General features: G+C 34.8%; 1 protein-coding gene across 1 annotated transcript; it reads right to left on the reverse strand.

Moving 5' to 3' along the window:
- Positions 1-40,029: 40,029 nt before the first annotated feature.
- FSIP2 (fibrous sheath interacting protein 2) lies at positions 40,030-110,584 on the reverse strand. Its single transcript, XM_045832134.1, has 19 exons — positions 110,486-110,584; positions 110,061-110,186; positions 106,501-106,662; positions 105,721-105,810; positions 104,293-104,432; positions 103,047-103,188; positions 102,433-102,543; positions 99,791-99,911; positions 97,233-97,313; positions 86,714-86,820; positions 86,109-86,176; positions 75,233-75,269; positions 72,695-73,029; positions 63,999-72,580; positions 52,698-62,185; positions 49,134-49,532; positions 46,832-46,932; positions 43,121-43,167; positions 40,030-40,166 (listed from the first exon to the last, which is right to left on the reverse strand). The coding sequence occupies exons 1-19, from the start codon at positions 110,582-110,584 to the stop codon at positions 40,030-40,032; spliced, it is 20,373 nt and encodes a 6,790-aa protein (XP_045688090.1).
- Between the last annotated feature and the right edge of the window lie 33,595 nt (positions 110,585-144,179).

Here is a 144,179-nt window from a genome sequence, read left to right on the forward strand (position 1 = left end):
TCTTGAAATAATAAAGCATAATAAACTGAAAAAGTTGCTTATGTTCTTCCATCTTCAGTATTAAAATGGTTACACAAAAATTCACCAATTTTGATAAGTTTTCTTTAAAAAAAATGCACACTGGTATGACAGCTGTTATAATACAATGTAACAAAATTGTTTGAAATCAAGTTGAAGACAGCTAAATGCTACTAGAGCCATCTTATGGAAAATAAACAAATGTACAGTTTGGCCAATCCAACACTTTAGGACAGTTACAGGCATACCTCATTTTATTGTGCTTTGCTTTATTATACTTTATAGATGTTGCATTTTTTACAAATGTAAGGCAAGATCCTCCACCAGCAAAATGACTACAATATACTTTATTGTGATACTCACTTTATTGTGGTGGTCTGGAATGAAACTAGCAATATACCTGTACTTTTCTCAGGATTTTACATATATTAATTTATTGAATAACCATAACAAATTTATGAGTTCCTATTACTTTTTTCTATTTTTGAAATAATGAACAGTTTAATAATTTGTCTGAGAGCAGAAAAAACTGAAAAAAGTTGGTATTAGTATTTTAATTACAGTTTTCAGAACTGGCACTCATCACAACTCACAATTGCCTCTCTAGATTGGACAGTGTGTGTTATAAATGCAGTTGTCAAAAGTTATTATTCATATCTGGAGTGAAAAGATGTGCTAATGCTTATGCTGGGACAACAAACATAAACTGGGACTATAATCTGGAGATATATTCACCCCAAAATAAATTTTAAGTAAAAAGCTATTGTTTAACTATGTAAGACTTCAGACATATTATTTATCCTTTTTCCTACTCCTTGTAATGAAAGTAAGAATAAAAACTCAAATTTGCTCTAGCATGCAGAAATGACACAGTTGAGTAAAAAGTATGAATTAAAGGCAAACTGATTAGTCATGAAAGGACCTGAACAGGCAAGCAAACAGGTAACAGTCATTCCCGAGGTTAACAAGTACATTAGGTAGCTGGCCTTTGTAGAACATGTTAGAAATAGACTCTGCATTGAAAATAAACTGATAAAGCCCCAGTACTTGAGATGTACTTGCAGCATTCAACATACAAAGGTTAAAAACTTAATAGTAAGGGCATTGAAACAAGTGGAATTCTAATACTGATGATATAAAGAAATAAAAGAATATTAGACCTACAAAAGAGAATCAGTAAAAATGAAGCATATATAATGGAAATCAGAGCAGAAAAGATATTCTTTCCTAGAAAAGGAAAGAGCAGAAAAGCCACTAGGTTAACTTTTCAGTTGCTTTGTAGAAAACCTAGCAGACTGCTATCATAACCACATCTACATTTATATAATTCTGTTTATTTATTTTAGAAGTACTATATTAGTTACATAGTCTGCTAAGAATTACTTCAAAATGTAACAGGTTGGAACTCCAAACATTATCCTACAATTCCTGTGTATCATGAGTTCAGGAGCAGCTTGGATAATTCTGGTTTAAAGTCTCTCATTATGTTGTTTTCTTATTGTGAGCTGGGTCTGCATTCTCATTGGAAGGCTTGACTAGAGCAGAATCTGCTCCTAAACTTATGCACAAGATTTTTGGCAAACCTCAGTTCCTTGTGGGATATTGAATTGAGGGTATCAGTTCAACCCTGGTTGTTAGCCTTTCTATGTGGACCTTCCTTCCTGTAGGAAAACTTGCAACATGGCAGCTGGCTTCACCCAGAGCAAATGATTTAAGAGGGCATGAATGAGAATGCACCTTGGATGTTTCCAACCTAATCATAGAAGTGACATATTATCATATATATTGTACTTATTAGAAGTGAGTCACTAACTCCAACCCACACACAAAGAGAGTGAATTATACAAAAGACCAAATATCCGGAAGTAGAGATTATTGGGGGCTGTCTCAGATGTTGGCTTCCACAATCTGCTTCCTGCCCCTGATCGTTCAAGTACCTCCCACATGCAAAACACTGTCTCCCTCCCAAGCTGCTCAAAGTCTCATCCCATTAAAGTATCGGCCCAGAGGCCAAGATCTTGCCCTTTAAATCAGGCCCAGCTGTGGACAAGGCTCCTCAGATGTTGTTTCTTAAGTATAGCTCTTTGAGCACAGTTCATTTTGATCTGTTAACCAGATGAGTTATGTGCTCCCCACATGCCTAACATACAATGGTGACAGGTATATAGCAACCACAATAGACATTCCAGTTCCAAATGTGGGAAAGGGGAGGTTCAAGCGGCTCACTGATCCACAGAATTTCTGAAATCCATACGAAATATTGGAAGTTGCTTAAATGGTCTGAAGGATTCTGAACTTTCCCATCCAGGCTTTTATGAGTCGTATTTCCTTTTTCAGGAAATGTAGCATGTGTTCACAGCTGAGCAGTTTTCTCTCAGCCTACTTCAGGTTTCCCATCTTCATTAGAATCTCTCCTCTAACCATATTTCAATTGTTAGAATCTCAGTCCTTCTTAATCAATGCCCTAGCTTTAACAAAAAGGACCCTGCACATTAGGGGTTCAACTTGATTATTTTGATTTTCAGAAATATTAGCCCTGTGACTACAAGAGGAAGACTTTCTTTCATGGAAGTCGTTGAGGCTTTCATGCTCCTTATTCAAGACCTTGAACAAGGAGTTTAAAGCTCTGAGCTCATTTTCTGTCTTCAAGCTCAGCAGTGCAGTTAGAAGCAAGCAAGCAACCAACCATTTGCATTATTCTGCTTATGTTCACTAACTTATTCTATGGGATCAAATACATAATCACCCAGAGCCTTGCCTTTGGTAGACACTTGATTACAAGCATATTAACATGACAATTTGAGTAACTTTTTCCAGGGTATGTCATAGACTCTCCATGCCACCTTTACTGTCGGAAGCAGAGCCATTAATGCTTTTATATCTAATCAGCTCAGAGATCTCATTGAATAACTCTGAGAGCCAATTCAGAAACTAATTTATCCTTAAGAGCCTGTTTCCCTGAAGTCACTCTCAGTGCCAATTCTGTTCTGTCAGGTTCACTCAGAGGAGTGGAACCAACAGTAGGTAACAGATCACCCTCCTTGGGTCACTTTAATTCACCAATCTGAGCTTCAAGTTCTACACATCCTTTTACCCAAATCACAAGATCTCTGTGAAGAGCTTTATGTCCTCTGTTGAGCCTACATCACAATTCTCATTCTTTCCTCATGGTCAGTTAATTAATGCCACTTATGATGGTAAATTAAACCTTTGATCAAGGATACCCAAACTTATCTGATGGATTTTGAGAACTGTGAGCCTTAAGAAGAGTGAGATTCAGTTTGATTTGCTTCCTCCCTCATTCTCCTCACCAGGAAGAGTTCTTGTTTTCTTATTTAAATAGGTCCATTTCCTTCTGATTCCTGAATATTGATAACAAGGCATAGTGCAGTCATGCTATGTTGAGGATTTTTCTTTCTTCTTTTTTGCACAAAGTGTTCATTTTATTTAAATTTGTGTAAACTCAGAGCTTCTCAAATGTCTCTAAAGAACAAAGATTTATTCCGAGGTTATCTTGTCTTCCTGTTTATATAGGGACATGGCAGGAAGCTTCTCCAAACTGAGAAAGAGAAAAGGAATTCATTACATTTAGTGCAACAGATGAAAAACGTCCCTGCTTTCCTTGTCTTAATAGTATAAACACTCTCCCTAATGCCTCCACAGTTTTTATATGATAGCTTTTTTGATGTTAGTGTTCTAGAAACTGATAATAGAACCACAATCTATAACATTCATTATTCTGGATATTCTTCTAAAGTTTTTTGTTAAAAAATCCTGCCAGTTAAATAAAACTTTAGTAAAAGTCTACTTCAGAAAATGATATAGATAGAAATTTGAACATACCAAACAGTAGTGCCCAGAGTACATAAAAGCAAACACGGAGGCTGCTTAGGACAGGTTTCCTAATCTGGTGACCAGAAAAGCTGCAGAAGCCACTTGAGGGCCCCTGTGCTTGTTAATAATATACTTTTATAATAATATATATAACCTGATAAAGTACATATATGCATACATGTAACATATATGTGTATATATAAATGTGTGTGTGCACATGTAGTTTCTTGGGAGAGTTAGTTGGTACTTACATCACATTCTCAAAAGCATCTCTGAGCTCAAAAATGATTACAAACCACTGATTTAGAGAATTCTGTCTTGGCTGAGCTTATATTACAACTACAAGTAGTGTATATTTCTGGATTTTAATTAGCCGACATGAAGACTGAATTATAAATGGTCAGTGGCAGCAAATTAGAGGATTTAAAGGAGGCCTGGCAACAACAAGGAGTCTGAAATTGTGAAACACATTTGATGAACAAAATGAGGAGAGACAGGGCCCTGGATATTTGGAGTGGGGCATACTTCTCTGGGAGGTAAGCTAGGGTTTTTCAACTTATATTTGAATTGACTTCTGTCTTTCTCCTTAAAAGGTGAATGTAATCTAAACTTTAGAAGAAACAAAAATGTTACATTAATTTGAAGGCTTACTGGTTTGTAAGCATGTTTTTAAAACTACTAAATGAAATGGAAAAAAGTCATCTCATAGTCAGACATTACCTGCCTCATAATTTTTATATCATAAGTGAAAAAAACTTAAACAGATGATTCATTGACTTGAGCTCCAATTTAGCCTTTATAAGTGTATGAGCAAAATTTACTTGCAAGCAGTAGAGTCATCGATGCAGGCCACTGAGCTGCATGATTAGATCTTGGTGTATAAGACAAGAGGTTGTCTTTTTGAAGTACTGCAAACATCAAGCAAACACTGCACATTGAAATTTTGTTTTGTTTTAGTGTCTATGAGATAGTAAACCAGTATATTCATTTATCAGAAGAGAAAGTATATTCATCAGTATATTCATTTATCTAACTTTTTATTATTTATGTATATTCATACAAAAACTTGAGTCATGAATGTTTTCTTTGACTAACAGAATCCCCTAACCCACAATCTCAATTTTGAATTTATTTTCAGAGAATTTTAATTTTATATTAAAATTTCATTTATCTTACAATGCTGTTTAAAACTACCAAAAATGTAGTTTGAATCTTTAATATTTCTATTGTATTTATGTGTATTACACATTTAATACTATTTGAGATATCACAAAATATTTAGAAAGTGAAATAATAGGCAAAAAACCTGTTTTCAGATATACACCCATAGATGTGTATGTTCTTGTTTATAATTGAGATATAATTAACATGAAAGAAAATGAACAATTTTAACTGTATATTTGACAGCTTTGTCAAATCAAGGTATAAAGCATTCCAATCATCTGAGAAATTATGTTCCCCTCATTTATCCAATATCCTGAAATCACCCAAAAGCAGTCAACCTTTACACTTTTAGCACCTTAGCTTAGTTTGTTGATTTTTAGAAACTTGTATAAATGCATTTTATACCATGTGCTCTCTTTTATCTGGATACTTATGCAGTACACAATGTTTCCCAGATTTATCCCTCTTGTTTTAGGAACCAGTAGTTCATTCACTTTTATAGCCAAGAAATATTCCATTCCATTACAGGTGTATACCTTAAGTGTTTTATTCATTTATCTGTGGGTAGACATATGTTTTTTTTCCAGATTATTAAAAATCAATTTCACTGAGGTATAGTTTACATAAATTAAAATAATCAGATTTTTAAAATTATATTTTATTGATTATGCTATTACAGTTGTCCCAATTTTCCTTCCTTTCCACCCTTCCACCTAGCATCCCCTGCCCCCTCAGGCAATTGAAACACCATTGTTCATGTCCATGGGTCATGTGTGTAAGTTCTTTGGCTACTCCCTTTCCTATACTGTACTTTACATCCCTACAACTACTCTAACTACCAATTTGTATTTCTTAATCCCCCTCATCTTTTCACCCATTCCCCCAGATATGCCTCCTTTCTGAAAACCATCAAAACATTCTCTGTATCTACGCTTCTATTTCTGTTCTGTTAGTTTGCTTACTTTTTTTTTAGTTTCAGTTGTTGATAGATATGTACTTATTACCATTTTATTGTTCATAGTTTTGATCTTTTCTTAAATAAGTCCTTTTAACATTCCATATAATAATGGTTTGGTGATGATGAACTTCTTTAGTTTTTTTTTCTTGTCCAGAAAGTTCTTTATCTTCCCTTCAAATCTAATGATAGCTTTGCTGGGTTGAGCAATCTTGTCTGTAGGCCTCTGCTTTTTATGACTTTGAGTATTTCTTGCCAATCCCTTCAGCTTGTAGTTTCTTTTTTGAGAAATCAGCTGACAGTTTTATGGGAACTCCCCTGTAGGTAACTAACTTCTTTTCTTTTGGTGCTTTTAAGATTCTCTCTTTATCTTTTTTAAAAAATATAGTTTATTGATTATGCTATTACAGTTGTCCCATTTCTCCCCTCCACCCTGCACACCCTCTCCCACCTACATTCCCCCCCCTTTAGTTCATGTCCATGTGTCATACTTACAGGTTCTTTAGCTTCTACATTTCCCATATTCTTACCTTCCCCCTGTCTATTTTCTACCTACAATCTATGCTACTTATTCTCTGTACCTTTTCCCCCTCTCTCCTCCTCCCACTCCCCTGTTGCTAACCCTCCATGTGATCTCCATTTCTGTGGTTCTGTTCCTGTTCTAGTTGTTTGCTTAGTTTGCTTTTGCTTTAGGTATTGTTGTTAATAACTGTGAGTTTGCTGTCATTTTACTATACATGTTTTTTATCTTCTTTTTCCTAGATAAGTCCCTTTAACATTTTATAAAATAAGGGCTTGGTGATGATGAACTCCTTTACCTTGTCTGAGAAGCACTTTATCCATTTTAAATGAAGGCTTTGTTGGATAGAGCAATCTTGGATGTAGGTCCTTGCCTTTCATGACTTGGAATACTTCTTTCCAGCCCCTTCTTGCCTGCAAAGTCTCTTTTGAGAAATCAGCTGACAGTCTGATGGGAACTCCTTTGTAGGTGGCTGTCTCCTTATCTCTCACTGCTTCTAGGATTCTCTCCTTCATTTTTATCTTGGCTAATGTAATTATGATGTGCCTTGGTGTGTTCTTCCTTGGGTCCAACTTCTTTGGGATTCTCTGAGCTTCCTGGACTTCCTAGAAGTCTATTTCCTTTGTCAGAATGGGGAAGTTCTTTATTATTTGTTCAAATAAGTTTTCCATTTGTTGCTCTTTGTCTTCTCCTTCTGGTACCCCTATAATTCAGATGTTGGAATGTTTAAAGATCCTGGAGGTTCCTAAACCTCTAACTTTTTTGAATTCTTGTTTCTTCATTCTTTTCTGTTTGGTTGTTTCTTTCTTCCTTCTGGTCCACTCCATTGATGTGAGACCCAGTTTCCTTCCCATCACTATTGGTTCCCTGTGCATTTCTTTTATTTCACTTAGTGTAGCCTTCATTTTTTTTTTCATCTAATTTGCAACCAAATTCAACCAATTCTGTGAGCATCCTGATCACCATTGCTTTGAACTGTGCATCTGATAGGTTGGCTATCTCTTGGTTGCTTAGTTGTATTTGTTCTGGAGCTTTGATATGTTCTCTCATTTGGGCCATTTTTTGTCTTGACGTGACTGTTGCATAGTGAGGGGCAGAACCTTAGGTGTTCACCAGGGCAGGACAACCCGAGTCCCTGGGTTGTGATGCTGTAAGTGGGGGCAGGGTTCGAGAGGGAACAAGGTGCTTGCTCTGTTCTCTGCTGGATTTCAATCCCTTCCTCTGCTTCCCCCAAGCAAACTTGGCCCTTCTGGTACTGATTCCCATGTTGTTGGGTTTGTGTGCCTTCTAGGACACTGTGGGTCTCTCCAACGAACTCTCTTGTGAGGCTGCGAGTCTCTCTTGGCACCTTAACACCCACAGGTGTTTTCAATTGGTGCCCTGAAGCTTTATTTCCTGGTGCTGGGACCCTGGGTTGTGTGGTCTGTCTCACTCCCTAGTTTTGCCTGGTTTATCTGCACGCAAATGTGGAACCCCTAGTCTGCCAGCCGCCTTGTGCCCAGTGCCTTGCTCCACAGTCACAGCCTCAATGGGTTTGCCAATTGCCATCCTTCGCCTGGGGGTCCACCCTCTGCCTCCTTGGGTGCCCAAGGTCCATCAGCCGCTGCTTTGCAGGGCACCCTCTCTGCCTGGCCACCCAACTCTGCCCCTCCTACTGGTCTGGATGAATGTTTCTTCTTTAATTCCTTGGTTGTTGGGCTTCCATACAGTTCAATTTTCTGTCAGTACTGGTTGTTTTTTTGTTTCTAAATTTTTGTTGTCCTTATTTTGGTTGTGCAAGGAGGCACAGTACTACCTACCTACGCCTCCATCTTGGCCAGAAGTCCTCTCTCTTTATCTTTAAACTTTGACATTTTAATCATGATGTGTCTAGGAGTGGAACATCTTAGGATCCATCATATTTGGAACTCTGTGCTTCTTGAACTTGAATGTCTATTTCCTTCACCAAATTAAGAAGTTTTCTTTCATTATTTTTTCAAATAGATTTCCAACTTCTTGTTCTTTCTCTTTTCTTTCTGGCACTCCTATGATATGAATGTTGGAAATCTTGATGTGGTCACAGAGGGTGCTTATACTTTCCTTATTTTGGGGAGTTCTTTTTGTTGTTCTGATTCATTGGTTTTTGCTTCCTTATATCCCAAATCACTGATTTGATTCTCAGCTTCATCTACTGTACTGTTGTTTCCATGTAAATTGTTCTTTTTCTAGTGTATCCTTTGTTTCTAATTTGATCTTTTTTATGGTGCTGAGGGCCTCACTAATTTGATTGACCATCCTTATAACCAGTGTTTTGAGCTCTGCACCTGATAGATTGCTTATCTCCATTTCATTTAGTTCTTTTCTGGAGTTTTGATCTGTTCTTTCATTTGGGACACATTTCTTTGTCTCCTTGTTTTGATAGCCTCCCTGTGTTTGTTTCTGTGTATTAGGTAGAGCTGCTTTGGCTCTGTGTCTTGGTAGTGTGGCCTAAGGTGGTAGGTGTCCTATAGGGTCCAGTGGCATGGCTTCCATTATCACCCAAGCCTGGTACTCGAGATGCACCCTCTGTGTAGGGTGAGTGCACTCTCCTCTTGTAGTTTAGCCTATTGTTGTTGGCAGGTCAATGGGAGAGATTTACCTAGATCAATCAACTGCAAAGACTGGCTAATACTACTGACCACCAATGTCTGGCCTCCATGGAGGATCAGCTATGCCAGGGCCCACTTCGCAGAGCAGGACTTACTTCAGCAGCGCTCTGTTGTCTGCTGAGTCTGGCCCTAGAGTGCGTCACCTGTGGAGGTGGTTGGATGGTGGTATTCTCAAATAGTCTGTACTTGTTCACTCAGTGCTACAAGCCCTGGGGTTTCTTGGAGGTGCAGTCTAAGGTCAGGTACTGCCTATGTTCTATCTGGGGCCACTTGGCATAAGTTATAAAGCGGCCTGCAGATGGCTGTTACTTGTGTTGCACTTGGTAGTACCCAGCTGGGACCAGGCTGTGAACCACAGCCAGCTGCTGTTAGCACCAGCCTTATGGTCACTTAACTAGGGATACCATACCTTGCTGGGGCCAGGTGCTGCTTGTTTGAGAGGGTATAGGAAAATATAAAGCAGGAGCCAAGACAAGCCATTGTTATGGAAAAGCCACTATTAACAGTTTTGGTAGGCCTGTAAATTGGGTGGGGGAGAGATTCAGGGAATCACCAAGATGAGGCAAACAGTGCAAGCCAGGTTGATGGATTCTCAGATGCACCTTCTACTCCATAAAAGACACAAGAAAGGACTCAGAAAAGACACAGTGGCCTCTGCCAAAAGTTCCGGGAGAAATTGTCCCCCATCTCTCACCCAGATGCTAAACACTTCAGTTCCTACTCATATGCCACTGGTGCCTTCAAGCTGCTGCCCTGTTGCTGGAGTTCAGAGGGAGTGGGTCTGAGTAAGTGCATGCATGGATCCTTTAAGAGGAACTGCCTGGGAATCCTGAAGTTTCTTCTACCAACTCAATACCCACTGGTTTTTACAGTCAGGAGTTATGGGGACCGATTTTCCTGACACTGGAATCCTGGGATGGGGAACCTGGTGTGGGGCTGGGACCCCTCACTCCCAAGATATTCCTCCTGATTTTTATCCATCACAAGTGCATGTGGTACCAGACTGCTCTGTGGTCTGCTTCTCTGCATCTCTTCCCCTCCTACAATTTGGATAAATGTGGTTTCTTCTTTAATTCCATAGTTTCGGACTTCCATTTTTCTCAATTTCTGATGGTTTTGAGTGATGGTTATCACAATTTAGTTGTAATTTTGATGTTGTTGTATAAGGAGACAAGCTGTGTTTATCTAGGCCACCATCTTTAAAAATGATCAGATTTTAAAAACACAGTTTAATGGGTTTTGACAAATTTATACACTCTACAATGAAAATCTCAATCAATGCAAAAATTATTTCTATAATTATTGAAAGCTTCTCCTGCTTCTTTGCCTACAATGCCCTGACCTCTGGGTAATGTGATCTGATTTTATCCCAGTAGCTTTGATTTTCCTATTCTGGAATTCAATATGAACTGAATCATAAAATATTTTTCATCTGGCTTCTTTCAGTTCTTGTCAATGGGTGTTTGTGTTATTTCTAGTTTTTAGCTGTTATGCATAAAATTGATTTAAATATCAGTTTACAAATCAAGATATGTGAGAATGCAGAGAGAGTAAATCCCAAAATACAATATTTCTCTTCAAATTCAAAGAAAACATGTTTTAACCATCTGATTTCTTCTCCAGGCTTCTGGTCTAATTTCTTCCTGCATCACACTTTATCCTCCAAGTATGTTTAATCCTTAGGTTCTCAAATTACTCTTAAGGATTTTAGTTTTATTATATAGCTTAGTAACCACACCATAAACAAATACATTCTATATTAGTGATGACAAATGTTAAACACTGGATTCCCAAAAATATCAGGGAAGCAACATTAATAAGACAAAGTTAAGATAATTATTTTCTGTGATAAGAGAGAGCAATGCATCAATTCTTAGCAAGTAAAAGCAGAGAAGATAGAATTGTGAACTCTATGAAGTTTTCAAATTACAGCTTGATTAAGATTTGGTAAAATCATGGCATAATAGTTTATGCCTGGTATATACAGCAAAGTGAGTGTTTTGAGGAAAGGCTTAGATGAGTGTAGGAGAGAAAACTATCATGTGAAAAAATTGATTGAAAATTATTAACCTATGTTCAGTGAAATAAGTTTGTCATGAAGTTCCTGATATGAATAATAGAGTTATTTCTAACTTTTTTCTTCTTGAGAAAAATTTTCTAGGAAATTAACAACAACAACAAAACATCAAAAGCCATCACCACTTTACGTCCACTTGATTGTGTTGATGAAAACCATGGAATACTTAAAGTCATTAATGTAGGTGGTAAACTGTGGATTTACTGTAAATGACTTCAATTCTCACATGTGTTAATGGAGAGAAATAAGGAAGGTGTGCCAGTGGCTGGGAGCCTGGTTGAGATTTTAAACAGGGAATTCATGGAGGGTTTTGCTGAAAATCCAAGTGTGATGTGAAGGGGGAAAGTGATTGCTTCTCTGTGGTGAATTATCTCCACAAAGCTGCTAAGGCAATCTATTGATTGCTGTGCTACTGTCAGATAACAATAAAGCCACACAGATGCTTCAATTTGAGCAATATAAACTCTCTATCTTTGCTATATAGTCTCTGCATTTTGAGACAGAAATTCGAACCTGATGTTTTAAATGTCAGGCAGTAAACAGCTGTCCATAAAATCTGATAAGTGCCTCCACTGACTCTTAGTTTGGCTATTATTTCAGCATTATGTTTTATTTTCTTTGTAAAAAGAAGCACTTAATACTTTTCTGAAAAGCTCATTTTTTTCAGTGCAAACAAAATTGTATTGTTATGAAGCCCACAGTTTGTCATCCCAATTTCTTTTCTCTCCACCAAGTTTGAAATAAGTTTTTCCCCCTCTCCATTCTTGAACTAATATAGCAATATGTTTCTCTTATGTAGAAACAAGGTTTCTTATTTTGAAGTGGGAAAATATTAAATATTTGCTTTCTATTTTCCTGTTCATGACAGGGAATATGAGTGACCTTCTCTGTTATAGAAATTTTATGAATTAAAACTTGTAGAACATTTTTCTTTAACTCATTTTACTAGAGTAAAATTTCTCTTATTTTTCATAGCTTATTTGCTGCATAATCTAGAAATGTGACCCCATATGCCAAACGTCTGAGATTTAGATTCATGTGCCTGAGATTAATATAAAGGTCAACGTATTTTATTCCTGTTCTGAACTAGGGACTGATAATTTAAGCTAATAAAACACATGGTATTTAAAAATATATAAACTAGTAGGTTAACTTAATTTATAATAAGAAATTAAATGAAAATTAGATTAACATGGGATGGATCTGGTCAATAAGTGTTCCTTATTAAAAACTAGATATCTAGCCCTGGCTGGTGTAGCTCAGTGGATTGAGCACGGGCTGCGAACCAGTGTCCCAGGTTCGATTCCCAGTCAGGGTACATGCCTAGATTGCAGGTCATGACCCTCAGCAACCACACATTGATGTTTCTCTCTCCCTCTCTCTCCCCCTTCCCTCTCTAAAAATAAATAAATAAAATCTTAAAAAAACCCACTAGATATCTATAACAATAACCCTCTTCCTATCTTAGGTTTTTAAATTTCCGGATAATTTTTGATTTTTGTTTTTCTAAAATAAAATCCTAAATATAAAATAATATAAAAATTTAAGGTTATGTTTTGCACCAGAAACAATCTCTGAGATGTCCCAGAGAGGCCCTGAAAAAAATCACAAAGATTTGTTCTTACATTTTATAAAAAGATAGGTGTTAGAAATAATTAAATTTATTTGCCATGCTACTATTGATGAGAAGCATGAAGAATGGCAAGTCAGAAGAGACAGTATCATTTGTCTAGGTCAAATTTGCATGAGTAAAACATTATTAATATAAATACTTTAGAAATTATATGTTATATGGGAAGTTCCTAAGGATTTTTTCATGCCTAGCTATTGATGATACATTTCTATTTATCCAACTCCTGGTGGCTATATTGAGTTACTTATATCAGGCATGAACAACTTAATATCACCAACCATATTTTCAGTTATTTTTTAAATGTTGATTTGACAGCTACTTCTTAAATTTGAATTTTGCATCTTCTAGACTAGTGGTTTATATTTGGGGATTCATGTCACTTATTGAGCTTTATTAATATACATATGTTTATACCTCCCATCAAACTTAATCTTGTTAACTGATGTTCTTTATGCACTCTTAATATATTCTAACTATATGCTTTGTATAATCATAGTATCTCAGAGGGGACCCCCAAACTGTGTACTTATTCTTATATGTTTAGACTTCAGTCACTTTAAAAGTACTCTCCATTTGATGCAATTCACTGTTCAAAATAGATTTTGAACTCATAAGTTTTGATGCCTTTTAGTGCTTCTGCCCTTTTTTGTTTTACTTCTTCCATGTAGGCAAAATGTTTCCTATTGAGGACCTTTCTTCATCTGGTCGGGTAGAGAGGAGTTGCTGAGGGTGAGATCGGGTGAACAGGGAAGGTGGAACAGAAGGATTTTGCCATTTTTGGTCAAAAACTGCTGACCACTGAGCTCGCTGTGGGCATGTGCAACAACTGTAGTTGATGACGGGGAGGAATACCAGGAGAGTGATGTCCTGAAGGAAAGAATGTTCAAGGAAGAGGAAGTGATAAGCTATATCAAACTCTGCTGATATATCAGGGAAAGGAAATTGACCCTTGGACTTTCTACATGGAGATAGTAGTTTGTGTTAATGTATTTGACACCTAGAACAAATAATTTCTTAACACATTCTTCCTCTATACAATGAATTTTTTCAATAATAACCATGAAAAATCCTCAAATAATAACAATAACCTGAAAAGAAATACAGGCAGTGAAATATATATATGATTTTCATATATATATATATATATATTTCATTTGGTTTCATTATATATATATATATGAAATCATACCAGTGATTTTTACATGAGAAACACATTCATAAAAGAAGAGGAGCCTGGGAAAATTAAGGATGTGCAATCGTCCCTCAGAACCCATGTGGGGATTGGCCCAAGGATCCCCATGGATACCCAAATCCTTGAATGTTCAATTCCTTATATACAATGGCATAGTATTTGCATATAACCTGCATACATCCTCTGGTATATTTTAAACCATCTCTATAATAGTTATAATATATAATACAATGTAAATGCTGTGTAAATAGTTGTTACACTGTATTGTTTAGGGAATAATGACATGAAAGAAGTCTGTACAGTTTCAGTACAGATGCAATTGTTGTTGGCCTAAGTACATCAGCAAACAAGTAACATTTTTTCCCCCAAGTATTTTCAATCCATGGTTAGTTGAATCCACAGATATAGAGGGACAATTGTTTAATAACCTCAGTTCAGGGCATAAGGGGAATGTTTGAACTTATATAGGACCTAAAACAGAACCATAGAAACATGAGGAAAGGCAGAGTATACAGAAACAGATTCAAGCAGGTTAGGAGGCATGATAGTGGGAGTTCTGTTTGTTTTAATCTGTTTAGTAGGAAACAAGGTTATTAGTTGAGAGTAAGAAAGAGATATTAGAGGTTAAAAGATAGAACAAAACACAGGAAAGAGTTGAAGATAGTTGGAGAGTGAGTGACAGAGGGAAATGTAAATGAATTATGGAGGAGCACTTTTTAAAAAAGATTTTATTTATTTACTTTTAGAGAAAGGGGAAGGGAGGGAGAAAGAGAGGGAGATAAACATCAATGTGTGGTTGCCTGTTCAGTGCCCCACACCAAGGACCTGGCCAGCAACTCAAGCATGTTCTCTGACTGGGAACTGACCACTGACCCTTTGGTTCACAGGCTGTCACTCAGTCCACTGAGGTACACCCGCCAGGGCTGGAGAAACACTTTCTTGAAGTTAATGTGACTACTCAGTATCTATGTGTGTGTCCATGTACATGTATGTTTGTGGTGATATATTGGATTCCTACTGAGGCATACAACAGAGAAAAATATTTGAGTGGTCATCTGCTATCTACTTGGAGTCTGTAAGAACTTGAAAGCAGAAACAATATGTTATTCATACTATATACTTTACCTCTGCACTGAAGGAACTAATAATATTTTTCTGCAAGGCATATACACATCAATTATACTTAAACCAACCATAAGTATCAAAACATAAAAAAATACAAAAAAACATATAACACTACATAAAGAAGTACATTGTCAGTATTTTCCGGTGTACAGAACAAAAATTATTGGAGCAAACAGAGATGACTAAATTTAAATACTCAAGAAAGGTATCAAGGTCCAAGTGGGGTCTGCTCTGGGATGTGCATGATGTGGAGATTTGCAATAATTAGAATCTCCAGAGGAGACTATGTGATGTACACTCAATAAAAAAAGGTGCTAGAGTGGTACCTAACACACAGTAGGTGCTCAACGATTTCAGTAAATTACAAGTGAGTTACATGATAGTAAGTAGACTTTTTATCTTTAAATGTAAATTTTCTGTAAGATGTTAATGGAAACTGTAGATAAAAACTATGTGGGCAAGATTATAAAAGACATTAAGTAAGATAATGAATGTAAACATTTTTCCTATGGACAATGGAGAATTTATGACTCTTCACAGAAATTATTTGAGGGTGCCTTTGAAAGAATGAGCAAGTAGCATGATGCTGAGATAATTCAAAGGAGAGAAGCTGGTGGTGGGAAGTATAATAAGTTGTTACAATACTCCACAAATGAGTACATGTTAATTTTGTCTTAAGAGAAAGGACAAGAAATGGATATTTTTGTATATTTATTGAATATTCACATTATGTGATACATTATGTTGTATGTTTTATAAAAATTATGGTCACTTAATACAGTACTTGCCAGCTTACATTTGAATATAACTGAACAGATGCAGCAATGTTACCCAGTGAGATAGTCATGCCATCTTTAGATTATATCCAGATAAGCCAAAATGAATATTTTAATCACCTAATTTGTCTGAATATAGAAATTATAAACTTAATTCTAATGTATTAATTATTTACCATTATATTCTTATAACTGGACATGTGAAAAGAGTGAATGTTTTTGCCAGGTTAAAAGGGATTACAAAATATTTAATTGAATCTAAGCCTTGCAGTTAATAATTTTGTGGGTAACTTGAGATGCAGTGGTTAATGTGATTTAATTTAACATTAATGTCCTAATTAATGAGAAAAGAAAAGCCTTTTATAATGTGCTAAGTTAATTTTCTCTGGTATGGTCCATGTGGTATACAGTTTATGTGAAAATATTTATAACACAACCATGGGGGGAGGGAGAGCCTATAAAATTTTAACAACAATTATTAAACAACACTGGTTTGTTGACCAAAAAACTATTGTAAGCATTTATAAATTTTTCTATTTCGGTTAGTTTAAAGTTAAGTGGAAATTAATAAATACTTAGAAGCACTTTTGCAAACTTATTAGTATGTTTGGTAATATTGAATAAAAATTCATAAAAATTATTGAATGTATCTTTATACTGAATTCTCTGGGAAAAAAGAAAAGATTTTTATAGCAAATTGTGCTTTAAAACATGAAGTGAGCAAAAATGACCAGTCATTTGAGTTGTAATAAAAATCTATCAAATTTTACTTCAAATCATAATTATTAATATACATAATATATTATTAATGCACAAGTTAACTTCTTGAAAAGGGTTTTTTGATTTTATTTAATTTTTGTGGTCCCAATAGTAATCTTTATATTTTGAATTTATTAATTACTTAATAATTTTAATGGTTTTATATTGGAAATTGTTTACATCAAAGTTATAGTAGCTAAATAAATGTATATTTATCATTATGTTTTAGAGTAAAATTTATCAAAGATTTACCTTATAGTCTGTGTCTTTTAGGCCCTCTATAAGAAACTCTTCTCATTTCATAAAATCACTTTAACTTTACCTTCTTAGGCATTATGATTTTGCTTGTCATATCTGGGTATGTAATCCACTAGGGCTTATTTTCATATAGGATGTGGGTTAGTAATAATAAAATCTTATTTTTTTCATACAGTGAATCAAAGCTCCCAATTTATTGAACATTATATTATTTTCACATTTGTTTGTGATGGTGATACCTCTGTATAAACCATACTGATTTCTGGATATTTTGTTTTGGTTTATTTGTCTATATCAGTTCCTTATTGTTTAATTGCAGTGGTTTCAGATAGCTTAATATCTGTTTGGAGGCATTTTTCTTGGTTTTTCATTGTATGAGCTCTCTTTAATTGTTTGCTGTAGGCATTTATTTTTCCATGTAAGTATTAAGAACCCTTTATATAATACCATATTTTGGTTTGTATCTATTTAAATTTATATTTAAATTATTTTGGAGAGAATGGCATCTTTACAGTATTGATATTTTTCATCATATGGTATATGTCTGCATTTATGTAGGGATTCTTTTATGTTCTTTAGTGGAGGTTTAAAATTATACATAAAGTTCTTTTATAATTTTGTTAGGTTAATTAATTTATTTGTTTATTTATTCATGCTATTCTGTTAGAATTGGTTGTTTTTTTATAATGGAAAACTATCAATTTATAAGTTCTTAGATCCAAAATCTTCCCTCTATTAATAAGCTATAGTGGTTTGTTTCTATTTGTATCATAATCTTTAAACTTTAAATTTAAAATTTGAGACCTTTACCCATATATAGCTTTAAATCATGTATTTTCATAAATGCCACTGCAGTCTCCTCACTCCTATTGATCCATGTCATCCATGAAGTTTCTTTACCAAAAACTTCAATATTGAGACTGTTGTTCATTTCTCTTAGAAAAATGTGGCATTCTCTTTCAGGGGAGAAATTTTGTTAGAGTGAGAAATGCAGAATTTGTAAGGTGGCAAACATTACCATGTCTTATCAGAAGAAAAGACATACACTACATAATATAGCAAAAACAAAAAAAATCAGAGAAATTTCCTCTTCCCAGCCACACCTTAGTGGAATACTCAGCATACCTACCTTTGGGAAATCACTTTCTTGTAGCATCCTCGTGGTGAGATATTCCAAAAATCTAGACTTCCAGGTTTTAGGGGAACAATGAGGATAATCAGGCCAGTTACTGGCTTCTCTTTCTTTCTTTGTGTTTGTCAAAGAATTAGGCATGTAACTTAAACAGTGCTAATGAGACACTCTTTAATATTGATTTTAACAAACATCAAGAGAGAAAAGTCCCTTCAAAATTTGCCACACTATGAGGTGTGACAAAGGGTCTCTGGTGGTCATCTTATCTATTGGAATGGTGGAAGGCCATCTGGAGAGATTACAAAAGGCTGTGTTGTAAAACTAGGCCAAGTCAACAGGAAAACAGAAGCTTGAATTCAGTTTCTATCATCAAGTTCTCAAGTTAGATACTATATTTTCTTTTATTAGAACTAATTTGTGGTTTTTAAATATCATTTGCAGTCAAAATTTTCCCAGTGCTTAATCTGATACTTGGAAGTAAGGTGTCATCTGACAGGCTCTAAGGTATGAATTTTTTTATGCAATTGGATGACTTGGAGACTATTTCTCCACTAACGTGGGTAATTGACAGTCTTTATTTACTAGCAAAGCAGCTGGTTAAATGAGCTCTGAAGTATCTCACCCTGGCCCTGTTTCCACTGAGAGAGCTAAAAAGGGCATTGAGGGGTCTCCAGGAAACTGGAAGGGGTCACTATTTCCAGATAGGTTATTTGTTACTCAATTTGTCTGGTTGATCACTATGAGACTGGCAATTGGCTAATCATCGTTCATAGATAGTATGTTTAGACTGACCTATATATCTGAAACTCTGACCACTTCTTACTACATCCACTGCTACGAACCTCTACCCTACCATTTCTCAGTTAGATCACTGTAACAGATTCTTAACTGGATGTTCATTGCATTTCTGATGTCCATTCTCTACTCAAAAACCACAATGAGTCTTTAAAATGATTATCTTAAGTCATATCATTTACTGTTTAAAACTTTTCAATGGCTCTCCATTTCACTAAAAGCAAAAGCCAAAGTTCTCACAATGGTCTGCACAATCCTCCAATGTATGTAATTCTTTGTAAAGTATGTCTCTACCTCTTTCAACGTAAGACCATGAGAAGGAGCCAACAATTCTACAGTCTGATATTTTTCTATTTGGTTCTCTAAACATCCAAACCCTGTAGGCATATGACATATACTCTTCTCCAGCATACACATGCATGGATATGCACACAGAAAATCAAAGTAGCATAAAGCTCCTACTGTCCTTTGAGCAGAGAAACCAAAGGAAAGAGGTAACATTCCCTGGGTCTAGTGGAGGGCACTTCCTGCATCTGTGCTCAGACCTCCTCCGGGGGGCTGTGGTCTGATGAATTCAGAGTACAGAGGAGAGGTGGATGCAGCTTGGTGCTCCTGCAACTCTAATTCCTGAGCACTTGTTTCTGGGCTGTTATTCATAATCCAGAGGGTGTCAAAAGATAGTATTGCTGGGTTCTGAATTTACCTGTCCTAAGTAGCGTGAGATCAACAAGGCCAGGGAGCTGGAAGCTCTTCTCCTAACTTCCAACCTTTTAATCTTTCACCACTGACTACCACTAGGACAGACTGACATTCAGTGGGTAAAGGAGTTGGCTAAATGCAGTTTACAGATTTCCAAAACCAGCATCACTGAGAGAAATTTATAGGGGTAGGTTAGCAAGAGCTAGCTCCCTGACAGAATGTTGTAATGTTTTCAGGTTGGTAAAGACCTTACCACATATGAATTCTGTGAGTTCTTAAAAATGTCATACATATTTATTTCAGGTTGATATTAGAGCTTTGATTCACTTAGGTACTGGCATAACAAAGTTGTCACAGCTCAGGTTCCTAATCACGTGCTGAGAAAGGATTGGGCTGTCAGTCATAGGTAGGGAGAGGAAGAAGGTTTGAAAAGAGCAGTTCTCAAACATCAAAATCAGCCAGAAATTGCTGCTACCCAACTCCCAGAATATCTGGTTCAGTTGTTTTAAGATTGTTCTTAGACTTTGCATTTTTAAAAAGATACCAGTTACTGCTACTGCTGGGTATGGGCTTTGAGTAGAAGAATACTCAAACCATACCGGAAGCTCAAGAAAAACCTTGGTCAACCCAGCACACAACTCTCAGGAGAGTGTTTCGATAGCCTGTTGGACCCAAGGAATCAGACCCTTGCCCCCTCATTTCTCTCAGTCACGGGGTACAGGACAGGGCATGAAGTTAGGGAAGACCGGCACTATCTCTGAGTAGAGATTAGCCTCTGAAGAATTTGGAAGCTGTCTTCTCATCTTCCTTTCTGCTGTTAGGCAGTAAACTTTCCTGATGGCAGATCTGGTGGTACATCGCATCTAACAAAAAGGTGTAGTTAGTTTCTTCTCTATAGACTACTGTAAGTCTTTAAAAATAGAACTGCTTTTTCATCTAACAATTCCACTGCTAGGATTATACCCTCAGAATCCTGAAACACCAATTCAAAAGAATCTGTGCACCCCAATGTTCATAACAGCACAATTTACAATAGGCAAGTGCTGGAAGCAACCTACTGATGGAAGTGTCCATCAGTAAATGAGTGGATCCAAAAACAGTGTTACATTTACATGATGGAATACTACACAGCTGAAAGAAAGAAGGAGTTCCTACCCTTTGCAACAGCATGGATGGAACTGGAGAGCATTATGTTAAATGAAATAAGCCAGGTGGTGAAAGACAAATCCCATATGATCTTACCAATAAGTGTTCCATAATCAACAAAACAAACAAGTGAGCAAAATATAACCGGAGACATGGAAATAAAGAACAAACTGACAGTGATCAGAGGGGAAGGCAGAGGGGGATAATGGAGCAGAGAAGAGGCAGGGTCATCAAGGGACATGTACAAAGGACTCATGGACAAAGACAACTGGTTGGGGGAGGATTGAATGTGGGAGGTGGGGATGGGTAGGGTGAGGGAGAGTAATGGGGGAAATGGGGACAAGTGTAATTGAACAACAATAAAAAATAAAAACAATGTTTTGTAGAGAAATTGGAACCTTCATACATTTTTGGTGAGAATGTAAAATGATGTCAGCAGCTTTTGAAACCACTTCAGCAGTTCCTATTGACTTACCATATGACCTATCAATTCAATAATCTGATATATATATATATATATATATATATATATATATATATATATATATGCTCTAACCCCATAATGATTATTAAGTTGAAAATACTATCTTCATTTTTTAAATTTAGCAGGTCAAAAATAATACATACTCCTATGTTTACTCTTTTGTTTCTAAGGCAAAACAAATTATAAAATGTTCTTTGTAAAGCCAAGCCCTCAAAAGAATGGAGTTCTCCTTATCATTAGACTGAGAATAAATGTGTCAATACAGGCAAAAAAATTCAAATAAATTAGTATAGTATCTAATATTTAAATAAAATGCAAATACAGAACTATAGTTTCCTACGCAACCATGAAACACAGTGAAAAGAAACCTATGTTTATAAAATGAATGTGAAAGCTTTGTGTCCTCATATTGTTCTGAAACAATTATGCAATAAATATATAAGGCAAAACTATTTTGCAAAAAATAATATAGGATACAATTAGGGATGTTAGAGCTCTTCTGAAAGATATAGATGTAAAGTCTAGGTATAGTGGGTCAAATTTACGATTTAATTACACAAAATGCTCACTTTCTTTGGTACAAACATAAAACTATGTTCAAACCATGGTTGGTCTAATTATGAATTCATACTGAATCCAAAAATAAACTTGTTGATGAATTATAAATTTTAACATTAATAAAGTATATTTAAATACACTGTATCTTCAGATAAACCTAAAGATATCTAAAGATTTTTATATATATCCAGAACCACAAAAATATTTTTTTTATCCAGAAGGTAACTAGCAAGAGGTTTTATTATGAGAAATGAATCGAATGTGTACCACATAAAATTATTCCTTCTATTTTAAAATATAATCTTAACAGAATAAGTTAGATTCTTGTCTGCTTCAGTTTGCAAATCCCACTGTTGCTGTGTATACTGTTGGGAACTGCCCTTCCTGGTTTCAGGAGCTGTAACCTCCCCATGGCTAAGGCTGAGTGAGCAACCTTGAGACCATAAGCCACTAAGGAGACAAAGCTTATCTTCCTGGCAGGGTTACTACCTCTGCTCCTTTTACTTCACTTTGCCTGGCCCTCAATGCTTGATTGGTTAGCCAATGATGGGTAAGATTCCTCAAGGGAGGGACAACCTAAGACAGGCACAACCATGGAGGCCCCAAGGAAGGACTTGGGGGGCTATAGAAAAAGGGAGTGATGGACCCTCGCCCCTTGACTTTGACATAGCCTGAGTCCTCATTCTGTCTGAGATAAGTCTCCTAATCTCTTAGCTGCCTTACTTCCCCTGCCTGACTTAAGCCTGAAACAATCCTGGAGGTGGGTCCCACCCTGTGCTGGAAAAGGCAGGTTCCCTAGGGTGATCAGGTCTAAGAAAGAATGCATAAAATCCTATGAAACATACTTTGCTAATACCCTCAATTTAAATGATAAGGGTCCAAGAAGGAAGTGAGTTTGTTTCCCAAAGTTTTATGGCCCTTTAACTATCTGACCCTGACTCAGAATAAGCCCTCAGAATTCTTTGAATGTTATCTATTTGATCATTTCTGCCTGACAATCATCAATGGGCTTTATTACTGTGCAAATTGAACTCAATAGAAGCTTGTCAAGGCAAGGGTCAGGGTACTCTTCTCCTGAGAGAGTGGCTGAGGCACTCCAAGGCTTGCTCTCCCCTTGAGAGAGAAGCCGCTCTGTCCCTTTTCCTCCACAGGACTCGGTAATCTGTGTGAATTTGTCTTATATCTCATCCACAATGCTGCAGATCTCAGGAGCCAGGATCTACATCAGTATACACCTCAGGTCTATTTCATAATGGCCACCTGGTTGAGTCCAGCCCCATGATTATAGTAAGTTTGTACAAAAGTTGCAGTGAAGGTTCTAATGGCTAGATTAAAAGATGAAAAGCCTAAAATAATCATAAAAATGACTGAAGAGGTGTCAACATCTAATAAGAAACATACTATACAAAAATGTTCCATTCATCATGATAGTCACTTGAAGGACTAAAAGAGACTCCTTAAATATCTGGAGCTGAGCATCACCCAAGAAATAATGTATTTTAAACAAAACAGAACAGATATGATACACAGTTGAGAATCTCTAAAGAATTAATATGAGTATTTTATATTGCAGCACTAAATATAGCAATTCAATTGTATTTTGATAATATCCATTATATATATCACATAGATATTTATAACATCAGAATAATTAATATGGCAAGATTATTTGGGCTGATATTATTCCAACATTTATGAATGTATTCCAGTTACATGCATATGTGTATATGTAAATGTGAGTTAAATGTGCATTTTTATGTATGGGTCTTTACAGGCAGGTTTTAATGGTTCCAGTGTAAGGTAAGAGTGAGTGGGTGGGAGAATGAGACAAAGTGGGCAGTGTCTATGAATGGGTCAGTGTTTAAGCAGTTGATATATTTTTTTTAATGTTGTTCCTTATGCCTATAATTATGCATATGTGTATGCATGCAAGTTTTTGTATGTGTGATTTTTATTAAAAGCTATATAACATTAACATTTGTTTAAAATCTATTTAACAGATGTGACAAGTAACAAGTGACAAGTTTTATAATCATTGTGCATGTTTGTAGTTTTGTTAGAAACACTTCAGGTGATTTTTTGAAAATTTAGACTGTTTTGTGAATGTAAATGTTTTTCAAACATTAGGAAGGTGGCTACATTTGCAAGCAGCTAAGACTAAATTTTTAGATGTAGTTGGAATTGTCTTAGAAACAGATGAAATCAAGTTTGTAAACATTGCTAGATGTTTAGGAAAATTTCTCATCAAAATGAATATTAATTAAAACCACAATGAAATATCACCTCATACCTGTCAAAATGGCTATCCTCAATAAATCAACAAACAACAAGTTAGTGAGGATATGGAGAAAAGGGAACCCTAGTGCACTGTTGGTGGGAATGCAGACTGGTGCAGCCACTATGGAAAACATTATGGAATATTATCAAAAATTAAAAATGAAATGTCCTTTTGATCCAGAGATTCTACTTCTCAAAATATATCCTAAGAATCCTGAAACATCAATACAAAAAATATATGCACTCCTATGTTCATAGCAGCACTATGTACAATAGCCAAGATATGAAAATAACCTAAGTGCTCATCAGTAGATGAGTAAATAAAAAAAGTAGTGGTACATTTACTCAATTGAATACTAAGCAACAGTAAAAAAAAAAAAAAGAAACTCGTACCTTTTGCAACAAGGATGAACCTGGAGAATATTATGCTAGTGAAATAAGACAGACAATGAGGGACAAATACCACATAATCTCACTTATACGTGGAATCTAATGAACACAATAAGCTAATGAACAAAACAGAAACAGAAGCATAGATACATGAAACAGAAGGACAGCTGACAGAGATGGGGGATTGGATTAAAGATAGTGAAGGGATTAACCAAAGAACAGGTATACACAAGGACAATCACAAGGGGATTGACAAAGGGAGGGGTATGGGTGGGTGTGGGTGGAGGTAGGAAAAAGGAAAAAACATGCAGGAACAACTGTACAGCATAAACAAAAATGAAAAAAAGAATATCAGTTGAACATAAAACATGATTCTACCTATATAAAGTATCTAAAATAGTCAAACTGATAGAAGCAGAGAGTAGAATGGTGGTTGACCATGGCTGGGAGTGGAGAAAGGGGGAGTTGTTCAGTGAAAACAACATTTCAGTTATGCTAAACGAATAAATTCTAGACATCTGCTGTATAACATACTGCCTGTGGTTAATACCGAGGTATAGTGCACTTCAAAGTTTGTTTAGGAAGTAGACCTCATATAAATGTTCTTATTAAAACAATAAAAAATGGAACACAACAATGGAACTCAAGAAAACTTTGGAAGGTATTGGATATCTATTACCTCAATTGTGGTGATGATATGACAGGAGTTTGCCTATGTCCAAACTCATCAAATGGTATACATTAAATAGTTTTTGTATATCAAGCATACCCTAATAAAGTTTGATTAAAAACAAATATCCCAAATAGAGGCATTTAAGGATAACCCACATTACTATATTTATAATGGAACATACCAGATTATAACAGCTTTTAGAAGTTTAAAGGCAAGCATATTTTTAAATATGTAAACTGAATAAATTGAGCACTAAAGAAAACATAATCATAAAGGATCTTTATCAGACACAGAAGCCAGACCTTCCCCCATAACAAAATCTCAAATAATGAATATGCAGAGGGCCCAAGAAAATCTTCAAACAACCACACACAGGTGTAGATGAAAGGTTATTTCTTCTCTATAAATAATTTCTTTTTTTACAGGCCCTCTGAAAACCCTTTCCTGGATTGAAGGTGAAGGAAAATCAACAGGAAAGCTAGATTTACTATAGAAAATGAATTACTTAAGAATCTTTCAGTGGAATATTCAGTATCTCTAGGTGAAAAGTGCTTAGTCTCTCAGGTTTCTCCAACTTAGACATCTAAAAATGATGAGAGGAGTTTGGATGTGTGGTTTCTGGAATCTATTATTAAGGTGTGGGGCAGGGCATTCTGAATCCTCCAGTCATTTTTTGCCCAGATAGACTTTGCAGCCAGAGTCATCACTCAGCTCTTAAAATATTTTATAGTTTTCATTCCACCAATATGGCCTTGTTGTTCTTGGAACATATTAGGAATGCACCGAAATATACTTAACACTCCAAGTTCGTTCTATCAAATACATTCTTCTACTTCTCCATGTGACTTTTCCTCTTCTTTTTCCAGGCCTCTGATGAAAGGTTACTTTGTCAGAGTTCATCCTGGAACTCTTTGTTCCAGTATTCTACATAGAATACTCCTTTGTATCATTACCCTCTAGCTATTACTTTGCCCTAATCTTCTTAATAGCACTTATATAGCCCCAGAATGCAACTATAAACTAGGGACTGTGTCTATTTGGCTCATTTCTATATCCCCAGTGTTTAAAACAGTTACTGGAAAGTAATAGGTGTCCAAAACTTATTTTTTTCTTATAAATTTTATATTTGTTTCAGGTGTACATTATAGTGGTTAGACAATTATATGATTTACCAGTGATTTCCTTGATAATTCTAGTATTCACTTGGAAACACACATAGTTATTACAATTAACTATATTATATTAACTATATTCCCTAAGCTGAACTTTATGCCCTGTGACTATTTTGTAACTTTTCACTCTCTCCTCTTTTGCTACCCATCCTTCAACCCCTCTTCCATTTGGCAATTCTCAGTTTGTTCAGTGTATCTATGAGTCTGTTTCTGTTTTGTTTGTTTATTTAGTCTTTAGATTCCATATATGAGTGAAATCAGATATTTTTTTTCTGTCTGATTGACTTCATTTAACATAATACCCAATGTGTCAATCTATGTTGAAAAAATATATGCACCTTTATATTCATTGTAGTGTTTTTAAAAATAGCCAAGATATGCAGCAGCCCAAATGACCATCAATAGACTATTGGATAAAGAAGATGTGGTGTATATATATGCAATGGAATATTGATCAGTTGTAAAGAAGGTTGAAATCTTACCATTTGTGACAACATCAATAATTATTTATATTAATAATATATTTATAGCTAACTTTGAAGAGATACTAACCTAGGTACTAAGTGTTATAGTAAGTAGTTTAAATATATATTACATAATCATAACAAGAATTCTTTGTTATGGAGAAAAGTGACTAGTTTGTTAGTGGCAGAAATAGGATTGGACCTAAGGCAGTTTGATTTCAGAGAGTACAATATTAATCATCATATCAAATTACTAGGCTCTAAGAAATGTATTTTAGTATTAAAAGTAAAACAATTCTTTCTTTTCTTTGAGGTTTTGGTATTCTTCATTCTTTTAAATAAAGGAGCAAATGCAACAACATTTATTTTTATCCTAGCTGAGAGACAGCTCAAAGTTTAGTTTGTTTTCCAATCATTATTTTATGAATGCTTTAAAATATGTCTTCTCTAACATGCTATTACAAGCTGGTTTATTTTTTCAGAGAAAAAAATGTGGTAAATTAAAAACATAACTTGTCTTTAGGATCTTGAATCTGCTGATCTTGTGTATGCCTTAATTGTGAGTTACATTGCATTCGTGCTCCTCGGGGGAACTCCAGGCTTTGATTTTTTTCTGCTCACTGTTTTATAGTATGATTATGCTTATTACACTTAATTTAATGCTTTGTGAACACTTTTCCTACTTTACAGTGTAATTGTAATTCCAGTTACACATAACATACTAGTGTTACTTTCAATTCCACATATAAACTCTAGTTTTCAGGAAACAATGCAAAAGAATACATACTACTTGGGCTGTATTTAGAAACTGACAGTATGATTTGGTCATAAAATTCTCTACTAATGTTTCACTACTTTTTTACTGAGAGACTGAATATAATAGTCAGACCATATACAAAGTCAAATTCCACCCCTCAGCCAGCAGCAAGCAAGTCTGAGGAAATTGAACCACAGCCTCACAAGACATTGGCCCCAAACTGTCAGGACTTGATCAATAACTGACAGTTTCATTTATTTTTGCTCCTGCTTTCAACTTAGGATCAACCAGAGAAGGCCAAATATACACTCATTACTGAAATATTGGGAAATGTTAAAAAATGTGTATCCTAAAAATTAGTATACCACAAAAGAGAGCTCATTAAATGATACCTAGCATAAACAGAAATCTGTTCCCATTGGAAAAGACAAATATATTAATTATTACCTGGTATAACATAGTCTAAAAATTTAGGGCAGTCACTCTCCAACTGTGGTCTCAGTAATATTTTAAATTCTTAGAAATTATTGAGAACCTTAATGTGTATAAGTTCTATCTACATTTATGATATTGGCTATTTAAATGGAGAATTTTTAGAATATGAATTTATTTAAATATCTACTATATGTAATATGTAACAAAACATAAATAATACAAATATATTTATATAATGTTTTATAATGAACTATAAACATAATTTTATTATACAAAGCAAAACACAGCAAGAACAGTGGCATTGTTATTTCATTTTGAAAATCTCTTCTGTGTTTGGTCTAACAGACAAGAGCTTATTCACTCTCTCATCATTCATCATGTGATCTGGAATACTCATAAAGGATGAAAAAGACAAACTTGTATTATTAAGAAAAATTTTGCAAACCAATGTCGTTCTCCTAAATTCAATTTAAAAATTTAAAAAAGCAAACATGAGAAAAGAAAAAGGAAAATAATTTTGACCTCACTAATCATTTCATGGGATACAGAAAATCAAGAAGCATCCTTTTCAAGTTACCTACCAGTTTACTATAATCATTTATTATACCTTTTGACAGCTATGGAAAAATTTCCCTCACTGAGGAGAATTTTGTCCTCAATGTCAGGCCTTTGGGGATATAGAAATTCTGATCAGTATTGCCTGTTGAACAGTTAGCAGCTCAAGCAAATTGACAAGAATGTCAGTATACTCGGAATACAGAATTTCTCCACAAATTATATGCATAATAATTGGGTTTTTATGTACAGAAATGTATTTCTAGCTATAGTATAAAAAGATATAGGATGAAATATTGATGGGAACCTGCAAGATCATCAGAAATTCCTTTGCGGTTATCTCCTTTCTCCAGTAATTCTCTATTATAAGCTCTTTTCTTAGTTCTATCATTAATTTATTTCCCAAACTTGATATGTTACTATTGTAATAATGACTTTATTTTGATAGTTTCTGTGGACTTTATCATTTTCACAATTTAGCAAACACAACGATTGCAAGAGCCTATTACTTAACCCTTCTGAAATTAGGGTCCTATCTCAAATGAGGCATTGATTCTTTCCATATCTTACATTGTTATTAAATATATTAATATATCCAAAAATATGATGCACATTATAAGGTGATATACAAATAAAAGCTATAAATATTTTAGTAAAAGTGAACACAGTATTCTTCCTTAGTCTGATACAAATTCAAGATGTATACCTGGATCCATGAATAGATGATGCCTAAATCATTAATATCCAAATATTACTGTGAGAATATGATTACTGGTTGAAAGTTCATACATAGCTTTTGGTTAGTCATGTGGCTTCTCTAGTTACCAATGTCCAAAACTCAGTTTAATCATAGCCATAACCCCTTATAGATTAAATGGTTGATAGAAAATACAATTAATTCTGAAGACACTTTAGGAAATTTTAATTTTGTAATAGTTGTAACTTTTGATAGTTGATAAGCAGGGGAAGGGTGTGTGCTTGTGTATGTGTATGTAAAACAATGAATTACCTGGCAAAGTCATATTAGAACATGCTCTATTTTCACAACCCCTATGTTATAGAAACCTAGTAATGGCTTATAAAAACCTTTGGAAATGTGTATCATTTTTATTTTTTTGCACAAATCTTATGGATTTAGCACATTTCTTCCTATTTATCATTAAAGAACACTGTGGACTCTGCTTACAATGGAAAATGGATGCTAATTGCTTTGCGGTAGCAGCAATGAACTGCATTCTATCACTCAGATGATTGTAGTGACCAAGTGAAATGAGATAGTTTCTTGGTTGTGAATTCAAAAGCTCTTAAATCTTTTCCTCAGGAATGTCAGTAGGCCCTTGTCAGCATAATATGGCTGATATAGTGACAACCTGATTTCCCAGTAAGTGTTCACTTTAGCCATACCAGCTGCCAGGCTCTATCACTGGCTACAGCTTTGCTATGAAATAGAGATAGTCATTTTTGTAAAGGATTAAATTGCTTTATTTATTACTTATGTTGCTTGTCTCAGTTATTGAAACACTTTGTCACAGCTGGAGAATGCAGCTGCTTTCTTTCCCCCTATATCACAATAAAAAAATGTAAAAGAAATACATTGGAGGGTAAAATAGTTTATTTAGTGTTTAAAATAGGCTTTCAGCTACTTAGAAATATATAATTTTTGGAAAATGAATATGTAATTTAAAACAAAACATATTGATGATGATCAATTATTCTAATTGTGCTATAGTATTATTTTGAAACTTTTATTTCTTATTTGAGACAAATGAAATGCCCACGATTCAAACTTTAAAGAAAAATGAAGCTATTGAAATTTGGAATCCTTTGTGTAATCATCAACAAAAGATAATCAGATGTAAAATTTTTAATAGATGTTTTTAATTCCATCAGAGCCTGGCACATTAGCAATGGGAAACTTGAAAACACAAAATGTAATTGTTCCTGAATAATATGGTGAACCGGTTTAGAACATCAAAAAATGGTTTATCCAAACCGCACTTCTGAAGTTGATACAAAATGAAACTCATATACTCTTAGTTGTTTTCTGAAGTCAAGTATATTTAGATTTCAAACCCAAAGGGGGTTCAAGTGCACAACAAGGAATGTACATAAAACCCTCTCTTGATCGTGACTGCATTATAAAACTCTAGTGTACTTGTAGTGGAAAAATCCACGAAATATTTTAACATAGTAGCTCACCAGAACCTGGTAGAAAGTTTCCAATTACATAATAGAATGCTAATAATTTTTTAAAAAAGCAGAGTAAAAAAAATAACTTCCTTTACTATTCATGACAGAATAATGAACTAGATTAGCCCTCTCCATGCAAAAACAAAATCTAAAGGAAAATAAAAAATATATGAAATAATTGTTTTCAGACATTAGACTAGATGCAGTAAAATCTGTAATACTTTAAGAAAAACAAACAAGGTGAGTCTTGCAAATTTCCCCCAGATTGTTACCTTGAAACACTTTTCTCACTGCAGGGCAAGAAGGGTTTCTGAGTGTAGAGTCAGGGTAGGTGAGATTTTCACCTTTTCATGTTTTAACAGTCTAGAACATCTGTGTGCACAAGCCTCCATAACGGAGTATTTCTGGCCTGCAAAGAAACATCACGGCCTTGTTTCAAATTGTGGGCTTGGGTATATTTGATCTGAATGAAAACTGGTCATGGATTATACCTGTTTATTCATTAATTTTAGACAAAAATGACAGAATGGTAAATTCAACTAAAGTCTATCAACATGTTTCACAGCTAAGTAGTATTTAAAATAAATAACTGTAAACCAGGCTTCAACCTGAACAATCTGTGACCACAGATCAGTCTGCTAACTTTCCTAAATCCCAGTTTTCTCATCTGTAAAATAAAATTGCTAAACAAGATCAGTACTTTGTACTAACAGAAAGTAATAAGAACAACTATTCAGCAGCATATATATGTCTCAATTATTCTTCAAAACATTTCTATGAAGTTAGAATTCTTAGTACCCCATTTTACAGTGAGAGTAGGTAAACTGTCCAAGGTAAAATAGCTAGTAGATGACAGAGAATGAATATGCACCCAGTTGCCACTGTTTCCCAACTCTGTGTTATTATTCACCAGATTATAATGCTTAGATGGGAATTAGCCAAAAGCCATGTGCTTGGGCATGCACTTCATCATAGAAGGAAAACACAGTAGTAGATGGTTAATGTAAAAAATGGAAAAGGAAGATTGATGTTATTGTACTAAATGTTTACAAAACCAATTCTAAAAACAGAAAGCTGCAGTCTGATCTCTCGGGCCAAGAAATTTGGCAGTCTAATAAACTTTAGTTATGATAATGCTTCTTTGAACATTAAGAACAAGTTCTGGTTTTAGTGGAGTTGATTTAGGCAATTGGATTAATTTAAACTCATATTGAAATGAACCATGTTTTAATTTTCTATTTAGGAATTAGAAAAGTATCCTAATTTTATAATTCCATCCTAATGGTGTTAATCATTATACAAAGTACTTTTATATATTTGTTTTATCTGATTCTTATTATAATTTGTATAGTCTACTGAAAATATATAATTCTATAAATTCTGAGCAATAATATACCTGTAGAATCATTCCTACAATTAAGAATAAGACCACATCCAACATAACATAAAAGATCCTTATGTGCCTTTGTAGCCCATTCCTTCATGTGTCCCTGGCTACAGACAATCTGATTCACCCCTTATCGCTACATAGGTTTCATTTCCTGAAATTTTATGTGAGTGGAATCATGTAAGATACACCTTTTTGTGACTGTTTCATTTCACAGAGGAACATTATCTTTAGGTTCAGCCATGTATCAGCTGTCCCATGTATCAGCAGCTCACTTTCTTTTTACTATAGCTGTGTACCATGTGTAGATATACTATCATTTTTAAATGTACTACCTGCTGTGCATCTTATCAGGCACATATTGGCCAACCAAGAATTTTTTTGTAAAGTGTCTGTTAAAATATTTTGTCTCCTTTTAAAAGAGTCTTTTTTTATACTAGATGGCAACCAATTTATCTGATATTTTCTTCCAGAAATTTTATAGTTTTAGCCTTTATATTCAGATCTATGATACATCTAGAGTAAATTTTTGTTTATTATGAGATGTGAGAGTTAATGTTTATTTTATTTTATGTGGGTATGTATAGGGAATAAATTTAAGTGTAATTTTGTGAAACCAACTAATACACATATTTTTTTATTTTTAAATTTTTTTAAAAAGAATTTATTTATTTAGTTTTAGAGAGAAGGGAAGAGAAGGAGAGAGAGGGAGAGAAACATCAATGTGTGGTTGCTTCTCATGTGCCCCCTGCTGGGGACCTGACCTGCAATCCAGGCATGTGCCCTGACTGAGAATCAAACCTTGACCCTTTGGTTCTCAGGCCCATGCTCAATCTACTGAGCTACACCAGCCAGGGCTAATTTATATACACATTTTTTTCTACTGCCCCAACATATCAGTTGGCTGTATCCAGTGTGATGCTACCAGTAAATGGTTGTGGCAAATGTTGCTCCAAATCAAGTTCCCATCTTCTCATGTGCTTTTATCCCCTTTATCCCTGAATAAAAATACAGTGGGTGGTCTCCAAAGACAAAAAAATATTCTCCCAAAATTTATTTGGCTTTGTGTTTGAATTCCTTTTTTTTCATTTTTGTTCTGTGTGTTTATAAAACTATGTGGTTGGTGTTAGAAGGTGGTTCTCACTCATGATCCTTTTCATCTCTAATTAAGTTAGCTAAAGGAGTTTCCCATTAAGCAAAATTACCATGCTATTTTAGAAATGGGAATTTCTAGTGGACCATGATGTAAATTCATTTGTGAAAGACAAATATAATATGATCTCACCTATAAGTGGAACCTAATCAACAAAACAAATAAGCAAGCAAAATATAACCAGAGACATTGAAACAAAGAACAAACTGAGAGTAGCCGAAGGGGGGTGGGGGAAGAGGGATGGTGGGGGATAACAGGGGAAGGTTCATCAAAGAACATATATATAGGACACATGGACAAAGCCAAAGAGTGTAGGTTTGAAGGTGGAAGGCAGGGATGGGTGGGGTGGGGGGCATGTGGGGTGAAAATGAAGACATTTGTACCAGAACAATAATACAAATAGATTATACAAAGAAATTATAACATAACAGATCATATTCTCCAATCACCTAATGATTAATTCACATAATATTGAGAATATTCAATGAGACTGTTCCTATATATATCACATTTGATTAGGATATTGTTACAGGGTTTTGGGAATGTGTTATCTTTACTTATTTACTAAAAATTCATTAGAAGGGGGATTTAAAACATGATCTTCATCCTGATGAAGTGATCTTCATCCTTCAAATTGAGGATAGACATGCACTTTTGTTTTTATGTAAAAATCTCATGTTTTGTAAATATTAATAATCTTACTTTCACTGAAATGTGATGAAAATTTAATTCATTTTGTGTAAACTAGCTAAATATATTGATTATTGTGTTATAACAATAATCAGAACAATGCGCTAATTACCTAATTACCTAATATGCTTTATCAATAATTAAAAATGGGATTTCAGTTTATTCGAAACATAACATAGAAATATGATGTTAAGTAATTCTCAAATGCATTTGCAATGTGATTATTTGAGGAAGAATATTTAGACTCCTCCATGGATATTTGTGACAGAATTAAAATTATTTTATTTTCTTTTAAATGTTTATTCTACTGAAAACAATGACTTGACAAAATCCGACTGTAAACCTGGAAATGGTAAAAGTATCTGATGATTTTTTCACATTATATGATTATAAAATATACTATATTGAGGGGTTATGCAACTGAGAAACTAAACACTTCTGTAGAAGCTAGAAAATTATAACAAAATTCATGTTTTATAACTCTTTACCCATACTTTTGATGTAGCAAAAGAAAGGTGGCTTGTAAATATGCATTTCTATATAGTTCTCTTTTTAACATTGCTAAATTTACCACTATGTGAAGCATTCCAGTAGTTAAAAATGCTTGAAAATCTGTTACATTGAAACATAAGAGAAGTGATTTTTAATGTTAAAAATTCACATTTTAACAAATAAGTAATATTTGAATTCTACAAAGTATTTAATTTTAGTTATTTCATCCTCAAGAATATTTTATTAAAAAATAAAGAATGCTACTCAGTGCTAACACCACTGTTTCAATTTCCCATATCACCTTCTAGACTCTCATATACATGCATATTTATAGATGTTTCTTTACATGTTTTTGTACCTGGCTTCTAGATTCTTTTCCAGAATGCTGATATAGCAGAGTTCTTTGTTGGTATTTCCATAAGTTGTACAGCTATCTTTCTTATTACAAAATATTTTTATATTTCAATTTTCTACAAATTGATTTATATAGTTCCTACAGAACAGAAAGTTCAGTAGTTTAAAAACGATGTGATTTGGTACATGCACATGTTTCATCTATCTTCCATGCTCTGCTTACATTAGCATAGTGGCTGGACATTTGTATAACTTAGGCAGTTATTCACCCAATAGTTCCAGCAACTACTTGACACCATACATAGTTATTACAATATTATCGACTATATTCTCTAAGCTGTACTTTACCCTGTAACTATTTTGTAACTCCCAGTTTGTACTTCTTAACCTCTTCACCTTTTCTTTTCTATTTTTTTAATTTAATTGTTGTTCCAGTACAGCTTTCTGTCTTTCTTTACCTTTTTCATGCAGCAAACCAACCCCTTTCCCACAGAGTGACCAGCAGTTTGTTTTCTGTATCTCTCAGTTTTTTTCCTGTTTCATTTGTTCATTTATTTCGCTTTCTAGATCCCACATGTAAGTGAATCATATGGTATTTGTCTTTACCTATATGACTTATTTCACTTAGCATAATACCCTCTTGGTCCAGTCATGTTGTGGAAAATAAGGCTTTTTACGGCTGAGTAATATTCCATTGTATACAAGGTCTGGCACATATGATGTCCCTTTTTATTACAAAATCTTTATTACAAAATCATAAGCATGCAATTCTGTAGCATAAAAATATCATACTCAAGCATACCATATGATATTTTAGGTGAAATGTCCAAATTAAAACTATAAATTATTATACACATATTATTACCCTACCAACCACACTTAAGCAGGTGTTACTTCTGCTAGACCCTGTATATTTTCCACATCCATTTTTCTTTTGATTGGAGTATTCAATCTACTTACATTTAAGTTAATTTTTGATAGGTATGTAGTTATTGCCATTTTATTTTTTCTGATTGTTTTTGAAGTTTTCTGCTCCTCTCTTATTCTCTTGCTGTCTTGTGTGTTGTTGACTATCTAGAGTGTTGTGTTTGGATTCCTTTCTCTTTATTTTCATATATCTCTTATAGATTTCTGGTTTGTGGTTAACATGTGCTTCCTATATTCCAAGCTATGTTTATAACAGTCTATTTTAAGTTGATGGTCGCTTAAGTTCAAACACATTCTACATCATTATCATTTTTACTAACCACCTCATTTATTTTTGTTACTTTACTTTTGTTTGCTTGTGTGTATCCTTTAATTTACTGTTGCAATTACACACGATCTTCTTACTTTGTGTCTTTTAACTTTTATACTACCTTTATTGTTGGTTGACCCATTGCTTTTACTACGTGCTTGCCTTTGTCAGTAAAAATGTTTTTCTTTGGGATATTTTCTTATTGTTACTTTTAAATGATTTCCTTCTTTTTAAAGAAGTCCTTTTAACATTTTTTTGTACACTGCTTTGGTGGTGATAATTGTTTTAGCTTTTTCTCATCTGGGAAGCTCTTTATATTTCTTTCAATTCTAAATGAGAACCTTCCTGGCTAGAGTAATCTTGGTTATAGTCCTTACTTTTCATCACTTTGAGTATTTCTTGCCAATCCATTCTGGCCTGCAAAGTTTCTGTTGAGAAATCATGTGACAGTCTTATGAGAGCTCCTTTGTGAGTAACTAACTGCTTTTCTCTTGCTGCTTTTAAAAAGCTCTCTTTGTCTTTACATTTGGCATTTTAATGATTTAATGATGTACTTTGGTGCGGGCCTCTTTGGGTCCATGCTGTTTGTGACTTTTTGTGCTTCCTGGAGTTGTGTGTCTATTTCTTTTGGCAGGTTTGGGAGGTTTTCAGTCATTATTTCTTCAACTAGGTTTTCAATCCTTTGCTCTTCCTCTTCTCTTTCTGGTGTTGTTATGCTTGATGTTGCCCCAGACATTGCTTAAATTCTCATTTTCTTGAATTCTTTTTTTATTTTTTGCATTTCTGTTTGGGTATTTTCTGCTGTCTTGTCTTTTAAATCAGGGATTCAATCCTTTGCTTCATGTAATCTTCTGTGGATTCCTTCTAATGGTTTTTCCTTTGTTATAATATTCTTCATTTCTGTCTGGTTCTTTTTGTTTTTTGCTGATTTTTAGTTGAATTTATTGGGGTGACATTGGCTTATGAAACTATATATGTTTCAGGTGTACAATTCTATAATACATCATCTCTACATTGTATTTGTGTGTCCTTTTTTATTTGTTTTCTATCTCCTCTTTTTGTTTCCTATTTCATTGTTGAAGTTCTCACTGTGATCCTTTATTCCTCCCCTAAGTTCATTAAGCAACCTTATAAACATTGTTTTGAACTCTATATTTTGTTTATTGTTTGCCTCCATTTTGATTAGTGATTTTTCTGGTGTTTTGTCCTGTTCTTTCATTTGGGACATCTTTCTTTATCTCCCTGCTTTGGTTTTTATTTATTAGGTAGATCTGCTATGCCTCTCAGTTGTAGCTGGGTGGACTTATGTAGTAGGTTTCCTATGGGCCCCAGTGGCACAGTCTCCATGTTCACCTTAGCTGTGTGCTACCGGGTGCATCCCTTGTGTGGGTTGTGTGTACTCTCTCTCCTATTGTAGTTGAGCCTTGATTGCTGTTGGCATGTCAGAGTGTGGGACTGACTCTCAGGCTAACTGACTGTGAGGACCAACCATGAAGACAGAGGATGAACTATTGTGTGGGTGCTGACCTACTGTGGAGGCTGACCCTACTGAGTAGCATTCACTTTATCGAGGCTCTGGTGCCTGCCAAATTTACCATTAGGGTGGTGCTCTGGTGTGATCTGAGGCAGGCCACCAGGTGTGTTGGTTCTGGGACTTCTTGGGAGGGGCTCTGGTGTAGGCCAACTGTTGCTTGTATCTTTCCTGGGGTCCCCTGCTAGGAGCTACACAGTGATCTGCATGTGGTAGCTGCTTGTGCTGGACTTGGAGGTGACTGGAAATGATTACACTGCGACCTGAGTCTAGCTGCCACACTTAGCAAGAGTTACAGGGCACCATAAAGCCAGCTGCTGCTTGTATGGAGTTTGTGGACCTTTGAGAGGTTTAGGAAAGTCTGCAGCATGGACTCAGGATGGTTGTGTTGATTAGCCTCTGAAAGATCTTAGGCTGGCATATGGATTGGGTGTGGTAGGGTACCACAGAATCATTGGGAAGGTGAGAGTGAGAATGATGTTGAAATTTGTTGCTCACCTGTGCCTGCTGTGTGGAGGAGGGATCATCAGAGAAACAATGCTGCCTGCTGAGACTTCAGTTCCAGAGAGAGCTGCCCCATGAGCCCTTGCCCTGTGAAGCCAGACAATTCATTTTTCCCCATATTTTCCTGGCATGTTCATAGTGTTTTTTAATTGGCTGTCCATTTTCTGGAGCTTAGGACAAGTGTTTGTGAGTGAGTTTGTACTTGAGCCTTTCAAGAGGATGTCTGAGTCTCCAGTGGCCCTCCATCACACTAAATGCAATTCCCATTGATTTTACAGCCAGATATTGTGGGGACTGTTGTTCTCAGTACTGGTGCTCAAGACTAGGGAGCCCAGTCTGGGGCTGGAACCCTTTGTTCCTTAGGGGACACATCTGCAGACAAGATATCCCTTCTGATCCTTAACTGCAACACGTGTGTATGGGACCAATCCATTTTGCATCTCCACCCCTCCTACAAGTCTTGTTGTGGCTTCTTAAAGAAGAAACCTTAGTTACTAACTATATCCTTAGTTAGAGGAGTTCTTTTCACCTAGTCTTCAGGTAGTTCTCAGGGTGATTGTTCTATAATTTAGTTGTAATTTGGATGTTTTCCTGAGAGGAGGCAAGCACAGTGTTTACCTATTCCCTTTTGACAGAAGTCCTCTTGAAAATAGTTTTAAACTGGACTGGCAGTCTTTTCTCATCAACTGTCATTTTTGAAAAGGTCTCTGTATATAGGTTACATGATTTTCTATGATCTTTGAGATTAACTAATTTATGAGATTATTATGAATTGACTAAATTCCTAATTGAATAACTTCATTATCATTGGAATGTAAAAATTCTACTTTTTACATTCACATCTTTTTCTCTGGATTTCTCAATCATGCCCTCACTGACTAATTTTATTAAAGGAAATCCAATTTTGTAAAACAAAATTTTCTCCGATGCTTTTGCTTTTAGCATAGGCTACTGCCAAGAAAATTTTAGATTAAAATGAAGATAACCCACTTCTTAAAATTCATGAGTCAACATTAGGGCTGATAGTGATGATGATTAATATTCTTTCCTGTTTGGGCCACCTTTTTGGATTTTTTAAATAAGATCCTTATATTCCAGGGGCAAATATGCAGAAATTTGATTCATAGCACAAAGTATCAAGCTAACTAATTTAGAAAAATTTCTTTTACCATTGTTCTAGATATCCACTTGTTAAATTTTCTTCTTTACTTTTTGTTATTTTTTATCAATAGATACTTGACATCTATTTTCATGTTAAAATACTTACATAAAAGTTTTGATAAATTCACTGACCAATGATTTATTTATAGATGTTATTTTATCTACAAAGGTGTTATGTTTTTACAGACCAATGATTTATTTATAGATGCTATTTTATTTACAAAGTTATTATATCTGAAAATAGTTTTTTGTTTGTTTTTCTTTTTTAGTTGTGGGGATAATTTCATGCATATCTAGTATTTTATACATAGTTATTATTTACTTCTATATGGTGCTTTATCCATACTTGGATCTTTTTGCTTGGGAGGTTTATCATAAAATGATGAAATTTTATCTTCAGGTGGAAAAAACTGGTTTCTACTATCTGGAAAAAGTACTTTTATTTGAACATCCAAATACACACAGTGAACAGTAGCTGTGTCATAGAACCCATCTTGAGTTTCATCTCAATATGCTAACTATTTTGGTAAAAATACCTCTAAAAATTTAACATAAAAAAATTCAAGTTCATTTTTTTGGAGGTAACTGAGGGCTGACTGGTATACTAGGTACATTTTTCATCTCTTTATTCTCATGGCACACAGGTAATGCTAACACTCAATATCTTCTCAAGCCAAAATGCATATTAAAAACATTTACCAAATCCTTCTCTTACAAAGCCTTCTATTTTACTTTTCTTTGTCCTTAAGTTTTTGCTCAATATGATATAAATCATCTACAGGACACTAAGTTATGCTTTAAAAATCATTTTATTTTTCTAATGGAAATAAGCATTGTATATCAAGTACAAAAGCTTTAGTGTTTGTCCTGGTGAGGTTGTGATGAAGATTTGGAAATACCAGTGTTAGTTCGAGAAAACACCTTTGACAGAGCTGAAGATACCTTTGACAGCACTTTAGATCTTTGTTTGGACATACTGGCCTTGGGAGTTCCTGTGGATAAAGCAAATAAGTAATATGCATATTTATTAGGTATTTTAATATTACAATCATACTATAGCATTGGTTTTGTAGAATTTAGGAATTGACACAAAAATACTTCATAGGTTTAAAATCATTTGCAAAGATTATTTTCCTGTGTAGGAAACAGGAAGAATGGTATCTCCATATATCCAAAGATATTGAATACTGATGAGGTCGAACAACTTGCCTAAGATTACTCAAGTGGAAAGTGGCTAAGGTCAGGGGATAGGGTCCAGCCTTCTCATTCTCATTGCATCATTATATCTATTGCACTCTGAGGCTTCTTTAGTCAGATATGCAAAAATTGCTTTTCATTGCCTAGCAGGAAACTCCCTGAAGAAGATTCATGAACTAAACTCATATGGAGAACTAGCTTTCAATTCGATACAAGACAGGGGTCTATTTCAGAGTGGTCAAGTGAAAGCAGAAGTGTATGTATTAAGATACCTCAAACAGTATAACTGAGAATAGAATAGAGTAGAGATATCTAAAGCACTGTTTCTCATTGTGTGTATAATAGAGTGATCTGTAGAAATTTAAAAATAATATGAATCCTTGGATCACAAATCACCAGTTGCAAAGAAACCCCTGAGAGTGGTGCAGATATTGATATTTAAAAATAAATGCACACATAACTCTAATGTATGAGAATTAGAGTTGACAATCCCTAATCCAAAAGCAGGGAACAGATGCTACCATGTGTCTCAGATGAGTAAATACACTTAAGTTCTGCTGAGAATCCCTATCTTCCCATTTGATCCCAGCATATTTGCCATTACTTCTTGGAAATTTTTGTAATCACAGCTTTAAAATTTTTGCCTGAAAATTTAAGTATGTTGGCTACATTGGAGATTGACATCTTTTGTCTATCTTAAAAGTTGTAGACATTGTCTTAGTTGTTTGAAGAGTTGTAGAAAAATTCTTGATAGCTGAAGATTTCATTCAGATTTAAATTATTTCAGATTTCATTTTATATTTTATATAAAACTAAGAATGTATATTTTCAACTCTGACCTCTCCATTGAACTCCAGACTCAAGTATCCTATTACTTATAAGACTGGTGCCTTGACTTGAATGTCTAAGTACCTCAGTCTTGTCAGAACTGAACAGAAGTTTTGTGTACCTACCCTTAGTTACTTCCATAGTCTCTCCTACTGTACTAAATGCCTCCTTCTACTAAGTGCCTGTTTTAAGCTCTTGAAAATACATTTGTGATCATCATGGAGTTTACCCTCTATAAGGAGGTAGCAACAAAATTGACAGCTAGATAATAACAAATGCCAGACAGAAAAAGAAGCAATGAAGTGGGGTAGGTAGTGCCATGCTGGGAATGAGGTTACAATTTCACAAAGTTTAGTCAAAGAAGACCTCACCAAGAAGGTGACATTTGAATAAAATTCTGAAGGTGAGGACTGAACAATGCAGATACAAGAGGAAGAGTACTGCACAAGGATCAGCAAAAACACTGATGCCACTGATACCTGGGTGTTTAAGGAGGAGCAAAGCAGCAAGCGAGGCTGGAGCAGAGTGAGTCAGAGAGAGGAGCAAAACAGGTAGTTAGAGAGGTGATAGAGGATTGGAGGGTAATGTTCAGATGATGTAGGGTTTTTCAAGCCTTTGCAGTTTCTTTGGTTTTTATCCCAGATAAGCTGGTAAGTACTTATTATCTGAACTTATTATCTTATTATCTTGTTTATGTTCTTACCCTTTGATACCCTGCCCCAAGTCGCAATGTAAATTCTATGAGATCAAGGAATTTGTCAGGTTTGTTCATACATGGGATGTAACACAGAGGAGATGCTCAATAACTTTTTGAATGAATGAATAAATAAATGATTGAATTAGACAGCTGCAATACTGGTGAAAAATTAAAAATGATGATTGCAACACAGTAGGAAAAAACAAAACAAACTGAATGTATGGGTCTGGACTGGACTCTGTCTCTGACTCAAAGCAACCTTGGACAAGTCCTTTCCTCACCCCGAACTTGAGTTTCCTCATGCAAACAATTGAGGACATTGTATTAAGTAGTTTCTCTCTGACTTTAACAGCCTATGATTCTGTAATACAGGTGTGATTATCAGTGCTTATTTTGATACCTTCTGGTTATGGTGTATTCATAGAATTCTGGCATACTTATTGGTGCTGTACTATGACCCATCTTAGTGAAAATGATTTACACTTTGACCTTCTGTGAGAGAACATATTTCTTGAGTGGGTTGCATGTTTGAAAGAGCTAGGGTAAACCTGTGGTTTGAGTTTCAAGGCCACTTAATAGTTAACACAGCACTTGCTCCCTCATGCATGCCATCAATGTTAGAACCACACTGATCCTCTGAGGATTCAATAAATAGAAAACCAAAAAGTCCTCACAAGTTTTCTGAGTGGGTACTAAGAGATTTTTTTAAAAAAGTGAGGTCCGTACTAGCCAGATTGTAATGTCATCATATAAATTTAGCTCTGAAAGCCCCCCTCCACCCCCTTTTTAGGTACATTTTGGTTGGGCACAAAGGTAGAGGCCACAAAGATAGAAGCACAAAGGCAGAATAACCTTTCAAAAAAAAATTGTTAAATCCCAGTGTCATGCATTCTACCTCAGATAGAAATTATGGCATGATAGACCTTATTTTGTGCATATTTCTCACAGGAGCATGATAAATGTAAATTCATAATATCATACTATATTCTTGATCAAAATCATTAATAAAATCTTAATAGCAAATCGGACAAAGCAAACTATTTGGCTTATTCAAACATCTGAGTGATGTAGGACTAGATAATATTTCTAAAAGTAGTTAAAACTCACAGGAAATAAAAATAGCAGAGTATAAACTTTAGATTTGATGACTAAAAAAGTATCAAAACAGTAAACAAAGTCCTCTTTTGAATACTTTCTAATTTAAGTTAAAAAAATAAATCTGACCTTCTGATATATTATCATGTGTATCTGGAGTACAATCTTCAGTCTCACTAAAACAAAAGAAAAAGAGCATTTCATTTTCTGTGCATTTAATGAATAAAAGAATTACCAGTTAAACAAAAGAACAATCTGTCAGTCAATCTTCACATAGAAATAAACTTGGAATACTGTATTGCTGAATTTCCAAATTAATAAATATGATATCTAAATTGACTTTTTTCTACTTGAAGAATTTTGGTTAAATATATATAGCATAAAATTTAACATTGCCACACTATCTTAAGTGTACAATTCTGTGCTTGAGTACACTCACATTGTTGTGCAACTATCACCATCATCCATCTCCAGAATGTTTCATTTTCCCAAACCAATACTCTGTGCCCATTTGTTCCTGACACCCCAGAATCCCCGCTCTCCACCCCCAAAACCACCATTCTGCTTTCCAGTTTGACTTCTCTAAGTATCTCATGTGAGTGGAATCGTAGTATTTGTCCTTTTGTGACTGACTTATTTCACTTAGTATGTCATTTTCAACATTCATACATGTTGAAGCATGTCTCAGAATTTCCCTCATTGTTTAAGGCTGAACAATATACTATTGAATGTATATAACACATTTTATTTACCATTCATCCATCATGTTGTGGCTTCCATGATTTGTATTATGAGTAATATTGCTCAAACAGATACCTGTTTGAGTCTCTGTTCTCAATTCCTTTTGGTGTATCCCCAGAAGTGAAATTGCTGGATCATATGGTAACTATACATTTTATTTTTTATTTTTTGAGAAACTGTCATACTGTTTTCCACAGTGACCATATCATTTTAAATTCCCAACCACAATGTATGAAGGTTTAAATTTCTTCTCATTCTTGATGACATATTATTTTCTGATTTTTAAAAGAACTATTTTAATCAATGTGAACAGCATCTCATTACAGTTTTGATTTGCATCTCCCTAATGATTAGTGATGGTGAGCAACTTTTCATGCGCTTATTTACCATTTGTATATTTTCTCTGGAAAAATAGTGATTCATGTCCTTTGTCCAATTTTTAATTATGTTATTTTTGTTGTTGATGGTGGTCATGAGTTATAGGAGTACTTTATATATTCTAGATATATCAGGTATATGAATTGCAAATATTTTCTCCCATTCTATGGGTTGAATTTTCACTCTATCCTTTGAAGCACAAAATATTTTAATTTTGGTAAAGTCCAATTTATTTAATATTTTTGTTCCTTGTACTTTTAGTGTTTTATCTATAAAATTATCACCAATTCCAATTGTGTGGGGTTATATAGTTTCCCTAACAACATTTGTTAAAAAGACTGTATTTCCCCCACTGAATGGTCTTGCCATGCTTAGAAAAAAATCACTTGACCACATATGAACGATTTGTTTTGGGACTCTATTCTATTCCACTAAATAGAAACCTAGTTGTAGGTTTCCTACATATGGCTTTTACTATTTTGAGATAATTTCCTATTATTCCTAATGTGTTCAGTGTTATTATCTTGAATAGTTGTTAAATTTTGTCATATGGTTTCTATGCACTAATTTAGATGAGAATGTGTGTGTTTCCTTTACCCTGTTAATGCTTGTATTACATTGATTGAATTTTATATGTTGAACCTCCATTGTATTCTTGGGATAAAGCACACTTCACCATGGTATATAATCTATTTAATGTGCTGTTGAATTTTGTTTGCTAGAATTTTGTTAAAAGGCATTTGCATCATTATTCATCAGAGATTTTTTTTTGTAGTTTTCTTTTCTTATGGTGTCTTTGTTTAACTTTGGTATCAGTAAAGCTGGCCTCATGTTTTGAAAATATTCCCTTCTCTCCAATATTTTGGAAGATTTTTGAGAGGGTTGGTGTTAATTTTCCTTAAATGTTTTCTAGAATTTATCAGTGAAAGCATCTGGTTCTGAGCTTTCCTTTGTTAGTAGGTTTGCAATTACTGGCTTATTCTCCTTACTAGGTCTAGGTCTGTCCAGATTTTCTGTTTCTTGATGATTCAGTCTTGTTGAGTTTTGCATTTCTAGGAATTTATCTGTTTCCTTTAGGTTATCCAATTGTTGTCATATAATTGTTCATAGTACTTTCTTGTAATCCTTTCTATTTATATACACTGAGTTGTAATGGCCCTTCTTTCATTTATGATTTTAGGTATTTGAGTAGTCTCTCTCTTTTTTTTTAGACAATCTAGAAAAAGGGCCAATTTTGTTGATCTTTTTAAAGAACCAACTCTTGACTTCACTTGTTTTTCTCTGTTGCTTTTCTAGTCTTTATTGTTTATTTGTGCTATAATTTTTATTACTTCCTTCTGCTAGTTTTTGAGTTTAGTTTTTCTTTTTCTAGTTGTTTAAGGTGTAAATTAGGTTATTGTTATGATTTTTTAATGAGGAAATTACTGCTATAAATTGCACTTGCACTACTTTTATTGCATCTCATACATTTTAGTACCATATTGTTTTCATTTGTCTTGAATATTTTCTACTCTCCATGTGATTTCTTCTTTTACCCACTGATTGTTTAAGAATATGTCATTTAATTTCCGAGTCTTTGTAAGTTTTCCAGTTTTCCTTTTGCTATTGAATTCTAAATTTATTCCACTGTAATTAGAAAAGAGTTTGTGTGATTTCTAGGTATATATTCTTCTCAGGCTCCTATGAAGTTGTTTTATCAGTCTGTAGTTTATTTTTTGTTTCTCAGAGCAAACAAGGGCCTTCAGTTTTCTGCTCTTCTATCTTGCTCTAAATTGACTTTCATTTGGTATTTTCTGTGCCCTTGTCTTCATCATTGATATAAATAGTAGGGAGATGCTTGCATTACTAATCATGTATGTTTAAATAACCATTTTGCAGGAATAAAAGGCAATAACGGTCCAGGAATAAATGTCCCCAAGTAGTGTTAGTTTCAGAGTCAAGAAGAAACAATTCCTTTATGCTGTGTGGAAAAAGAAATGTAATCAAGTATATTTTTCTCCTTATATCCACTGTTTATCTACAACAGAGAATGTTACCTCTTCCAGCTTATGCATAGTTTTATAAACTTAAGAACAACTTTAGATAAGTTTTAACTGTTCTAGATATAGTTATTAATTAGATGTTAGGTCTACAGTGTATTTTGCTCTTTGTTCTCCAAAAATGCCCTGCTGTCTGGACTCTGCTCCTATAGTCATCCTAACTTGGATTGTCTTCTCCTCACACAAATGTTCTCAAACCTTATGTTCCCACATCAAACTCCATTGCTTTCTAGAATTTATTTCAGTATGCTCTGAATTTCATGGATCCGTCTCTCCTTTGAATTCTTCTTACAAGCGGTTGCAGGACTGGAACACTTAGTTTCTAAAGAGATTTGAGCAGGAAACCTTTGGGCAGGTGGTACAAATATGATTGTGACCCAATACTTATCTTCCAAATACAAACAAACAAACAAACAAACAAACAAACTGCACTAGCAATTTCTTGATCCAAGATACTGCTGGACTAGACAGAATGTATAGGCTGGGAGAAAAAAAAGCGGGGATCAAATAGAAAGGCAAGGCCTTATGAAGTATCTACAATATGGGAGGGAAGAATAAGGGGTGAGGGGGAGTCTAGGACGAAATACTTGCTCGATTACTATTTTACCAGGGAAACCATTCTTCCTATAGGCATTGCTTTCATCTCAGATTTCTATTTTTGTAATGCTTTAATTTCATGTACCTGGCAGATGAAATCAGATCTTCTTGGTTGTATGAAGATGAACTCATAATTCTGTGTATGAGGTAATATGTTGGTTCACTAGTATTAATTTTTTCTTTTTCCTGAAAAAGTGAGAGCCAGGTATTACTGTACTCTAATGTACAATATGAGAAAAGATTTTAGAGATTATTTAAAAGATAGATGAACCCTATAATTATAATTAAAATATTTATTTCTAGTATAATTCTTTGGAATTGGCTCAGTGAAGATGACCTATTATTATAATATTGGAATTTGAATAGATTTTAAAGACAAACCTAACACAATGTTGAAGAATACAGTTTACCATTTCTTCACTTTACTAACATTGTAATAATATCTTACTGAGTTCAAAAGCAAAAAGAACAGATATAACTCTGGTCAGTTCAGAAGATTGTCAGGTCACTGGTAATCATCATAACCAGTGCTCTGATCTGTTTGTTGGGAAATCATGTGTAATTTCATGGCCATATTTTTTTATGAGAATGTCTTTATTTTGATGTTTGTTAGAATGTAAAAAATGGCTAATCTTAATGGGACTATTACTCATACAATCTATTTTAACTTTTGCTAATGTTACTCTAAAACATTTTTAAAAACATTGTATAAGTTTTAGAAATACATTATAATTCAACATTTGCATACACTAAAAAGTGACCACCCCCGTAAGTCTAGTTACTATTTATTAGCATACAATTGACCCCCTTCCACCCTGTCACCAGTCAGTTTACTCTCTTACCTTCTTCCAGTCCCCACTGATCTGTTCTCTGAATCTATGAGGGTTTTTTTATGTTTTGTTCATTTGTTTTTTTAAAAAAGATTTTCACATACAAGTGAAACATGTGGTAGTTGTCTTTCTCTTTCTGATTTATTTCATTTAACATTACACCTTTAAGGTCTGTCCATTTTGCCAAAAATGCCAAGATTTCATTATTTTTTATGGCTTACTAGTATTCCATTATATGTGTAACCTCAACTGCTTTATCTACTCATCCATTGGTGGACACTTAGGTAGCATTCTAGTTTTATACCATTGTGGTCAGAAGAGAGACTTGATAATTTCAGTCTTCTTAAATTTATCAAGGCTTGTTTTGCAGCCTATCATGTGATCTATCCTTGAAAATGTTTTAAATCATTTTGAGAAGATGTGTATTTTGCTGATTTTGGGATTGAATGGTCTGCATGTGTGAATCTACAGGGTGGGGCCAAAATATTTTTATAGTTGTGACTACATGAAATAGAGTTTATCCTTACATCTTTATTTATTAATTATTTATTATTTTCATATGAACTGTAAGAATACTTTGGATCCATCCTGTATATATTCACCTGGTCAAATATGTTATTCAAAGCTGATATTCCCTTACTGATTTTCTGTCTCAATAATCTATCCATTCGTGTGAGTGGTGTGTTAAAGTCCCTTATTATTGTACTGTTGTCAATTTCTCTCTTTAGGTCCATTAATATTTTAGTACTCTTATGTTGAGTCCATATATGTTTATAAGTGCTATAGTCTCTTGAATGGTTGCCCCTTTTAACATTATGTAATGCCATTGTCTTTCATTACAGTCTTCATTTTAGTGTCTGCTTTGTCTGATATGATTATAGATATAGAGCTTTTGTTTTCATTTGCATATAATATTTTTCTATCTTTTTACATTCAGTCTGTGTGTGTCCTTACTGCTTTTAGTGAAACCCTTTAAAGCAACATATGAGTCTTGTTTTTTGATCCAATCAACCACTATTTTTTGATTAGTAGATTTAGTCCATTTACATTTAAAGTAGTTATTGATAAGTATGTATTTATAGCCATTTACTCATTTTCTAGTGCTTTGGTAGTTACTCTATTTCTTTCTTCTTTTTCTCTCTCTTTCCTTGTGGTTTGATGGTTTTGTTTACTGTTATGTTTTGAATCCTCTCTTATTTTCTTTTGTGTTTACTCTAGTTTTTTTGTGGTTATAGTGAGGTTTACATATAACCTCATAAATATATAGCAGTCTAGGTTAAGCTGTTATCAACTTAAATTTAAACACATTCCAAAGCTTTATATTTTTACTCCTCCCTTTTATTATTTGATGACACATTTTACTACTTTCCTTCAACAGAATTTTATTGTTTAATCTATTATTTCCCTTACTCTATAAATATTACCAGGCTAAGGAAAACACTGGAATCATTTTAGTAGTTTTTCTGCCTAATTAAAGTATATTTTTGGACAGAATTTCTGAAGATCTCCATTCTTTCCATTTATATCCAGTCACTGATAGTCATGTTTCTCACTCACCTTCTGCTGTGGCTTTTTCTCCATAGAAGATTCTGTTACAGCTATGGTTTTTGAGCAGGTGGGCATATCAAGCTCAGCAACAGATCTTTTAACTTCTTTCTCTTTATGTTCTTTTAGATGATCTGAGCTTCTTTCAGTGCTTACAGTATTTGTTTTTGTGGTTTCTTTCACTTGATTTTCAAATTGTTCTCCTGAGAATTTTTCTTTAATAACCTCTTTTAAAACAACTTCATATTCATCAGACGATAGTTCCTCTTTCAGGCTACTTTCTGAATCATCTTCAATATCATGAGCTACTAATCGAATGAGAAGATCTTTTTTGTTCTGAACATCTTTTAAAAGCTCCACCCTGGTGATATCTGGCTTCCTTATATTTGGAAATGAATTTCTGCAAACAATCTGAAATTGAAATTACAATGACAAATCCCTCAATCACTTTTCTTATGATTCTATTGTGATAAAGCTATGTTAATATGATTTCTATTTTCAATTAGGTAATATTATGTTCACATGCCACTCACTTATACTTAACAATGTTTTAAGAAGACACAAATGAAAAGTATAAGAAAAATTATAAAAATATTTTATCATTTCTTTTACACTCAGAGATCATATTAATCCACTATAATTTATGTCAAAGTATAGAAAGTCTAACACAGTTCTTTTTTTCTTAAACTTTATATATTTTGTTCCATCATAATTTACATTTTGTACATTTACTTCTAAAGTTTTGTGACAGTAGACATGGTCATCTATTTTTCTAAAAATCTAGATAAGAAACCATAGAGAAATCTAATTTTTAAAAAATAAAAATCTAGTTATTATCTAATCTTGATTTTTGAAATACAAAAAACCAAAATTGTGAGGTTTTTTATTTCTTCACCCATCTCCTTCTACTGATCCTTTGGATATAATCTCACCTCCCTAATCAAATCTCACTTTCCATTTTCAATGACTAAGTTCAAAGACAACTATAATTCAAGAATAGAATTTCTCCACTCTTGTAGCTTTTGATGATGCCACAAAACCTCCAAACTGACTTAAGTTAATAACCATAGACCTCAACATGTCTTTGTAACATGGTAAACCAGTTTTCAGAAAATGGTGCCCTAAAAGAATATATTATGCTGAAACAAATTATAGAAACTCCCTCCTTAGAAAATTAAAACAATCAAGTTTGATTTTCTGTGTTAGTAGAGGGAACTAGTGGTTTAAAAAAGTCTAAAATCATTCTACATGGCTTTGAATTCATTATTATATATGTTCCTTTAACTTTTAATTAACCATTGTTTAAATAGTTCATTTTTGTTGTAATTTTTCCATTACCTTTCTTCCCCCAAATACCCTCTTCCATACCCATAATGCATATGCCTTATACACTGGAAATTTATGGTACCTCAAAAAAGATAATAAAACTTTGAGGAGAAGCCAACATGTGTCTGGGTTCTCTGATGTGATTTACTGCTTTTTTGTCTCTTGTCTTCCTCTATGCTGGAGATAGATAGTGTTGGCACCACACTGATACAAATCACATATTTTAACAGAGTGTGCTACAAGGGGTGGCCCTCTAAAAAAACCCAGAATTGATTTATTAAAAAATTGTATATTATTCTTGTATGTTTAAACTTCAGTCACCTTCAAAATACTCTCCATTTGATGCAGTACATCTATTGTGACATTTTTTCCACTGCTCAAAACATTTTTTGAACTCTTTGATTTTGTTGCCTTTCAGTGTTTTTGCTGTTTTTGTTTCATCTCTTCCATACTGGCAAAATGTTTCCCTTTGAAGACTTTTTTCATCCAAGGAAAATTTAAAAAAAATGTTGCTCAGGGCAAGATCAGGTGAATAGGGAGGGTGGGACACAGGAGTCATGCTGTTTTTGGTCAAAAACTACCCAGTACTCCACGCAGTGTGAGTAGGTGCATGGTAAATCACCCCTCATAAAATTGACAAACATGTTGAAAGAGTCTTCAAAAAAATTCACTGAAGCTGAATGCAGCCTCTGACAATACCAAGTGGTACACTGATACAGATGGGTTCCTAGAGTATTTGCCTAACAGGGAAACCTGTACTATAAGAGGCCCACCCTCCAGAAGATAATTCCATTTGGGAGGGGTCTCCCTTATATCTCTGCTTTAGTTTTAGGATGACTTTTCTTTCCCTTAAGAGGACAGGGTAACTATTTGATTAAAATATTTCCTTCCTGCTTTCTGGGGTCTATGAATGAATGAATGAATGAATGAATGAATGATAAAGAGCTGGTAAATAAGTGTAAAAGTTGTGACAGAAAATTTGTGACAGATTTAGAGTAGTCATTCTACAGACTGTTCATACAAATTTTACTCCTAAGAGATTATTTATATATAAATGAAGACTACCAAGTGATACGCTAATACAATGATGAGAACTCATATGGAATAGCAAATTTTTGAGCTGACAAGGACTGTTATCTAGTCCAAAAAGTTTAGGACAAAAAAGATGAAATTACTGTCTCAGTGTCTGGGTTTGAAAACATAAGGCACTCCTTAACATACTTGTATTTACCAACCCCGAGACTTAGTTCAGTAGGCTGCAAGGCAGTGCTAGAAAAAATTCACTTCAAGTTTATGCTCCAGGGAGAATGATTCTATAATTTTATTCTAGTTTTCCAGGCCACAGATTATAAACATAAACACACTTAGAACTCATATGAATAAACTCCTTTAGTACAAAGGGCTTTGATAAAACCCAAAAGGCATAGTGGATCAGTGTAATTCCATTGTCCAGATAATCCCTTTGTCCTTGGTGATACCATTTCCTTGTAACAAGGACATAATTTTAGCACTTTAAGGTCCTGAATGGTTTAATATATTTGGGGCTTAGGCAGAGTTAGGTCTATGGTAACAGGAAATGGGTTCATAAAAATGTCAGCGCTGGGCTGGTGGATCTAGAAGAAGGATAAAAGGGGAAAAAACTGGGTACTTTGTTGGAGTATAGAAGAAATTGAAAAAGGCTGATATAATTAAAGTGAAATAACCAGAAATGAGTATAACTTAAGAGTTTGTAATCTAATGTTCATTGATAAACGTTGTTAAAAGTAAAAAGAGTACTACTACTGTAGAACCTTAAGTTTGGTAAGTTAAAATTATTACATATAGTTTTTAAAACTTCAGGTATTCTAATATTCTAACTGACCCTTCTGAACACCTTTAGATATCCAAAACAAGAACTATAGGAACTATATGAGACTTTTTTTGTGACTCTTCAAATGAAGATTATAATCAGTCAGCTTGATTTTATTATTAAGGGTATGTCCATGTATTCTTATTCTATAACTTTTTAGAAAGCAAGTTTAAACCGATTGTCTTAGGAACACTAGCTTGAGACCTTTAAAGCAAGCCATGGATATGTCAAGTTCAATAAGTCATGTGACTATATGGATGAACCAGTACAACCAATCCTCCAATTGGGCTGGGCAATAACAAAAAAAAATTTCAGTCCAAAATACTTATTTGAGGAAGGGAATCACATAACTACCGTGTCTCACTCTTCACCTGTTTTTCTATGGTTGCTTTAGCACTCACCTCTAAGGGTTTCATATTCAGTCGTCCTGTGTTACTCAATGAAGGACGCCTTTCTTTCTTTATCTTTCTCATATTATATGTGTCTGATGAAGAGTAACTTCTCCCATCTATTGATGCTCTTCTCACTTCTGCTATGCTATGTCCAGTGTTTTTTAAACACTCCATCTGAAGTTTCTCAAGAGGTTGAGTTTTTATAGAAATTACTGCTAAGTGGTCTGCAATAATGCTTGGATCTATTTTGAGTGGTTTATTCCCAATATGTGGAACTATTTTAACTGGCATTTCCTCTCCAGTTGAACTTCGATTTAACTCTTCTCTCTCTTTGTCAGGGATCACTTTAAAGGCATGGTCTTCTGCCTTTTCAACAATTTTATTAATATCTAGATCTCTAAAGAGATCAACATTTGAATTCTTTGAGTCATCTGTATTTACTGGAAAGTTTGAAACTTCATTAATGATTAAACTAGCCACTTTTTTAGGGAAGACTTTGTTTTTATTTTTTATATCATAGTAAAGGTCTTTATGGCTTCCAGATTGAAGCAGCACATTACTATAAACAGAGTCAATAACCTTAGAAATAATTTCTACACTTTCTGTATTTAAAAACTGTTCTTCAGAATCAGCAGCAACAAGACTAATATTACTTTTGGAAATTTCAGCTGTCACTGATTTTGTCAGTTGAGATGCAATTTTATTTAACTCAGGCTTTGATAAGTGTTTTGCATATTTGCTTGAGGCACTTGGCAACCTTATTATTTTTGCCAAGAATAAGGCCAATGCTTCCTCCAAAAATGTGGCATCTAACGTAGAACACTTTCCAGATGAAGACTTTTCCTGGGACTTCAATTCATCAACAATTTTGACCACTTTTTCCATAATTTTGACAGCTTCCAGAATTGATTCTGAACTTGGTACTTCTTCTTTTACTTGAGTTTGAAATTCAGAATTGGAAATTTCCTTCACCACTAAAAATCCTATTATATCAGGGAGGACATTGCTCTTTCCCATTAAATCTTTGAATATAGAAGTATGTGAGCCATAGTGGTTTAAAACACTGGTATACACAGAATTAACTACTCTTTCAATAGTTGCATTGTCAGCTAAAGTAACAGTAGGCAATTCCTTGGCTGGTGGTACAAGTTTAATCTTACTTTTTGAGATAGATTCTTGTATTGAATTTAACACTTTTGAGACTATGTTTTGCATTTCAGTTGCTAGAGATTTGTTTCTTTCTTTATCCACTTTTGGAAACATGTAAAAAAGCTTTGATAAAAATTTTACAGCAATTTCTTCTATTACGTCATAAGGCAGTATATGAGCATGTGATGGCCGAGGCTGGGGAGCATCAGTAGTTTGCATAACATCTTTAAGAATATTTTCAACAATACTGTCAACTTCTGCACACTGATGTGGAGTTAGCTCTCCGGAAAAATAGTTCTGCAACTGATTACCAGCCACCTCTCGTAGAACTAAATCAACTATGGCTTCTGAAATGATTCTGCAGCCACTCCCTACACAATTTTGTATAATCTCTTGTGATCCAAACTGTGCCAAGAGATTATTATAAATAGAATGAACCACTAATTGAATAATTTCATCATCATTAGGATGTAAGGATTCCACATACTGAATAACCATATCTTCATCTTTGGAGATCTCTGTTGTGACTGTACTTAATAACTTCATTTGAAGGAAATCGAGTTCAGTGAGCCAGTTGCCCTCAGATGTATCCACTTTGGTTTTGGATACTATGCAGAAAATTTTAGATAAAAGAGCAGAAATCAGATTCTCTAAAAATTCATGAGTCAGCATGATGCTGTATGGTAATGATGTTTGACATTCTTTACTGGCTGTTTGAGCCACCTTTCGGACCTTCTTGACAACATCCTTAGAGTCCAGAGGCAAACATGCTGAAGCTGGAACCTCGTCACAAAACATCAAATTAAGTCGATGTTCAAAAATTTCATTTATCACTGCCCTAGTTAGTCTTCTCGCTAAGTTTTCCCCATTACTCTTTATATTCTTACAAATGGAGTCTTGAGATCTATATTCCTTCAAAATATTGCACACAGAGGAGTGGACAACTTTGTTAACCAATGTTTTGTCTATTGCTAGTGTTCTATCTAAGAAAGATATGTTATTTTTAGTCACTTTATGCATGTGTGGCATTTTATCCATAGTTATTTTCTTAATGTTAGATGCTGCTTCATCTGTAGTTGATTCTTTATGCTTGTGAGAAACTTTAGGAACTGATGATACTTTAGCTACAGGTGGAAAACACTGATTTTCCTCATTTGGCCTAAATACCTTAATTTGAGCCTCTGAAAACGCATTTAACAGTGAATCGATAAGCTTCATAGCTGTGTCATAGAGTTCAGCATGATTTTGGTCATCACACACATTTTGACCCTGATCATGTGTTTGTGTTTCTGGTGAGGTCGAAAAAATCAATTTGTTAACCATTTCGGTGATAACATCTTCTAAAAAATTAGCAGGAAAAATTCCAGGTTTATCTTCTGCTGGGTCTTGAGGACTGTCTGGTTTAGTAGAATCATTTTTGATCACCTTAACTTCCACTCTGTCTTTTTCTCTCTGTTTTTTCTCTCTTTCATGCTCTCTTTCTTTCTCTTTTTCTTTTTCATTCTCTTTGGCAGGGAGATTTTCATTAATTGAGGGGGATAAATCCTTTATTGAAGCATACTGTATAAAATCCTTGCTAATCTCTTGAATTACAGAAAATGTCTCACTTGAGGGACTTTGAAGATTTGAATAACCCACTGATTCTTGAGAACAACTGTCCTTAGAAAGTGATTCTAAGATATTATCATAAATATTTTCAGTGATATTTTGGACACATTCATAAGCTGAGCACTCTCTCTCATTTATATCTATCAGAAGTGGATTGTCTTTTCTCTCCTCAATGTTTGGCTCTCGGGTTACTGTTTTCCTAGTTGTTTCTGTTGTCCCTGCATTTCTTGCTTTGGGTGTCAAAAATAACTGGAAGGACTTCTCTTCTTTTTGAAATAACTTTTCTTTTGTTTTACCAATCTTCTTTTCATTGTTTTTTTCAATATCTGGTCTAAGTATTTCTTCCTTACATGCCATATCATCAGAGGCTCCTAGAATTTGTGTGGGTATCTCATTACCTTGCTTCTCTTTGTCTTTTGAAGCTAATTTTTGTTTCTTTTCAGTTTCATCATCTTTAAGTGTTACCCCAAAATCTGGCTTCTGAGTATCTTCACTTTTCACACTAGTATTTGGAGATGTAGCTTTTGTTACAGTCCCAGTACATTTTTTAATTGAAGTTGCCATTGTACTGTCGTTCTCTTCCTTTTCATTTGTCACACCTGCAACTGATCTTGAACACAGGTTAACAATGTTCTCTTTCACAGTTCTAGTTATAGAAGTGACTTTTGGATCTTGAATGTCGCCTTTTTTAATAGATGTCTCCTCAGTTTGGAAACTTTTCTTTATACTCATTACACTTCTATGTATTCCCAAAATGTCTAACAAGTTTCTCTGGTCTGAGGTTGGAGAAGTGCGCTTGTATGGTTGCTCTGAAAAAGTGAGTGGGTTTCCTTTTACACATCTATTCTGTGTGGGGCTTTTCTGTGATAGGTGTTGAACCCTTTGCATGATGTTTTCTGGATTTAGAAATGAAAAGAAGGTGGATGACCAGTCTCCTGAAAAAAGTGGTTGAATCTTGAAAGCAGAGATTGCCTTTTGGGCTAAACTAACAATCATTTCTATTCCACTGTTACTTTTATCATCCTTCTGAATTTCATTAGACTCATACTTTCCTATGAATTGATCGTACACAAAATTGGATATCTTATCAACTGTCTCTTTATCAATTGGTGGGAAAGCAAACATTTCTTCAGCATTTGGTAGAACTTTAATGTCATTTTTCCTAAATTCTCCTATCAGAGAGTTTGCAAATTTTATAGCCAAGCCCACAATGTCTGTCTCTGGCATTTCTTTTTTCTCAAAATCTTCAGTAATACTTGGAAGAGAAAGAAATTTGCCAACAAGGTCAACAATTAAATCTTCCAAAAATGTGGCTGAATATAGAGAAGTCTGTGCCTTTCCTTCACCAGGTTTGGTGAGTACAGAGACATGGTCATCATCACTGCGAGAGGATTCTTCACCGAGTAAAAATGGTTGCAGGTGATGATCCATGATTTCCTTCATAATGAAACCAGCTATTTTACTGAGGAATGAGCCTCCTTTTTTGTCTGCATCTTTTCTCACTTCAGCTTGAAATTCGGATTTTTTCAAGATATTATTACATATAGAGTCAACCAAATTCTCAATCACTTCTAACTGCACACTTTCTGCATTGTCTTCTGCTGTGGCAACACGGATTTCATGTTCAGAAATTTCTTGGATAATTTCATCAGTCAATTTTGAAGCTGCATCCTCAAACTTATAATCTGGTGAAACATCTTCCTCTTTTAGTTCGCTTTCAGTGTCAGCTGAAGGGAAGAAATGCCCTAGAAGCTTATAAATTATATCTTGCAAAAGAGAGCGAGGCAGCATAGTAACACATGATGGGAAGGTGTAGCTATCCTTCAAGATGACATTTAGCACTTTTCTGATGATATTATCAGCTTTAGGGGAAGTATAGGAAGTAGACACTAATTCTCCTGAAACTAACGATTGTACCTGATATTCATAAATTTCTTCTAGCAGCAAATGATATATTTTCCTTCCAAAACAAATAGTGTCACTTTGTATAGTGCTGTATACTTGAATCAGAGATTTATATTCATCTAATATTTTTTCATAAATTTGGTTGACTGTTTTTTGAACCATTTCTTTATATATCTCTGAAAAACATATATCATTATCAAGATAATCTGCAAGTAAAATCTCTGATGTGGTGAACTCCAGAACAATTGATTTTACTAATGTTGTAACAATGCCAGTAATTTTGAATTTTACTGTATCTGGGTTTTCAGCAACCAAGAAATTATGTGAGAATGCATAGAGGAGTTTACATAAAAGTTCAGAAATTACTTCCTCCAAAAAGACAGCTGAGTTCACTATGAAAGACAACTCTCTTTGTTTAGAATTAATCGCTTTTTGTTTATCACTTTGATCAAATGCAGCTGAAATGAAAGTTTTATCTCCAGATGAAAATGACTCAAGATGATGGTTAAATATTTCTTTTATTATAAAACTTGCTATTTTTGAAACAGGTATGTTACTTATATCTTTTTTATCTTTTGTAAGAGACTGGTAGACATTTGAATATGAAAGATCAGCATGGATGGAATCAACCATGGATTGAATATCTTTCTCTGAAATCATACTTTGTTTTTCATTGCCGTGTTTGACAATACATATTGCATGTTTTGAAATTATTGATATAATTTCATTTATCAGTTTTATAACTGTATCACTTAAATCTGATTGGGAAGTATCTGTGCATTCTGCACTGGAGGCCAATGGACCCACTTGAGATATAAGTTGAGTAACAATTTTTTCCAAATGAGTATGTGATAACTTAGTCGTATATATTGTTGATGCCTGTCTTTGGAATCTTGATTTAGTAATGTCACATTGAACTCTGTTTATCAAAACATTAACATTTAGTTTGGAGAGTGACTGAAAAGGAAGCTTTCCTATAATATTTGGATGAATTTGGAAATCAGAAATTTCAGCCAGAATGATGTTAGTTATCCTCACAGCCAATGTCTTTGCATCATTTAGAAAATCATTATTGGGCATTATTTTCATGTCATATTCTTGCAAAACTTTGCTGAATACCACATCAATAATATTTTTGACTACATCTCTCTCCACTGGAGGCAAACACAATTGTTCCTCTGCATTCTCTATAATGCTGACTTGGGCTTTTGAGAATTCCTCTGCTATCAAATATATGAGCTTTTCAGCTTTATCAAAAAGTTCATTTTCTGAGTCTCTTACTGATTTTGTTTGTACAATGCCTAACACCCTGTGGAATATTTTGTACAAAACTCCAGAGACCACATCTTCCAAAAAAGTTGAAGAATAAACACTAGCATAAAACCACTGCCTTGTCTCATTGTCAAGATACTTGTATGATGAGGAAGACAATGACCTTCTATCTAGAAATGGCTGGAGATGGTGTTGACAAATATACTTAATGATAAAACCTGCTATTCTATCAATGAGAGCATCGTCACTCCCTGAGATATTTTGCTCAACTGATTCTTGAGAGTCAGAGTTTTGTGAAATATTTTTGAATACTGAGTCAACAAGATGGTGAACATCATCTTCTGAATAAACAAACTTGGTTTCTTCTTCATCTTTTGAGAAGTGAATTTCATGTTGAGAAATTTTCATCCTAATATCATTGATTATATTTGAAGCAATTTCATTGAAATTCACTTTTGATCTGTCTTTTAGAGATTCTGTGTTCAGGACAATGTTAGGTACAGAAGGAAAGATTCTAGATAATAATACTCTGATCATGTCTTCTAAAAATTTGTAAGGCAGCAAAGTGTTATATGGAGATAAACTCTGATTTGGCTTGGTAGACTTATTGATATTACTAATAATATCCTGAACGATATTCTCAGCTGTGGAAATAGAACGGGAAGATGATGTCAAATCCCCAGAAAACAGTGGATGAAGAAGGCAATCTGAAATAGCTGCTACAATTAAATTGGTAATATTTTCCACAAAAATTTCACTTTCTTTATACTCTTCATCAAACTCTGGGTCTAGCCCATGCTGTTTTAAAACATTTCTATAAACTGAGGTGACAAGTTCATCTACAATGTCTGTATCTACAGAGGGGTAAGACTGCTCTTCATCATCACATAGAACAGGAGTTTTAGTTTTGTCAAGATGGCTGTTTACTGAGTTCACTATTTTCTGTGCAATGTTTTCCAGCTCAATTTCAGTGTTATCCTTCGGACTGAAAATCTTTGATAAAAGTTTGGCAACAATTTCCCTGATGAATATGTCAGGGTAAATACCTATGGGTGATGGCGTCTTGGGTTCATGTGACTCTATGACTTCACTGAGGACCTGTTTAACCATGTTTGATATTGCATCCAATGGAGTATTTGGATGAGGCAAACTTTCTTCACACAAAAATGGTTGAAGATGATTTTCAATAACCTCTTGGATAATAAAACTAGCTATTCGGTCAACCATAGTTGGGCTTCGGCTGATTATACTTTTCTGTATTGAAACAAGAGAGTCAGACATTTGCATGATATTACTGTAAACAGAATCCACCATGTTCTCGAGGTTTTTTCCTGTACATAGATGCTGATTATTATATATAGTGAACCAAATTTTATGTTTTGAAATGGCTGATATAACCTTATTTACTATACAGTTAGACAATTCATTAAAGTCTGAAGTTGTGAAATATTTTTTCCCCAAAGAGGTAGTCTTCCTGGATGGAGCAGTGAGTTGAGATAGAAGTCTTCTGATGACATCTTCTAAAAATGAGTGGGACAACCTTGTGCTATAGCATGTTGAACTGGATTTTGAAGTAAATTCTCTCAGGTTATTTTGTAGTTTCTGCAGTATTATTTCAGCTTTGAGAGGGTAATATGAATTAGGTGTGAGCTTTCCCATGATGCAAGGTGGGAGTTGGTAGTCCAAACTTTCTAATAATACACATTTAGTTATTTGTTCTGCTATTGAGGCATTGTCATGTGCCAGATTACCAGCACAGGTTACCTTTGATTTATATTTTTGTAAAACATCATCATAAACTGAGTCAACAATGCTGCTAACAGTTTCTTTATGGACTGGTGGAAAACATAGCCTTTCTTCAGCATTCCGTAAAACAGTGACATGTGCATTATTAAACTCATTCACTACATTGTTGACAAATAATGTATTTATCTCATTAAGCCAGGCTTCAGTAATGTTTTCATTTTTGCCCCACAATGAAGTAGAGAGATTAAAAAACAGTTCTGAAATTATTTCCTCTAAAAATGTGGCTGAATAAACTCCTGTATTTATATCTCCCAGATTTAGCTTATTGTGGATGGCTATTGTATCCATATCCTTTGTTCCCTGTCTTTTAAGAGGTGACACAGAAAAAGAATTTACTGAACACTTATTGCCAAATGGTGCTTGTATTATGGGGCTAACTGTACTGGTATTATTAGGGGATCCTGTCAAAGCACTACCATCATAATTCATAAATCCTAAAGAACCTGTACCTTGTCCTAATTCTGCTAATTCTGGCATTTTTGCTTTTATAAAACTAGACTGTATTTCTCTTGTTCTATATTTTAAATGCTTGTTTGCAGCAGGTGGACTCTGGGGGAGTTGCATACTGTGACATAGTTTGTCCATCAATGATTTAACCAAACTGTGGGAAATGATTGTGAGAATAGAGTCTGATGACAATAAATCTTGATCCATTTTTGCCAGATGTTCCAAAAGGTCTGACTTGTAATCTCCTTGAAAATGTTCATAGTCCATTGCTCGCTTACAATAATCAAATTTTTCATCTTCTACACTTTGAAATATTTTTAAAAGTTGACATTCTTCTGCTGGTATTTCATCAGTAAGAGAGCCATTATCAAGAAAGACAGAGCTTGTGCATTTTTCCAAAAGTGTTCTAATAAGTTTCTGACACACGACATTGAGAAGAAAAACTGAATTGGGAGTGAGCCCTAAGTTATTTCCAAGTATTCTATTACTTTGCTGATCGTTCAAGGATGAGAAAAATGTTCTTGCTTTTTTATCAAAATCCACAGTGTCATATGGGTGTTCATCTGGAGAAAATAAATCTAAAACAATATTGAAGACTTTATTGACTACTTCTTTGGATTCACGAGTTTCTAGGTTGTTAACTAGCCTGCCTAACTTATGTGCAAGGTAATTTAATTTATTTTTTTGAATGAGATAATCATTTTGCTGAGTAGATGATTCCCAATCTGTGCAACCCATCTGTGTTTTCATAGTATTTGTTTTGTTGCAAATTGGCACACTATTGCTTCTGAGCATGGAAAATGATTTATTTCTTCTATTGCTTTCAAAGTGATGAGTTATTCCTATTTTTTTTGACAGTACATGAATCACTCCTATTAAGAGATCCTGAAAGAGATTATCAAAGTCAGCAGCAACTATTCCTGGGCAATAAATGTACTTTGTTTTTAAAGAACACATTTGCTGTTCAATATTAGCTTCTATAATGTTACTATTAAAAAGAGTTTTAGTAATCATTTCAGAAATACTTAAAGCAAGTTCTCCAATAGATATTGACCGGCTTTCAAACACTTGAGAATAAATTAAAATAACCTTGTTAAACTCTACATTTTGGCTTTCCCATGCTCTCTCCTTTTCTCTACCATCTTTGGTGCTATCAGAAATGCTTAAAATTAAATGGCAAATGACAGACTCAGTGAGATGTTCACAAAATTGATAAAGTGAAGAATCGCTGTATATGGTTCTTAGAGGCTGTTTTGATTCATATTCTTTCCTTGATAGTGAAGAAACAATAGACATCTTCTCACTGGACACTTAAAAGAAGAAAACACAATTATTAGCATGTAGTAAGATAAATATGGAAAATTCAATATAGCAATAATTGTTTACATATAAGTCTCACCTTTGGAACAGCTCACTAAAGAAAAAGAAAAATCTAGTCAAGAAAAATTATTTTTTCTTCTAATAGTTATTTCCCATCTTGTGGAATCTTAATTTTAGCCAGAAAGTTGATAAAAAGAACCCTAGGGAATTGAAGTTTCTCAGTCAAATGCTGATATCCTCCTTGCTTAAATGGTTATGGACCCTAAGAAGTTGGAAACTCTGAGGTAGAAATATGATTTTCAATTTGAGTTTTATACCTAGCATATCTGCAGTGATCTCAGAGACCTCATGTAATTATATCAGAAATATTTTTAGTGAAAACATTTAATGTTATTCTATATATTACTTTTAGGAAACTGAGGAGGTGTGTTGCAATAATGACTTGGCTGAAATAAAAGTGTGCTAGCTCCAGAAATGTAAGAGATGGATGACTGTGTCAGTAGTACTTTAACCTCTAGATTACAGTTTTTTACAAAAATGGAAGGCCAAGCCAGCCAGACTCAGGACTCCCTTCTTTCTTCCATTCCACAGAGTATTTACTGCAAATCATGTACCTGGTTGGGATGGCCAACTTTTTTGAATTTTGGTAAGAGCAGCTCTTCTTTCTCAAAACTTCCTCAGAACTTAATAATCTGTTGTACCCCTGCATGTAGAGTCAGGTATGTCTTTGTGGAGATGGGAGGCTTTTAGCTGAGCTTTGACTGCTTGACAAGACTTGCCCACACTGACATGAAGGGAATGAGGAACAAAATGTTCCACATGAAGGAGGAACCTGAGTGAAACCATTTGAAGGCTCAGGACATGTCTGAGAATAGAGAATTATTTGCCAGAAGAACCAAATGTCAATAGGATGGAATCATGAATCCCCTTTTGTTAGTTTTGTTTTTGTTTTTGAAGTTCAATTAGCTATGTGAGGAGAAAATCTGTTTTTGAGCTTGTAGCTGGAGCCACACAACTGTCCATCTTCAAAAAAAATGCCAGTTTTAAGAATGAAAAATGACCTTTTCCTATAGGTGTCGGGACTGGTATTATATGCTCTTATTTGAATGTTGGGCAAGTGATTTATCTGGACGGGTAATGTAGCAACTCATTACTGGTAAATGGAATTATTGCTCCAGTTAAGGGCTATTCTAGTATTATTAGATTCAATTTTATGAAATTGCCAATAATCAACAGGTTTGGACATACAAAATGGCTCTTACATGTGGTTCAACCTAACATACACAGACAAGCATCCTTAGAAAAGGAGTGAAAATATCTTTGTAAAAAAATATCTTTGTATGTTTAGAGTACCACACCTAAAAGAAATTCAAGAATACTGTAATGTAAACAAGATCTTTAATACCGCTGTTCTTATAAACTGTGAATAATGGCAAAGGCTTCAACTGTACACCTTGAGAAGATGAAGCACTAACCCACAATCAATTAGCTGTGGCTTTGGTATAAAGAAGCCATGCATAAGAACTTTAAAAAGTTTTTGGAACTCATACCTTATGCTCAACACTGCTTTAATATAGTCCCATTATAGTCCCATTTTATCTCATATGCAATGAACTCTTTCAGGTCGAAATCATGCGTTAAACTTTTTTTTAAAGTATCCTGATGTATTAAGGAGTATTAAATACCTCAGCTCCTAGGCTGTTTTCAGAAAAATGGTAAATGTGACTTTTTAGAGAGGAGATCTTTAAATGTATCCATTTTTCTAAATTATGCCAATTTTAAAGTAAGTTATCTTTTGCTTACCTCTAGTTTTGAAATTCTGGAAATAGGTAACCACAGATGTGGTTACGTGTCTTGCTACCAAATTAATTTCATTTGGACCCAGTTCATGATCAGCAAAAGCAATGATGTTGAATTCCTTCAGGGTCTTTATCTTTGGGTGCTTAATATGTTCCCATTTTTGCAGTAAAGAAAAATCTCCCCTGCTCGCTTCAGAATTTTTGTTTTGTTCTTCAGGTATACAGCTGATCCTTTTATCCCACATCCCTAGCAAACTTTTCTTCTCATTCTTTTGTCCTCCAGGGTTTTGCTTTGATATGAAAAATGGTTTCATTGTTTCCATGCTTTCATTACTGGGTGGCTGACTTGGAAAACCATAGCTTGATAGCACAGTATTGACAATATTTTCTGCAGCTAAGCATATTTTGAGTGGTGAAACAGCTGTCTGAGTCTGGTTTGTTTCAACAATTGGTTTTTGGGCTTCATAATGAAACACTTTTGGATTTCCACCTTTTCCCATTTCTATGAATGACATGCCTTGCTTTAGTGATTCTTCTGTGGATTCATTCACTTTCTTAAACAGTTTTTGTAAGACGCTGCCTTCAGGAAGGGAGCTATTTCCTTTTGTGGGTTGATAAAATGGCCATTCCCTTGCACCGTAGTTTTGTACTTTGTTTCTAAAGCATGTTGCTGTATTTTCTGAATCGGGCCTTTCCATTGGCTCTGAGCTTTTAATTGGGTCTTCTGCAGAGCCTCTGACATACAAAGATAAATTTGATGATGCCTTATAGTTTTGTTTCATATCTTCCTCAGAATGAAACACCAAACCAGGCACACTGATTTGTGGAGGATTATTCACAAAACTAACTTGCTTTAACTTTGACATGGGAATTTTTATATTAGTTGCTAATTCAACCTGATTAACAATGTAGGTACTTTCCACTCTTGGGCACAAACCTTCCATTGGAAGATTTTTTATTAGAGACTCATTGAAATAAGTACACTGGTCTATCAGTGTGCCAATGATCTCACTTGCTACAATGTTCTCATTCAATACGCTAATTGATGATGGTTCTGTTTGGGTTACTTCTTTGTCTAGCTCATTCTTAATTATATCAAGCATGTCACTGATGATATTAACAGCATACGTAAGCAATTCTGAATGGAATGAATGAACACGTAGAAGAGTATTCTGTACATTCTCCTTGGAAATAACAGTACTTGACTTAGATTCATCAGAAAACTTTTTCAGTGGTTGTAATTTTGGCAACATCTTTTTGGTTAATTGTTTCTGTTGGACAGGAAAAAGGTTTTCTATAGGCATTTTCACTATTTCAGAAAACTCATATTTAGAGATATGTTTAAACTGCAAGTCTACAAATGACTCTAACATGTTTAAAACCCTTTCTACAATTTCTTGGACAACTTGCTTGCTGGAACCCAAAGAAGTTTGGTCTTTTGCATTCATGTTGTGGATGGGTTCACTGCAGAGGCTGCCCTTGGTAGGAAAACCACGCTTTCTATTTGCTACAGTTTCTTTACTCTCTCGGCTGGGCATCCGGGACAAAAAGCACAGCTGTAATTTTTCAAATAGCATTTCAACAATTTCCCGTCCAAACATATTAATTTGTGCTTTGGTATCCTCAGCTCTGGTAGAAGTTCTTTTAAAACAGTTATGGAACTTACTTTCACAATCCTTAAGATGTGGCAAATTTAAAAGTGAGAGAGAAGATTCTAGTTCTTTTGCTTTTCTTGAAATTACAGTCAAAACATTTTCAGCTATCATCAATAAGTTACATTTTTCACTTTCTATGTCATTTGATTCTGCTTGCCATTTGTCAAACATCTTTTTAAATATACCATCTTTAGGAAAAATCTGTTCTAGCTGTGAAGAAACATTTTCCAAGTAGAAACATGCTTGTGTTTTGGCACGAGACCCTGCACCTGCATTCTCCTGTGATTGTCTGAGGTCATCCAGATGTGAGAGTTTGATTGGATGAGCCAAACTCTGGTTATTTGTAGCATATAATTCTTGCAAAACTGTTTTAACTATTTCATTTGCTGCCATAATTTCATCAAATGGTAGAGCTTTCACATTTACCATGGCTCTAGTGTGCCTCACCTTTTCCAATTCTTTCACAGTTGTTTCCAGGATATTACTAATTATATGCTTGGCATATGTTTTGAGTTCTGATGTAGGCAGTTTCATTTCTAGTAAGCTTTTGACATCCCTTGCTGTTAGGCTATGTGACTTCCCGATGGCAGTCTTGGGCTGGCTGTCTTTCGGAGTTTTCTCTCCAGGTGCTAACTTGGTCTTGCTTTTGGCCTTAACACTGCTAGTTCCTAGGGATGGTTTTGTTTTAAATTTAGGTAAAGAGGTAACTTTTGATTTTGCTTTCAGATTTGTCTTAAACCCTGGCTGAAGGCTGCCCTTAGGGCCCACTTTAAAACTATGTAGACTAGGAGGTTGCAACTCATCCAAACCACCTTCAGGATATGAAGCATCTTGTAGATGAAATGAAGCAAAATTAGTAATCTTACTGATAACCATTTGGACCAAATCTTTCCCCACTTGCAATGGTGAATATTGTAGAAAACTGTTTTCTAATAGAGAGACATTTTCATTGCCTGTATAAGGATAAACCTGCTGTGTCATGTATCTAGTGGAATCACTCCCTTTTCCTGCTTGTTTAGTTTCTGTGGCACATAACGGTTTCTTGGGTAAAGTATCATTGTTATCAGATGCTTCTTCTTTTTTATTACTTTCATATAGAGATGATACAACTACAGAGTACATTTCCCCTAAAACAATTTCTATTATGTCATTGGCTACACTATTAATATGTGGTTGAGAAAAGTTTTTTTGTGTTATGACTGATGTTCTAATTTTAGAATTAGATGCCAAGGGGGTCTCATTAAAAGGAGGCAAATGGCCTTTGATTTCCAGTATTTGTTGGTACACTTTATTTAAAACTTCTTTCACTGCACTGAGCAAGGCAGTTTTCTCCTTTTGTTTTGATTTTTCATTTCTCATAAATATTTCTTCCAAAACAATTCTCTGGCTCTCCTTTTCCATTGTCATTTGGTTTTGTTCTAATGGATACCATGAAAACAGGGATAATTTGGTGTTTTCTTCCTGCTCTCTTTGTTCCAACAATATTTCATTTGATAAAGTTAATTGTGAAAATAAATTGTCTTTTGAGTAAAAACCAATTTCCCTTGCAGATCTCTTATCATTTAAAATCTTTAAGATACTGTTGACAATGTCACTCACAATGATGTTTTCTTGGAATGAAGTATCATTTGGATGTGGGTATGCCTTCTGGATTTCCAGGTCTAAGTCATTTTTAATAAGCTTCAAAACAATGCTGGCAATAGTGTCAGCATATTCCTTAAGACTAGCTTGTGAGAGAGGAATTGTGGCCCCGAGTTTTGCTCTGTAACTGGCAAGAGTGGAATCTGGGAGCTCTTGGCTGAGGATAGTTTCAGTGGGTATTTTCAGGACATTCATGTTTGATTCAATTTGGCTTGATTCATAAAAAATGCTGTCATCTAGTTTATAATTTTCCAGTTCCCGGCTAACAAGTGACTTTTCTTTAGGCTGGAAAGCAAGAGTTATTAATGAATCTATTCTTTTTGTGGCAAAAGATTCTAACTGCTTAAAAATAGTTTTAGTAATGAAGTTAGCATTCTCCTCACATGGGTCAGGAGCAGATTTCTTGCTGTCTTCCTTCTGTACTACAGTTATCTGACTATCCACAGTGTAAACTGATTTCAGATTTCTTGAAGATGAAAAGCGCTCTGTTTTTCTTTCACTTTTTGACCCCATAAGAGGACATGGTTGACACTCTGCTTGTGGAAACACGTTACGAAAGGTAAGGGGCAATCTTGCAGAAGCAGGATCCTCTGCTTTTATGCCAAGCATGACAGCAGAACTGAGATTATGAAGAACAATATCCACAACATCACTGGATATCAAAATGACATCTGATTTAGGAACTGAAAGTTTTGGAATAATCTTCTTTACTCCCTCCAAGTACATTTCAGAATTTGCTTCAGAGTGTTTACTAGTTATGCTGCATTTCAGAGTGGGCAAAGCAAATGAGAGATTATTTTGATACAGTGTTTTTTCATAAATATCACATAAGATACATTCAATGGTATCTTGTATTTGAAACTGAAGTACATTTCGATATTCAGTCTTATTAAACATCTTTTCAATGATACCTTCTTGCTGATCTGAATTAAGCTCTTTGTCAGAATTGTTTTTGCCACAATTACTTTTAGATGATACAATATCTAGCACCGTATTGACAATTTGACTTGCAATACCTTCAGGAACCATAATGTTGTGAGTTAATAAGGGACTTTCCTTTTCTCTGTCTAACTCATGTTTGATTCCTTGTAAAATTTTTCTGGCCACTTCTGTTGCATGTGTATTTAATTTATTTAAAGAGAGTTGGCATGAACTGGTCTTTTCTGACATAATATGATCCACTGTGCAGCAGGAAAACTGATAATCAGAGTATGAATCTTTGGCTGATAATACTTGGCTCAATGTCCTGTTCTCCTGCTGAATAGGTAAAGCCAATGGAACTGTGCAGTTGATCTGGGGACAAAAGAGAGATTTTACTTTGGAAGTAGCAAAAGTTTCTAGATTTGTTAATATTGCCCGAACAATATCTTCAGCTAAATTTACTGTAACCTGTTTGTCGGCATTGATACTGGACTGAACAGCACATGGACTCTTGTTCAGCACAGTGATAGAGGATTTTTGTCCATAGGTGTGTTCATGAAAAGAAACATTTGCTGAAAAGGTGATGGTTTTATACTTATTTTCACTTGCATTTCTCTGTGTCATGGCAACTGAATAAAGTTTATGAAACACAGTTCTAACAATATCATCTACTACTATGATTACATCTGCTTCAGACACTAAAGGATCCATCATTTTATCTGTAAATGGAACAGATGCTTGAGCAATTGGCTCATCAACATTGTGAGGGACACCACTTAAATGGGAGTGGGAGAGAGAAAGCACATTTAATTGACTGGCCAAAACACCTTGAAAAATTTCATTCAAAATGTTTCTAATAATGGGAATGAGTGGAGATTTCTGTGGTTCTTTCAGCTTCACTTCAATTTTGTTTAAGGATCTTTCTAGAATCCATTGTTTAAAATAATCTGATTTAGTTTCTTCTCTTAGTGATGTTCTCTCTCCAGGGAATTCTTTCTCTGTCTGTGCAGTGTCTTCTAGAAATGAATCTGATTCAGCTCCTCCCGGAAGAAAGTTTCCATAAGTTGGTTTGTATCTAAATTTTTCTATGTCTTTCTCTTCAGGTTCAGTTTCATTTAACACATCTGAGGATACTGCATCTAAAATTAAATTGACTATGTTCTTGAGAACTTGTTTCTCAGGTGGTGAGGTTTTTACACTTGTCCTCAAATCTAATGGATTAATATTTAATTCTGTTTGAATAGCTTTCAAAATAGTACTTGATATCTTCTTTGCATGCATGTATAATGTAGACTGCAACAGCTCTTTATGTGTGTCTGTGAAAACACTGGGACTTTCACATTTTAAGTCTATCTTAGTGCTTTTTTTATTTTCAGTGCTAGTAGAATCCAGAGTTTCTAAATTTCCATTGGCAAATCCTTCCAGTTTAGCAAAAACTGTATTAAGAATGTCGGAAGCCATAGCTTTCAGTTCATTTAGCTGTGTTTCTTTTGTGCTTCCTGTTTTGGAAGACGCAGGAGTCGTAATTTTTGCCTGTTTTTTAGTCTTCTTTTTATTATTCTCCTGAACCATCCTGGAAACTATGCTGGCGATTATGTCAGTGCATTTGGTTATTTCCTCAATAATTGAATCAAATGACAGGCTATCAATATCAAGAGACTCTGTGACAACTTTAATTCCAGAACTTGCAAAATTAGTATCCATGTTGACACTGCATAATTTTGCAAGGATATAGTCCAAAATTGTTTTGGAAATGAGCTGAATACTAGACTGCAATTTAGTAGCTATTTGCTGACCCATTTTCTCTCCGTGCTGGCCATCAGGATGTGCTCCTATGAGCTTACACAACATTTCATATAGTGCTTCCCCAATACTATCTAACACTTGCAATCTAACACTTGCATTCTCTTTGGGATCTTTTCCACTAAAGTCACTATGGAGAGCACATGGAGTAGCTAAATATTGGCGAAAAGATTTTTTATTGTGCCTACTAGGCAAAGTGTTTTGATTTTCAACCTTGTCAGGTCCATATGAAGTTGAAGGGCTTGACTTATCTGAAGGGAGTGAAGTGCCGCTTTGATTTGAATGTTCACTTGATGATAACATTTCACAAATACAAGTTAATAATGGAGATGCCATAATGTCATCACTGAAACTTGAGACAAGGGATTCTAAGTTATCAGTGTCAGCACAAAATTCTTTACTCGTAAGGGATTTGGTGTGGTCTGCATCCCGAAGATTCAGGTTTTTCTTATTGAGGTCCAATTCATTCTGGATAGCATGCAAAACAATGTTTACTACCTTAGTTGTGTAAGCACTAAGTTGAGAGTGTAGTGAAGATTGCTCTGCAAGTGAAGGTTTGAAGCCCATTTGCAATTTTGGATAAACGAGTGACTTCAGCTTTTTAAATACTGCATTAATGATGTTATCAGTAGTGTCTTCTATAGGTTTAAGTTCATTTTCTTCAGACTTTAACAAGGAAGGTTTTGCAGGATCTAAGTTGAGTGAAGATAAATATTTCATTTTATTTTCACTGTCAAACCATATTTTTAATGGTTTTTCACTTAATGCTTCTTTCATCATACTGGGAGTATCAGAACTATTGGGAGAAGTTTGATGAACCGATGCTGAAATGGAACTTTTGGCGCTATTAGGGATGCAGCTTGATGCCTTGTGAAGTATATTTAACACAGCATCTGTTATTTCTTGAGCTGCTTTATTAATTTCTGACACAGAGAATATCTGGTCTGTCCATTCTTGAAGTGACAGCCCTTGAGGTTTTTCTGAAACAAGAACTGAAGCTTCTTTGCCAGTTTTAATGTCTAAGTGACCAGGAGAGACAGAAGATAAATCCTTGACCATTTCTGCTAAAATACTTTTGAGTACATTTTGTGAAGCCTTTTGTATTTGATCCTTTTGATCTTGGCTAAAAATTAAAATGTCTTCATTCAAACAGGGTCTTTTCTCTATAATTTCTTTATTATTAAAACATGGTAACTCAGTCTTTAATCCCCCCTCACAAAATGCAACTTTGCTTTTTAGAGAAGCAGGCTTTGTAGGTGTTTTTCTTTTTCTTTTGTGTTCAAAACAGGTGTTTCCTTTTGTAAACCAATATTCAGAATTCTGTTCTTGTGACACTGCTTCTTCATCTTTAATAGATGAATCAAGCACATTTTTCACAATTTTGTCTATTTCTTCACTGTCATCTTCAGAATAAAGAACCATGCCAGGAACATTAATAGGTGGAAATTGTTTTCTAGACCTAGGGTCATTAGATAACCTAGTGCCAGTTAGTCTGTATTTTTCTTCAGTGTCAGAAAGACTTCTCAGTCTAGAGCGTCTACTTTTTTGAACATCTGCATTTACTGGCTTCTGATGTAGCTGAGTGAAAATATCATCGAGTAGCTGGAGGAATACTACTGTTTCTTCAGATGCAATAAGTCTCTCATTTTTAAGTTCAGTTTGTACATATCCTAGTATAGTGCTGATTGCTTCTTCTATATAGCCAACCAAAGAGGACTGGGAAATAATATTTGATATTAAATTTTGTATTTCTTCTTTAACAATTAAATTAGCTGCATCAGGTTCAGGACTACATTTATTTTTGTCAGTTTTTTTAAGGACCATATGTGTTGGGTCTATCATATGCTGCTGATAGAAAAGTTTTGTTGCATCTTTGAGATGAGGAAGTTCATCTTGCTTACAAGTTGCAAGAGTCATCAGCTTTTCTAGAATGGCATGCACCATATCCTCTGCAATATCACACATGGGTTCTGTAGTATAAGGCAGTGATGCTTTTAAAGGTGTTCCACTTGATGGAGTGAGATATTCTTCACTGGGTGGTAAGCTTGGATTTATGTCGGGTGACAACTCTTCTTGTGTAAACATCTCAACACATTTTTTCTCAACTGCAACCTGTAGCTTTTCAAGCATATTGTCCACGATCTCTGAAGCTATTGAGCTGATATCAACGTTGGACATCAAGTCTCTTTTTTCAGGCTCACTTTGATCAACAAAAACTTCAGCGGTAACAGAAGAAATAGAGGGAATGGCCTGGGTTAGATCAGACATTATTTCTTGAAAGATGCTTTCTAAAATCAATTCAGTTTCCCCCTTTAAGTGACACTTAAAGTTAACAAAAATCTTCTTTAGATTCTTTAGTTCAGCTTTTGCTTTTTGATCAGCTAAGCGTGGACTCTCTAAGCCATCTGTTTCAGTGGTAGCATCCTTAGATTTGCTTGTGCCTTTTCCAAATGATGCTAAAAGGTAACTATCAGATTTACAACTTCTGAGTTTAGGGCGTGCATATATCTTGCTGGTATTATGACATTTGAGTTCAGAAGTTATAGATTGTCTTTTCATGTGATATGTTTTTCCAAGGACTGTTCTTTCCACATGGGCAGAAGGTGATCCTGTTGTGTGATATGTTTTTTCAACAACTGTTCTTTCTATGTGGGCAGAAGGTGGTCCTGCCATGTGATATGTTTTTTCAACAACTGTTTTCTCCACATGGGCAGAAGGTGGTTTTAAATGTGCAGGTGGTTGCCTTACTGAGATGTCAACTGCAAAGGTATGGGGCTCTTCCTGAAATGTTTTAGTTGTTGTAGATGTATAGCTTCCATATGTAAACTCTTCACTACATGTGCTACAGAAACTTGAACTATCTGAAGAAAGGACTGACTCTTCAGATACTGAGTATGCATTATATTGCAGCCTTTCTTCATACTTTGTGATGGCTGGGTATAATATACTGGTCACTGTAGCCACAACCCAGGTCATTATGTTCTGAATTGTACTATTCAATTCTGCAGAAGTCACCTAGAAAGGAGGCAAGCAAGAATGAAAACAAAATCATGCAAGAACTTACTCTTCTGGGATAGAGGGTAACATATTTTTTTATATCCAGCAATGTTTAACTGGATACCATCATGGTGATAAAATGAATGTGTGTAGAATCTATTTAGAATTTCAGATTAACTTCAAATTTGTTTATTCTGTATACCATAGAATATTTTCACATACATTCCCATTTGATTCACATTCCCTCAGAACTTTTTACCCCCAAAATTTATTGTTGGGATATATAACTTTTTGATTAAAAAAATTATCACCAAATTGTCATCTAGAATTATAACATGAAAGTTATGGTAGCAAGAAGAAACATAATATCTATGACCCAGATAATTTCTAAAAATACAGCAGATTATTTCTAACAAAGTTTTTCTCAAAACAGATGTAGTAAAAACATGTGGGTGCCTTTAGAAGCGTCTGTGTAGCTCCCCATGTCCTGATGCAGGGATGTGCCTATGATCTGTATATATGGAGATGACTATAGGCAATTGTTAAGAATGATTTAATAGGAAACAAAAGATTAACGTCTTGTGGAGATTGAACGCTTTTGTATCCATCAAAAGAATATCAGTACAGTTATCTTGGCTAGGAAGGCCCAGGAAAGGTAATGCGATGAAGGAATCACTGGTTTAGATAAAAAATAAAGGCCGATCTAGAACTGGATCTTTGAGACAGGAGGGCTGAACAGGGGTAGGGAAGTGGAGAGTTTCTCATTTTGAGCCAAAAATAAAAAACAGGGACCATCTTTGGATGACCATTTCTTTAGATGTCAATGTTATTGTCACAAATAAAACTGGACCAAGAGTAGAAACCAAATGCATCTATACAATTCTATATCCCTCTACTTACTGAAAATCTACTTTGGGCTTGCAAAAATCCTATTGCCTGTAATAAGCTAGTGGGCTGTTTTTAAATTGTTACTACTTTTAAGACATGAAGGCTGTAAACAGTGACTGGCAGGAAAGTGTGCCAAGCTAGTATGTAGGCAGTAAGGTAAACAATAGTTCACGTCCCCAGTATTGCCTTAAGTTAGCATGGGGTTATTTATGTAGCATCCAAAGAAACATTATCGCCCATGTAGCATACTCTCTCCTGATGCATTTGCGAGTGTTCGGGGTACTCCAGGGAAAGCCATTTCTACCTGCTCTGATTACCTAATCTCCTAATGATATTTTTTTCACTTACTGTACAATTGTACAACATATTTTGGGTGATAGCATATGTTGTATAATACTTGTCTCACATAGTCACATCCTAAAACAAATACATTAATGAGAAAAAATAAATTTTAAAAGAGAAAGTAATTGCTCTAATTTACTACCACACATATAAACTAAGACATCCAATATGTATTATTTTTCTTATAATCAGAGGTAATAAACAATTGACCTACTGTGTTTTTCTTAGGTTAAGTGAGAGGAAGTGTTTCCTCTCCAACCTTGCTATATAAAAAAGATATTCCTAAAGTTTTCCATATAGTGAAATATGATAAATAGAATCTAGTTTTCAATTGTATTCCATCATAATAGTACACTGAGAAATATGCCCTTGAATCAAAGCTTTCATATTTACTGTGCATTCAATGAATTGAGAAGGTGCCCATGTGAAAAAGTACATAAGAATATGTGCTGCCCTCTCACCCTTTTCTCTTTTCTGGATGGTCTGACCAGATTCAGAGTTGTGACTTGAAAATATACCCTCCCTATCTGTCTGTTCCAAGTCTCAGTTCATAGGTGACTAGGAACCTTTTTATGTGAACTTCTTTGGTGACCAGCTCCCTTCCTATGACAATGGCTGACAGACCCAGGCATCCCAGCTCACCAGCCATATCTGCAAAACCATGCCATTCAATATCTTCTCATGACAGAATGGTTTTGTGGGATCTGAGGCTGTTCTTACAATAACTGGGCCCATCAATGCCCCTTGCCCCTTCTGTTCCCATGAGATCCCTTCTTGCAAGGCCACCATTATCTCTTGATAAGAACTTTACACCACTATAAAATCTAATAATTAACCAAAAGTAAAGATTAAAAGGGGGGAGAGGGCAAAGAGAGAGAGAGACTAATAACAATAGATGATAACTCATTATTTGATTCACATTTTTTTCTATTATGACACATTAGAAAGTATCATCAGTAGCTGTTTTATCAATGGATTTTGTGATACATACTTTGTTTTGCAAGCAATTTTGTAGGAGGTTCTGTTGTCTGTAAAAAAAAGGTAATCAATTATTACCTTTCATTACCAATTATTACCAATTTATTACCAATTATTACCAATTATTACCTCACTTATTAGGGTAAAAAATTTATGAAACTTGGTAAAAAATTTCTAATCACTGAATCAGTTTCTTCTCTTTATAGCTGAGACTCTTTCTACAGAAACTTAAAAGGAAGCATAAACTTTTTGTTCAGTCCCCTCAGATCCACTCAGTTCTCCTCATTCTTCAATACTGAACCACACACTTTATTACCCAGAGAAGTAATAACATATATATACCACATAAATATACATCTATCTGAAAAGTCTACTTCAGAACAACCTTATTTATAGCTGCTTTATGGGTCTCTGAGGAAGGACATAGAATTGGAGGGAGAAGGTGGGCAAGTCCTTTCTGTCTTCTAGACATGAGGTGGCAAAGCATCTGCCCAGAGTTTTCTGATAATCCTTTACTACCTCAGATTCCACGGCCCCATCCACATTCTCATCGAATAGTAGGAAGGGAATATGTGGGTGATTATTCAATAACTGTGGTTAAAACCACAGGTTTCTAGCCATTTTCAATACCAACTGATATGCAGCCCCTTTCCATGTGTAACAATTCTACCACATATTCTAATTAGAATTATCACCACCCACTGTTATCAAAGAGAGTTTTCTGAATTATAACAAATAAAAGAACAGCTCAAGAAATAAAACAATAAAACAAGAAAACAAATAGTTAATAAGATTTAAGACTAGTAGTTCTGCTTTACTTTCACATATTTCAGATATATAATATTTATTTTCATGTATTTCAGCGTTGGCCCTTTGCTTATCCTCTTCCTACTTTCGTAACAGAAAATGGACACTCCTTTTCCATTTTTCCTAGGCCTGTATTTTACATTACAAAATTTGGTTTTCCCAAAGCCTATAATTCAATTATGAGAAACAGTAAGGATGAGAATTCTATCCTAAATTGTGGCAGAAAAACCACCTCACTGGTTTCAGCTCAGGAATCGGGACACTCAGGCTAGTGTCTTTATGCCATATGGAACGTGGGGCATGAGAGCTGACATCAGGGACATAGCCATTATCTTTTGGCCTCTTTCATTTTTTCAGAATCTGGTTTCTTAGGATAACCTAAGCATAGTTTTCTTCTTTCAGATGTTCTGCAACCTGACTCTCCCTTATTTATTTTTCTGTTCTCTTCACATTATACTGTTGGCACCAAAGGGAACTCAAGGAGTCCAATATATTGACTGATACTTGTGCTCAACAAACTTCCTGCCTCAAAGGCATGCATATAGATCTAAACAAAGAGCAGAGACCTAGGAATACAATTAACCAAATAACTGAGAAAACTTCAGTGAAGACCACTAAAAAACAAATATAATAACCAGGTAAAAATGAAGGATAAAGAGCTCTGAAAATTTATTTCTCCATAAAACTATTGGGTTAACTGGAAAAAAAATTTTGTATCCTCACTGAAAGACATGCTAATTGATTTTAGAGAGAAGGGAAAGGAGGAAGAAAGAGAGGGAGAGAAAGATTGATGTAAAACAGAAATATCAATTGGAAGCCTCTTGCAGGTGCCCCGACAGGGTCCAAACCCACAATGCAGGCATGTCTTGGCTGGGAATTGAATCCATGACTTTTTGGTTTACAGGACGTTGCCCTAATGAAATGAGCCATAATGGCTGGAGTTGGAAATTTTTTCACAATTTCATGGTGAATGTTTTCATAGTTTTCATAAATCTGAAAATTACTTAATGGTATTCAGAAATCCAGAATTTTTTTTTAAGAAAAATGGCTCATCTTGGTAAGAATAGTGACGTTTGTGGTATTTTAACTTGTCCTCCTTCAGACTTCTTTCTACAGCTCCATAGTGTCTTTGAAAAATACTGCCTCACCACCACAGGGACATATTTGTTCACTGTTCTATCTGCCTAACATCTAGTATTATATTCTGAACATAGTAGATCCTCATTAAATGTTTTATAAATAAATTCCCATTTAAAGTGTTTTAGATTTGGGCCTATTCTCTTATAAAAAAGGAAGTCTTTGTGCAGGTCACTAAAAGAACTTTAGAAGTGGTTCCTAAATATTTTGCCTTCAATTTTTCTTATATATTGCTGCCAGAGTTATCCATCATGTATGCTAATTTAACCATGACATTCCCTCTTAAAATCATGTCAATAAATGACAATTTATTAATGTCATCCAATAAATAAACTGCAAATTTCTGACCTTAGTTGGCAGGGCAGCAGATTTATTGCTTTCTTTACTCTGTCACTCCTTATATCTTCCTTCAATAATATGAACTTATTATCTAAGTGCAATGCTTAATTTTTGCAGCTCTGGTTATCCCACTGTTCATTATTTGCTTTGCCTTCATAATCTGGGTTCTAAATTTCCATGTATATTTTATAAAGCTTTTTGAATATATGTTACCACTAGAAAAATTGGAACTAAGAAATAGAGGAGAGGGAGGTGATGGTAGAACAAAAGTGATGATTCCATAGTACAGTCATGAAATCTAAAGTTAAATCAGAAGACTGTGGCATGTGTAAGAGGGACAGAGCGAGACTAGTGAGCATTAGTAGCTGTTCTTTTGTTCGTACTCTGACCTGATGTAGGTTGGGTGAGTGCAGCTGAAAGTATTTTATTTCTGTCAATTTGGCAGGGAGTGATGAAGAAGCTCCAGGTCATGCATAGGTTTGTTCATTTTAGCTGACCTAAAATTTTAATAAAAGAGTTTGCAAAGTATTTTCTATGAAATATTCAAGTAACTCCGTGGTTCTGTAATCTTGGGTGGGGGAAAATAAAAAGATAGGGATTAAAACATTATTATAAGCCTCTTCTAATTTTTTAAAATAAATTGGCATATATATTTTCACTAAATAAAAATTTTTCAGTAAATAAAGAATGGTTATTTGTACATATGCTCATCATTATTTCACCTTGTTCTGTTTCTTTAACCTGGGCTAGTCACTTTTCTTCCTTCTGTATCTGTTACAGTGCTGTGGGCCCCATGAACCCTCAGTAGGTCAATCAAACTGACTTTCACCAGTCCTAAAGTGAAGATTTTTCCTTCAAGGAACTTTTGTCTAAATAAGTCACTTTTTACCACCCTATACCACTTAATTTTATCCAACAATTTTTGTAGAAATTTGGGATTCGTAAAGTGTGTACCCTGGACCTTATGTGGCATGTAGATTTTTTTGAAAGGTGATAGTATTGTGTCTGAAATAAAGTTTCTCTCATTTAAAGTTGAGAAAACCATATAAAAACACCAACAGAACAGGTGATCATCAAGTTTGAAGAATAAATGTCCCTTAGATTCCTAAAACTTCTTTCTCAAAGACTTGTAATTTCTATCATTAGAGATTATTATATTGGATTATACAGCAAATATAATAAATTTAAACATAATAAATGTTTAAGTCATTAATACTTATAGTAACATCACTTACTGTCCTTAGGAAGCCAATAATCTGTAAAAGCTTGAGGAATGGTATACATTTGAAAGAGAAGAAAGGTGAAAGCCCAAGTCCAAATCCTAAAAAGCTACCTGAAGAGGAAAGTCATGGTAGGACATACTTGAAAGTGGGACGAAGGCCCTGAGTATAGGCAGGTGCAGAACCACAATGAGGGTAAAAAAATAGAGAAGGAAGAACATTCACTTTGTCTATTTTATAATTTCAGCTCAGTGCTAAGAGTTATTAAAAGATAGAATTATCACAAAATCCAAGTAGAACTCTGAGGAAGATCCCAAATATTTCACTGTTGAAATCATGTAATTATTAAAATATTAATTTATAATTACACATTAGTTTCCTTCTATACTTACGTATGTGATGAAATGTGAGATGGGAGAACACCCTGGGCTACAGTAGAAGCCTGAGGTCCTATTTATCAGAAGAAGAAGATTGTAATTAATTTTTGTCCTTCCCTAGAATAAACTTATAAAACTTATAAAATTGTAATTATACCTCTTATAAAATTGTAATTATATCCTCTAGTAAGTACTCATTCTCTGTTGTCACCACCTTGTTTAAAAGTCTGTAGAAACTCTCTACCATGACATCCACCTTTTTTAGCAAGGCACAAAATACACCCCATACTCTGGTGTTCTTACCTACCTGTCCAGTGTTTTCTCTGACTAGTCTTTCAGATGTATCCTATGGTGCAAATACACAGAATAACTTATAATTTCCTAAATATGCCATGTTTTCCATGCCTTCAGACACTTGTTTTTGCTGTTTTCTTTGTCTAGAACACTTTATGCCTTCTTTTAACTTCTCAATTTTTTAGGTCCTCTAGAAAGCCTTTCACAAAACTTGCCTAAGTAAACATCTTTCTCTTTTTTTCCTTAAGCATCCTGGATGTTTCTATTTAAAACACATAATGCTATACTGTAATTAACTGTTTACTCTCCTGTCTTCCTGGCTATGACATAAATCTGCCACTATATCTTCAGAGCTTAACACATGTTAAGTATCTAATAATGTTTATTTGTTGAATGCATAATTTAATTAATATTTTTCCTCAACACTTATTCATTGATTTCTCTGTCACTGCTCTCTTCCCACTCAAATATTTTCTAATTTGCTTGGTATGTAGTCTAGCAACATTCCATTATTATATTGCAGTAAATACTCTGGATGAAGATGACATAAGAAGTCCCTGTGCAGAACATGTCTACAGGCACGCTGGATTGCTGTGTTTCAACTATGCAGATACTTAAATAAATAGAAGTTTTAGACAAACAGGTTGTCTTATTTACAGAAAGTAGTATTAATAATTATAGCCAGTTCAAAGTCAAGTTTAAGTGGCAACACTTCCAATAAATGAGTGACTAACAGGTACACATAATTTGTATAGAAAGTCTTACTTAAATCCTGTGGTCTTTTAGAGTTGGTTGGTATAAATTTGTTTTTTGTGTATGTTCAGTTTTGGAGAAGAAGCAACTGGAGTAAGGATACATACACCCAAGGAGTTAAATATGAAGGCAATAGTATTTTAAAAAGAAAATAATAAAGCAAAACACTCCTCTCAGTTTTTAGTAATATGTCAGAGTAAATATTATAAAATAATTTATGCCTACAACTCTATATGAAACATTACAACCACCCTCTTAAGAACAGATAAGCTTTCAAGGAGGTAAGATAAATCCTTGAGAGTAAAAATTGGGGGAAACACAGATCTGGAGTAGTTAGCAAGTATTGAAGCTGATGCCTGTCTTACAGACATTGGCCACATCTGCAAGCTTAACAGTTTTCAGAAGGTATAAGCCATCAGGGGACGTCTTGTTTAAACCAGATGGGTAATTAAAACTAAGAATCCACCAACAGGCACATAAGAAGATGTGCAAAGTCACTGATCATCAGAGAAAGGCAAATCAAAGCCTCACACCTGTTAGAATGGTCATTATCAAAAAAGCCATAGTAAATGTGGGCAAAAATATGGAGAAAAGAACACCCTTGTGCACTGTTGGTGAGGATGGGAATTGGTGCAGCCACAGTGGAAAACAGTAGGGAGGTTCCCCAAGAAATTAAAGAGAGAGTTGTCACATGACCTCTCAACTCCACCTGCAGGTATATCAAAAGACGTGAAATCACTATCTTGAAGAGATATGTGTACTCCCATGTTCACAGCAGCAGCGTTCACGATAATCAAGATATAGAAACAATCTAAGTATCTGTTGGTGTATAAATGCATAAAAATGTGATATACATGTGTGTGTATACACACACACACACACAAACACACACACAGTGATGTTATTTGGCCTTAAAAAGGAGGAAAGCTAATATTTGTGACAACATGGAGAACCTGTAGGATATTATGCTAACTAAAATAAACCAAAGACACATATTTTTATATAGAATCTAATTTTTTTTACAAAAGAGTTGTACTCTTAGACACAGAGAGTAGAAGGGTGGTTGCCAGGGCTGGGGCATGCAAGAAATAGGGAAAGGCTGGTAAAGGGCCAGCCTTTAGTTGTAAGATGAGTAAAGTCTGAGGATCTTATGTATCACATAATGTCTGTAGTTGATAATGTGATATTGAATAATTGGAATTTGCTAATAAACTAGAGCTTAAATTTTCTCCCCCAAATTTTCTAAATAAAAAAGATTATTTTATGAACATTAGCTAGGAAAAGATTTCTTTCACAGGGGAGAGATAACTAATCAAAAATAAAATACAATTTGAATAATAACCCATTCTTCAAAATCCATAATAAAGAAAAAGAAAGAATATAGTGTGAGAATATAAAGCATCACTATACTCAACAAAGGGCTCATCGTCTAGAATGCAGCAAAACCTGCTTACAAATCAGCAAGCAGCAGGGGCACAACATGATAGAAAACTTGGTAAGAGATTGAAATAAAACCTTCAAAAACAGGATCTCCAAGTGGCCAATAAAGACATGAAACTTCATTACTAATAAGAGAAATGTTAATTCAAACCTCAATGAGATATCAACCCACCAGAATGGCTAGAATTAAATAATAAAGTATCAAGAGTTGAGGATATCAAATCACAAGAACTCTCCTGTGATTTTTGACGGGGTGTAAGCTCTTCAGAAAATTCTTGAGCATCATCTACTACAATTGAACATGCACATATATACAGAATGGCCCAGTGGTTTTATTCTTAGATATGTATCCAATAGGTTTCTCTTACTCTCTGTCACACACACACAAACAATGAATTCCTTTTATCAGCTCATATCTGGAAAAATCCAAGTAGTTGCGAACAGTAGAACAAATTGTGTAGTTCATAAACTATACAACAATGAAAATAAATCACCCACAACTCCACACAAAGAAAGTGATGATTCTCAGAAATATATTGAGAGAAACAACCAGAAACATTATATATATATATAATGTGTATATATATATACAAGGTATATATATATATCTTGATTCCATTTATATAAATTTCAAAAGCAGGCAATACTAATATCGTGGTAGAAATCAAGAGAATGGTTACTAGAGAAGGAGGCAGAATGTTCTGATTTGAGAAGGAAAAACATGGGGCTTTGGCAGTACAGATTATTTTATATTTAATGTTCATACCTGAGGTTACATAGATTTGTGTGCTTTTAGATTATTTAATGAACACAAAAATTTGTCTTTCCCAAAAGGTTTTAATTCTAACTAAAACAGTAAAATATTAGTATAAGAAATATACTCACTCATAAAGTGATATATTATGAATGATTTTATGCTGATACATTTGAAAACTTAGGTAAAGTAATTCATTCCTAGAAAATGATAACTTACTAAGAGTAGCAACTAAATCATCATATATTTAATTTTCTAAAATTGTAATTAAAAACTGCCTAAAATAGGAAACTCCTAGCCCAGATAGCTTCACCAGTAAATTCTACAAAATATTTAATGAACAAAAATAATCCAATATTCTCTGTAGCTCTTCCAGTAGAAAATAAAGGATTAATACTTATGAGGATAGCACAACTTTTATGTGGAAAAAAAACATTATGAGAAATGGAAATTATAGAACACTCACTACCATGACTGCAGAAACAAAAATGTAAAACAAAACATTGGCATATTGAATCCACGTACATAGAAAAAGAATAGTACATATGACCAAATGACTATTATTTAACATAATAATTTTAAGAATCAACATAAGCAATAGGATAAAGGAGATTTGATTTAAAACATTAAAATTTTACTATGACAAACAATTTATTTCTGAATGGGGAAGATAGTATATCTCAATTATGTCTATTCTTTTTATAAAAAATTTTATTCATTGATTTTAGAGGGAGAAGGGAGACAGAAACATTGATTTGTTGTTTTAACCACCCATGAACTCATTGGTTGATTCTTGTAAATGCCCAGACCGAGGATAAAACCTGCAATCTTGCATATATCAGGGTGTCGCTCCAACCAACTGAGCTACCTGTCTAGGGTCTCAATTATGTTTATTCTATAAAAGCTTCCCTGACTACCCATAGGTAGACCAAGGCACTGTCTCCTCTCTACTTGCTCTGATTTGTATACACCGATTCCCTTTATTGTATAGATCCTATTGGGTTGTGGTTATTGGCATGCCTATCTCCTCACTTCACCTTAACAGCCTTTGATAAGAACATGGGTTTTCTTCCTTCAATATTCAGCATCATACCCAGAATGAATGAGGGGCTCAATGGAGACATTGATTTAAAAGATCACATAATTTACTCAGTAGCTGTTGTTGATGTTTACCTGATTCACAGAAGACGCTTGGTTTTTTGTTTTGCTTCTTACTCCAATCACAATTCATGTCCTTCTGTATAAACCAAACAAAAGCAACAAACATCCTCAAATGATTTTTTCCAGGATTTGAACATCGACACACACACATATTTAAATACACAAATTTAGATTTTGAGAATCTCCCCTAAATGTCAATTTTTAAGAAGTACACATATTTTTGCTGCTTATAATAAATCTATAATTTACAGAATTTAAAATGTTGTGGTTACATCATAGGTGGTCCGCAAGACTACTCACACATTTGGTGATTTGTTAAGACACATGGGACTCAGAGTATATTTGTGTTTATATCTAAGATTTATTACAAAATAAAGGATACACTATAAGATCAGGGAAAAAAGCCCTGGCTGGCGTAGCTCAGTGGATTGAGCGCGGGCTGCGAACCAAAGTGTCGAAGGTTCGATTCCCAGTCAGGGTACACGCCTGGGTTGCAGGCCATGACCCCCAGCAACCGCACATTGATGTTTCTCTCTCTCTCTCTATCTCCCTCCCTTCTTTCTCTAAAAATAAATAAATAAAATCTTAAAAAAAAAGATCAGGGGAAAATAAGGAGGCTGAGTCTGGAAAAATCCATGCATTGTCTTCCTTATGCTCTTTCCCTCTTGTGGGAGGACATACTTGATCACGTTCCTTTCTCCAGCAATAAAAAAATGCAGAAATATGTAGTTTTCATGCCCAGGAAAATACAGTAAAACCTCAGCACTCAAGGTTTTCACTGAAGGCTGCTCATGATAACACCCCTGCCTTAGTGGGTGCCAAAATTCCAGCCTCCCAAATGGCAATCAGATGTTCAGCAAAAATTACTTTCTTTGCAGGGTCTAGGTACAGTGTCTCACCTACTCAGTTTGGAAAAGTTCTATATCAGGGAATATTAGAAAAGCCAAATTCCTGAACCCTAGCCAAAGGCAAACCTTGCAAGAAGGCCTTTTTTAAAAACAGAGGTCTCAGGCCTACTATGTCAACTCTTTTCTGCACAACAATGTTCACTGGTATTTGAAAATTAACTATTTCTGGAGTGCATTGATTAGTAAGGAAGTCAATCAACTCAATGGGACAAAAGAATAGGTTTGTTTTTTTGAACAAAGATAGCAATATAAAAAAGTTTAAAAGAGCTGGAAGACAGAACAGGTTCTCTGAATGTGTAGGGATGTAGCTCTGTAGACTTCTCCAAGAATTCAATCTGCTCAGGGAGGTAAACCCAGAGCAACAGACTTTTCTTTTTACCAATTCTGAAGGATGAACATAGTCTACAAGAAGTACATTTTCTAACAGTGGTAGCCTGGATACAACATGCTGGAAACAGGATGAATAATTACATCAGTAAAATGCAATTTCTCATAAATTAGATATTTGTAAACATTTTGATACTCATTTGAGATTATATGAATGGCAAATTTAGTAACACTCTTATTACCCAAAAAGGTCAATTATAATATCTAGACACTGTTTTTGAAGGAGTTGTTTTGTTTGTTTTTAGTAAAAAGACATAGTCTTAGAAATTTGTTGGACAATATGAGAGCTTTGTCAGAGCCGTTAAGAAATATTTTTATGACTCTTAACATATGTAAGTAGATATTGACATAGAACATTGAGCTTTAAAATGTTATTTATAATAAAACTCCCCTACAGAGAAGCATACCATAATATACATGAGAATAAACATACTACATTGTAAAAGTGATGCATAATGTAGTCTGCCATATATGAGGCCTGTCCAGAAAGTATCCATCCATACATTATGGAACATGGAGACATTTATTGAAGAAGATACAGGATACAAGAAACATTCTATATAGGACAATGATACCTTGGTTCCTTTTAAAGTAGACATATTGGGACCTCACACAGTTCTCCCAATCACCATCAGCTGCCCCATTATATTTTCCTGAATTTCATTGATGGTCTGAAATCTCTTCCTTTTCAAAGGTGATTTTAGTTTTGGGAAAAGTCTAAAGACTCAGGGAACAAAATCTGTGCTGTAAGGGGGAACTAAGTTGCCTGGGTGATTTGATGTTTTGCCAAAAATCTCTTCATGAGACATGATGCACGAGCAGGTACATTGTTGTGGTAAAGCTGACAATCCCCAGTTAGTTGCCCATAGCTGTGGCCTTCTGAATCATCCAAATAGTGTCTCCAGAGGAATGTTCAAGCTTAACACAAAATCTGATGCAGATTTATTGTTCTAGTTGCTCAGTCATTTTGAATGTTATAGCCACACAGTACACATGTTCACTCAATAACATCTACCACTCCCACTGACTAGTACAGTGAAGTATCATTGTTCATGCATGTGGATTCCAGTACATTCTCGGCTGCCAGGTTATATCGATGTTGTGAAAACTGTTCTTATTACATTAACAATGTCTGGACTTTTGCCTGACAGAATCCATATTATGCACTAGAGCAGTGGTCCCCAACCTTTTTGGCACCAGGGGACCAGTTTTGTGGAAGACAATTTTTCTACAGGGAGGGGAAGGGTGGAGACAGGAGGTGGAGCTCAGGCAGTAAGACAAGTGAAGCTTTGCTCACTTGCTCAGCTCTCACCTTCTGCTGTGTGGCCCAGTTCCAAACAGGCCATGGACATTAGCCCATGGTCCAGGGGCTGGGGACTCCTGCATCAGAGAACACAGAAAATGATATCATTTTCTGAATTCATTTGAAAAAATTTAACCAATTTTCAGTTTATTGAAGTCTCTTTAAAACCATGTTCCCTCTTCAGCACAGTTTAACCAGTGAACACTGTGCTACTAGTGGAATGGAAGATGCAATTTTAACACCTATAACACCAACCTGTATCCTGGCCCTTTGCTGGTAACTTTCCAACAGCAGGTAACCTATCACTGGTCAAAAGGGAATGGGGAGGGACAGTATGGGTGTCGCTAAACAACCTATCAGTACTAGGCAAAACCAATCAAAGAAACCCACTTTTATACTTCCTTTTAATGTCACAGGTACAGCTATGGAATACTACATTGTACCCTAGGAAGACTATCCTAGGGCTATTAAAATGTAATTATGGGGTATTAGTTTCAGGGTTGGGTTTTTTCTGTATGGTCACTTTATGAATGATTTTTTTTATATCAATGATGATATTAAGATGGTACCAGATTAATTCTGTTTGCATTTGGGGCAAAAGAAATACTACATACCTCAACTTTTTGAGGAGCCAAATAAGACTGTGAAGATCTGGGAAAATTTCTTGTGGGTGAAGTTTGACCTGAAGTAACTGAATCTTGAGGTGAAATGTACAGAGGTCCTAGAAAAAGAAGAGATACTTTTAAATATGAGAAGGTAATATTGCTGTAACAAAGATGAATATTAACAGAATTGATCAAGCATTCTTCCTGCTGAGCCACCACAATCACTGGATTACCACAATGAGGGATTTATTTGAGTTCAGGAAGTATCTAAAAGGATAACATGGGTTTTTTTGATGTTCATGGCCTACAAAGTACCAGTGGTCTACTATCAGTTCCAAGGAGAAGACTCAGATTCTTAAGCCTTGATCCTAACTTACTGAATTTTAAGACCAGCTTAATCCGTATAACTAACCAAAGGCTTTGGCCAGAAATAACTGCATTTCATTCAGTCTGCAATGGAAAACCACTAACTATTTAAATAACCAAGCTGTTTTTTAGGAAGAATGCTTTCACAGCAAACATATGGTGAATTTAAAAAAGGAGGAAGGGATTGGAGGAAGGGTACCAAAACATTAAAGGATGGAGAAAACAAGGCAGAGGTGCAGGAATGTGAAAGGGGAGAGGGCAAGGTAAATTAAGAAGGTAGATTCTACAGAAAGCGGCAACTTTGGGATGCGAAGTACAAGAAAGAGGAGGAGTCAAAGATAACTCAGGTTTTGTTCCTGGGTGAAAACAGAAGGATCAAGAAGATGATGAATTTAATTTTGTATTGAATTTGAAGTGGCTATTGGCCACTGGATGGAGATGTCTCATATTTTCTGACATGCGTAGGAAGGAGTTTTTTAGTGATGCCCAGAAATATACAAGGCACATTAAAAACTTAGTCAATGTACATCCTACTCAGGGGGTTGTGGGAAATAGAATGTATTTTCTGTGGGGAATTGATGGCACTGGTCCCCATGTGGATCTTCCAGATTTTTGTACTGTAAGTTACTGGCCCATTATGTGTCAGTAACTTCCCCTGCCTATCATTATAAATAGCCACAGCAGGGACCCTAACTTTCACATCATGCAAATTTCAAAACCCATACTCATCAAATAATCACTCAAATATTTTGGCTAGTTATAACATCTATAATCATAAGCAATCTTATACATGTTTTATTTTCTAGGACAAGTATAGTTTATGAAATCTAGTAAAATAAACAGATTGAAAACTATGATGAAACTATAATATATCCTTAACAAATAACAAAACAATTATATTTTTCATTTTCTTACCTCTATCATTACAAATACTTGGTTTTTTATTTATGAATCCATCTTTCTATATGGTACAACATTGAAGAAAAAAATATTCATTAGTAATTATACTTCTGAAAGAGATTTTGCCTTCTACCAACCAGATACAGAATCCCCCTGACCTCCATCCCTTAATTATGTCATGAAAATTGTCTCAGGGACACTACATCTTAAGAACCTTCTAGGATACACTTCCCAGGGATCTCAAATTTAACTATTTTGAAATTAAGTTCAGTATGTAGCAATGTCCAAAAGTGTTCCTCTTCCAATATTCAGTATTTTGTTTAAATCATGGAGTGCATTCAATGATTGATTCTTAAGCTATACAGTAGTTCAGTTTGTTTCAAGGCAAGAAAATCCAACCTATTCCAATCTAATCTAATGCTTAATGAACACATTGCTTAGAATAAAAATATAACTTATCACTCCAGAATCTCATTTTAGTGTAAAAATCATTTTACAGTGTCTCTCTGGCCCACTTGACAATGAGTCCTCAAGTGATTGTCTTATTTATCTTTGTATCCTGTGTGACCCAATTTTCTCATTTCCCTTCCCTCTGGCTTAGTTCAGGGCTTGGCCAATAGGAGATATTCAATAAATATTACCCAGTATTATCATTATTATTGCTAAGTATTTGTTTGGATTAGTTTCTGGTAAATCACATAATGGAACATAGTGGAACATAAAGTTAACTCAACACTTTCAGAAATCATGTCTCATGAATAGACCTTAATATTCCTAACCAATCAGTACCATGCTTACAGGGAAAGAGGTAGTTCATAGAAGTGAAAGTTAACTAGATAAGATAATAATCACCATATAAAAGTTTGACACATAATTTTATACCTTTTGCTCAGTATCATTATCTTGTATATTTGACTGACAAACAACTGGAGTTGCTGGTTTTTTCATAACATTCTTTGAAATATTTTGTGATTGTTGAGTAACATTTGTTCTGGGTTCTAAAAGTGAATGAAAGAAAGAAACACTAGTTTTTAAAAACAACTTATTGAAGTATGATTGAAATGCAACAAACTGTGGTTATTTAAATTGAATGGTTTTAAAAAATATTGTTTTATCACATTTAAATGTATACAACTGTGAAATCATCACTGTAATCAAAATAACATGTGCGATACCCTCAAAAGTTTCCTCATCCACTTGTATAACCCTCCCATCCCTTGACAGAACTGCCCTGTATCACATGAAACTATTTTGAATTTTCTAGAATTTTATATGGATGAAATCAGACAGTATTGTACTCTTTTTGTTTTTTTTCCTGGTGTTTTTCACTCAACATAATGTCACATGTGTTATTAATTTGTTTTTTTTTCTGAGATGTTCAGTGTATGACTACATCACAATTTTTATATACTCCCTGTTGTTTGGATTATTTACAATTTTGGCCTTTTGCAAATAAAACTATGTCTTTCATGAACAAGTCTCTGTGTAGACATTTTTTTTTTCACTTCTGTTTGGTAAATACCTAATAGTAGAATGATTGGGTCATATGGTAGATATGTGTTTAACTGAAAAAAAATGACACACTTTTTTCCAAAGTGGGTTTACCATTTTACATAGCATTCACCAGTGCATCAGCATTTTAATTCTTTCATATCTTGTCAATACTTAGTAAGCATAAGAAAGAAATTGATAAAGATCAAAATGAAAATCAAACAAATAAAAAAGCAAGAGAAAAAACCCAAAACTAACAGCTGACTTTGAAAAGGTCATAAAGGGATAGCCAGATTGGTCAGAAAAAAAATTCACAAACTTCTAGCAATAAGAAAATTGGAGATTGTAGCACAATAGAGTTTAGAGAAAATACTAAATGTAATAGTAAAGGAAAACTATGAAAAAATAGGACAATACATTTTTTTCTATCTACCTATCTATCTATCTATTTATTTATTGTATTGCTATTCAAGTACATTTGTTTGCATTTTCCCTCTACCACTCCCTAACACCCTGCAATAATTTTTAAAATTTATATGCAAGGAACAAACACCTAGAACAAAATAAACTACAAAATTTCATTCATGAATAGATAATATAAAGAATCTCATATATATTAAAGAAATTAAATATGTTGTTAAAAACATTTCCACAAAGAAAACTCCAGGCTCAAATGACTTCACTTCTGAATTACACTGAATATCTAAGAAGAAATTACACTAATTCTACACAAATTCATCTGAAAAGTGAAAGAGCAGTGAATGTCTATCCTGAATTGTATTTTGGAACCAGGACCACTGTGACAGCAAAATCATTACAAGATATTACAGGAAAAGAAAACCTCAGTCAATGTTCCCAATGAGCAAAAAACAACAAAAAAAAAACACACAAAAAAACTCCTGAAATAATATATAATAAAGATAATGCATAGTAAATAAGTGAAGTTTATCCTAAGGATACAAGGTTGGTTTAACATTCAAAAATAGGTCAAAGTAATTCTGCACATTAAGTAAAAAGAAGAGAAAATTTAGATATTGTGTCAAAGATGCATAAATATTTTAAAGTTCAACACTTGTTCATGACAAAACATTTTAGTGAACTAGAAATATGAGGTCATGTCCTTTCTCTGAAAAGATATCTTTAAGAGACTAGAAGTAATACTCTAATTTATATCTATCTCTTCCTTTAATTTTAGAACAAGATTAGGATATACATAATCACCATTTTTTAACACCATCTTGGAGGTCCTAACTAGGAAGGGAAAGAAATGAAACATGATTCCAAATAAAATTCCAGCAGACTATGTTGTAGATATTGAAAAACTTGTTTTAAAATTTTCATGGAAACGCAAAGGCCCAAGCAAAGTAAGTTAATCATGAGCAATAACAAGGGTTGGAGAACTCAAACTGCCAAAGACAAGATTCATTATAAACCTACAGTAATTAAGAGTATAATGAATTCACATTCAGACAGATCAATAAAAAAGAAGAGAATGTCCATAAATAGGTCCATCTATACATGGTCACTTTGTCTTTTCAAAGACACCAATAAAAATCATGCTGAAGCAATTGAATGTGTACAAGATACACTTGATAATCCTGTAGTCCCAGAGAGAAAAGAAGCTACTTCAAATCTCTAAGTTTATGTTGCAGATGACTCAAAGAGTAGTAATGAGGAGGGCTCCCACTGGCCAGAGCTGTCACAATATCAGCATCAGTGAACACAGTAACAACGATGTGCTGAAGCACATCCAATTTATTTAAATTTATGAATTCAGACTGACACACACACACAAATAATGGCTCAATGTTGGAGGATGCTACCAAACCATTTTTATATTATAAACTGATAAATGATGATAAAATACTAAACATTGGTCTGCTTTTCCTAAGTATCTTATGCCACACTGTAACCAAACAGTAGCTGAAGTTTCTTTTTATAGAAATATCCCAGCCTACCTACAAAGAAGGAATGAGAGAATTTAAAATATACCAATTTTGCAGCCCCTAATTAAATATTAGATCTAGGTTTTGAATATAAATGGCTGCTAACATCACAGAGAGAAAGACAATGAGATATTATTTGCCTCCTGAGGGAAAGACACACCGTCATCTATGAATCAGTTTTACTAAAAAATTGAACCTGAGAATATAATGATTTAGCCAATATTTTATAAGAACAGAAGAAATAACACACACAACTATACCATATAGATGCAATCAGTAAAGTCCAGTCTGTGAGGAAAACAACAGGACAAGCAATTCAGTTTATTCAACAAATACATTGTAGTTTATGAAAAGAGGGAGGGAGAAAGTTAGAGGGATACACAGAACAAGCTACTGCAATGCGTGCCAATGCAGATTAAAACTAACATCAAACAATTTTAATAAAATTCATGACATTAGAAAGTTAGTGGTTAAATATTTAATCACATTAGGTAATTATTAATTTGTGCAATGTGAAAATGGTACTGTGGTTATGTATTAAAGCATAATCCTTATCTTTTAGATACATACTGACATATTGATGGATGAAATGCTATTCTGTGTGGGATGTGCTTTAAAACAATATGACAGCAAGAAGAGATTTAGTGCATAGACAAGACACAATTTTCCATGAGTTGTGAAGTGAAGTGATAGGCATATAAGGGTTCTATTGGGGTTTTTAAATGTTTGAAATGCTTAATTAAAAAAGATAAAGAAGAGTTGTTGACAAAACTGTAAGAATATTTGCTATATAAATAAGAAAAAAGAGTAATACGTTTGCCATATCAAAGAGAACTCATACAAATTAACCTCAAATAAAAAGTAACAAAATACACAAGCCATGAAGAAAAAAAAGCAAAATTATATTACATTGAATTAAGAGCTTCTGTATAACAAAAAGACAAAAAGAATAGAAATAAACTATAATCTGGAATAATTTTCCCATTCCATATCCATGTATATGATTATGAGTGTTCAGTAGGACTAAAAAAATCTTTCAATTCTGTAAGAAAACCAGTCCAGTAGGCAAATGGACAAGATATTTGAAAAGATAATTTCCAAGAAGAGAAAGCATGACTCAGAAATCCTATACCTAGGTATAAAGCCCTAGAGAATCTCTTGTCCATGTGTACCAGGAGTTTTATGTGTACAAGAATGTTCAGCACAAGATTGTTCAAATAACAGAAAATTCTATCAACATAAAAACCTAGATGTAAAAATTGTGGTATATTCACATAATGGGATAAGATTAGTAATGAAATGAAGTGTCAGGCAGCACATAGACGCAACTTCTGTAACATAAAACTGAGCACAGAAAGCAAGTCACAACAGCATTATAAGTTACATTAAAATATCTTAATAATGGTATCTACACATATGTCTATATGTAGTTTAAGGGCACACATTCAGGTAGTAAATATATTTAAAAATGATGGTTTTGATAATCACCAGATTTGGATAGTACCGTATTTTGCATGTGTAATAAGCACTTTTTGCTCAGATTTTTGAGGGAATAATAAGGATGCATATTATGCATGGGTAGTACTAATGTCATATCTCATTGAAATAAAGAAAAAACTGACAGGAACCAGAGGAAGGGGAGGAGGGAGGTGAATAATGGGGAAAAGAAGGGGAAGGATCATCAAGGAACATGTATGAAGGACACACGGAGAAAGCCAAAGGGGAATAGGATAGAGAGTGGGAGGTGGTGGTGGGGAAATGGAGACAAATGTACTTGACCAACAGCAAAAAAAGGAAAAAAAGTATTTTTAATTCTTTTATTTATACTTATGCATGAAAGGTGTAACTCTAGAAAGCAATGACAATATCCATATGCAAAATAATACCCAGGAATATGACAGTTGGTTTTGTTTCTAAATAGAAATAAATAAATAATTGAATTAAAATATTAAACAAGATATTTTTCCCTGAAAGTTTGGGCCCAAAACATGGGTGCACATTGTACATGGCAATACATTATACATGGCAAAATACAGAAGTTCTCTTTGTCAGAAAAAGGTGTGCTTAATGGAAATTTGTCAAAAGATAAAAACAATTTAAATAAACTGAGTGAAGGCTAAAGGGTGGTGGAGGGAACAAAAAAGTCCACACAAAGATACACCACAATCAAACTGCTGAAAACTACCCCCCACAAAAAAATCCTAAGAACCATAGAAAAATGTCACATTAATTATAGAGGATTAAAATATTCAACTACTATAATTATTTCATTAGAACCCTGGTGACCACAATGAAGTGTAATAACATTTTTTATGATCTGGAAAAATAAAAAACAAAATACCTGTAAACAAATAATTCTATATCAAGTAAAAACAGTTTCTTTCAGGAATGAAAGTAAAATAAAGGCATTCTTAGATGAAGAAAAACTAAGATAATTCAGTGCCAAAAAATCTCTTCTAAAAGAGATATTAAAGGAAGCTCTACAGACTGAGGAAAAAAGCAGATAGAAAGAAACCAGAGGGGAGGGGGAGAGGGATGATGGGGCAAAGAAGGGGAAGGGTTACCAAGGAACATGTACAGAGGATCCATGGACAAAGACAAGAGTGAGAGAAGGAATGAATGTTGGAGATGGGGGTGGGTGGAGTGGGGAAAAGTAACGGGGGGAAAATGGGGACAGCTGTAATTGAACAATGATAAAAAAATAAAAAATAAAAACCCTTGAGATATCAGGAATTAAAGGGAAACCAAAATAAAACCTATTTAAGTACTTACAGTAGACTATGCTTCCCCTATTTAGTTGTATAAAACCAAATGTATTACATCATTTAAATGGATATTTGGTATATGTAGATGTAATACATAAGAACTATAACAAAGGTGAGAAGGATAAAGAGGCATATATAGTGGCAAGTTTTCCACATTCCACTTAGAGAGATAAAATATTTATTCATAACTGATTGTAAAAAGCTAAGCACCTTGTTATCTGGACCAATAACTAAAAATTCTGTATAAAATTATGCAGTAATAACAACAGCCATAGACAATTGGAAACCAAATTTTAAAAATGCCATGTACAACAGCATCAAAAATTGAAATACCTAAGTATAAATATAATACAACTTATATAAGATCTTCATGCTGAAATCTGTAAAGCATGTATTAAGGAAATCAAGGACAACCTAAACAAATAGAGATAACCATATTTATGGATTGGAAGACCCTATGCAGTAAATATATTTTCTCCTCAAATTGACACATAGATTGATTTAATATACTTCATTCTAAAAAATCCTAGCATAACTTTTGTAAACAAGACGATTATAAAATGTATGTGAAAAAAACAAATGAGTTAAAATAGCTATAAAATTCTTGAAAAAGAAAAAAGACAAGTGGAATTATACCTCATTTGAAGACAATAAAGAGCTACAACAGCTGAGACAGTACAGTATTGGTAAGGGGTAATCAGTGGAACTGAAAATGAAGAGGCACATCACACAGAGAAAATACAAATCACATATTTGAAAAAGGCTCATATTTAGAATACATAAATAACTCCCAAAACTCAACAGTAAGAAAACTACCTAAAAATGAGCAAAAAGTTTCCATAGATACTTTACCAAGCAGAATTTACAAAAAGCAAAAGGTACATGAATAATCAGCATGATATGCATCAGAAATGCAAATGAAAACCACAATGAGACACCACTACATCTACTAGAATGGCTAAAATAAATGTTAGTGATAATACCAATGGTAGCACGGATGCGTAACAAATTGATCTCTCTTGTATTAGTGATGGGAATGCAAAATGTTACAGCACTCTAGAAAACTGGGGCAGTTATTTATAAACACTAACACACACTTACCATATGACCCAGTACTTGTTCACACAAAATGCTGAATACAAATACTGCTAACCTTTCTATTCATAATCACTAAAACCTGGAAACAACCCAAATGTTCTTTGATTGGTGAATATATAAACAGTCTCTGGTGCATACATATAATGGAATACCACTCAGCAATAAAAAGGAGTAAACTATTGACATATGCCATAGCTTGATTAAATTTCTAAGGCACTATGTTGAGTGTAAGAAGTCATTATCAAAAGGCCAAATGCCTTATGATCCCATTTATAAGACATTCTCCAAAGAGGGAAAATACTATGGTAATGTAGAACATACAGTGGTTGTTTGGGTTTATTCTGGGAGGGAGGAAGTTGTGACTGCAAAAGGAAATTTTTAGAATGTTGGAACTGTTCTTATGGGATTGTGGTAAAGGACACACAAATCCATACATATGTTAAAATTCATGAAATTGTACCAAAAATTCTATTTTGTTTTAAGGTATTTAAAAGCAAAATACCTCAGGATCTTTCTTTGAGAATGAAAAAATGCAGAGACAAGATCTGAAGCAGAGACTATATAGAATCCAGAGCTCTTAACTCTGCTGGAAGAGTTGCCAGCCCCAAGGGTGTGAGAGCAGAGACACTGTATAGGGTCTGTAGTCATGGTTCAATGATAAAACTGAAACTGAGAAGGTTTGATATTGGTGAATGGAAAATATGGGTACTCCTAATAATACATAAGTTGTGATGTTACTTCTGTACATTTCTAAAATTCAAAAAATAGAATGATTCACATGCCATTCTTCTTAGAGTGGAGAGTAGGTAGTTAAGTTCCTCTTCCTTCCTGATAAGTATTAATATTATTTCAGAATTCATCATTTAATGGAATATGTCTCCCAAGCACACTTAAATCTACAGGCCTGATCCCTGGACAGTTGTCACAGTTAGATAGGTAACCTGGTGAGTATGAAAATGATACTTTCCACCTAGCATCCTTTCCTTCAATACCACTGGGATTTGTTGATATCAGTAAGTCCAGTCCAGGCTGCATTAAACATTAGAGTTTTGGAAGATCATCCTATATGATATAACTGGTTTAAAGACCGATAATTTAGTTTTATTGTCTATATTTTAGTAGATGTGGAGCTGGTGTTGTCAAAATTGTGTGTATTGTAAGAATGCTTCAGTGTATTGTACAAAAATCTGTGTAATTTAAAAATGGGATCCAAAAAGCTTAGAGATGAATTGGCTCAATGTCAGTGGTTCTCAGCATGAAATACAGCTTCAGCTATGGCTACCCTGTCTCTTCTCAGGTCCCTGAACCTTAATGAGACTGACTAATCAAACCAGGTACTCGGAGGAGGAGGATTTTGGACTTTTCCCCCCTTAGATATTAACTGATAAGAACAAAGAGATTTAACTTTTATATTTTCATTTTCCCTAGAAATTTAACAGTGGGAGGAGATTAATATTGTTAATTTTGAAAAGTCTTATACTTTTGAGAGTGTAATATTTGGGGGATTTTCATGCTGTCATTTGGGTTCCAATGAGCTCTAACAGGCAAGGTGAAGTAACACAGTATGAGATAAATAATTAAGAGATATTTTAATAGGGCTTGCAGTGGCTTTGCAGGTAATGCACTTCATTTATGATTCACTTCAGAGTTTTCAAAAATCATTTTGAGCATTATAAAAATTATTTTGCAAATTGTTAGTTTTCATGTACTGTTCATTTAATAGTAATAGGCCCTTCATTTAATTTTTCTAAAATGATAATGTAATGTTAAGTTCAAAACACTAACTTAATAACTAGAAGTCAACTTCTGAAAGCAATATAGGTTGTACCATTGTTGGCAAGAATCACTCTAAAACAGTCATTTGAGGATTTCTCTGCATTTAAGTAAAAGAAGTCCTCAAAACACAGTCTTTTCCCAAGTTGCTATGTAGTATTTATTACACAAGTCAATTATCATAAGCACCTTTGTTTGCTTTCTGGTCACCAGAAGGATAAATTGTCTTAATATCATCATGATTCTTCTTCTTCTTCTTTGGAAAATAAGCTTAAAGAAATGTAATAAAACATTTATGTTTAACAATAGTGATGACAGAATTATCCAAAATAGACTATCTCTTCATGCCCTTGAGTAACTCAACCATATGCTAATCTATATGTGGGACTGTGGGGAGGTATTGTGGTAAATAGAGAGATGTGAAATACAAAGAAAGACATAACTCTTGAAATATTATCCATTCACGTTAAATGATATGCTTGGAGGGACAGATTTTTCTTCTGGCAGAGAGGAAAAGCTACACACAGCTCAATGGTAAAATGCAATTTCCTCTGTGTGGGGATGCATACCAACATAGTTACTGGCCAGAGACCCAGCAGCCCACAGTCACTATTGCAGTTGTTAGATGTGCCTCATATCCTGGCATAAACAACCACATACATATCCCTTTTTCATGATAGAGGTGATTACAGTTCCTGTCCCTAACCATTTATGAGGGCAAAGGATCTTCACGGCATTTGTGCTCAGTGGGTTTTTATTTGAGATGGAAAATGTGAGGGCCATCTGTCTTCCCACTGGAGCAGATCCACTTGACAAGCCCTTCCTCTCCTGCTCTCTTTGTGTACCCCTGGAAGCTGCCTACTTTGCATAAGATGACAACATTACTGTAGAGGTATCATTTAATTTCATTTATGAAACAAGTATTCTTATCCTATTATCACCTGAATACTACAAATTAAGTTTATATCTTATCTCTTCAAAAGAGGGGGTTTTGAGGTAACAAATATTTAAAATGTCTACTTGAAACTTTCTTCTTATTAAATGAAACAGTTAACAGTTGAAGAGTAAGGAATGTATATAGTTATTAAAGTGATTTCCTTTCTCAAGCAATACATTGCTGTCATCATCTTAAAGAGCTGAATAGATTGAATTAACTCATTTGGCAAGCATATATTTAGTCTATACAAACATACATACATGCATGTATATGTACATACAGTACTAGGTACTCTGTCAAGTACAAAGACTATGATATCATGGTTGATTGAGACAGAAGTACATAATAAATATATCAAGAATGACACAAAGTACTATATATGGATTCAAAGGAGAGGGTTTTTCCCATTAAGGTTATTATGAAAGACTTTATGGAGTTTCATTTACAGTGGAGCTTAAAGAATTATAAGATTTGTATAGATGGTTGGTGAGCATGCCATTCCAGTCTGAGAAAATTGGAAAAGAGAGGCACAGAAAATATGCAAGGTGATTTATGTTTTAGGAATGGCCAGTAGTCTCATTTGACCAGACAGTTAAATAAACTGAGTGTTTACTATGGGCTAGAACTTTTAAATCCTTTATAGGAATTATTTAGGACTATTATCTTTGTTTTTAAATGATGGAATGCTGGCATATAGAGTTTAAGCTATTGTCCAACCCATTTACATGGTTAGAGAACGGTAAAGCAGGACTTGGACTTCAGCAGTTTGTCTCAAGAGTCTGTATATGCAGTGCTTAGGTCACAGTTGTTTTCTTCAAGGAGATATGTGAAACAAAGCAAAAACAAAGTTAGATTTCAGGTGGACTGGAGATGATGAGGAATGGAGGCCTAAGAAGTCTGAGTTTCATTTAAGAGGTGATAGGGATCTTTACGTTCTAGGACCAGGAGAAGAAACCATCAGAATAAAGTTTTAAGTATAATTAGGTAGCAGTTTAAAAAGGATGGATTTCAAGTGGGTTAAATTAAGAGCCAGTGCAGACTATTAGTAATCTACAGGAGTGGCACAGGAGGCACTCACCTAAAAACAGGCTTAATGGGACAGAGATGGGATTGGTGGGTGCTGTGATGACTACTGCATGGAAGATGAGCATGTTTCTCCTGATACTACATAGTCACAAATAATTAAAATAAGTCTATATTTTTTTCCATTCTGGCCATGAAATTTTAATTAATACCATTACCTAAATTCATTTTATAAATTCTCCTATACTTTTATCATGATACAAATAAAAGGAAGCTGGGACAGTTTGGGCATAACAAAGTCAATACTCCTCCTTTAAACTTTCTTCACTTTCTTCCTTTTGCCTTCCATTCTTCCTTGCTTCCCTTCTTTCTCTAACGCCTCCCTTCCTTCTTCCTTTTGTTTTTCTCTGGTGTTGTCTATTATTCTTTCTGGCTGGCAACATAGCAGAAATCTATGTTGGTATATAATACTCATCTTACACACAGCCTTTTCAAGTTTTAGTAGCAAAAAATACATTATTTTAGGTATAGAGAAATTGGTTAGAACTACAGTATAGGTAAGCTTGTCCACTGAACCACTTGGTAAGGTTATTTTTGTTTGTTTTAATTTTTACACTTGTGTCTACTGTTCAGCTTGAACTGCAATAGGGAAATGCCTAGCACTATTACTGGTATAAAGCAAGTAGAGCGAGAATAAGTAAACAAAGTTTTACAAAATAATTTTTAGATAAGTATGTAAAAAGTACTTTCTACAGAGCCATGTCAGCTACAATGTTCTTACATTCACAATGTGTTTCATCCTGTCCTCTGTAGTCATATGTACTTTTTTCCATCTCGTCTCTTTTAAAGCCATTTTCTTGCATTTTTTGTATATGATAAGCCATTTTTTTCTCTAAAAGGGCTTGTTTCTAAAACATCACAGAAAATATATTGGTTAACATCAACTTGCTACTGAGAAATGCAAAATAAATATTTATAATATAATAGTTCATTGGAAATCAACAGTCATTCCTGTCTTGTGACTTGTAAGGTCACTCTGAGTACAAATATGAGAGGACACTAAGGGGTGAATTTCCATTTGTGGCCAAACATGGTGAATATACACATTTAACACAAAGATGCAGTTTACTTCACTGTATATATTCAGGGGAGTAGTCCAGTTTCCGATTTATTTATAGACTATATGATGTAACCCACTCCACCATTCTCTTGACATTGTGTCTCTAAGTGCTGACTCTGACTAATATGTAGCTTATAGATAAACAACATGTTTGTGTAAGAATCCTAGGGACTACAAAAGATACCAGCTCAGACCTTCAGTCATTCCAGCTCTGGGGACTTGTTAACTTTCAACTGTGGATCCAGGATGATATGAAGCCAGGATGACAAACCAGGATGATGCACACTGGACCATCACTTGCCTTATCAGAATGGACTGTGCTTGTCTGCTAATAGAGAACTTTTTGACCCTCTCTTTTGATCTCTGTTCTGCTTCCCCTCTCCCTCTTATAAAGATCTCTGCCAACACTGGATTGTGGAGATGGACTTTGAGACAAAAGTCCCGCATCTACCCAGAGAAATGAGCTTTGAAATAAGAGTCTCTCCTTTTCCAGAGAGTTGGCAATTGAATAAACTACTTGCCTTTACATCAGCACCTGTCTCTCAAATACTGGCTTTTGAAGCAGCAGGCAGTGGGACCTACATGCCTTTACAGTACTACTTATTTAAAGAATTACTAAAGATACAACAACCAGGACAGTAAGTCAGACAAATTAGAGTAAAATAAGAGTTCAAAAATAGACTGACACAACTTATTTTTGGCAAAGATGCAAATGCAAAAATAATTTAAAGACTTATGTAACTAATTTAAGCTCGCTTGGAGTAAAGTATATGTAATGTCAAATCTGAAAGAAAAATATATAAAAATTTTCTGAAACACACACAAATGAATTAAAGCATCTTGTATTAAAATATGATTTTAAAAAGACAATTTAGAATACTCTGTTGGAAATACTAATACTTCAAATAGCTTAGCCATTAACACAGCTTGAACAGTCTATGGTGTTACCAGGCCTGCCACCAGTGGTCATGTGTAACGGGTACTCCTAGTGCCAACATGTATCTACTGCATTAGTTTTCACTACAATTAGTGAGGGCCCATTGAATAGGAATTAGTGTTAGGAAAAAAATTAAGGGGAAACCTGGAGCATTCTGTTGCTCTTTCAAAACAAAGATACTTTCAGAGAGGTCTGAAGGCAAAAAACAAACAAACAAAGAAAAAACCCCACCATCTTGGAGAGAAATCTCTCTCAAAAAAGTGGTGAAAATTTCAATATTAGAAAATAATGATTTGTCCTGGCTGGCGTCACTCAGTGGATTGAGTGCCAACCTGCGAACCAAAGAGTCACAGTTTCAATTCCCAGTCAGGGCATGTGCCTGGGTTGCGGGCCAGGTCCCCGGTAGGTGGTGTGTGAGAGGCAACCACACATTGATGTTTCTCTTCCTCTCTTTCTCCCTCCTTTGTCTTCTCTACAAATAAATAAATAAAATCTTTTTAAAAAGCTCCTTGTTTTAAAAAAATAATAATTAAAATAAGTTGGAATAAACTGAACTTGCCATATGAGCAGTGAGTTCCTGAAATAGCAAAAGGTACATGTATGACAAAAGTAAATTAAAAGATTATCATACTACACATATTTGAATTTCCAGTATTAAAAAAGTTTTAACATAGCAGTATATATAAATATGACCAAATTATATAAATCTTACAGTTATCTCTAGGTTTGTCAAAAATAAACTACCAAAGCAAGTTATTTAAATGATTTTTGATGGATATGTTGTCATTGATATTTAATTAAGTGAAAAAGCAATCTATAAAAAAGCCCATAAGGTATAACATGAATTTATTTATTTTGTAGTATGCAAACATTTGTAGAAATACTCTGCACATGTGCATGTGTGTACATGTGTGTGCCAGTAAGTTCATGTGGTAGTGATGGGATTATAGACAATTTCTCTCTTTAGATACATATTTAGACTCTAAATCATAAAATATTGTGTATCATTTAAAATTAAAAACACTAACTCTAAAAATTGGTGGATAAAAATTGAGAACTCTTTTCAAGCAATTCTGATTCTAAGAAAAAATTAATTATGTCATGTTTTTTTATAGGAATTACAAGTACAGTTTATGGTTTAAGATAAAGTCAAAGATAGTGATATCTAATAATAGGGCAGTTCTTTTCACATTATAGCCAGAACATAATATGGACCAAATATAGTAAAATTTTCATAACTCTCCATTTTGTACAGTACATATCATTTGGGGGATTTGATCCAGTGCCATCTTATATTGTGTACTTTCAAAAATCAAAACTAACAAAAGCCTCTCCTCTAACAGCCCAAATTAGAGGTTAAAGTTAAAGCTACCTTCTTGTCACTCTCTTCTCTGCTTCTGCGCCGTTGTTCCTCTATCCTAGCTTCTCTTTTAACGTCTTCTCCAATCTTACTCAGAAGTAACATTTCCTTTGCCTTCCATTCCTAGAGAACACAATGTTACTATGCTTAAGGTTTAGAGTAAACCTTTGTATTTTGCCCATCACCAATGAGCAAAACAAGTCACCAGCCTGACAGAAATCAGGTCAAGTATAATGTACATCATACATTGGCTTTCAAATAGGCTTTCCTTACTGCATTTCTATTAGGAATGCAGGCATGGTTACTGTTGGCATGGTTGTTTTTTATGAAAGCTAAATTTTAAAAAGTATACTCCTCACATCTGGGGCTATAGGGGAGTTAAATGGTGTCTAGCAACTTTCACAATCATCTCTTTAAAAGCCAATATTGACTCACATATATAGTTTATGGTGTCAGCCTCATTATTTTATGTAACAACTTGTGTATTATAGCTGTGAAGAAAGATTAATAAGCATAAGTTATTTAGGCCTTAAGTGACTTTAAGAAGTATGAGAGACAGCTAAAATTATTTACAAATAAAATAGTGTGCACCATTTTTCTCTTAAATTTTAAATGTACCTCCTCACCTCTTCAATTTTTCTGCGAAGATTAAGTTTTCTTCTTGTCTGTTCCCGCTGTCGTCTTTCTTCTCGGTCCATCTGGAGCAGGCGCTGCTCTTCTGCGGCGCGCTCACGTTGTTCTAGCTCCCGGCTTATCATATCCAAATACCTAAATGAAAGTGCAAATGCAAGTGAGGGGGAACTGGGGGTTTCCCCTGCAGTGACATCAGCTGCTTTGGCTTGCCCAAACCACTTCCTTGCCAACTTTTTAGCTCTTGAACTATAGGAATTTTACAGTTTTCTATCACTTCTGTTCATGGACTTGTAAACTAGCTCTCACCATATTTTATTATACATATCTCCCTACCATATAAGTATCTGTTCTTATGGCCAATACAATGCTAAAATATGGTATAGACATATTAAAAAAGTGCACATTAATTATTCATAACTCATTGGGTTTATGGATATGAGCTGGCAAAGAAGTTTTAAACAACTGAAAAATTGACTTCACATCTAGAAACAAAAAACATTTAAATTTCCTAAGAAAAAGGTGTATCCCGGGTACCCTGTGATTTACAAAGCCTTGAACAAACCTCCCATCTACAGTCTGAGTCTCTGGTACATCACTATGCATCATGCATCTACCACAAAATGAAATCATGGAATATAAAAGGCAGGTGTGAAACCCAATCCCTCACCTTAATGAAGGAGGAAAGAGGAAGAGGAAAAAGAACTATAGTATCCCTTTATCCCTTCACCTCCTAAGATATGAGCTTGACTACAGAACAGTAATAGCTGAATATGAGTAGGTGATATCTATAAAGCTTATGCATTTTCTTTTAGGGACAGTGCGTATTTATACTGGTATTAGAAACAGTTTTATCAAACTTCCATTTTTGACTTTGCACTAAATTCCTCAAATTTAATGCTCTCACCTTTTAAAGATGAATCATAGAAGCTATTGTTAGAGGCTTGTGCTGAAAGATACTTTTTCTCCATTTCCAACTAGTAAGGATTTCATGTTACCTCAGGGACTCCCAAGAAACCCAGTCACCTCTCATGGAAATTTCTCTTCCTCCCCTTGCCATCAAAGCTTCCAATCTCTGTGCCCCTTGGTCTCCCTTTCTCTTCTACTGAGGGCAATAGTAGAACTAGACACTATATAGTGTCTAGTTCTTAAAAAAATTCCTAACTCCAACTCTTTCTAGTATTTTTCCAACTTATTTGAGCCTACATGTATACATAAAATATACAATAACTTCAATCTTACCTGTGTCTTATTAATCGCTCCTGGTCCTTAAAAGATTGGGTGTCTTCTTGTAACAACCAGTTTTGGAACTGTGCAACATCAGAATGTGCAGGCATTTGATTGTTTTCTTGTAGTTTTTTAAGTTGTCTTGCAAGCATTTTCTATTAAAAAAAGTGTGTGTCATATATATACATATATCTCTGTGTGTGCACGTGTATATAATATTTTTTTAATTTACCAGAAATAAAGCTGCCCTTTGCTATGTCTTTTTATAATTAGTGTTTAGTAAAATTCTTGTATATTCTAAATAGTTAATTTTGTTTAACTGCATTGAAATTTATTTTGAATCCATTACCGACATGGGTAACTGAACCAAAGTAAAGATTTCTCTCTCTGAAAATGAAAGATAAATATCTTATCATACATTTCCATTCATTCTGAAAAAATTAAATAAAAATATGAAAGGAGGACAGAAAAAACTCTAGACACAGAGAGGAAATAGGGAAAAATATAGAACACTTAAAGGGATAGGTAAACCATTCTCATTTCTATGCTTCTCTCTCAACCTAAGAACATAAATTTATTAAAGTACACATATACCTTTCTAATTTTTAAAAGCTTTTATGTATTTACTTTTTGAGAAAGGGAAGGGAGGGAGGGAAGGAGAGAATCATCAATGTGAGAGAGAAACATTGATCAGTTGCCTCTCATATCCACACCCCCAACTGGGGGCCTGGCCCACAACCCAGGCATGTGCCCTGATTGGAAATTGAACCAGAAACCTTTTGGTTTGCAGGCCAGTGCTCAACCCACTGAGCCACACCAGCCAGGGTTATACCTTTCTAGTTTTTATTCAACCCTCTTGACCATAAAACTGAATTCGCTCATGGATGTGTGTGTGCATACACATATAATCACACTCATTAATTCTGAGTTAAAAATGGAAAGGAAATCACTGTTTATACTCACTCACTCTACACTTAATCATTCCTCTTTACCTTTATAATATTTTACTGGGTGACATGGGTGTGGGTACAAACACACAGTGTACATGTTCTTTGAGTCACTCATAGGATGTTATAACTATTTACACTGATCCTTTCCTGTTACTCAAGTTGTTTTGGGTTCCAGTTTAAAAATTTTGTGACCACAACAGACTCTTGCTATTGGCCCCAGCTCAGACAGAATGAACACATTAGAGTAGCAATTTAGTTACTAAATTATGCTAACTGCTACTGGCATATTGATAGATGACCTAGCCCCTTTCCTTTGCTTGGCCTAATATAGCAACCTCAAATTAGTATCTATTCCTGTTCTTAATTGTCATTAGCAAAAAAATATTTAATTGGTTTGTCAAATTAAAGGTAAAAATATTATGAAAAAATACTTTTTATACAAACTTTTCTTCCAAACCCTATGTTAAAAACCAAAGTTAAGTATTTAACTTACTTGTTCTCTTATATAGTTTCTTTCAAAGTCTATTTTTAAACTGGTAAGATATTGCCTGTATTTATTCAATTCCCTCAAGTTACATACAATCTAAAAAAAATAGAAAGTATAAATACAAACATTTAAAAATTATAGCAATCACTTTAAAGAAAAATACAGTAATAATATACAATTTGATAACATTTTAGTAATAGATTTCTAACAATTTTGTAAGTAGTATCTCTCTATAATTGTTAAACAATAGGAAATTCTATTCTAAATCTCATTACTTTATTAATATGATTTATAAATTCAGTACATACAATTGGAGTTATTAAATGAGATACCAACTAACAATAATATTCAACACAAATTAGACCATACAGCTTTCTTATGTTCAATGAGCATTTGCAGTGTTTTTATTTTGCTGTGTTTTTATTTTGTCTCAACTTTTGAAAAAATTCAATAGAATATAACCCTTGACAAGCATATAGTATCTTTGGCCACAGACAGAGAACTATGACACCAATGGGAAATTGTCTTTACCTCCTCAAATTATTTGGTAATCATCTTTTGATATTATAAATAACAAAGGTGGAAGAAGTAGTATCATTTAGAAACAACTTTTATCTGACTTCTCTTGACCTAAAATATTAAGTAATTTATAGAATTTCCCATTAAGTATTTCTCAGGGCCAAGTTAAAGGTGAAACCCCACCGCTACCCCTGTGAGGTATAGAAGCAAGCTTATATCAAGTCTTGGAAGTCTTCAGTAATTAAAAGGAAGTAATCTTCAACCCACTTTATTATTGCTGGTGATGTAGCCACCTTTCTTCAATCTCCTCAGGATATCTTTGCGTGTGTGGTATGCTCTTAAGTGTGGATCATGGAGACTTTTATATTGGTTTCCCAAAAGTCGACAATAAGGATCACTCAGGTTAAAATCATAAGAAGGTCGAAAAAGCTGCAAACGTAGATTTAAAAATATAACAAATATAAAATTAATGAATTTCACTTTTAAATATCAACCTATTAAAATACCTAGAATGTCCATTAAAAATAAATCATGCAAGAAGAATTGGAAGTGGAGAAAACCAGCAACAGAGAGATTTGGATTAGTGAATGCCAATTGCTTATTCCTAATTTTCCTCCATTGATCTGAATTAATCTAAAAACCCATCCTCACTCAATTTCTCCACTGATCTCTATCAGTACCTGGCCCTAAGCCAGAGAAGGAAGGAAGTGAGGAAAATAAAATAAAATAAGATAAAATTTGTTTAAATGTATAAAGTTAATACTAAAGTCCTCCATTTTCCCTCCTCCCACTTCCAGGTCAAGGCACTGCTTTCCAAGGGTATAGAAATAATATTAATTATGAATATTATACCTCAATATTCTGAAAATGAAGAAAAATGGAAAACCTTTTTTCAAGATTCATGGAAACAAATTTTTCAAAAATAGAAGAACTCAGATATTAATAATGATAGATTAAATCGTTTCCGTATCTTGGGATCTTATCTAATACAAGAAAACTAACAATCTCTGAATGTTATAGTCAGGAAAAAATTCAAAATCTAAATTATAAAGTTCAATATATTGAAGAACCAGTTATAAAGGATATTGATAGAAATTGCAATTTTTCCATATCTGCAAAGACCAAATACAACCATGTGCAATAGCCATTAACATATAAAAGAAGGAAACTATCAGCTAATAGTCATGTTTCTATATCTGTTACTTTAGAGAAAACATCTTGGTTATTTAAGTTCACCTGTAAACTAAACATTAAAAAAATGGGTTTGTGTGTGTGTGTGTGTGTGTGTGTGTGGTGTGAGTGAGTTCTTAGTCCATTTTTCAATAGCAGGATGGTGTTAATGCATTAAGGGAGGACCTGTGAAATGGGAAAAGGGGAGGATAGAAGTAAGAATGGATATTGTCCTAATGTCTTTACATTATTTTTGTTTAAGTTTTTTATTTTGCCAAAAAACACAGAAGTTTTAGTCCAAAGTAGTGTCAAAGCAGGAACTGGCTCAAGTGAAAGGCGACTGGAAGATGTGGGAGATGTGGCAAACCCGGTTCGCAGGCATCCAGTTCAAAGCGTAAGACCCCCCAGTCCCGACTTGTCTGCAGGTACCACTGTGTGACCTCTCTGCTGTTCGGTCTGGCAGTAGCTGGGTTGAGTCAAATTCTGAGGAGCCTGGCTGGGTGGATCCTAAAAAGAAGTCCATTAAGGTAGGTGGGAGGATGCTTTATACGTGGGCAAAGAGGCAGATTGATGAAACCTGACAGGATGCTAGCTTTCCCTTTTCCATTCCTATTCCCATTTCCATTTCCAAGGGAACTCCTTGGAAAGTTTCTGTATTCTTGCTTAACACCAGGCTTTCATCCCTTCCAAGGAGCCTAAATCTTAAAGTATAATTCCTTAATACCAGTGCTTCCCTGAGACGGCAAAGAAAGGAATTCTATAGGGCAATGCCCTAAATTCAGTGAGACCAGATATGCAGCAACCAGTAAGGACTAGACTTTGTTTCTTTTAGACACTGACATGAATCAAGAATTGGAGTGAGTGTTTCTTCTAGACATTGACATTTAGCTGTTGACTCCTTTAAGATATTGACTTTCAACTGTGATGAACTGTTTCTCAAGATCGAACCTGGGCTACTGACCTATGAACAAAGAACATTTTTAAACAAATCCATTCAGTGGAGCCAGAGTAACCCTTTTGTTGTCAATTAAAATAACTGCTTTGTTTCCATTTTTAAAAAACCTCTAAAAGTGTAAATATACAGCATTACTTCAGTGAGAGCTTTTACTGAAAGAAAGGGAACACTCTCATAAACTCAGTCTTCAAGGAGATGGTATAGAGCCTAACTATAAGTAAATGAAGGCAAGTTGAGGGAATGAAAGTAATAAAGAACAGAGGGAACATCTTTTCAAAAAGTAGCTGACAAGTGAATTAATATTCAACAGAGAAAATGGTAATACAGCAAACAATATATCTGAGGAAACAGAGGAAAGAAAGATACAGTTTTGGACACAGGTTTCAAAGGAGTGATACAGATTTCAAACATTCTTCAGGAAAGCTAGTTTATGTGGGTTTGACTCAGTTAAATTGTATGAGGTAGACATGTTTTTAGTTAGCTTGCTCTATTCCAGAGGACCAGACTTGTTTTTAAAAATGAGTATTTTTTCCAGAAGCAGAACTTACTTTAAGAAACATGTTAATTAGGCAAGTATCAAATATCAAGGAGCCCTACCAATTTCTGACATCACAGAGCATAGAAGGGTAAGGGGATCACTTAGAACTCTTCCTTGTAGAACTTTTTGCAACATTAATCTAAAGAAACCATTCCAAAAGAATGTACTGACGCTCCTTCAGGGTTAGTTATTGAGTCAAGGGCTGGGAAGGTTGGAGGGTGGGAGTAGTGCTGAGGACTGAAAACATGAAAGGGTTTGAGGGATGTACACACTATAGCCCAGTATAATTTAAGTTATAAAATTATAATTATAGAATTGTCGTGTTGAGTAAAATTACCCAAACTGGGGGCAATGTAAATTTTAAAGAAATATAAGCTTGGGGTCTATGGTGGTTCAGAAAGAATCTTGAAGCTGGCTGAAAATCATAGATTGAGGAGAGGAAAGGGGAGGTATGCCAGGTTGGGGGGCAAGGTGAGTCAAGGCACAGCAACTCTAACATGGCATGTGAGAGAACATCTAGAAGAATCCAACTGGAGGAAGCGGAGGCTCTGGGCTGGGGTTAAGACTGGATAGCAAGGTTGGGGCAAATCGTGGAGTTTCTTTAGGGAGGCAGAGTCTTCTTCCATTAAAATGAGGTTAGAGTGCCTAAACATGTCAACTCATTTCAGTTCCATTTTTCCTCACTTCTGTGTATGGAATAGAAATTCACTCAAAATAAAATCATTCAGAAGTTTCTGTAATGAAAATTTTGGTTAAGTTATTATTGGTTAAAATCCTAACATAAATGTCATGCAGCACAAATAATTTTCCACTTAGAAGTAAACCAAACATTTACTTCTAAGTAAATGAAATCTCACCAAATAGGTAAATTTTAAGTGTTATTATAAAAAAAAGTTAAAATGTTTCCCTCAATTAAGAGAGAACTAAGAATCTAAACTTTCTAGCCCATGATTCTGTGCAAGTCGTACTAGACGAAGTTGCTTGGCATAAATCCTGAACAATACCTTGGTGTAGATGTGGGTTTGATTGTTCTTTGTTTTATTTTGTTTTGTTTTGCTCTGCCTGCTAATACACATTCCCTTAATGAATTTTGTATAATGTAGCGCCGGACTTTAACAGCACATAGAAATGGGCAAAGGTGACCAACGCTAAGCCAAAAATTACCTTTTCACTTAACTTCGTCGTATAGAATAAAGTATTGCTCCCTGGGATCATGGGCAGCTTGACCCCAAGAGGCAGATCCAGTAGTTCAGCCGCTCCGATCCCTGGAAAGTGGGTTTTGTGCACGCCCTGTCGGGTACAATCGGAGAGTTTTTTCTTTCCTTTTAGGTTTTATTTACTTAGTTTAGGATGATCTACAACTACTTTAACCAAGGGAACCAAAGAGCCATACATTCAGGGTTGAAGGGGCCCACCCTGGCCAACAGCCCGAAGACCTCAGGTCTGGTCACCAGGCAGTTGTGGCCACCACTACCTGCTGCGCCGCACGAGGGCGCTCTGAGAGCGACGGTTAGAAACCAAGGGAGCTGGTCTGGCTCTCCTTGCCCCATCCCACTGAAGCCAAGGACGCCAGGACTCTTGCCACTCACATCTCCACACTGCTGGCTGCCGTCGGCCACGCTACTGGTGGCTGTCTTGGTGGCGGCAACACTGGCAGCCTTGGAGCAGGCGCTGAGGTATAGGTCCATGGTGGGCACAGGCCCCTCTTCCTCCCTTGTCCGGCCCGGACAGGGAATGGCCAGTACCCCAGTGTCCCCGAGGCCCCGCCCCCGTGGCGTTCCAGGTTCGAACGCGGAGCCCCAAAAGGTGGAGCCTTCAGAAGGCTGGCCCCTCACGCTTGAGGTTTGAGAGCCTCAAGTTGGGTATACCAGTCCTAGGGCCCTGACCTGAGAGACTCACAGTCTAAATATCGTTTCTCTCTGAAATCAACGGTCAAACCAAAAATCTCAACATGTAAAGCTTATTTCTCCAGGCCTCCAAAGACCTATGGTTCCATAAATCAGTGAATTCATTCATTCATTCATTCATTCATTCATTCATTCATTCATTCATTCATTCCAAAAGTGATTGCACCATCCATTCTAGGGCCAGAGGCCTTTCTACCTGTGCCCCTCCTAGGCACTATGACCACATCCTATCCCAGGTCCCCTCAACCTCTTCCCACTCCAGATCTTACATAACTTTCACTGGCTTCCTATAGGCTCATTGCCTTCCTCTCAGCCACCTCCTATAGTCTTCCACTTTTCTTCTAGCTCTTTTCTCTCTTCCACTGCCTCCTGTCTGCCTACCTTGCTTTCTCCTGTATCCCTCTTTCTCCTCTCAGCCTTTAAGCCAAAATGTATGAAGTACCTGACTTGTTTGGGTCAGTCTTTGAGTTGGGCACTGGAGATTCAGTGGTGGGTAAAATATAATGCTTTCTTCAAGGAACTAAGTAGACTGTGAGCACATTGAAGGGAGAGACTGCACCTGATTTCAGGAATTTTCATTTAGCCCCTTAGTCTTTAACCCAGTTGTTCTCTGTTATTTCTGGGCCATTTAGTAATAATGCCTACCATTGGTGGAGAAGTTACTAACTCCAGACACTGTGCTAAATACCATATTTAAACTTGACAACAGCCTTGTGGATAATAACATTTTTTAATTCGAAGATTAAAGAAGAATTAAAATTACTATTAGAGAGTGTCCCCAGAGGCAGTTTCTTAAGCCATAAATGCTCCTTTAGATCTGCTCTATTTGTTTTGATACTACTCATAGGCTTAGGGCTCCTGAATTTGAAATCTGACCTTGGGATGCAGTCCACTGCCAGGTCTCCACAGGGATGTGTCACGATCATCTCAACTTCAGTGTAGTCAAACCTCAACCCACCACAACACCCTCCACCACAACAGAACAAAACAAAGGCCCTATTTTTCCTGCATTTTCCCGGTGACATTAGCAGTATCTTCCCAAGTCAGAAATTAAGCAATGTTCCTAAATACTTGCCCCTTATTTCCCACATTCATTTGATCTCTAAATCCTGATTTTATCACTGAAATTAATTGGTTCACTCTTATCTATTTTTATAGTACTCTCCCAGTTTTTTTTCTTTTCTCTTTTGGTCTGTGTGATTGCCATAGCCTTACAACAAACATCTCCCTACCACCATTTGTTCCCAACAATCCTTCTTTTAAATTGATCTTTGATACCACTCCTCTACCCTGCATTAAACTAATTTCTCCCAGGAAGACAACACACAGCATATAACAGGCTCTGGGGCTTGGTCCCTGTGTTAGTTTCTTACTGCCGCTGTAACAAATGACCACAATCTTAGTGGCTTAAAACAACACAAAAGTATTCTCTTACAATAATTGAGGTCAGTAGTCTGAAATGAATCTCATTGTGCTGAAATCAAGGTTTTGGCAAGGCTGCATTTTTCTGGAGTCTGTAGGGCACAATCTATGCCCTTGCTCTTTCTGGCTTCTCAAAGCTTCCTTTCCCCCCCACTTCAAACCCAGTGTGTAGCATCATCAGATCTCCCTCTGACTCAGACCTCTGTTTCCCTCTCCCATAATTAAAAATCTTTTGATTATTCTGGGCCCATCTAAATGACCCAGGGCAATTTCTTTATTTCAAGGTCAGTTGATTAGCAACCTCAATTCCATCAGCAATCTTAATTCCCCATTGCTGTGAAACTTAATATTCACATATCTTGGAAATTAAGATATAGATAACTTTGGGGGATATCCTATAACCTACCACTGCCCTTTTTCCCCCTCTCTGAGACACGATTTCCCTATACTACCTTTCAGAATTAAACCTGGAATGACACAGAAAGGTTTGCAGCAGTTCCTATACTGAGCCTGGTAATTCCAGTGTGTGTGTCTCTGCTGTGCTGTTTCATCTGCCTGGCAGCCCTTTGTATGTCAATGCTTGGCTAATTTCAGTCAGCTCTTCAGACTTCTTAATTATTATTTAGCAAGGCTTCCTGACAAATTTTCTTCCTCTGTTTCCCTCTATATAACATTGTTCACCAAAAGTATCAAAAGTATCCCTTTACATGTCAGTCCCACTTTAAGAGATTGGGAACTCCTTGAGAGCAGGTATTGGCTTATTCAGCTTTAGCATTGTGCCTAGCAAGCAGTTAGTGAGCCCTAAGTATAGTTTTATTCCCTTTAGCAGACCTGAATGACAATCTATTGCAGGCTTTTAATTTTAGATTACTCTGGTGATAATATGGAGAGTGTATTTGTAGAGGAGAAACTAGAAACCTGGTAGGCTTCATGAAATGTAGTTACATAGGCAAGAAACCAGCAAGTACTAAAGTAATGAGTCAAAGGTGATTGGAATGAAGGGAAGAGAATGCATTTCGGGGACATCTGAGGCAACATTGGCATAATTTGAGGTTCTTCCTCATCTCATCTACTTTAAAAACAACTGAGTTGCATAGAATGATTGCTGTTGTTAAATAGATAAGGGTAAATGTCAAACGTGGATTCTGGAAGGAACTGTTAAGCCAGAAAAGTAAATGAATTCCCTAAATAAGTTTCAAATATGGGGATTCATTTAGTAAGAAGCAGTTTAGAAACTGAGAATAAAGCATCAGTAATCTATAGTTATGGGGAAAGAAGAATTTATTGCATCCTTGGAGTTATATGTAGTTTGGGGTCCTTTCAGAGACTGTATGTGTTAGCATTTACTTCATAACAAGGCATTTACAGAATTTGATGGCTTTAAACAGTGATTTATTATTTCTCACTGCTCTCTCTGTTGGCTGCATTTCTTTTGGCTTGGGCTGTCTCAACTAGGGCTGAATGATCCAGTGTGGCTTCACTCACACGTCCAGGACCTCAGATGGGATGGCTGGAACAGTTGGGATTGCTGGACCACTTTCTGTAGATGTTCCTTGCATCCTCCAGATGGTGAGACCATGTTCTCTGCACAGAGTCTCAGTGGTCCCGGCAGCAAGAGAGGGTAAATATTAATGTGGTTTTGTGCTTTTCAAATCTTTGCTGGCATCACATTTTTTATCATCCTGTTGGCCAAAGCAAGTTACTTAGTGAAATTCTGCGTCAGCATTGGAAGGAACTATGTGAGGGTTTGAACTACATGAGGATTTGGAGGGTTTGGAGGGAAGGGTTTGGGAGCAGGGGCCATTGCTACTAAAATCATTATAGTTCATTCTCTGACCTCTATGATTCCTGTTCCTTCCATATTTAAATACTACCACTTCATAGACTACAAAAAGTTTCATTCAGTTGGTATCAGTTCAGTATCTTTTGGTCTACAATCAAGTCTAGGGGAAGTTCCTTAGATACTGCCCTTGTTAATTCAGAGATCTATGTACTTAATTATAGTGAAATAACAAATTTCCCCAAAATTTTAGTCTTAAAACAACAATAATAACATTATCCCTTGTGGTTTCTGTTGTTCAAGAATTCAGACGAGGCACACAGGAGGAATCAGCTGTTTGAAACTTCAGCTGGAAGAGCGAAGGCTTAAAGCTGGCTTCAGCTCTTTTAAAAGTTACTATGAAGCTGTGCCTTTGGGATGTTATTTTTGAGATCTGTCAAGAAGGACAAGAATAGTCCCGGATTAATTTTTCACTCAGTCCTGAGACAAGATGCTTCTGTGTACTACTGGTGGGATCAGGTACTACTATTTAAGCTCTGTTGTGACTTCTCAGCACTAGCTCAGATCCTTCTGGGCAGTTCTTTCCATGGCATCTGGTGGTTCCCTCACACGGGTGTGCTGGGCAGTAGGCATGGAATCTCAAAGGTGACCTTCTGCACATCTTGGGAGTTCTTGTTCTGAGTATCTCTTGTCTCCCGAGATCTCTGTCTCACATACCCTAGCCATATAGTTCTTCCTGGGCTCGGGAGATGCTGCGGTCTGGAAATTCACTCAGGTTGGTAAGCAGAGACAATACAATGCCTCAACTCTGTTGTTCATTGTCTCTCAGAGATCATTGTCCCATGTTGCCTAGCACCCAGTAGCATGAAAGCTATCACTTATACATTTTGCCTGACCCATGGAGATGTTCAATTGATGACAGTGTTGTTATTAGCATTACTTTGAGTGGTATTCATAGGGGCATGATTAATTTAAATTGTGGGCAGTCTGCCTGCCCCAATTCAGTGTTTTTCTGCTTAAAATCAGAGAGACATTGAGGGACTGGACTTTCTGATCATTATAGATTTATTTCTTTTCATTTCAGTTGTTGGAATTCATTGCCCTCACAATCCCAATCACCCTTATTAATGGGAGGATGTTGTATACATTTAGTATGTTTGGGGGGAAAACAGTTTGAAAAAGAGTTGGAAAATATTATCTAGCAAAAGGAGCATTTTGCTCTATTAATCAGGTAGCTGGGTCTTGCTTTTAAAATACCAGCCCTGGCCAACAGCTTGATGGCAACCTAGCAAGAGACCTTGAGCCAGGTGCATACGACTAAGCCATGTCCAGATCCCTGAGGTGAAGCAACTGTGAAATACTAAACGTTTGTTACTTTAGACTGTTAAATGTGGGGGCAATTTATTGTGTAGCAATGGGTAACTAATGTTCACTATGTACCAGTCATTGTGTTAGGTAGCTACCAGGGTGTATATCATTAAATCCTTTCATTAACATCATGAGACAGTTTTTACAATCTCCATTTTACAAACAGGAGATTTAGGCTTGGGGATATTAATTTGCCTGTCATTATAAAGCTTTAAAGTTGGATTAGTTTTTTTAAAAGATTTATTTATTTATATTTTTAGAGAGGGGAAGGGAGGGAGAAAGAGAGAGAGACATCAATGTGTGGTTGCCTCTCATGCAGCTCCCACTGGGGATGTGGCCTGCAACCCAGGCATGTACCCTGACTGGGAATCGAACCTGTGATGCTTTGGTTCGCAGCCTGCGCTCAATCCACTGAGCTACGCCAGCCAGGGCTTAAAGTTGGATTAATTTTGAGGGATTCTTAATTGGCAACCAATTATCCTTTCTCCACATCATTTTTTAAGTAAAATTATTTTTATATCTTAAATCTTCTTTTTCACTTTTATTGAGATATAATTGATATGCATCACTGTATAAGTTTAAGATGTACAGTATAATGGTTTGACTTTCATACACTCTAAAATGATTACTGCAGTGAGTTTAGTTAGCATCCATTATCTCCTACAGATACAATAAAAAGAGAAAGCAAAAAAAGAAAAAAATTCCTTGAGATGTGATGAGAACTGTTACAATTTACTATCAATCACTTTATGTATATATATGTATACATATAGCATATATATACAATTTACTATATGATATGTATACATACACACACATATGCTACAAGGGTGCCAACTATAGTCATCATGTTATACATTACATGCCTACTAGTTTTTTATCTTGTAACTGGTAGTTGGTACCTTCTGACCACATTCCTCCAATTTCTCCTCCCCTTTTGTCTTGAAAAACTATGTGCATATGTTTTCCTCATGTGGGACTATACTAGCATAAAATTAGGGAAAATAATAGAAAACTAGCAGTAAAACCACCACATGGATATAACTTCATTATCTATACTGTGCATCATTATGATCTTGAGAGAGCCTGAAATAGGGGTCAGGGTCAGGACATGAAAGGATTGATGTGCTGATTATTTTGCATGACTCTGCCTCAGGTGTTAAAGATACAATCTCTATATTGCTTTTCATACTGCAATAACTCATTATGATCCCATTTATCTGTTTATCAAGATCTATTTTATTAGTTCATTTCATTAGTTTTCTGTGCTTAATACAATAGAATATAAATTCACTATAATGTGAATTAAATATTAATTTTTTCCCAGCCCTTAAGAGTTCACTACCTCGCTCCTCCCTCTAATGTAAATATATCTGATCAACACATGCATGGTAGCACATCTTTGTCATTCTGAAAGGAAAATGTTAAGTTGCAGGTCTTTAATACAGTTTCTCTCTTTACTGTGGGCTCTCCAGGAAAAGAAGAAGGCAAGTGATCCAGAGTAATCCCCTAGTGAACATCCTAATGATAACCTCTGTAACAACAACAGCAACCACAAAAGACTTTTTTTCTATAGAATGATTTTAGCAGGACATGCCTAATTCTCTGTAATTGCTTATGGTAAGCAAACTGGAATATATGGATTTATGGATAATGACTGGTTGGTAGATGTTACATAATCTGTGTAAACCTCTCAATATAAAATATGAATGTCTCATAACTTAACAGGCTCCTTCTATGAAAGTGAGGTGAGTGCATACCTCACAGAAACATCATGTATCGAGTTGGGCCAGAGTGATTCTGATGTGGCATGATGGGACCTGGGAAGCTGCACTGGAGGACCTGGCCTTCTCTTTCTGCCTCATGACTATGTTTCCTTGAAATTGTGAGTAAAATTTGACACTGAGTAAGAGCTGCGATTCCCATGAGCCTGAATTATCAATTTTCCTGTGTTGTCTTAAACTCTAAGATGTACTGATGTTTATGATAGTCTTCAAGTTTTATTCTTTTCTTTTCTTTTGTTTTTTAATTGTTGTTCAAGTACAGTTTTCTACCTTTTACTCCCATCCCAGACCACCTCCCCAACCTTCTTCACCTCCCTCCCATATCCACCCCCTCTAGTTTTTGTCCATGTGTTCTTTATACTTGTTCTTGTAAACCCTTCCCCTTTTCCCCTGAACTTCCCTCCCCTCTCCCCTCTGATCACTGTCAGCCTGTTCTTTACTTCAGTGTCTTTGGTTATATTTTGCCTGTTTTTTTTGTTTTGTTGTTTAGGTTCCTGTTAAAGGTGAGATCATACGGTATTTGTCTTTTACCACCTGGCTTATTTCACTTAGCATAATGCTTTCCAGTTTTATTAACTGATTTAATCACTTTGTGTCCCTCAGAGGCACAGAAGACAGAATTTTATATTGGTAAAGTGCTGACATGTGTAGGTGAAAATTTAAACAATAAAACGTAAAGTAGTTCACCTTCATATTCAGATACTAATACTCTTGATAGGAAGCAAATAACAGTAGTCTGTGTATCCTTATGCATGTGCAAACATTCCTTATAAAGTATTTAGTGTGGATTTTCACACATCAATTTTTCTTAAAGATCATTCCAATGGGCACAACAATTTAACTTAGTTTTTAACTACACATTATTGTATACAATGCTGTAATTATCATAATTTATTTAACTAGTCTTTTTATGAATTTTTAGATTTCTTTCTGTTGCAAATATCTATGAATATCCTTTTATATAGATTGCTGGATGAAGGGTGTGTTGCTTTCAAAGTGGTTACTCAAGTTTATCATTCCCCAAATGAAGATTTGATAAGGTGTGCACCTGCTGTGAATGTCTTTCTCTGTTATCCTGGGTACATATTGCTCACAGATTATTTCAAGTAATGACTAAACTAGTTTTATAATTTTTTTGTTTGTTTTAGAGATAGGAGCGATTCTTTTCCCTCTATTTTCACTCTCTGTATTTATCATTTTGTATTTATAAAACTTTGCTCTACTAATTTTAAGCAAAATCACTGGATAATTCTCCATTACTCTAAAAATTATATAACCTTAGTGGATGAATAAGAGAAAAGTAGTGTTCAAGTTGCTTATTATAAAATAACCTGAAAAGTATTATAATTTTTGTAACTTTTAAAAATCAAAGCAAACTTTTATAATCATAACAAACATATGCATATATTTAGCCTAAAATGTATCATGAGTTAAAAATAATCTTGAATTTGTCAGCCTGAGTACACAAAAGAGTTAAGACAGTAGGCTGGAGACTGCTGTAGTTCAGAAAAGCCTGCTTGCAAGGCTGTCCCTGGGCTGGCATCTGGGACCATGGCAGTGGAGCCATCCATACACTGAAACCACTGGTCCACTGTACCTAGACTCTTTGTAAAGACAATGTGGTTCAGACTGAGTGCATGCTTTCTCTTTGGGAGTTTGGAATATTTGTGTGCCAAATTGTGTCCACTTAAAATTCACATGTTGAAATCCTAACCCATAGTACCTTAGAATGTCACTATATTTAGAGAGAAGACCCCTAAGGAGGCCATTAAGTTAAAATTAGGTCATTAGGATGGGCCCTAATCTAATAGGACTGGAATTCTTATTAGGAGCTTAGAACACAGACAGGCACAGAGGAAAGACTACATGAAGACATGGGGAGAAGAACATCCAGTCAAGCATAGAGGAAACCTTAGAGTAAAGTAACCCTGACAATACCTAGATCTCAGACTTTCAGCTTACAGAATTATGGAAACATAAACTTCTGTTGTATAAACCACCCAGTCTGCAATATTTTGTTATGGCAGCCCTAGAAAACCCAGTCTAACTGAACTAATGATCTGAGTATCTCATGGGTGCCTTAGTAGAAACATTGCATACATTTACTGCATTTTTTTTCCTGCTGGGGAAAAGAGCATGCTTTGTGCATTCTCATCTGGGCAGTAGAGAGCATTTAGCTGAAACCTGTCTTTGAATTTCTCCAGACTCCATCTGAGTCTTTTTGCCTTGCAGACCCTACCATGTATCCTTTCACTGTAGTAAACCCAAGAAGTGAGCATAGCCATAGAGTCCGGGTGATCTTGGGGGTACCAAGAAGCCAAAACAATGTTCCAACGAATCAATCTTGTAAGCAGAGTAGAGTTTTACATTTTTTGGTGAACAATCACTCCTCTTTGTTGATGGAAATCTTGCATATCTGAATCATTTTCAGACTTACTTTTAACTAAAACCAAAGATGCGACTCTGCATATAGTTGTACTTGTCGATCTTGTGTTATTTGTCTCATTGCAATAAAATAGGCTCGTTAGGGAAGATTTTAGTCTATCTTGTTCCATGTATTCTTCAATAACTAGAATGGCACCAGATAATAATTATTAAATAGAAAGGGCTCAATAGTAGGTGTTCAATAAATACTGCTTCAGTAAGAGGGAATCACTTATTTTTTTTTCTTGGTTACTGCTTAAATGAACACTGACAGTGCTTCAGGGTATCTCCAAGTTTTTGTGTGAAACATTTAACTCTGAGCAGTGATCTGTCTAATTGGCATTGTCTTCTTTTGTGTAGTATCTTATGTTTTGAACCCCTAAATTATTGTTTTCCTACACAATGTTAAGAACAGAAGCTATGGAATATTAAAAAGTATGTTATGGCTTGTCATTCATCTTTCATCCACTTATTTATTTAATGGACATGTACTTTGTTTACTTTATTGTATACTTTCTTTGACTGTGATAGAATGTTTTAGTTGTGACTGTTCAGCTTTCATACAATGAATCTTGTAAAATCTATCAGTACCCACAGATTAAACTGAGCACAAGGTTTACTGATCTCCATAAAGATGTGGTTATTTTGTTAAATGGAAGGTCAAAAATTGTTTGTAAGTTGTGAGGTTAACTCAGTGGATCAAGAACATCATTTTTAAAGACAAAACAAAAAAGTGAAGAAAGAAAGTAGTGCCTATCCCATTTAACAAGTTTTACTTCATGCAAATGGGCTTTAATTATAGCTATATAATTTACATATTTAGCTCACATAAATATATAATATGTATAATGTGTGTATTATAACTTTAAGGAAGGAAAGTTTTAAAGTTATACAAGATAATGGATTATGAGGGTTTACGTATATATATATATATTTAAATATTTTATTTATTTTCAGAGAGAAGGGAAGAGGGAGAGAAACATCAATGTGAGAGAGAAATATCAATGTGTGGTTGCCTCTAGCACACCCCCAACCAGTGACCTGGCCAGCAGCCGAGGCATGTGCCCTGACTGGGAGTCAAACCAGTGCACTTTCGGTTTGGTTCACAAGCCAGCGTTCAGTCCACTGAACCACACCAGCCAGGGCAAGGGTTCATATTTTAATGAAAGATTCTTAAAATTAAAGACGCTTCAAAATTTTAGTGGACATCATTTCAAAGAATACATTTATTTTACAAATGAAGATATAAGGGATCAGTAAAATAAAATTATTTCCTGAAATTACAAATTAAATTAGTGGGAGTTTTAAGCTTGTAACTTAAGTTTTCTGTCAAATTATAGAGCTTTGGAGAATACAGTACTTTATGTTTTCCAAGCACGAAGCTTTGGGGCTGCTATACTCACAACACTGAAGAAACACATGTGCTATAGTAAGTACAATCACCATGGATGTGGCTGTGTTTTCCAATTTTGAAAGAATGAACATTCATTTAAATGTTCATTAAACTTACCAATAAACATTAAATAAAGTATCTCTAATTGTGGTTATATAATTTTTTAAACTTTTTTACCCCTTCTAAAATTGAATTAAGTTAAATTATTTTTGTCAGCATGGGATAATTGCCACCTTTTCATGTAGTTAGTATTATAACTATTCTAATACAAGTGTTTAGAAAAAGTACCTATTAAAAATATTATCATGTCTTTATCATCTCTGCCAGCTGGTCAATTATATTAACATTGCAGGGGATCACAAGGTTATTTCAAGAAATAGCTTATCAGTTATGGGCATTTTGTTTTGCTTTATGTTGGTTGGTTAATTTTTTCACTTAATTAGTGAGCAGTCTGAGAAAGGTTTTATCTTTAGTGTGGTTTCAAAAGTAATGAAGGTGGGAATAAAAAAGACCTTGGAAGATATTCTGCGCACACACACACACACAATCTCTCAATTATTCTTTTCTGTATTGAAGGCTTTTCTGTGTGAATTCTACCTTATCTGACACCAAGAGCTCACTCCTGTTGTACTAGTATTTGCATATGTTTGGCATACCACTGCCTGTCTCTTTATTTTAAATCCTTCTGAATCACCTAGTATGAGACATATTTCCTACATGCAGAAAACAATTGAGTTTTGTTTAGTGGGACAATTTCAGATCTTCTTTTTCAAATGCAATAGATTAACCTGTTTGGCTTATTAACATAAACAATATGTATATATTTGTCAGTATAATTATTTTATGCTATTTTCCTATGATTTTTTAGGCAACTTCTTCTCTTAACCTTCATAAGGTCTTAACTGTGTTATTAATATTCCTTCTAAATTTCTTTGATATGTTTACACAAAAATTAATAATAAAATTATTTTTCAAATATAGACTCATAGGAATATACCCTTAATATTTTCATTCCGGCTCAGGGAGTATATATTAAAAAAGAAATAATCTTTCAAAATTGCACTTCAGTTGTAGTCAAATGACAAAAGCCATTAGAACCATTGTTTCTGGTGAGATCTTGAAAATACAAAAAAAGCCCTGGCTGGCATAGCTCAGTGGATTGAGCGCGGGCTGCGAACCAAAGTGTCGCAGGTTCAATTCCCAGTCAGGGTACATGCCTGGGTTGCAGGCCATGACCCCCAGCAACCTCACATTGATGTTTCTCTCTCTCTCTATCTCCCTCCCTTCCCTCTCTAAAAATAAATAAATAAAATATTTAAAAAATACAACAAAATAAAATGTTTTTTGAGGGAAAGAAGAAAATTCAGAGAAAATTTGTCATTTGTCTATTAATATTTCATTTGTCCTTATTTACATACATAGGTGTTTCATTCAAATATAATCTTTAGTCTCTGATAGGTCTAAAATTGAAAATAATATTTAGACTTGTTGTCACTTGAAATTTATTATGCTCTGCCTTGGTAACCTTGGTGATTACTGAAATCATTATTTTTGTATGTACTTAATTATGTAAAAACAATTGCTATGAAAAAATCCTTACCATGGAAGATTTTAGGGTGTTAGATAATAGCTTACTAAAATTATTTTCTCAAACATTTTTCTTTATTGTTTAAGAGTAGGGAGAAAAACACAATTGATTTGTCTAAATTAGCTTTTAGTTTTCAGCTGTTTGCATTATGTTTTATCAAATTATGCAATTAAAATAATTTTAAATATAATTCACTTTAACAGTTTGCTTTTGTAATGAAATATGTTTGCTTTGCTACAAAAGATATAGACTTGTAAATACATCTTTATATGATGTTATTGGTATTACAAAAGTAATAAAATTATTTTTATAATTTTCTTAAATTGGTAATGTTAAACTATATTTGAAGTGTGAAGGAAATGTGCTTTATGCATTTTATTCTGTTAAAACAAGTGAACTATTAACAATGTACTTTTGAATGAAACATTTAGAAGAAAATTAAATTGCTGGCAAAATTTTTTGTGTTATTCCAGAATAGCAATAGTAGCAGAAATTGAATTATTAAATAGTTTACATTATTTTAAAATTTTTAATTTTTTTCCTTTTATTTTTCCCCCAGTCTCACATATTCTCTTTCCTTAATTTTTCCTTTTATTGCTTTTTCTTGTTAAATATATAGACAGTAATTTATGGTTTGTAACTTTGTTGTTAAAACATGCTTCCAAAAAAGGTTTTTCTTTGCTAATTGATATTGTTCTCACATTGAAAAATGCTAACTTTGCAAATTTTAATATTTAAATCTATTAAGCTTCACAAAATATATTTCAAAATCACAATTATTAAAAGTGTTACTATAATCTTTATAAAGTGCAAGAATTTAAAAAAACTTTATTTTAGAAAATAATTCAATTTTTTTCACTATGTGGTACAGTTTGCAAAGGCTTTTAGAGTGATAAAGGAAGCAATCCCACCTTTAAAATTAAGAAGGTTATTCATTATTTATTGTATTTCTATTAATGAAATCTAAAATTGGCATATAGAATATAGAAAATATTTTTCTCACCTAACATTCATGCATTGTGCTTATTATCAGAAATTAGATTTCTTTAAATTACTTTAGAGTATTTAAATACTTTGTCAAGACCTGTGTTTAATAAAAAAGTCTGTGAGTGAGCCAATGTGGTTGGAAAACTTCCAAGTTGAAAGTGGCTTCTCAGTTGGTAAAACTCAACCAGTAAAATTTTAGGGGAGTGATGGGTTTAAAGAAAGGAATCAGAACTTACTCAAAAGCAGGAGGAACTAGGATGAACATCTGGAATTCCACAGCTGGATGATCAGTGAAACAATCACAACTTCAGTTTAAAACACTGGAGAGGGAAGAAAAACTGGTGTTTAAAGGGAATTCTGATAATAGGATGTGTTTGGCCAAAAGGTAGGAACATGAAGAGGGAGCCAATAGAGAATTTGACCAACTCAGTGAGACAGGGTGAACTTTCAAAGGCATCTGAAAAGGCAGTGTGATTAAGATGCCATGACTAATCTCTGAAAGTAATGACTTTTGCTTCAGTTCTGCCTTCCATTTTTCCACACAGATTACTTCCTTTATTCTCTTCTTTTTATTATATTTATTGAGGTGACATTGGTTAATAAGAGTACATAGGCTGCAAGTGTACAGGTCTATAATATATGATCAGCAGATTGCATTGTGTCCCCCCACCCAAAATCAAATCACCTTCCATCTCCATATATTTGTCCTCTTCTGCTTTTTTACTGTTCTCACCCCTTTTCCTCTGGTAAGCACCACACTGTTGTCTGTGTCTGTGAGTTTCAGTTTTATATCCCACAAATTATTGTCACTGGCAAATTTTGAGCAGGAGTCATATAGGAAAGAAGAATGTAGTAATAGTAATTCTTCTCCTTACCAAGATTTATGGTAGTTACAAGTACCCAAAAAATAATCTAAAACAATTATAAGGTGTTTTTATATTTAAAAAAATAAGCACTTTATTTTTGTATTTTTAAAAAATTTTATATATTTATTTTTAGAGACAGGGAAAGGAAAGGAGAAAGAGAGAGAGAAACATCAATGTGTGAGAGAAACAAAGATCTGTTCTCGCTTGTGCTGCAGCTGGGACGGGCCGCAACCCAGGCGTGAGCCCTGATCAGGAGCGGAACTGGTGGCCCTTTGCTTTGCAGGATGATGCTCATCCCAGTAAGGCACATCAGCTAGGGCTTATTTTCATATTTCAAGAGCAAATTATGTTCTATGTATTTATATTACAATAAAATGAAGTATAGTCAAATGATAAGTGACCGAAACTTTAACATGTCACTATGTTTGTAATGCATTTCCAGTTTTCCCATGGGATTTGTATCTTGGGTATCAAAAGTTAGTCCAAGTCACAGTCTTTCTTTGAGTATAAATATGCTGATGTTAAAATCATGAAACATAAAATTTAAAAAATATTTTCTTTTTTAATTGTTGAGCATCACACACTGCCATCAATTTGTATTTTATATTTTTGATATTTGTTTTTATATGTATTATAATAGTTTCTTTAATTTATTAAAAAATAAGGTTTCTACAGGCTTAATGTAGTCTTGCTGAGCCATAAATTTACTTGACGCTGATGAAACTGTACATGAATTTGGACTTGATTCCTTATCATTTAACTTTTTCTGTTGAAGCATACTCTACATCTGGTAGATACATACAAATGTTAAGTATATATCTTTATGAATTTTACAAAATGAATTCACTTGTGCAACTATCACCTAGGCCATGATCTAGAACATTATCAGTATATAAAAAGTCTATAAATGATGTCTCCATGGACAAACCCTAAGGATATTATGCTAAATGAAATAAGAGAAAGAGAAATACTATTATGATATCACCTATATGTAAAATCTGATACAGATGAACTCATAAAAACAGAATAGATTGACAGTTGTTCAGGGACTGAGGGGTGTTGGGGGAACCAGATGTTGGTCAAAGGGTACAAATTTTCAGTGACGAAATACATTCTGGGGGATTAATGAACAGCATAGTGACTATAGTTAACAATACTGAATTATATGATGCTGAGGGTATTCATTAAATGTTCTCGCCACACATGAAACCTGTTAACTAAGTAAAATGATGAATGTGTTAACTGACCTTATTGTGGTAAATCATTTGTTTCCTATATATGCATCTCAAATCATCTCATTTTATGCCTTAAACTTACACAGTTATATGTCGCTATATAAATATATCAAACCTAGGGAAAATTAATGAGTAAAGTCAATAATATTCTCTAGCTTCTTTTTTTTAAGATTTTATTTATTTATTTTTAGAGAGGGAAAGAGAGGAAGAAAGACATGAAGGGAGACATCAGTGTGTGGATGCCTCTTGCGTGCCACCCCTAGGGACCTGGCCTGCAACCCAGGCATGTTCCCTGACTGGGAATTGAACCTGTGATCCTTTGGTTTGCAGGCCTGTGCTCAATCCACTGAGCTACACCAGCCAGGGTCTGTAGCTTCTTTTATGGAAGTCTTGTACATCCTTTGTTAGAATTTTACATGTTGAAAGTTTTTGGATAGTAAACAGCAACTTAAAACATATATTTATATGTTGTGCAGAAAAGCATTAGTTAACTCAGCATCCCTGGGCTGCTCAAACCTTGCACATTCCCAAGAAAAAACTGTTTTCAATATTGTCCTATGGCTGACTTTCGGAAACTCAGCCCTTGGAGTGTTCTTGCCTGCCTCAGTCTTTGAGCCAAGCTGTACCAGTTTGTTGAGATAGTTTATGCTAACTGTGTGATTTATGGTGATTACCATCTTTTCCTCTGGCAATTTGGAGCTTGAATAGCTGAGGTCAATTACACAGGTGCCTTATGTCTACCTAACTGACCCTCAATAAAAGCCCTGGAAGTCTAAGCTCAGGTGATCTTCCTTGGTTAGCAACACTTTGTATATATTGTTCCATACTATTGCTGGATGAGTTAATCATGTCTTTTGTGATTCCACTGGGAGAGGACCAAAGACATGGGACCTGACTTAGAGGAACTGATTTTCTGTATATCTCCATCCATTCTTTACCCTTTTCTGATTTTATCCTGTATTCTTTTACTGTAGTAGGCCATAATAATGAGTATGAAAACTTTTGTGTGTTTTACTAGCAAATCATTTAGTCTGAGAATGGTCTTGGAGACCACCATCATAGTTGGTGATAGAAGTAGGATTTACTGGAATGACCCCGATTCACTGAAATATGTTAAAAATACTTTGCGGGGGCATATGAAGAATGAGCAAATGGGGGATGACAAACTTTCGGTGACTTGATGGCTGCCAAATTATATAACAAACAAATTTGTGAGAGGAATCTCAGCATTCTTGAATTAAAGAGTGCTGTGTTCACTCTTCTCTTTAGGTCAGAAATTGCAGTGGAACTTCTACAATCAAACTGTGATGCCTGACTCCAATGGGAATAATATGATTCTGAATGGCAGGATCCAAATAATGGCACATAACTGCCAAACACTAATCTGGCATGATTACTGTGCTGAATAACGGATTCAAAGCAGTGATCAAAATAGCCTGACTCACAAATATCTATGACAATGGCTAGTTGATTACTTGTGATAGCCCTAGAAAAATTAGAGATGAGTAGTCTACTAAATTCTTACTTAATTTGTGTAAGTAGAAGAGTTCTAGTTCTAGTTCTGGTTAACATAAGTCTAACTTAAATCACCAAAACAGAGTCATGATCCCTTTGTGAACACTAGCACATGAACAGTTACACACCCTGACCCTCTGGAATGAAAGAAGGGCCCTGCCACACTGCCAAAAATATATATCATTAATTTTCTACCACTGTTCCATTAAGGAATCCTGTGGACAGTTCTCTGTGAAGGAGCAAAACTATGAAGATATTTGTGTTCCATGTGAATGTTCACCAAAGAATGACCTGTTCTGGGGATACCAGTTATCTTTTTTCCTCTAGTCATTCCTTTCTTTGCCCAATGGGCTAATGATAAAATGGCCAAGATGGCAGGGACAGATGTTTTGCATGGCCCTCAGTTTTATGGGCCTTTGGCTGGCAAGGCCAACATAGATATGGCCACTGCTCCATGCCCAGCCTGATCGAAGCAGACCTGAGGAAGGCTATGCAGTCGCATCCCTACTTCCAGTGTCTCCCCAATTTATTAACCGTACTTTCGTTTAGAGAAGCAATGTGTCCATTTAAATATACTTACCTCCTCAGACTCTCCTGCAGCTAGTGTGGCCACATAAAATTATAAGTAGGTTTAAAGTCAGTGCAGTGGGTTTCTGAAAAAGCTTTTTTACTTCACCCTGCCCTTTTCTTTTTCATTGGAATATAAATAGCAGACTAACGGCTAACATAGCATTTTTGGACTGTGAGAAAAAAAGCCATAATGCTCCAAATACTGAAAGACAGAAGGGCACTTTTTATTTCCTTTTAGATGTTTTTGACACCTCACTGAGCTTTGAACGGCCTATTTCAAACTTCTAATTGCATGAGAAACATAAACTTCTATTTGTCGAAGCTTCTATGCACAGGACTTGCTTTATGTACCTAAATCCAATGTCTAAACTCACGTAGAAAGGGCGACCAAATATCCAGAAATAAACCCTCAACAAAGAAGAGGAATGTAAAGCCTGGATTCCAGAGACTCAGAAAAGCAGTGATAGGGTTCTAAGGATCAACACAAAGACAAAAACAAAATCACCAGGTAGGCCTAAAGGTAAAGTAGTTTGGAAATATCTCCAGAATAACTTTCACATTTACTTTTTGCATCTAGAGAATTATGGTGTAAATACTTATTGCAGGGAAATGTAAAACTCAAGTTTTTTAAAAAATATCCGAGCATTGGTTGAACATAGTCAGGATTTAGGTGACCTATATATAGTCAAATAATTCAGTGTTAACATAAAGACTTAAGTCATTGAGAAGCAATTCCCTGTACAGCCAAAGGAACAGAATCCTGAATTGTAGAGAAGTGGGATGGGGTGCAAATCTTAGATAATATAAATAAAAAATATTATAAACAGTTTTGGAAACTGAAACAACTGTATAAATATCGGAATAAGCGACACTAAGGCTCAAGGAAGAAACTAGCTTGGGACGTCGCATATCAGGACTCACTATCCTGTTTCAATTTTCTATTTGCCCCATATATTATTAGTTTGATTTTTCTTTTTTTAATATTTTCAGTGTTCCACGCTATCTCCTGTGTGGATCCCTATCTGCATCTCTTTGAGTTGCATCACTGCTCCAGAGAGCACAGTCCGCATGTGTCCTGTACCGTCTCCCTGGGGATGCGATGAAACCGCTTCACTCACTGCATGTATCTCAGGACAGTTTGCTTCCCTTTCTTTCTTCTCTCTTTGCTATTGTTATGTTTTTTTCCTACATACGTTATAAAACCCACAATGATTGTTAGCTTTAACTGTCAGTTATTTGTTAATGAAATTATACACTGAAAAACATCTATCATATTTATCTACAACACTTTGGTAATTCCTTTGAGTAGAAGATCCAAGTTTATCGTTTTCTTTCTTACTGAATCACATACTTTAGCAGTTATAATAATTACTATCTGGTAGCCATAAACTCTTTCAACTTTTTTCAAATGAAAAACTATTTTCTTTTCTACTTTGATGAATTTTTCCCTCAATATCAAATTCTAGATTGAAAATTTAATTTTTAAAATTTCTTTATTTTTTATATTATAAAATGTCATTCCATTTTTGAATGACTTTCTTTACTCACAATAAGACTTTAAACCTTTTAATCCCTGTTATTCATATGATAGACTTCTTATATTGTTCCACATTTCACCAAATAACTGTTTTTTAAACTTTTTTTTGTCTTTGCTTCACTTTGCTATTTATTTCAGTCTACAGTGTTTGTTTGGAGATGTCTCACCTGCTAAATCTACTGAACAATAGTTTCATATATTGCACTTCACATGTTTTTCAGCAGTACAGACATCATTTGGTTCTTTTCTCATATCTTTAATTTCTATTTTAATATTTTCCATATTCATATTTCATTTATTTCCTTGTGTATATTTATAATAGCTGTTTTAATATCTGCCTTCTATTTCCATTTTTTCTCATTTTAATACTGGTACTATGGATGATTTCTCTACTGTTTAGGATTCTAATTATGATGCTTCTTTGCATGTCTAATAATTTTTCCAACACTGTGTTCAACAGCTTTGTTGAGGTAATTTGTATAACACACGATTTGCATATTCAAAGCGAGCAGCTTGATGAACTATTGTGCGCCCACAGACACGCGCGGCCGCCAGCGCAGTTCGTCCGTTACGCGCTGTCTGACCACCTCAGGAAGAAGCCCAGACACTTTAGGCGGCACCTGCACATTCTCCCACTCTCCCCAAGGACCATTAATCATCAGTACTCTCACTGTTCTATAGAATTTTCTTTTTAGGATACTTGTGAATAGTATCATGTATTATTAGACCTTTTATTTTTTTGTTTATCAATTATTTTCTTTATATTAGACTAATCACATGTGAATGAATACTTAATACATTGAGATTTTTTGAGATTTATAAAAATAACTTCATTTTGTATAGTTTTATGCATTTTTCTTTTCCCTCTCAATCTTTAATTTCTTTTATTTTATTGTTGTTCAAGTACAGATGTCCGCATTTTCGCCCCACCACTCTCCCCACCACCCCAGCCATTCCCGTATCCCTCCTCTGATTCCACTCCCCCTTGGTTGTGTCCATGTGTCCTTTAGCGTTGTTCCTCAAAACCCTTCCCCCTTCTCCCCATTATCCCCTCCCTCCTCCCCTCTGGTTACTGTCAGAACTTTTACTTTTGTCTTCCTTCCCTTAGCCTAACATTTTCAAAATTTGTCCACATGGTAACACATACTAGCACTTCACTCTTCTTTGTGGTTGTATAATATTCCTTTGTATCGATACATCTACTTTGTTTATCATTCATCTGCTAATGGGCATTTTAGTTGTTTCCATTTATTGTCTATTAAATACAATGCTGCTAGGAACATTGATGTACATGCTATTGTGTGAAAATATGTTTTCTATTCTCTTTGGTATATGCTTAAGCATAGAATTGCTGGGTCATATGGTAGTTTTATGTTTATGTTGTGAGAAATTGCCAAAATGTTTTCCACAGAGATTATACCATTTTATGTTTCCATGGGCACCATTATAATGGCTTCAAGTTCTCCATATCCTTCCAGTATTCTTGTGCCTATGTGTATGTGTTTATATGTTACCAGCTATCCTAGTGAGTGTGAATTGAGTATCCTATATATATTAGCTATCCTCGTGAGTGTGAATTGCTGTTTCATTGTGCTTTTAAAGTGTCCCCAAGGACTAATGATGAGCATTTTTCATGTGCTTATTGACCTTTGGTTTATTTTTATGGGAGAAATGACTGTTCAATGGTCTTGTCCATTTTTTAAATCAATAGATTTAGTTTTTTAGAGAAAATTTAGGTATGCAGAGCAGAAAAATGGAGCAGAAAATACAGAGAGTTCCCAGATACATTGTCACTTGCTCCATTGCCCATATCATTAACATCTTGGGTTACTGTGGTACATTTGTTGAAATAGATGAGCCAAAATTGATACATTATTATAAACTAAAGTCCGTAATTCATATTAGAGCTCACTCTGTTACACTTTCTGTTGGTTTTGACAAATGTATAACAATATGTATCCATCATTACAATCTCAAATAGAATAGATTTAATGTCCTAAAAGTCCCTTGTGAACCACCTATTTCTCCCCTCTTCAATCCCCCACCTAAAGCCCTGGAATCACTAATACTGTTTACTGAATCCATATTTTTGCTTTTTCCAAAATGTCATGTAGTTGGAAATGTAGCCTTTTGAGGACGGCTTGTTTCACTTAGAAAAATGTATGCTAGTGTCCTCTATGTCTTTTTATGGCTTGAGAGCTCATCTCTTTTCATGCTGAATATTTATTCCATTTTCTAATATATTGCAGTTATCTATTCATTAACTAAAGTTCATGTTGATTACTTCCAAGTTTTAGAAATCATGAATAAAGTTACTAGAATAATTTGTGTGCAGGTTTTTGTGAGAACATAAATTTTCAGTTCATTTGTGTAAATTCAATACCAAGCAACACAATTGTTGGATAATGTGCTTAAGAGTTCGTTTGGTTTTGCATGAAATTGTCCAAGTGTCTTCCAAAGTGGCTGCACAATTTGCCTTTTCAACAGCAATGAATGAGAGTCCCTGTTGCTCCACATCCTTACCAAGATGTGATGTCATCAGTGTTTTGAATTTTAACCACTTTAATACGTGTGTGGTGTATCTTATTGTTGTTTTAATTTCCCATTCCCTAGTAATATATGTTGCTGAATATCTATTTATATGCTTTTTTACCATCCATATATCTTCTTCTGTGAGGTCCAGATCATTGGTCTATTTTTCAATTGGGTTATTTGTTTTCTTATTGTTGAGGTGGGATTTTTTTTAGCGTATTTTGTATACTATTGAGTGGTTTGCATACTTGGGATACCAGTCAATATCAGATATGTGTTTTGCAAATATTTTCTCCCAGTCTGTGGCTTGTCTTTTCAGTTCCTTAACTGTCTTTTGCAGTGGAGAAGTGTTTTTTTCCCTTGATACATCGTGCTTAGTGTAGTACCTTAGAAGCTATCACCAAACCCAAAGTTAGGTAGATTTTCAGCTATGTCTGTGATACATTTTCAGTTAATTTTGTGCAAGTGGTAAGGTTTGTGTTTAGATACTTTTTATTTTAATTTTTTTACTTTCATTGCATATGGATGTACAGGAGTCCCAGCTTTATTTGTTGAAAAAACTATCTTTTCTTAATTAAATTGCTTTTGTTTCTTTGTCAAAAGCAGTTGACACCTAGAATTCTCTTTCTTTGTAATTTCCTTCTCTACAGTACTCCATTCTGAATAAATTTTTGTGGTCATCACTTAATGTTAATTTTCGTGGGGGGGGACTGATTCTTACGTATTTTTTGTTAATAAGCCAGGTTCTTAAATTATTTATTCCATTAGTTAAATTACTTAAAGGAAAGGGTATTGAAATTATAGGACTAAGATAGCACTTGAAAACTAAAATATGCTTTTCCCCCATGGATCCTAATATGATAAGAACATCTATAAAATAGATTTTCAAGTTCAGTTTGTTAACATTATAAAATGGATAGTCTTGCTAGAATGTACAAATCCTGTTATAGTAAAATTGCAACAGCAATATTAATTCCCAATGTTATAATTGCACAAGTTACAGGAAGAAATAATTGGAAATCACTACAGCTCATCACTAAATAAGAATGGGGCATATTAGGTCATGTTTTGTTCCTGCAAATTTAACTAAGAGTTATATTTTTATGCTAACAGACCATAAAGAGTTATAAGTAATAATCTCTTAAAACTAAAGAGATATACAAAATTAATGCTTTTAATTTTCTTCCCACACCCAACTTTCAGTACTGCAGGTAGTTTAGCTTCTGGAATGTTCCTATGTATACATTGTGAGCAAGGTTGCTATGCATAATTCTCTAAAAAAATACCCTATTTTACTTTTTTAAATATTTTATTTATTTATTTTCAGAGAGAGTGAAAAGGAAGGAGAAAGAGAGGCAGAGAAACATGAATGCACAATAGATACATCGATTTGTTGTTTCTTTCATACCTCCAACTGGGGACCAGACGGCAACACAGGCGTGTTCTCTGGTTGGGAATCAAACCAGCAACCTTTCAGTTTGCAGGCCCATGATCAGTCTACTGAGCCACACCAGCCAGGGCAATATATCCCGTTTTTCTTTGTGTCTGAATTATCCATGAATGTAATATCACCATGAAGCTGGCTCTGAAATGTCATAGAATTTTAGTGACAGATTCCATTTATCATAGTACATTAAAAATAAATATTCACAAATGTTTAAAGAATGAAATAAATTCTCCTTTGGTAGTTTATTTTTACTGTATCTTTTTCATCATCGTTTATCCCTCTTATACCCTCTTCCACCTCCACCAACCCCCTGCACAGTCACCATGCTGTTGTCTGTGTCCTTTTTCTTTTTGGTCCATCCTGCTACTCACCCCCCCCCCCCAAAAAATAGAATGAAATGAATTCTACTTGACAGTTTTGAAAATCTGTTTAGTAAAAGCATATATGAGCACATATACCATATATTAATGCTTGATTTTATTGCACAAAATGCTTCAACTTTAATAAAATTAGTTACACACATGGACTCATAAAGACACAGGAATAAAAAGGACATAAATAAAATCTATAAATATGAACATGATAAACCCACTTTATTGCTTAAGTCTTTATAGTGGTACATTCAGAAAAATAGTTTTATTTATGGCTACTATATTTTAATTATGGGTTGAAAAAGTCAGAAAGAAAAAATGTCTATAGCTGCAGTGTGTGAAATTATTTAGTAAGTAATAATATAAAAAACTTCTCGGGTACCAGAAAACAAGAAAACGTGGTGGTATAATCTTGAACAAAAGTGATGTAAAAGAAAAAACATGCATAGATTCAAATGATACAGATGGCTCATTGATTGATAAATTAAATGCCGAGAATTAAAAACATGAAAGAATCAAAATAATTTCCATATTTCTGTCTGCCACAGCTGATTAGAAGGTGGAATCACAAAAGATAGCAAGGAAAAAGAGCACTTTTGATAAGGTAGCTATGTGTTAGGAGTAGACAAGGGGAGGGAGAGTAAAAAGTATATGAATTATGATGCATTTTGGCAACATTTCAAGAATAAATGAAGATTGAAATGTGATCTATTTAATCTCTGTAAGTGGCAAAAAAGAAGCTATTATTTTCATACCAGGAATGCATAATGTAAACTATTTTACTGTTATTCATTGGCACTAAACTTTCCAGTGTCCATCATCATACTCTAGGCATCAGTTGGAGAGTATTTGTGGGATGGGTCAATAGATTTTTGTTTCATTTATGATATTGTTGATGATCTGAATTTAGATTCAAGTAATATTAGTATATTATTAAATATTAGATTGGACCTTTTAATAGAAAAAATTCCTTTTTATAAAAGGATTTTATTTACTTATTTTTAGAGAGAGAAGGAGGGAGAGAGAAAGAGAAGGAGAGAAACATCAATGTGTGGTTACCCCTCATATGCACCCCCACCAGAGACCTGGCCAGCAACCTAGGCATGTGCCCTGACTGGGAATTGAACCAGTGACCCTTTGGTTCGCAGGCCAGTGCACAACCCACTAAACCACATCAGCCAGGGCTAGAAAAAATTTTCTTCATAAATTTAGTTAAATTTAAAAGAAATCTGCATTTTTTAAAAAATAGAAACATGTAAAGACACAAAAACAGAGGAACCTAAAAACAAAAAAAATGAAATAAGATATCAGAAGTGAGTCTGAATATGGCACTTGTTATCTATCTATCTATCTATCTATCTATCTATTTATCATCTATCTATCTATCTATCTAATCTGTCAGAAAATGTCTAGCCACTCTTAAATAATGAGCATGGTTTTCATGACATTGATGTAACCTGGGAGCCAAGGAGAGTGGACTGGAATGCACATGCGTGAACAATGGCAACTTCACTATACTAGTCAGTAGAGGCAGTAGAGGCAATTGAGTGAGCATGTGTACTGTGTGACTGTCTTATTCAAAATGACTGAGCGAGTACAGCAACTAGTCTACATCAAATTTTGCATTAAGCTTGAACATTCCTCTTTGGAAACTATATGGATGATTCAGAAGGCTGCAGCTATGGCAACTGGTGACTGGCAGCTTCATTACAACACCACGCCTGCTCATGCATCACATCTCATGCAGAGCTTTTTCATGAAACATCACATCACTCAAGTGACTTAGGCCCCCTACAGCCCAGATTTGGTGCCCTATGAATTCTAGCTTTCCCCAAAACTAAAATCACCTTTGAAAGGAAAGAGGTTTCAGACTGTTGATCAGATTCAGGAAAATACAATGGAGCAGCTGATGGCAATTGCAGGAACTATGTCAGGTTGCAGGTGTCTACTTTGAAGGGGACTGAGTTGTCATTGTCCTATGTACAGTGTTTCTCATATCTTGTATCTTTGTTAATAAATTTTGTTATTTTTCATATTATATGCCTGGACACCATCTAAACAGACCTCACATAACTACGGGTTTTCTATTTGGGGATGGAGCAGCAGTGAGGGTGGGGAGAGGGAAACTAGGATTCTTAAACAGGTTTTAAATAAATAATTATGTGCAGGGGCAGGAAACATGTGGGAAGCCTCTGTATCTTCCCTTCAATTTTGCTGTGAATATTAAACTGTTCTAAAATACAGTTTTAATAACAATACTAATTATAACATGCAATTTTAATGTATCAACATAACCAAATTAAACTAAATATTTACTTTTTAAAAAAAAGACTTTTCAAAGGGAAAAATTAGAAAGATATCATGATAAACAAAGAAAAGTCATGGTATAAATATGTTAAATGATATATCCTTTATATTTACATAGAATCCAAAATTCCTGAATCAGAATATAAGACAAAAATCCAGTATGGTCAATATAGTGACTCTTCCTTTGGATTTATTTAATCTGTTTTGGTAAAAGCTGGAAATAACAAGATCAAACAAATCAGTAAGATGGTAATACCCACACCAGGTCTCAGGTGAAACCAGGGAATGGGCACCAAAATTTCCTATCTCTGAAGTTTTTCTCAGGAAGCAATGCCAAGATAGAGAGTGTAAACATAAATATTTTTTAGTATTCAGTTTATTTACATTAATTATAATCCATGCCAGTTGGAAGAACTGTAGAGTCATGATGTCCCATAAATGCTGTAATTACATTCTCATTACTATATAATGTACTTAAAACCCCATGTCACACCATCTTGGTCCTATCCTTTATTATTACATAATATCCTCTAGAACTTTAATCTCATTACTTCTGCAAGTGGAACTAGAGAAATCATATATTGATGCCTATAATTATTATTTTTTGCACATTATGTTTTTCATCATCATATAGAAAGAAAAAAATGATAAGACCTTGACATAATTAAGATTAATAAGAAACTATTGTGCATTATTAGAGGACAAAATTTTCCTAATAAAATCTTCAAAGACAGAAACTAAAGAAAAAGAAAGACAGATTTATTTGGATTTTAAAAATACATGATCAAAACTTTAAATATATAAAAGTAAAAAGCAAATATAACATCTAATTCAAGATGGCAGAGCACATTATTTACCCTTTCTCCTTCATACAGTTTAATTGAAGAGTTGAGATATATGTATAATAGTAATGATATAAGCTATGGATGTATATTCATATTAAAATATGTAGTAGTGGCATCAACAGAAGAGGAAACTGACAAATTTCTGAGGAGAAAGTGCAGATAACTTATTGACAGAAAGAGAATGCAATAGAGATTCTGAATACAGTGATGGGCTATTGGAAAAGCAGGGTGATGCGTTAAAGGACTGGTTTTGAAAATGTATACTTTCTGTCTACAAGGAGCAACTAGTATAGTAACTGCCCCTAGGTAAGTCCAAGAAGTACTTTCAAAACAACCATTCCACACAGGGGAACTAGTGTGAGAACTGGACAGCAGACAGAGGTTAAGACAATGTTCAATTACCAAATTAACAAAAGAAAAAAATAAAGGAATTCAGTACCACTCAGTTTTGAAATAGATATTAAATATGTCAGCACAAGAGCATCATCCTCATTATTATAGTGAGTTGGAGTGTCTTAAGCATCGCCCTAATAGTATACCTTAAACAGGAGGCTGACTCTATTTAAAACCTATGCATTTTTTTTTCAGAACTTAGCTTTACTCCTTGCACAATGCAAAAAGAACTAAGTTGTTTGCAACTTTCCAAGAATAAAATGACAATACTAATACTAAGCAACATAGTCTGTCATATATAAATACAAAATACTAATTGAGAATTAACAGGTATTTGGAGAAAGCCAGCAGCAGAAAGAGGAAAAAATTCAGGATAAAAACTGAAACACAGATAGCATAAAGGTAATATAAAACATGGAAAAGGCTTTTCAAAATGTCATTATTATTCCTTAAGGGATTAAGGGGATAGCATACACATTTTTTTAAGGAACTAAAAAAAAATAAAATTCACAACAACAAAAGGGTTAAGTAATAGGAATATTATCACAGGAAAAAAATTTAAACATTTTAAAACTACTATCACAATATGTTTAATAAAATGAGAAATTTAACAAAAGAGGGATATGTTCACTTTATATACTACCAGAACATTGGGTGATAATTTGAATTTATTGAGACAATAATCAAGGAGCACGCTGACCAGCAACATAAAGTGGGAGACATCGGTGCTGGAGAAGCATGTTATGGCGGTGGGAGAAGGGCCACGGGCTTCAGTGGGAATTCAGTTAGACCGGGAATGACGAGGTTTGGGTTATAATTTCAGTCCTGCTTAGAAATGTGCTGTGGCGTGGCAAACCATTTTTCCTCACAGGTGACAGTTTTTCCCCTCTATACATTCAGTTTTCATCCTGTTTGAGTTTCTGTGTTATTATCATACAATTCACAGCAATACTGGTATGACTTTTCTGTAGTGTATTTAAATACACAAACTTTGCTTATATAGCTATCTAAGAGAGTGAGTTTTAATTTTTGCCTTCTATGAATATTTTAGGTCTTTTAAATACTCTTTTGGTTTTATTTTTTCCACCTCTGCGTATTTTTCCAGAGTAGCTTCTGCAGTTTACGTGTTTGTATTTCACAGTTCTTTCTGGCTACTGAATCGTATTCACCTTCGTGCAACAGCAGAGCTTGTGCAACTGCAGCTCTCACAGGGCTGGCGGGCTGAGAAGAATGGAAGAAGTGCCTGACTGCAGTGTTGGCACACTCAGACAAGCAAGCTTCTTGTGTTCTTTTGTTTGCTTAACAAATCACATAGGACAAATTAAACAGCAGGCCAAACGTGCCGCAGCATCGCCCCCTGGAGCGCACTCCCCATCTCCACGCGTAGGCACATACCCCACTGTGGCTCTTCGCAGTTTGTCTAATGACTTATCGTTTTACTTATCCTGTGTGCCAGATGTACTCTAAGTGTTATGACCAAAATTCAAATTCCCTTCAGAGAAGAAACTCACGTACTCCAAAGTAAGCCAACTTTCAATATTTAGTTTCCCTCTGATTACGAGGGAAGATAAAAGTGACTTTTGAACCCCAAATCTTGATTTCAACCAGTCATTGCTATCTCATGTTGGAAGGTAAATTCCACAAGGCACGGAGAGTGCGTGTGTTGTTTAGTTACTGATGTGCAGAAGGCATTTAATAAGTACTTATGATAAGTTAACAAGCCATCAAAATATCTCAGATTCAGAATCCACATAATTATTTTGAATTGATTCATTATTTAAGTAAATGATAATCAAAACTCCTTCCTAGATAGTAATGTCTTTGGAACATTAATTAGTCCCTAGAAGAGAAAGAACTCACAAAGGCAATTAAAGCATTTTCAAATTGTCTATAGAAAGAACATATAAATTTCCCTTAATTATGAAGTCTATTTTATTTCAAAACTGAATTTTGAGAAACTACCATGATTTAAAAAATGATACTGACTTATCTTCCTGTGCCATTGAAATATAATTACAAGCATTAAATAAAATAGTCTTATTGGGACAATTTCTTTATTAGGCATTTGCATGAAAGAAATTGTTTTTCTGTTTCTGTTTAGAAGTTGACACTATATATGATCTTATTCCACATTAAAAATGACAGAGTTGGCAGGGAATTACATGGAATAAACTCTTCCTTTAAGCCAATTTGAGCTAACCTATCTGGAATCAAATACTTTTATTCTATTGTGCCATATCCCCAAGACGGTGCTGCGTAAACTCTAGTGTGCCTGTAAATTAGCTAGGAGACTTGCTATATGCAGATTCCCATAGACTCAGGTCAGTCTATCATCCCATCAGAATGAATTGACTGTATCTTTCCATGAATGTTTTCTACACTTTGCCAACAGAAACGCATTCTCAAGCATAAAAGCTCACTCAGCTTTCCTTTTGTGTAGAGGAAAATTATTCTAAAACAATGGCTTTAAAATGTATTTTGAAGTCTGAGGTGGCAATTTCAATTTCTGTTTCACGGAACCGAAAGGGAAACCACAGGGCTATGAAGAACCCACACATTCCTACACTCTCCAAGATCCTAGAGCATCATCTTCCATGTATTTTCCTGAACTTTTTCTTTTCTTTTCTCCTACTTGGTTAATTTTCTTTATTTTTATCTTGGAGATATGTTGAATATTTTATACTTTAAGCCTATCTTTTGCTTTTAGGCAAATTGTGATTTATATTAACTTTATGTAACAATTTATATAACATGTTTGTTTCCTTCAATAATAATAATTATTATTATTTTGAAGAACTAAGTAGTTATGCTAAAATTTTTTCTCTTTTCTTAGTATTACCTCTCAATTTAGTAAATCTGGACTAGGTACCAGTATATTTCATTTCATTTTATTCTTTCTGGCTACTGATTGTATTTTTATTTTTTAAATGTTTTATCATTTATGCTATTAGTTGTCGCCAATTTTTCTCCCTTTGCCCCCATCTCCCCAGCCTGCCCTCCACGCACTGCCATAGTCAGTTCCTACACCAATGCCCATGTCCATGGATCATTCATATATATTCTTTGACTAATCCCTTCACCTTCTTTCAATCAGTCCCCACTTCCTCCCACCCCTGTTACAGCTGCCAGTCTGTTCCATGATTCTACATGTCTGGTTCTATTCTGCTCATTAGTTTATTTTGTTCATTAAATTCCTCTTATAAGTGAGGTCATACAGTATTTGTCTTTCACTGGCTGGTAAGTAGTATACAACTCACATTACCTTCTTCCAAAGATTTCATCTGCACAGTTTTCACTATGGTAGTTCATACCTAAATTCATTATAGAGCAGCTCATCACAAAGGAATATATAATGTATCCTTGTGCTTCTCCATCTGTGCTTTCCAACTTGCGTCCATTATACCATATATATATTCTCAGTTCAAACCATCTGTATGTGGTCGTATATTTTATTTTCACTTTTTTCCCTTTATGTGTTTTTCTTTTTTAAAAGTATATTTTACTATGTTATTACAGTTGTCCTAATTTCCCCCTCTCTGTCCCCCTCTGCACACTATCCCCCTTCCCTCTAGCAATCCTCCCCTTTATTCACATCCATGGGTCGTGCACACAAGTTCTTTGGCTTCTCCATTTCCTATACTCCTCTTAACACATCCTTGTCTATTTTGTACCTGCAAATTGTGCTTCTTATTTCCTGAAACTTTAACCAATTCTCCCTCTTCATCCTCCCAGTGGATAACCTTCCACATGATCTCCACACCTATCATTCTGTTTCTTGTTCTGGTTGCTTGCTTCGTTTTTTTTTTTGTTTGTTTGTTTTTTTTGTTGTTGTTGTTGTTGTTGTTGTTAGATTAGGCTGTTGATAGTTGTGGATTTGTTGCCTTTTTAATGTTTATAGTTTTGATCTTCTTCTTTTTCTGAAATAAGCCCCTTTAATATTTCCTGTAATAACATCTCAGTGATTATAAACTCTTTTAGCTTTACTTTGTCTGGAGGACACTTTATCTGCCCTTCCATTCTAAATGATAGCTTTGCTGGATAGAGTAATCGAGGTTGTAGATCCTTGCTTTTCATCACTTTCAATAGTTCTTGCAAGTACCTTCTTGCCTGCAAAGTTTCTTTTGAGAAATAAGCTGAGAGTCTTGTGGGAACTCCTTTGCAGGTAACTCTCTTTTTCTCTCTTGCTGTTTTTAAGATTCTCCATTTATCTTTAACCTTTGATGTGTGGGGTGTGGGCCTCTTTGGGTGTAACTTGATTAGGACTCTCTGTGCTTCCTAGACTTGTATGCCAATTTCCTTCATCAAATAATTTCATTATTTTTTCAAATAAGTTTTCAATGTCTTGCTCTTTCTCTTCTCCTCTGGCGTCCCTATGATTCATACGTTAGCTCTTTTGGAGATGTCCCAGAGTCTTCTCCTACTATTTTCATTTTTTAAAATTCTTGTTTCTTCTTTATGTTCTGGTTAAATGTTTATTATTTCCTTATGTTCCAAATTGTTGATTTGAATCCCAGCTTCTTTCTCTTCACTGTTGGTTCCCTATAGAATTTTCTTTATTTCACTTAATGTAACCCTCATTTCTTCATTTATGTTGTTGCCATACTCAATGAATTCTTTGGGCATCCTGATCGCCAGTATTTTGAACCCTGCATCTGATAGGTTGGATATCTCTGTTTTATTTAGCTCTTTTGGCAGGTGCAGGGAGGGGGCGGTGTTGTTCTGTTCTTTCATTTGGTCCTTATTTGTTTGTTTTCTCAATTTGGCAGATTCCCTGAGTTTGTTTCTGTGTGTAAGGTAGAGCTGCTTTGACTCCCTATAAAAGGCACATGTAAATTGTGTGGGACAGACTTAGACAATAACCAGAGTGGGGCAACACCCTTCACCACTTTGTGGCTCTGTGAGGGAGGAGGGAATAGAAAGGGGACTGAGCTGCTGCCTGGCTTCTAGGGGTTTGCTTGTTGCTTACCCCATTTCAAGTCACTTCACCCACTCCTCTTACCTGACTTGTACCCTTCTATCTGTTGCCCTGGTGTTGAATCCCAGAGTAGGTGGGTTTGTATATGTTTTAGACCATGAGGGCCTTTTAAGTTGGGTTTCCTGAAAATCTGACAGTTTTTTCCAATGCTCCAATTCCCACTTTTTTTTTTTTTTTTTCAGCCAGAAGTTATGGGGATTTATTCTCTTGGTGCTGGAACTCTGGGCTCTGAAGTTTGACCTGGGGCTGGGATCGCTCACTCCCAAGGTGTTCCTCCCAATTTTTATCCACCACACATGAGTGTGAGACCACCTGTGCCTTTTCTGCCCCTGCCACTGCCTCTTCGCACCGCATTGTGTCTCTTTGCCTCTCTTCCCTGTCTCTGTGTCTCCACCCCTCCTGCCCAACTGGATTAGTGTGGATTTTCTAAATCCTTGGTTATTGAATCTCCATACAGTCTGATTCTCTGACAGTTTTAGGTGTTATTTGTTTTGAGATTTAGTTGTAATTCTTTTTGTGGTTACGTGAGGAGGTGAAATGTGTATAACCTATGCCTCCATTTTGACTAGAAGTCTCTTTATGTAATTCTTATTAATAAACTATAATATACATTTTGAAACTATTTCTCTGTTAAACACATATTATCTGTTTAAAATAAAATGACTTCAAGAAAGACACATAATGTCTAGAGTATTCAAATGACTTGAGAATCATCTCTGACCATATTTTTCATCATTTTGTTTGTTGCATTAGCAAGATATAAATATAATTTTAAAAAAAGAAAAGAAAATCCCTGTGAAATTATTGAATGATGGTGAGCTCTTGGAGCAAGAACAAGGGAACACACAGGAATATAGTCTAAGATTTAAGATATCTAAAATTATTTTACTGACAAGTGATAGCAGCCAGTGCCATGATGAATGAAAGCAGTAAATTAGGGCTGTAAATTTAATATTGGCCTGACAAGTATGGTGCAGAATACAAAAAAGAAGTCTTGAATGTCTAAATGTAATACTTTTATTAATGCACAGTCTTATTCAACACTTGAAATTGCTTCTCACAAGATTATGACTTTACATGAACACAAACAAGAAAAATCAAGTTATAATTAAATCCATTTTTACAATGTAGGAATTCTTAGAGTCAGGAAACATCCCCTTTATCTTTGTTTTCACTTTTATTTTTTATGCACTGGAACAGTGATTTTCACCCTGTGGCAGGCACACTGGTGTGCCACAAGACTTTTTAAAGCATGAAATACCTGACTATATAGTTACAGATACTGACCTCTTTTCCTGTAGATTGTCAATTAAAGGAAAACGACAACAGCAAGCACAACAATAGCTGTCCAGTGTGAATGAATCACAATTATAGTTATTTTTTATCATATTGGAAAAGAATGTAGCATTATTTTGGTATATACAGAATTTTAGTCATTATCTTAGTGTTCCATGAGATGAAAAAGGTTAAAAATTGCTACACTAGATATACAGATACGTTTGTACACAACCATCATTCTTAAAGCAATCCGATGTTTGTCTTGGCACACATCAGGTTTCTTTTCTTTTTAACTTAGGCTGAATAGCTCTTCATAGGGTTTAGTATGGGATCATTTTTGAATTATACTTTTTCTCATACTGATTTTTCATAGTAATAGAATGTATATATGAATGTAAACTGCATATGAATACTATCATATTATGTATAATTTATTCCATATGAAAGAAATTCTTTTATTTGAAGCCTAATGATTAAGATAAAGGTCTAAATTATGCTGTAGTGTCTTTTGGTGTTGATCTCTTTTGCTTTTTACTTACATATTTTTTACTTTGTAAAAAGTGTTAAATAATTTATAATCCATAGTTTTATACATGTATGTTCTCTTTATTTTTTATTTTAAGATTACTACAGTTTATCATTTGCCAATTCACAGTATGTAGTAAATGAGTATATTCTCAAATATATGTTAATTTTTCTAATTATTCCAGAAAGCTCATTAGGTTTTCCTTAGAATAAATCAGCAATTATTACTTTACT

The sequence above is a fragment of the Phyllostomus hastatus genome, unplaced genomic scaffold, assembly GCF_019186645.2.
Source record: "Phyllostomus hastatus isolate PE091 unplaced genomic scaffold, TTU_PhHast_1.1 phas_contig_1, whole genome shotgun sequence".
Lineage (NCBI taxonomy): Eukaryota > Metazoa > Chordata > Mammalia > Chiroptera > Phyllostomidae > Phyllostomus > Phyllostomus hastatus.

Coding starts and splice junctions, on each gene's coding strand:
- FSIP2 (XM_045832134.1), bottom strand. CDS start 110,584: ATGGACCTATACCTCAGCGCCTGCTCCAAGGCTGCCAGTGTTGCCGCC. Junction 110,187..110,485: donor GCAGCCAGCAGTGTGGAGAT/GTGAGTGGCAAG, acceptor TGTACCCGACAG/GGCGTGCACAAAACCCACTT. Junction 40,167..43,120: donor ACATGATAATATATCAGAAG/GTCAGATTTATT, acceptor CTTTATCCACAG/GAACTCCCAAGGCCAGTATG.